Here is a 144179-nt window from a genome sequence, read left to right as displayed (position 1 = left end):
AAGCTTTCCTTTAAGCTGAAATCTCTGCATTCCTTTGAGGGGGGATACTTTAAGATAGACAAAATCTCCGATCTCTAAGGTCATCTCTCGGTGTCTCTTGTCGGCGTAACTCTTCTGTCTTGACTGAGCAGTCTTGAGGTATTCGCGGATCTTGTGCACCTTCTCTTCAGCTTCTTTAAGAACATATGGTCCAAAAACTTGGCTCTCTCCGACTTCCGACCAATTCAGAGGGGTACGGCACTTCCTTCCATACAAGGCTTCAAAGGGGGCCATTTGTAAGCTGGCTTGATAACTGTTGTTGTACGAGAATTCTGCGTAAGGCAGGCAGTCTTCCCACTTGGATCCATATTCCAGTACACAAGCTCTCAACATGTCTTCGAGTATCTGGTTGACCCTTTCAGTCTGTCCATCAGTCTGCGGGTGATATGCGGTGGTGAAATTCAGCTGAGTTCCTAGTCCTTCATGTACTTTCTGCCAGAATCTTGAGCTGAATTGGGATCCTCTATCTGACACAATTGACTTTCGGGTTCCGTGCAGGGCGACTATTCTGGAGATATATAACTCAGCTAACTTTGGGCCTTGGTAGGTTGTCTTGACGGGGATAAAATGAGCTACCTTGCTTAATCTATCGACCACTACCCAAATAGAATCATTTCCTTTACTTGATTTGGGCAAACCAGTGATGAAGTCCATTCCTACAGAATCCCACTTCCATTCCGGAATCTGTAATGGCTGTAGCAGTCCTGTGGGTCGCTGATGTTCTGCCTTGACTCTCTGACAGATATCACACTTGGTGATGTAGCTTCCAATCTCTCGCTTCATTCCGTGCCACCAAAATTGTTCCTTCAGGTCTTAGTACATCTTGGTTCCTCCGGGGTGAATGGAATACAGGGTATCATGGTCTTCCTTCAGAATGACTTGCTTCAACTCTGAATCTGACGGCACACATAAGCGTCCGTTGTACCACAGTACTCCTTCTTCATCTTCGGTGAATCCTGGTGCCTTTCCTGCCGCTATTTGACTCTTGATTCCGTCAATGCTGGCATTTCCCTTCTGGGCTTCCTTGATTTGACTCATCAGAGTAGGCTGTAGCTCGATGCTTGCTAAGAATCCTTCACTAACTAGCTCTAGTCTAAACTGTTCAAACTCTTGATACAAACTAGGCTGTTCTATTGCGATCATGGAGTTCAACTGCATATGCTGTCTACTCAGGGCATCCGCTACCACATTGGCCTTGCCGGGGTGGTAGTGAATTTCCATATCGTAATCCTTGATTAACTCTATCCATCTGCGCTACCTCATATTCAGCTCCTTCTGGGTGAAGATATACTTCAACCTCTTGTGATCCGAATAGATCTCGCATCGATTATCCATGAGGTAATGACGCCATACTTTCAAGGCTAAAACTACGGCTGCTAATTCCAAATCATGGGTTGGATAGTTCTGCTCATGTTGCTTCAGTTGCCTTGATAGGTATGATATGACCTTGCCTTCTTGCATCAACACACATCCAAGACCAATCTTGGATGCATCACAGTAGATGTGGCTTGGTGATATCGGGCATGATCAAAATTGGGGCTATGGTTAATCTGCGCTTGAGTTACTGAAAACTCTCTTCACACTTGTCGGTCCAGTCAAACTTCTTGTCCTTCTTTAACAGTTGATTCATTGGTCTTGCGATGCTTGAAAGTCCTTCAACAAACCTGCGGTAATATTCCGCTAATCCGAGAAATGCACGGACTTCAGTCTGAGTGGTTGGGGCTTTCCATTCCTCAACGGTTTTGATCTTAGCGGGATCTACGGCAATTCCTCCTGCAGACAAGATGTGTCCCAGGAATCCTACTTCCTTCAACCAAAACTCACATTTGCTGAACTTAGCGTACAACTTGTGCTGCCTAAGGGTTTCTAGGATAACTTCCAAATGTTGCTCATGTTCTTCTTCGGATTTGGAATAGATAAGGATGTTGTCGATGAAGACAACGACAAACTTATCCAAAAAGTTCATAAAGATCTTATTCATGAGATTCATGAAATAAGCGGGGGCATTGGTCAATCCAAATGACATGACATTTTACTCATACAATCCATATCTAGTGGTAAAGGCAGTCTTAGGAATATCCGTTGCACGAATCTTCAGTTGATGGTAACCAGTCCTAAGATCAATCTTAGAGAATACTTTGGCACCGGTCAGCTGGTCAAACAGGTCTTCTATCTTTGGCAAGGGGTATTTTTTTTTGATGGTGACATCGTTAAGCTTACGGTAATCCGTACATAAACGAGTGGCACCGTCTTTCTTATCCACAAACAAAACTGGGGATCTCCAAGGCGACACACTTGGTCGAATCAGACCTTTGTACAACATGTCATCCAATTGTTTCATCAGCTCCACTAATTCTGCCGGGTTCATGCTATAGGCTCTCTGAGCTATGGGTCCTATTCCAGGGATTATCTCAATGATAAACTCGATATCCCGATCTAGGGGCATACCGGGTAGATCATCAGGAAACACATCAGGGTATCGACAGACGACCCTGATCTGATCCAAGGTTGGCTTGGCTACACTTTGGTTGCAGGTGAACTTTCTGGGCAGTCTTTCAGACACATGTTCTACTACCACTCCGGTGCTACTAGTCATGGTGATTGACACGCGTACAGCACGCGACCGTTGGGAACCCCAAGTGGAAGGTGTGATGCGTACAGCTGTAAGTTTCCCTCAGTTAGAAACCAAGGTTTATCGAACCAGTAGGAGTCAAGAAGCACGTTGAAGGTTGATGGCGGCGAGATGTAGTGCGGCGCAACACCAGGGATTCCGGCGCCAACGTGGAACCTGCACAACACAACCAAAGTACTTTGCCCCAACGAAACAGTGAGGTTGTCAATCTCACCGGCTTGCTGTAACAAAGGATTAGATGTATAGTGTGGATGATGATTGTTTGCAGAGAACAGTAGAACAAGTATTGCAGTAGATTGTATTCGATGTTAAAGAATGGACCGGGGTCCACAGTTCACTAGAGGTGTCTCTCCCATAAGATAAATAGCATGTTGGGTGAACAAATTACAGTTGGGCAATTGACAAATAGAGAGGGCATGACAATGCACATACATGATATGATGAGTATAGTGAGATTTAATTGGGCATTACGACAAAGTACATAGACCGCTATCCAGCATGCATCTATGCCTAAAAAGTCCACCTTCAGGTTATCATCCGAACCCCTTCCAGTATTAAGTTGAAAACAACAGACAATTGCATTAAGTATGGTGCGTAATGTAATCAATAACTACATCCTCGGACATAGCATCAATGTTTTATCCCTAGTGGCAACAGCACATCCACAACCTTAGGGGTTTCTCTCACTCCCCCAGATTCAACGGAGACATAAACCCACTATCGAGCATAAATACTCCCTCTTGGAGTTACAAGCATCAACTTGTCCAAAGCCTCTACTAGTAACGGAGAGCATGCAAGATCATAAACAACACATAGATAGATTGATAATCAACATAACATAGTATTCTCTATCCATCGGATCCTAACAAACACAACATATAGCATTACAGATAGATGATCTTGATCATGTTAGGCAGCTCACAAGATCCGACAATGAAGCATAATGAGGAGAAGACAACCATCTAGCTACTGCTATGGACCCATAGTCCAGGGGTGAACTACTCACTCATCACTCCGGAGGCGACCATGGCGGTGAAGAGTCCTCCGGGAGATGATTCCCCTCTCCGGCAGGGTGCCGGAGGCGATCTCCTGAATCCCCCGAGATGGGATTGGCGGCGGCGGCGTCTCTGGAAGGTTTTCCGTGTCGTGGCTCTTGGTACTGGGGGTTTCGCGACGAAGACTATATGTAGGCGGAAGGGCAGGTCAGGGGGCCACACGGGGGCCCCACACGCTAGGGCCACGCGGGCCCCCTTGGGCCGCGCCGCCCTAGTGTGGCGGCGCCCCGTGGCCCCACTTCATCTTCCCTTCGGTCTTCTGGAAGCTTCGTGTGAAAATAGGCCCCTGGGCGTTGATTTCGTCCAATTCCGAGAATATTTCCTTACTAGGATTTCTGAAACCAAAAACAGCAGAAAACAGCAACAGGCTCTTCGGCATCTCGTTAATAGGTTAGTGCCGGAAAATGCATAAATATAACATAAAGTATGCATAAAACATGTAGATATCATCAATAATGTGGCATGGAACATAAGAAATTATCGATACGTCGGAGACGTATCAGCATCCCCAAGCTTAGTTTCTGCTCGTCCCGAGCAGGTAAACGATAACAAAGATAATTTCTGGAGTGACATGCCATCATAACCTTGATCATACTATTGTAAGCATATGTAATGAATGCAGCGATCAAAACAATGTAAATGACATGAGTAAACAAATGAATCATATAGCAAAGACTTTTCATGAATAGTACTTCAAGACAAGCATCAATAAGTCTTGCATAAGAGTTAACTCATAAAGCAATAATTCATAGTAGAGGTATTGAAGCAACACAAAGGAAGATTAAGTTTCAGCGGTTGCTTTCAACTTGTAACATGTATATCTCATGGATATTTGTCAATGTAAAGTAATATAACAAGTGAAATATGCAAGTATGTAGGAATCAATGCACAGTTCACACAAGTGTTTGCTTCTTGAGGTGGAGAGAGATAGGTGAACTGACTCAACAATAAAAGTAAAAGAAAGGCCCTTCACAGAGGGAAGCATCGATTGCTATATTTGTGCTAGAGCTTTGGTTTTGAAAACAAGAAACAATTTTGTCAACGGTAGTAATAAAGCATATGTGTTATGTAAATTATATCTTACAAGTTGCAAGCCTCATGCATAGTATACTAATAGTGCCCGCACCTTGTCCTAATTAGCTCGGATTACCTGGATTATCATTGCAATGCACATGTTTTAACCAAGTGTCACAAAGGGGTATGATACGTCTCCGACGTATCGATAATTTCTTATGTTCCATGCCACATTATTGATGATATCTACATGTTTTATGCATACTTTATGTCATATTTATGCATTTTCTGGAACTAACCTATTAACAAGATGCCGAAGAGCCGATTCTTGTTTCTGCTGTTTTTGGTTTCAGAAATCCTAGTAAGGAAATATTCTCGGAATTGGACGAAATCAACGCCCAGGGGCCTATTTTGCCGCGAAGCTTCCAGAAGACCGGAGAGTCAACGAAGTGGGGCCACGAGGTGGCCAGGGGGTAGGGCGGCGCGGCCCCACCCTTGGCCGCGCCGACCTGTCTCCTGGGCCCCTCGCGACGCCACCTGACCTACCCTTCCGCCTACAAATAGCCTTCGTCGCGAAACCCCCAGTACCGAGAGCCACGATACGGAAAACCTTCCAGAGACGCCGCCGCTGCCAATCCCATCTCGGGGGATTCAGGAGATCGCCTCCGGTACCCTGCCGGAGAGGGGAATCATCTCCCGGAGGACTCTTCACCGCCATGGTCGCCTCCGGAGTGATGAGTGAGTAGTCTACCCCTGGACTATGGGTCCATAGCAGTAGCTAGATGGTTGTCTTCTCCTCATTGTGCTTAATTGTCGGGTCTTGTAAGCTGCCGAACATGATCAAGATCATCTATCTGTAATTATATATGTTGTGTTTGTTGGGATCCGATGAATAGAGAATACTATGTTATGTTGATTATCAATTTATGTCTATGTGTTGTTTATGATCTTGCATGCTCTCCGTTATTAGTAGAGGCTCTGGCCAAGTTTTTGCTAGTAACTCCAAGAGGGAGTATTTATGCTCGATAGTGGGTTCATGTCTCCGTGAATCTGGGGGAGTGACAGAAACCTCTAAGGTTATGGATGTGCTGTTGCCACTAGGGATAAAACATTGATGCTATGTCCGAGGATGTAGTTATTGATTACATTACGCGCAATACTTAATGCAATTGTCTGTTGTTAGCAACTTAATACTGGAAGGGGTTCGGATGATAACCTGAAGGTGGACTTTTTAGGCATAGATGCATGCTGGATAGCGGTCTATGTACTTTGTCGTTATGCCCAATTAAATCTCACAATACTCATCATAATATGTATGTGCATGGTCATGCCCTCTTTATTTGTCAATTGCCCAACTGTAATTTGTTCACCCAACATGTTGTTTATCTTATGGGAGAGACACCTCTAGTGAACTGTGGACCCCGGTCCAATTCTCTATACTGAAATACAATCTACTGCAATACTTGTTCTACTGTTTTCTGCAAACAATCATCTTCCACACTATACATCTAATCCTTTGTTACAGCAAGCCGGTGAGATTGACAACCTCGCTGTTTCGTTGGGGCAAAGTACTTGGTTTGTGTTGTGCAGGTTCCACGTTCGCACCGGAATCCCTGGTGTTGCGCCGCACTACATCTCGCCGCCATCAACCTTCAACGTGCTTCTTGACTCCTACTGGTTCGATAAACCTTGGTTCTTACTGAGGGAAACTTGCCGTTATGCGCATCACACCTTCCTCTTGGGGTTCCCAACGGACGCGTGTCGAACGAAAAGACAATACGTCCATCACGCGCATCAAGCAAAATTTCTGGCGCCGTTGCCGGGGAGATCAAGACACGCTGCAAGGGGAGTCTCCACATCCCAATCTCTTTACTTTGTTTTTGTCTTGCTTTATTTTATTTACTACTTTGTTTGCTGCACTAAATCAAAATACAAAAAATTAGTTGCTAGTTTTACTTTATTTGCTATCTTGTTTGCTATATCGAAAACACAAAAAAATTAGTTACTTGCATTTACTTTATCTAGTTTGCTTTATTTACTGTTGCTAAAATGGGTACTCTTGAAAATACTAAGTTGTGTGACTTCACAACCACAAATAATAATGATTTCTTATGCACACCTATTGCTCCACCTGCTACTACAGCAGAATTCTTTGAAATTAAACCTGCTTTACTGAATCTTGTTATGCAAGAGCAATTTTCTGGTGTTAGTTCTGATGATGCTGCTGCCCATCTCAATAATTTTGTTGAACTTTGTGAAATGCAAAAGTATAAAGATGTAGATGGTGACATTATAAAATTAAAATTGTTCCCTTTCTCATTAAGAGGAAGAGCTAAAGATTGGTTGCTATCTCTGCCTAAGAATAGTATTGATTCATGGACTAAATGCAAGGATGCTTTTATTGGTAGATATTATCCCCCTGCTAAAATTATATCTTTGAGGAGTAGCATAATGAATTTTAAACAATTGGATAATGAGCATGTTGCACAAGCATGGGAAAGAATGAAATCTTTGGTTAAAAATTGCCCAACCCATGGACTGACTACTTGGATGATCATCCAAACCTTTTATGCAGGACTGAATTTTTCTTCGCGGAACCTATTGGATTCAGCTGCTGGAGGTACCTTTATGTCCATCACTCTTGGTGAAGCAACAAAGCTTCTTGATAATATGATGATTAATTACTCTGAATGGCACATGGAAAGAGCTCCACAAGGTAAGAAGGTAAATTCTATCGAAGAAACCTCCTCCTTGAGTGATAAGATTGATGCTATTATGTCTATGCTTGTGAATGATAGGACTAATGTTGATCCTAATAATGTTCAGTTAGCTTCATTGGTTGCCCAAGAAGAACATGTGGATGTAAACTACATTAAAAATAATAATTTCAACAACAATGCTTACCGGAACAATTCTAGTAACAACTATAGGCCATATCCTTATAATAATGGCAACGGCTATGGTAATTCTTATGGGAATTCTTACAACAATAATAGGAATACACCCCCTGGACTTGAAGCCATGCTTAAAGAATTGATTAGTACACAAACTGCTTTCAACAAATCTGTTGAAGAAAAGCTTGGGAAAATTGATATACTTGCTTCTAAAGTCGATAGTCTTGCTGCTGATGTTGATCTTGTGAAATCAAAAGTTATGCCTCATGAAAATCATAATCATAAAATTGTTACTACAGCAAATGCCATCCAAGTTAGAATTAATGAGAATATAAGATTGATGGCCGAATTGCGTGCTAGGTGGGAAAGAGAAGAAAATGAAAAAGAAGATAATATAGCTAAAGTTTGGACTATTACCACCACTAGTAATGCTAATGCTACACATGTTGCTGCACCTCCTACTATTAATGGTAAAATAATTGGTGTTGGCAATGTTTCCACTTCTAATGCAAAGCGCGAAAAACTGCCCGAAACTGCTAAAGCTAGAAACTACTGTGATAAAACTGCTGAAATTTTTTCCAACATTGGGGATGATGATTCCATTGCTTTAGATTATAATGGTTTGAATTTTGATGATTGCCACATCTCTGAAGTTATAAATTTCTTACAAAAACTTGCTAAGAGTCCTAATGCTAGTGCTATAAATTTGGCTTTCACGAAACATATTACAAATGCTCTCATAAAAGCTAGAGAAGAGAAATTAGAACGCGAAGCTTCTATTCCTAGGAAGCTAGAGGATGGTTGGGAGCCCATCATTAAGATGAAGGTCAATGATTTTGATTGTAATGCTTTATGTGATCTTGGTGCAAGTATTTCTGTTATGCCTAAGAAAATTTATAATATGCTTGACTTGCTACCGCTGAAAAATTGTTATTTGGATGTTAATCTTGCTGATCATTCTACAAAGAAACCTTTGGGGAAAGTTGATAATGTTCGCATTACCGTTAACAATAACCTTGTCCCCGTTGATTTTGTTGTCTTGGATATTGAATGCAATGCATCTTGTCCCATCATATTGGGAAGACCTTTTCTTCGAACTGTTGGTGCTATCATTGATATGAAGGAAGGTAATATTAAATATCAATTTCCTCTCAAGAAAGGTATGGAACACTTCCCTAGAAAGAGAATGAAGTTACCTTATGATTCCATTATTAGAACAAATTATGATGTTGACACTTCGTCTCTTGATAATACTTGATACACACTTTCTGCGCCTAGCTGAAAGGCGTTAAAGAAAAGCGCTTATGGGAGACAACCCATGTTTTTACTACAGTACTTTGTTTTATATTTGTGTCTTGGAAGTTGTTTAATACTGTAGCAACCTCTCCTTATCTTAGTTTTATGCATTGTTGTGCCAAGTAAAGTCGTTGATAGTAAGGTTCATACTAGATTTGGATTACTGCGTAGAATCAGATTTCTTTGCTGTCACGAATCTGGGCAAAATTCTCTGTAGGTAACTCAGAAAATTATGCCAATTTACTTGAGTGATCCTCAGATATGTACGCAACTTTCATTCAATTTGAGCATTTTCATTTGAGCAAGTCTGGTGCCTCAATAAAATTCGTCATTACGAACTGTTCTGTTTTTGACAGATTCTGCCTTTTATTTCGCATTGCCTATTTTGATATGCTCGATGGATATTTCGATTCCGTTGACTTTCAGTTGCTTTTTGCAATGTCCAGAAGTGTTAAGAATGATTATGTCACCTCTGAACATGTATATTTTGATTGTGCACTAACCCTCTAATGAGTTGTTTTGAGTTTGGTGTGGAGGAAGTTTTCAAGGATCAAGAGAGGGAGATGATACAACATGATCAAGGAGAGTGAAAGCTCTAAGCTTGGGGATGCCCCGGTGGTTCACCCCTGCATATATCAAGAAGACTCAAGCGTCTAAGCTTGGGGATGCCCAAGGCATCCCCTTCTTCATCGACAACACTATCAGGTTCCTCCCCTGAAACTATATTTTTATTCCATCACATCTTATGTGCTTTGCTTGGAGCGTCGGTTTGTTTTTGTTTTTTGTTTTGTTTGAGTAAAATGGATCCTAGCATTCTTTGTGTGGGAGAGAGACACGCTCCGCTGTTGCATATGGACAAATATGTCCTTAGGCTTTACTCATAATATTCATGGCGAAGTTTCTTCTTCGTTAAATTGTTGAATGGTTGGAAATGGGAAATGTTGCATGTGGTAGTTTATAATAAAATACTTGTAGAACATTGAGCTTTGATAACTTGATTCTTTGCAAATGTTTTGAGGTATTTAGATGGTAAGGCTTGCTGGATAAATAAGTTAAAATTAGTAGTGGATTGTTGTCTTTAAGCTTGTGCCGTACTACAAACTCTATTTAAATAGTTGAAGGCGTAGTTGGACTTGATAGCTTTCCATGTCTGAGAGTTCATCGTAATAACTAAGTTGTGCTGAAGGTCGAGGGAGCTAGCGGGGTACTTGTGCCACCGTGAACGGCCCTCCTTGGAGTAAATTTTAATCATGCTCTTAATGATGAACCTGCTAGTTGTTTGCAATAAGCTTGTGAGTTCTTTTTGACTAATGTTAAGCTACGGTTTTTGGCAGTTCCACCATCTAAATTTGCTAGCCTCTTGATCTTGTGCATTGCCTTTTGCTCACATTGAGAATTGTGCATACTTCGCCGGTACATCCAAACCCGTGGGGGAACTTTCTCTTGTTCTCCTACACATAAGCCCATACATCTCCTCAAAACAGCCACCATACCTACCTACCACAGCATTTCCATAGCTGTTCCGAGATATATTGCCATGCAACATCCATTTTACATTACATGCCATGTTGTCATTTATTATTTATATATTGCTTTGCATGATCATATACAGCTGATGTGTGGTTTACCCATGTTACGCTAGATCATTGCACATCCTGCTACATTGGCAGAGGCATACTGTTTCATACATTATGTTTCATTCATTATGAGTTATTTGTACCAAAAAGTGTGTTTCCATATTAGGATGTTGCCCCTAAAAATGAAAAGAGTCGTGGAGGCCATCAAAAAGAAAAAAAAAAAGAGAAAGAAAAAAAATGAAAAGAAAGAAAAAAAAGAAAAAAAAGAAAAAAAAGGAAAAAAGAGAATAAAGAAAAAGGGGGCAGCATTACTATCTTTTATCCACACTTGTGCTCATGTTTCAGCACTCGCATTATTCATAGTCATCATTTGTGCTCATGTTTAGCACCTACATTCATATGAGAGAGTTTTCATGTTTTACTAGTATAACTATGTGGGGAATTTACACTATAGAACTTGGGTTGTATATTCCAATGATGAGCCTCCTCAAAAGTGCTCTAGGTCTTCGTGAGCAACCAAGTTGGATGCACCCCCACTAGTTCCATTTGAGAGCTTTCATACACATATAGCTCTATGTGCATCCGTTGCATGGCAATCACTACTCCTTGGATAGCTTCGATCATAAGGCTTCTTCTTGTCTAATGGTCATTTACAGCTTTGCAAGCCTTTCTTCCATTTGGCCTTCCAAACCCCCATTAACGTTCTTTATGCCATAACATCCTGGTGCTAATACCAAATGCTTGCGCTCACCGGTTGAGTAGACTTCGAAACAGTTGATTCATGACGTTCATGTTTATGTTTACTTGACTGAATCCTTCTTATGTTGTGAAAATTTACTTGATGCTTGGAATGAAGGATAGAACTTCTATGCTGGATACTTAATACATCTTTAATGAACTTTGTATGGTTGCATGTCTTTAAAGCAATAGTTCATGAAAACTTCTAGCATGTCTAACTCTTGCATTATCATCTCTTATATCAATATAGATACTTGCTTTGAATGATTTGATCTCAGCTCATATGCTTTACAATAGTATGATCAAGGTTATGATGGCATGTCACTCCAGAAATTATCTTTGTTTATCGTTTACCTGCTCGGGACGACAAGACCTAAGCTTGGGGATGCTGATACGTCTCCGACGTATCGATAATTTCTTATGTTCCATGCCACATTATTGATGATATCTACATGTTTTATGCATACTTTATGTCATATTTATGCATTTTCTGGAACTAACCTATTAACAAGATGCCGAAGAGCCAATTGCTGTTTTCTGCTGTTTTTGGTTTCAGAAATCCTAGTAAGGAAATATTATCGGAATTGGACGAAATCAACGCCCAGGGGCCTATTTTGCCACGAAGCTTCCAGAAGACCGGAGAGTCAACGAAGTGGGGCCACGAGGTGGCCAGGGGGTAGGGCGGCGCGGCCCCACCCTTGGCCGCGCCGACCTGTCTCCTGGGCCCCTCGCGATGCCCCCTGACCTACCCTTCCGCCTACAAATAGCCTTCGTCGCGAAACCCCCAGTACCGAGAGCCACGATACGGAAAACCTTCCAGAGACGCCGCCGCCGCCAATCCCATCTCGGGGGATTCAGGAGATCGCCTCCGGCACCCTGCCGGAGAGGGGAATCATCTCCCGGAGGACTCTTCACCGCCATGGTCGCCTCCGGAGTGATGAGTGAGTAGTCTACCCCTGGACTATGGGTCCATAGCAGTAGCTAGATGGTTGTCTTCTCCTCATTGTGCTTAATTGTCGGGTCTTGTGAGCTGCCGAACATGATCAAGATCATCTATCTGTAATTCTATATGTTGTGTTTGTTGGGATCCGATGAATAGAGAATACTATGTTATGTTGATTATCAATTTATGTCTATGTGTTGTTTATGATCTTGCATGCTCTCCGTTATTAGTAGAGGCTCTGGCCAAGTTTTTGCTAGTAACTCCAAGAGGGAATATTTATGCTCGATAGTGGGTTCATGTCTCCGTGAATCTGGGGGAGTGACAGAAACCTCTAAGGTTATGGATGTGCTGTTGCCACTAGGGATAAAACATTGATGCTATGTCCGAGGATGTAGTTATTGATTACATTACGCGCAATACTTAATGCAATTGTCTGTTGTTAGCAACTTAATACTGGAAGGGGTTCGGATGATAACCTGAAGGTGGACTTTTTAGGCATAGATGCATGCTGGATAGCTGTCTATGTACTTTGTCGTAATGCCCAATTAAATCTCACAATACTCATCATAATATGTATGTGCATGGTCATGCCCTCTTTATTTGTCAATTGCCCAACTGTAATTTGTTCACCCAACATGCTGTTTATCTTATGGGAGAGACACCTCTAGTGAACTGTGGACCCCGGTCCAATTCTCTATACTGAAACACAATCTACTGCAATACTTGTTCTACTGTTTTCTGCAAACAATCATCTTCCACACTATACATCTAATCCTTTGTTACAGCAAGCCGGTGAGATTGACAACCTCGCTATTTCGTTGGGGCAAAGTACTTGGTTTGTGTTGTGCAGGTTCCACGTTGGCGCCGGAATCCCTGGTGTTGCGCCGCACTACATCTCGCCGCCATCAACCTTCAACGTGCTTCTTGACTCCTACTGGTTCGATAAACCTTGGTTCTTACTGAGGGAAACTTGCCGCTGTGCGCATCACACCTTCCTCTTGGGGTTCCCAATGGACGCGTGTCGAACGAAAAGACAATACGTCAATCACGCGCATCAGGGTACCTCTATGCCGCCTGTACAAAGGTCTAAGGAGAAAGCTCGCATCGGATTTCTCGCTATTGATTATTCTCAACTTAGACATCCATACCGGGACAACATAGACAACAGATAATGGACTCCTCTTTTATGCATAAGCATTTAGCAACAATTAATTTTCTCATATGAGATTGAGGATATTTGTCCAAAACTGAAACTTCCACCATGGATCATGGCTTTAGTTAGCGGCCCAATGTTCTTCTCTAACATTATGCATGCTCTAACCATTCTAGCGGTAAATCTCCCTTACTTCAGACAAGACGGACATGCATAGCAACTCACATGATATTCAGCAAAGAGTAGTTGATGGCGTCCCCAGGAACATGGTTATCGCACAACAAGCAACTTAATAAGAGATAAAGTGCATAAGTACATATTCAATACCACAATAGTTTTTAGGCTATTTGTCCCATGAGCTATATATTGCAAAGGTAAAGGATTAGAAATTTAAAGGTAGCACTCAAGCAATTTACTTTGGAATGGCGGAGAAATACCATGTAGTAGGTAGGTATGGTGGACACAAATGGCATAGTGGTTGGCTCAAGGATTTTGGATGCATGAGAAGTATTCCCTCTCGATACAAGGCTTAGGCTAGCAAGGTTTATTTGAAACAAACACAAGGATGAAGCGGTGCAGCAAAACTCACATAAAAGACATATTGTAAACACTATAAGACTCTACACCGTCTTCCTTGTTGTTCAAATTCAATACTAGAAATTATCTAGACCTTAGAGAGACCAATTATGCAAACCAAATTTTAGCAAGCTCTATGTATTTCTTCATTAATAGGTGCAAAGTATATGATGCAAGAGCTTAAACATGAGCACAACAATTGCCAAGTATCACATTATCCAAGACATTTTAGCAATTACTACATGTATCATTTCCTGATTCCAACCATATAACAATTTAACGAAGAAGAAACTTTCGCCATGAATATTATGAGTAAAGCCTAAGGACATACTTGTCTATATGCAACAGCGGAGCGTGTCTCTCTCCCACACAATGAATGCTAGGATCCATTTTATTCAAACAAAAACAAAAACAAAAACAAACAGACGCTCCAAGCAAAGTACATAAGATGTGATGGAATAAAAATATAGTTTCACTAGAGAAACCTGATAATGTTATCGATGAAGAAGGGGATGCCTTGGGCATCCCCAAGCTTAGACGCTTGAGTCTTCTTGATATATGCAGGGGTGAACCACCGGGGCATCCCCAAGCTTAGAGCTTTCACTCTCCTTGATCATATTGTATCATCTCCCTCTCTTGATCCTTGAAAACTTCCTCCACACCAAACTCAAAACAACTCATTAGAGGGTTAGTGCACAATTAAAATTTACATGTTCAGAGGTGACACAATCGTTCTTAACACTTCTGGATATTGCACAAAGCTACTGAAAGTCAATGGAATCGAAAAATCCATCAAGCATAGCAAAACGGACAATGCGAAATAAAAGGCAGAATCTGTCAAAACAGAACAGTTCGTAAAGACGAATTTTATTGAGGCACTAGACTTGCTCAAATGAAAATGCTCAAATTGAATGAAAGTTGCGTACATATCTGAGGATCACTCACGTAAATAGGCATAATTTTCTGAGTTACCTACAGAGAATTAGGCCCAGATTCGTGACAGCAAAGAAATCTGTTTCTGCGTAGTAATCTAAATCTAGTATGAACCTTACTATCAACGACTTTACTTGGCACAACAATGCACAAAACTAAGATAAGGAGAGGTTGCTACAGTAGTAACAAATTCCAAGACTCAAATATAAAATAAAAGTACTTTAGTAAAAACATGGGTTGTCTCCCATAAGTGCTTTTCTTTAACGCCTTTCAGCTAGGCGCAGGAAGTGTATATCAAGTATTATCAAGAGACGAAGTGTCAACATCATAACTTGTTCTAATGATAGAATCAAATGGTAACTTCATTCTCTTTGTAGGGAAGTGTTCCATACCTTTCTTGAGAGGAAATTGATATTTAATATTACCTTCCTTCATATCAATGATAGCACCAACAGTTCGAAGAAAAGGTCTTCCCAATATAATGGGACAAGATGCATTGCATTCAATATCCAAGACAACAAAATCAACGGGGACAAGGTTATTGTTAACGGTAATGCGAACATTATCAACTCTCCCCAAAGGTTTCTTTGTAGAATTATCAGCAAGATTAACATCCAAATAACAATTTTTCAATGGTGGCAAGTCAAGCATATTATAGGTTTTCTTAGGCATAACGGAAATACTTGCACCAAGATCACATAAAGCATTACAATCAAAGTCATTGACCTTCATTTTAATGATGGGCTCCCAACCATCCTCTAGCTTCCTAGGAATAGAAGTTTCGCGTTCTAGTTTCTCTTCTCTAGCTTTTATGAGAGCATTTGTAATATGTTTTGTGAAAGCCAAATTTATAGCACTAGCATTAGGACTCTTAGCAAGTTTTTGTAAGAACTTTATAACTTCAGAGATATGACAATCATCAAAATCCAAACCATTATAATCTAAAGCAATGGGATCATCATCCCCAATGTTGGAAAAAATTTCAGCTGTTTTATCACAAGCAGTTTCAGCAGTTTTAGCAGTTTCAGGCAGTTTTTCGCGCTTTGTATTAGAAGTGGAAACATTGACAACACCTATTCTTTTACCATTATTAGTAGGAGGTGCAGCAACATGTGGAGCATAAGCATTACTAGTGGTGGTAATAGTCCAAACTTTAGCTATATTATCTTCTTTTTCTTTTTCTTCTCTTTCCCACCTAGCACGCAATTCGGCCATCAATCTTATATTCTCATTAATTCAAACTTGGATGGCATTTGCTGTAGTAACAATTTTATTATTATGATTTTCATTAGGCATAACTTTCAATTTCAAAAGATCAACATCAGCAGCAAGACTATCGACTTTAGAAGCAAGTATATCAATTTTCCCAAGCTTTTCTTCAACAAATTTGTTAAAAGCAGTTTGTGTACTAATAAATTCTTTAAGCATGGCTTCAAGTCCAGGGGGTGTGTTCCTATTATTGTTGTAAGAATTCCCATAAGAATTACCATAGCCGTTGCCATTATTATAAGGATATGGCCTATAGTTGTTACTAGAATTGTTCCGGTAAGCATTGTTGTTGAAATTATTATTTTTAATGTAGTTTACATCGACATGTTCTTCTTGAGCAACCAATGAAGCTAACGGAACATTATTAGGATCAATATTTGTCCTATCATTCACAAGCATAGACATAATAGCATCAATCTTATCACTCAAGGAAGAGGTTTATTCGACATAATTTACCTTCTTACCTTGTGGAGCTCTTTCCGTGTGCCATTCAGAGTAATTAATCATCATATTATCAAGAAGTTTTGTTGCTTCACCAAGAGTGATGGACATAAAGGTACCTCCAGCAGCTGAATCCAATAGGTTCCGCGAAGAAAAATTCAGTCCTGCATAAAAGGTTTGGATGATCATCCAAGTAGTCAGTCCATTGGTTGGGCAATTTTTAACCAAAGATTTCATTCTTTCCCATGCTTGTGCAACATGCTCATTATCCAATTGTTTAAAATTCATTATGCTACTTCTCAAAGATATAATTTTAGCAGGGGGATAATATCTACCAATAAAAGCATCCTTGCATTTAGTCCATGAATCAATACTATTCTTAGGCAGAGATAGCAACCAATCTTTAGCTCTTCCTCTTAATGAGAAAGGGAACAATTTTAATTTTATAATGTCACCATCTACATCTTTATACTTTTGCATTTCACACAATTCAACAAAATTATTGAGATGGGCAGCAGCATCATCAGAACTAACACCAGAAAATTTCTCTCGCATAACAAGATTTAGTAAAGCAGGTTTAATTTCAAAGAATTCTGCTGTAGTAGCAGGTGGAGCAATAGGTGTGCATAAGAAATCATTATTATTTGTGGTTGTGAAGTCACACAACTTAGTATTTTCAGGAGTACCCATTTTAGCAGTAATAAATAAAGCAAACTAGATAAAGTAAATGCAAGTAACTAATTTTTTTGTGTTTTTAATATAGCAAACAAGATAGCAAATAAAGTAAAACTAGCAACTAATTTTTTGTGTGTTTTGATTTAGTGCAGCAAACAAAGTAGTAAATAAAATAATGCAAGACAAAAACAAAGTAAAGAGATTGGATTGTGGAGACTCCCCTTGCAGTGTGTCTTGATCTCCCCGGCAACGGCGCCAGAAATTTAGATTGACACGCGTACAACACGCGACCGTTGGGAACCCCAAGTGGAAGGTGTGATGCGTACAGCAGTAAGTTTCCCTCAGTTAGAAACCAAGGTTTATCGAACCAGTAGGAGTCAAGAAGCACGTTGAAGGTTGATGGCGGCGAGATGTAGTGCGGCGCAACACCAGGGATTCCGGCGCCAACGTGGAACCTGCACAACACAACCAAAGTACTTTGCCCCAACGAAACAGTGAGGTTGTCAATCTCACTGGCTTGCTGTAACAAAGGATTAGATGTATAGTGTGGATGATGATTGTTTGCAGAGAACAGTAGAACAAGTATTGCAGTAGATTGTATTCGATGTTAAAGAATGGACCGGGGTCCACAGTTCACTAGAGGTGTCTCTCCCATAAGATAAATAGCATGTTAGGTGAACAAATTACAGTTGGGCAATTGACAAATAGAGAGGGCATGACAATGCACATACATGATATGATGAGTATAGTGAGATTTAATTGGGCATTACGACAAAGTACATAGACCGCTATCCAGCATGCATCTATGCCTAAAAAGTCCACCTTCAGGTTATCATCCGAACCCCTTCCAGTATTAAGTTGAAAACAACAGACAATTGCATTAAGTATGGTGCGTAATGTAATCAATAACTACATCCTCGGACATAGCATCAATGTTTTATCCCTAGTGGCAACAGCACATCCACAGCCTTAGGGGTTTCTCTCACTCCCCCAGATTCAACGGAGACATGAACCCACTATCGAGAATAAATACTCCCTCTTGGAGTTACAAGCATCAACTTGGCCAAAGCCTCTACTAATAACGGAGAGCATGCAAGATCATAAACAACACATAGATAGATTGATAATCAACATAACATAGTATTCTCTATCCATCGGATCCCAACAAACACAACATATAGCATTACAGATAGATGATCTTGATCATGTTAGGCAGCTCACAAGATCCGACAAAGAAGCATAATGAGGAGAAGACAACCATCTAGCTACTGCTATGGACCCATAGTCCAGGGGTGAACTACTCACTCATCACTCCGGAGGCGACCATGGCGGTGAAGAGTCCTCCGGGAGATGATTCCCCTCTCCAGCAGGGTGCCGGAGGCGATCTCCTGAATCCCCCGAGATGGGATTGGCGGTGGCGGCGTCTCTGGAAGGTTTTCCGTGTCGTGGCTCTCGGTACTGGGGGTTTCGCGACGAAGACTATATGTAGGCGGAAGGGCAGGTCAGGGGGCCACACGGGGGCCCCACACGCTAGGGCCGCGCGGGCCCCCTTGGGCCGCGCCGCCCTAGTGTGGCGGCGCCCCGTGGCCCCACTTCGTCTTCCCTTCGGTCTTCTAGAAGCTTCGTGTGAAAATAGGCCCCTGGGCGTTGATTTCGTCCAATTCCGAGAATATTTCCTTACTAGGATTTCTGAAACCAAAAACAGCAGAAAACAAAGAATCGGCTCTTCGGCATCTCGTTAATAGGTTAGTGCCGGAAAATGCATAAATATAACATAAAGTATGCATAAAACATGTAGATATCATCAATAATGTGGCATGGAACATAAGAAATTATCGATACGTCGGAGACGTATCAGTGATGGCCTTCTTGGCACAATCAATCAATCCATGATGTTTTGACATCCAGTCCACACCCAGTACTACTTCCAAACCTTTTGCTCCCAGTACAATCAAATTTGCATAAAAATCTATCTCATGAATTCTGATGGGTACATCATTGCAAATTTTTCTAGCTTTGGTTGTTGATCCAGGTATTTGAACTATCATGACATGCTTCAAACTGATTGGTTGAATTTTACTAGTGCATGCAAAATCTTCAGTAACAAACGAATGCGATGCTCCAGAATCAAACAACACTCTTGCAGGTACTGAGTTAACATAAAACATACCCAGCACGACATCTGGTGCTTCCTGGGCTTCTTCGGCGCTCATGTGAAAGAGGCGGCCGTTGCGGTTGTTGGGGTTGTTGGGGGTGAACTTCTTGCCGGTGGAGACACGACGTTGCTGCTGAGCAGGTGCAGCGGTGTTGGCGGCAATCTTGGCTAACCTTTTGGGGCACTCATTTGAGTAGTGTCCCACAACTCCACATTCATAGCAGGTGATTGTGACCTTGTCCTTGGGGGTGACGGGGATAGCGTCGCTCCCAGTACTCGGAGCAGTGTTGGTGTTATTGGGGTTGTTGTTGCCGGGGGCTCTCATCGGGGCGCGGTTGAAGTTGTTGTTGATGGCATGGTGGTTGTTGTTGCTGTTGTTGTGGCCTCCTAGCCTAGGGTTTCCTCCACTCCGGTTCTGAAAACCCGAACGTGACATCGGTGCGTTGGGCTTGTTGTTTCTAGGGTTGAATCCTCCGCTTGAACTGGGGCGATACCTTGGGGTATTGCTGGGCCCACTCTGAGTCATCATGCGGCGCTTGCGGTTCTCGTTGGCCTGGTGCAGCTTGCCCTCCATCTGGATGGCGGAATCTACCAGGGCTTCAAGGTCGGCAAAGGGGATGTTGACTAGCACTGTCTGCATCTCGTCGTGCAGTCCATTCAAGAATCTTTCCTTCCTCTTCTCAGTGGTGTCGGTCTCGTCCGGGGCGTACCTTGACAGTGTGAGAAACCTATCGCGGTATTCTACCACAAACATTCTATCTTGCTTGAGTTCACGGAAATCGTCCCTCATCTTCTTGATAAGACCCGGGGGCACGTGATACTTGCTGAACTTGAGCTTGAAATCTGCCAAAGTCATGATCTGTCCAGCATTCATGGCACGGGTGCTGGTCCACCCGGCTCTTGCAGGTCCTGCTAGATAATGAGTGGTGAACAGGACGTTCTCGTTGGCGTCAACTCCAGCTACTTCTAGATTGTTCTCCATGGTTTGGAGCCAATCATCTGCATCGAGTGGTTCCTCGGTCTTGCTGAACACAGGAGGGTTGGTGTTTTGGAAATTCTTAAGTTTTGATCCTGGGTGATCATGGTTCCCGTGACCTTGGTTGTTGGCTATCTGTTGCAGTGCTGCTATGTTGGCTTGGCGTTCAGCTCTTTCATCCTCGCGATCTGCCATCAAAGTCTGCAGCAGTTGCATCATGGCATCTTGGCTGCTGCTGCAAGTTGGAGGGGCCATCTTAACATGGAGATAGATCATGAGATGAGAGGGAATTCTCTATGGCTTCTTTTGGTTAAATTCAAAAATTTAAAACTTGAATTCTTTTGATGTTAACACAAACACACATTCGTTCATTCATTAAAACATCATATCTTACAACCGAACACATCCATGGTTTTAAGAACCATTTCTCCAAGCTACGATACAAGGGACGGGATACAACTCACACCTACGAAAGTGAACTGGTGCAACTACTCATCATCTATATCTATTGGGATGCAGTCATCTTCTCCGGCATCCAGGAACTCGTAGTCCTCCACATCGATGTTCTCATCCTCCTCGAAGTCGTCATCATCACTCAGGAAAGCTCATCTTCCCTGAATGTCTTCACCTTCTTCTTCCATCTCCCTCATCTGGTCCTCTTGGGCCTTGACAGTGGCCTCCAAGGATACTATCTTTGCGCGAAGGCGCGCAATGGTAGCATCCTTCTTGGCACGCTGCTGGCGGAGTGACTTGCGGTTCTTGGCAAGCATCTTGATGGCATCGGCATGCTGAGCCAATGCAAGGTGAGTCTGGTTGGCAAAGCAAGATTAGCACCCCTCATGATTAGTGCTAGTGCTAAAAACTAAAACTTGACTACTCTAGATGGGAACATGTTACTTGAAATGAATTTGAAACCTTGGAATGATGAATCATTCCATTGAATGAATTTTGAAGGTGAATATGATCAAGAGAAGATGGTGATTTTTGATAAAACTGATATTGGTTTGAATGCGATACCTTTCCAATATTGAGTACCCCCACAATACCTGATTATGGGTAGGGCTTAACTGGAAATTTATGCATCTTAGTATGGGTTCCCTCTGAACACACATCATAGGGGTTATGCCGAGGCTGCCTCCATTGTTGAGAAATGATGTGAATTGAGGTGAATTGTACGGCCAAGCCCTGTGCAGTTCCCAGGTTGACAGTTGGTCTTCACTGGGAGGCCAAGCTCATGGGGAGACGTGCTCATACTAGGATTTGTAAGTGAAAGGTTATGGTTGATGATCCGCGTACTGTGTTACGATGATTCGGGGTAATCCTGACGGATGAAATCAGATGTTGTGGCACAAGTGTGCAACCTCTGCAGAGTGTAAATCTATTCGAATAGCCGTGTCCACGGTTACAGACGGTTGGAAAGGCCATACAGTTTCCTATGTCGGATTCTTGAAAATGATGGAGAAATGAATGGTGAATTGGTGACTTGACTTTGAATCACAACAATGTTGTGGGACTGACCCTGATGTTCCCACTTGAGTTAGTTAGCACATGAATAAATCTTTTCTCAAATACTTGTGAACTAAAATTGGCTTTATGCAAATAAACTAGAGCTTAGCACCCTTACTAGAATTGTCTAGCACTTACACTAGTATTAGTTTGCGATTACTTGAAGTACTCACGGCTTTGTCCCTGGCTATTCAAATGGCCAGAGTATGAAGATGAACAAGGAGATGACCAGCAGGACGCCTACGACAACTAGGAGTCTTCCAACGTCAAGCGTTGGCCTGTGGACTAGAGAGTCCATTTATCTTTACGCTTCCGCTATGAACTTGTGTTTGTTCGTTGATCAATAGATCAACTATTCGTGTAATATGGATCATGCGATTCCAATTGTAAGACATTATGGTTTGTAATGAATGATGACTATGATACTTAACTATTATGCCTCGCAACAACAATATTCCTGGGATTGCGATGAATGACATAATAGGCATCCGGACTTAAAAATCCGGGTGTTGACAAGTTGGTATCAGAGCCATTGTTTGACCTTAGGAGACCCTAGTTAGAATGGACGTCTACAAAACTTAGTTTCAAAACAAATGAAGTGAATATTTATGAAAACTTATTCTCACTCTTATCCTTGAAATCTTTTTCAAAATGAGAATTTCATGCTCTAATTTTTTCCTTTGAGAACTACATAAAACTTTCCACACTTGACCACTTCTTTAACTTACTCATCATAATTGCTCATAGATGGAGTACAAATGGGAGTTCTATCAGCTTGGTCACGGAGGAAACCTGATGTTCGAGAAAGACTTGAAGCAACTAGTGGATTATCTAGGACGCCCGTATCCCGAGTTCCTCGGAACACCCCTCAACAACCAGTTGGGAGGACCACCTCGGTGGGAAGTTTCTGGTGATCTACGACGAAAGCTTGGAGCCCCGGTATGGGAAACCATATGGTTTTCTGTAACGGGAAACAATTGGAAGGAGGAACTAGTCAGAGCGATGCAAGAAGCAATTGCCCGTATGTGTGGACAAAATGAGAACAAGATCAAGAACACTCGCTTCATCTACTACCCAAGACATGACCCCATGGGAAGACCGATGACCATGCCCCCGCACACGGAGATGAATCACTATGTAGCACACCTCGACTTCATGTTGTACAAGACCCGCAAGGAGTTGGACAACGCCCTCGCCTCTCACCAAACACATTACCCGTGAAGCCGAAAATCCACCCTGGAGAGTAGTATCACTCCAACACTTGAGTAGGTGTGAGTTGTATCAGGATCCCCTTGTATCGTAGGACGAATGAATGGTTCTTCAAACCAACGGTGTGTTAGATTTGTAATGTATGATGTTTGGTATGAATGAAAAAGTGTTGCTGGTTTTTACCCCCTCAACACTACTCAAGTTTTCAAGTTTTGAACTTTTTTGAACTTTAAATCAAACAAACCATAGGAATTTCCCTCTTATCTTATCATCTACTCCGATGTTTAGATGGCCCCACCAACCCGCAGAGCCACCCAAGACGCCATGATGCAGATGCTAGAGATGATGATGGCCGACCGAGAAGCCGAGAGAGCTGAACGCCAAGCCAACATTGCTGCACTGCAGCAGCTCGCTCAGAACAACAACGGCCATGGAAACCACGACCACCCTGGGTCAAAACTGAAGAACTTTCAAAACACCAACCCACCTATTTTCAGCAAGACCGAAGAGCCCCTCGATGCCGAGGACTGGCTCCAGACAATGGAGAACAACCTCAAAGTTGCGGGAGTTGAAGCCATAGAGAAAGTACTGTTCGCCACCCACTACCTGTCAGGACCTGCACGAGCCTGGTGGACAAGCGCCCACGCAATGAATGCGGGACAGATGATGACCTGGGAAGACTTCAAGCTGAAGTTTAGCAAGTACCATGTGCCCCAAGGACTGATCAAGATGATGAGAGACGAGTTCCGCGAACTCAAGCAAGGCAGAATGTCCGTGGTAGAATACCGCGACAGATTCCTTACACTGTCAAGGTACGCCCCGGACGGGACCGACACCAATGAGAAGCGGAAGGAAAGATTTCTGAACTTATTACACGACGAGATGCAGACCGTACTGGTCAACATTACCTTTGCTGACCTAGAAGCCCTGGTGGACTCCGCCATCCAGATGGAAGGGAGGCTTCACCAAGCCAACGAGAACCGCAAACACCGGATGATGAAACAGCATTGGTCCAGCAATACCCAGAAGTACCGCAACAACTCATCAGGAGGATTTTCTCCAAGATACAACAAGCCCACTGCCCAGACTTACCGCCCAAACTACACCAACAACCAAGGAGGACCCCCGAAGCCCGGAGGCAACAACAACAACAATCACACCAGCAATAACAACCCCAACAACAACAACAACGGGAACAACAACAACAACAACACTGGCCCTAGGACTGGAAGCAACGCCATCCCCGTCGCCAACAAGGACAAGGCCACCATCACCTGTTATGAGTGTGGAGTGGTTGGGCATTGATAACCCACAAGTATAGGGGATCGCAGCAGTCTTCGCGGGAAGTAAAACCCAATTTATTGATTCGACACAAGGGGAGACAAAGAATACTTGAAAGCCTTAACAGCGGAGTTGTCAATTCAGCTGCACCTGGAAACAGACTTGCTCGCAAGAGTTTATCAGTAGTAACAGTTTTATAGCAGTAGCAGTAGTGAAATAACATCAGCAGAGTAACACAGACAGCAGTAGTGATTATAGTAAACAACGGGATTAAACTACTGTAGGCACAGGGATGGATGACGGGCGTTGCATGGATGAGAGAAACTCATGTAACAATCAAAGCAGGGCATTTGCAGATAATAATAAAGCGGTGTCCAAGTACAAAGCAATCCATAGGCATGTGTTCCATATATAGTCGTACGTGCTCGCAATGAGAAACTTGCACAACATCTTTTATCCTACCAGCCGGTGGCAGCCGGGCCTCTAGGGAATCTACTGGATATTAAGGTACTCCTTTTAATAGAGTACCGTAGCAAAGCATTAACACTCCGTGAACACATGTGATCCTCACATCACCGCCATCCCCTCCGGTTGTCCCGATTTCTGTCACTTCGGGGCCTTTGGTTGCGGACAGCGACATGTGTATACAACTTGCAGGTAAGATCATAAAACAATGCATATCATGATGAAACAATAACATGTTCAGATCTGAGATCATGGCACTCGGGCCCAAGTGACAAGCATTAAGCATAACAAGTTGCAACAATATCATCAAAGTACCAATTACGGACACTAGGCACTATGCCCTAACAATCTTATGCTATTACATGACCGATCTCATCCAATCCCTACCATCCCCTTCAGCCTACAGCGGGGGAATTACTCACACATGGATGGGGGAAACATGGCTGGTCGATGGAGAGGCGCCGGTGGTGATGATGGCGATGATCTCCTCCGATTCCCCGTCCCGGCGGAGTGCCAGAACGGAGTTTCTGGTCCCCGAGACGGAGTTTCGCGATGTGGCGGCGTACTGGAGGGTTTCTGGCGACTTCGTCTTCTTCCTCGCGATTTTTAGATCGAACCCCTTAAGTAGTCCAGAGGGTAGCGTCGGAGGCCAGCCGAGAGGGCCACACACTAGGGCGGCGCCCCCCCCCCCTGGGCCGCGCCGGCCTGGTGTGTGGGGCCCTCGGGCCTCCACCTGGCTTGCCCTTCTGGCTCCCTGAGTCTTCTGGTAAAATAGGCCCATTGATATAAATTCCGAGGATTTTCCAGAAAGTTGAATTTCTGCACAAAAACAAGACACCAGAGCAATTCTGCTGAAAACAGCGTTAGTCCGTGTTAGTTGTATCCAAAATACACAAATTAGAGGCAAAACAATAGCAAAAGTGTTCGGGAAAGTAGATACGTTTTGGACGTATCAACTCCCCCAAGCTTAGCTTATTGCTTGTCCTCAAGCAATTCAGTTAACAACTGAGTGCGATAAAAGAACTTTCACGAACACATTTGCTCATATGATGTAAATATTCTCATGATATGGCTAACACTTAGGCAGTTCATAATAAGGTACATGCAAATAAGATCATCCAATAGATATATCAATCATGGAAAGGTACCAACAATTAATAATAAGCATCATGAATCATGTCTATAAGCAGGATTGCAATGTTCATAAAAGGATATGATAAAGTGGTATCTCGCTTGCCCGAATTTGAACAGCAAAACATAAATGCCCAGGCACCTCTGAGGTTCATAGAAAGACTAGAAATAGAGATTGTCAAAGATAAAAGCATCAAAGTTATACCACAGTCAATCATATTTTGGGACAAGCATATTATACTAAGAATGACAGTTGTGCTCCCAAGAAAGTGCTCAAAGAAAGGATGGAGACACAACATAAAAGTAAAAGATTGACCCTTCGCAGAGGGAAGCAGGGATTAACATGCGCTAGAGCTTTTCATTTTTAAAACAGGAGTAAAATCATTTTGAGAGGTGTTTGTTGTTGTCAACGAATGGTAATGGGTACACCAACTACCTTGCCAACCAGACTTTCAAGAGCGGCTCCCATGAAGGACGTTATTTCTACCAGCAAGGTAGATCATCCCTCTTCTCTTTTGTTTGCACATGTACTTTAGTTTTTGTTATGAGTGACACTCCCCCCAACCTTTGCTTACACAAGCCATGGCTAACCGAATCCTCGGGTGCCTTCCATCAATCTCATACCATGGAGGAGTGTCTATTTGCAAAATTAAGTTGCTCGATGAATCGGAGAGCGAGAACATGTGAAGAGAATTATTAATGAAGTTATTAGTTGGGGCTGGGCACCCCGTTGCCAGCTCTTATTATGAAAGTCCGTCAAAAGTAAATGACAAGGTTGAAAGATAAACACCACATACTTCCTCATGAGCTATAAAACATTAACACAAATTGAGAAGCATTTTGAGGGTTTTAAAGGTAGCGCATGAGAATTTACTTGGAATGGTTTGAAATGCCATGCATAGGTATTTATGGTGGACACTTTGGAACAACTTGGTTTTCAGGTGTTTGGAAGCACGAGCAGCGTTCCCGCTCAGTACAAGTGAAGGCTAGCAATAGACTGGGGAGCGACAACTCAAGAGAGCAGTCACTGTCATAATCATGCTTGCGGCAAAATAAATTAACGGAGGCATAAAAGTGATACAAGAACTCTGAAGCAATGTAAATCATAGAGGCTTAATTGACTTTTGTTCATTCATATGCATGCGTGAGCATGTGCCAAGTCGATCCAAATGAATTATTCAGAGAAGGATACCACAATGTCATACCTACTTATGAATAAAACAATGCAAGCAAACATCCATGACATGCTACTCATATTAATAAATTGGAGCTAAACATGAGAGATCATGAACTACTAGACTTTCTTAATTGACATATACCTCACATGAACCAACTAAGCATGCTCACATGGATGAGTATATGTACAAAATGAAAACAAATAGAGTTCATACCAGCCTCTCACCACATTCGAATTGTCGTAGATCGTCATTATTGCCTTTCACTTGTGTAGCTTGGATAATATGAAATGAAAACCACGCTCCAGCCACCGAAGACCATTGAACTCATAATGAACTTTACAAAACCAAAGAAGAACAGCAAATATTTTTGGTGTTTTCGAATTGGAAACAAGAACAAAAGAAAACAAGCAAATAAAGCAAAATCTTTTTGGATTTTCTTATAGCAAACCAACGATAGCAAACAAAGCAAAATAAATGCAAGAAACCAAAATAAACAAATGGTGAAGAGAAACAACAGAAATATTTTTGGTCTTTTTATGTTTTAGGAAAGAAACAAAGCAAAAACAAGAAAATGAAAACTAGAAAAGTCACATAAACACAAAGCAGCAGAATTTCGTCAAACTTGACAGCAGTACAGTAATCGATTTTTAAGAAATTCTTCCATTGCTCAAATCGAAAAGTGTTCAACTAATGAAAGTTAGATAACAACCTGGGGAACATGCACAAAAATTGGCTTCGCAAAATATCGTTCTGGATACTTTTGAGAATTTTTTGGTAACAGTCCAGAATCTGTTTTCAGGCAGCACTTCCCCAAATAACATCTTCCTCTCATTAGAAAACCACTCAAAGAAACTAAACAAGTATATATAAGTATCCAGCAACCATAATATGCAAAGAATGAGTGATGCCGGTATACCTCCCCCCAAGCTTAGGCTTTTGGCCTAAGTGGAGTTCAATCCCATGGTGCCCATGAAGTAGCACCTCCGTAGTACGACGAAGATGGATCATATTCCGGGTATGTGCTAGAAGAAGCACCCGGATACGTGACGGTGTAGTCGTAGGAGGGCTCGGCGTCCTCGGAGTCATGCTGCTGGTGGAAGCCTTGTATCTTTATTTTCTCCTCCACCTCCTCCTTAGAGTGCGACCATGGTGTCATGTCAATACTGAACAAATCTGGCTGGGGCAAAGGGATTTTCTTCTCATCCCCGTCAGCAAACAACATTCCATAGACCAAATTATCTGAAGTAGAATCAGCGGTAACAAATTGATGGCTCTTCATAGCAGCAATATCAAGCCTTATAGGAGTTAATGGCACATCATTAGAGTCAAGAGGAAGTTCTAAATGTGCTAAAATGCGCGATGCAATAGTTCCTTCAAAAATAGGCCCCTTGTTAGACAAACGGCGAGCAATAAGAGAACCAAAATGATAAGGTGTCTCTCCAGTAAGTGCAGCAATTAAGAAAGCAAGATGGTAGCTATAAATATTGCTAGTGTTCTCCCTACCAAGAATGCTAGTAGCAATGTAATAGGCAAAATACTTAATGGCGGGGAGTTGGATGTTTCTTATCTTGCCACGCTGAATGGTGCGGCAATCATCATTGGTGATCTCTCGATAGAGCTCCAACAAGACCCTGGGGTTGTCCTCAATCTTCCTTGCTGTACCTACAGGGGCAATACCCAATGCAACACAAAATTCTTCCAATTGCATAGTAATAGGATTACCATAGATCTTGAATGCAACTGTCGCGCGATAGTGCTAGTTGTCGAACTTGAAGCTCTCAACAAAGATTTTGGTGAGCATGTAGTATTGCTCCCTTTCATCTCCCATATAGGCTGTTAAGCCCGCCTTATTAACGAGGGTCAAGAAATCATCCAGCAACCCTGCATTACTCAAAAAGTCATAACATGGGAAAGATCAAGCGTTAGGAACTCCATTGTCTTCTTCGGGCTCGAAGCTTGGCGCGATGACATCCTCATTATAGGATCGCCGGAATCGGGTGGCGGTCCTAGAGGGCCTTCCGGTGCTGGTCGTCTCTCTCTCAAACACTTCTCCAAAGTTGAAATTATCCATCTTCCTTTTCTGAAATTTTTCAACAAACATTATAAAATTTGATTTGGTGACATATAATCGAGGGGAACTACCATAGGAACTTGCTAGAGTACTAATCATGCATCAAAACTAGTTTATACAACTTAGACCAAGCATGCAAGCTCACTAAACATGTTACCTACAGCAGCAAAATATTCAAGATATACTCAACCAAACAAAATTCTACTTGGATAATCGGAGGAGTCACATACCGGAGAGCAAATGTGCCAAATTTTAGACAGAAATCTGGGCTGAGCAAAGAGATCGAGAAATCTTGAGCTCTTGAGCAGAAACGCGAGTGAGAGAAAGCTGGTGCGAGTTTTTTCGGGAGAGAGAAGAGTGTGGGAGGAAGAGATGCTGAAGTGGGGCAAGGGGGAGCCCACACACCAGGGTGGCGCGCCCCCATGCTGTCCGCGCCGGCCTGTGGGGTGCCACCCTGGAGTGCCCCACTGGTCATCCCCAGGTGCTCCCAGGTGCATTTTCGAAAAATAGGACCAACGGTATAATTTTTGTGAATTTTTGAAAACTTTGAAAAATGCACATTTCTGGGTATTAAGTTTATTATTACTGGCCAGGAAATTTTTTGAAATCTCTAATTAACTAAGAAACTTTGCAAAACAAAAGTGCTACAGCAAGTAGAACAAGTGGAGGAAGAAAGAAATGTTGTTTGCCTCCTCTATGCATATAAAAAGTATTTGTTAACAAGGTTGATCAAGTCCTGCCACCAAATAAATTTTACATAGCATAAGAAGAAATAAACTTCAAATCAATCATGTTACCTTGAATTGTATTGATATGCATCCAATCATAAGATTTTGATAACCTTCTTTAGGCTCATATATAGGACAATCGATAGTTCCAACTTTGATAGTTCTCACATTAGAAATAGTATTAACTCCACATACTTTATCAATCCTCTTGGGGAAATAGACGTTATGCTCCTTATCATCAACATTGAAAGTAACTTTTCCTTTATTCCAATCAATAACAGCCCCTGCGGTGTTAAGAAAAGGTCTCCCAAGAATAATAGACATATTATCATCTTCAGGCATTTCCAACACAACAAAATCAGTTAATATCAAGCAGTTATTAGTAACTTGAACAGGAACATCCTCACATATACCAACAGGAATAGCAGTAGATTTACTAGCCATTTGCAAAGATATATCAGTAGGTATCAACTTATCTAAATAAAGTCTCTTATAAAGAGAAAAAGGCATAACACTAACACCGACTCCCAAATCACATAGAGCAGTTCTAACATAATTATTCTTAATAGAACAAGGAATAGTAGGTATACCTGGGTCACCCAACTTCTTTGGAACTTTGCCATTGAAAGAGTAATTAGCAAGCATAGTGGAAATCTCCTCATTGGGGATTTTCCTTTTGTTAGTGACAATATCTTTCATATACTTTGAATAAGGAGGCAATTTAATAGCATCAGTCAAAGGGATTTGCAAGAATAAAGGTTTCATCCAATCGCAAAATTTATTATAGTGTTCTTCTTCCTTTGATTTTAATTTCTTAGCAGGAAAAGGCATTTGCTTTTGCACCCAAGATTCCCTTTCATTACCATGTTTCTTAGCAATAAAATCTTCTTTACTATACTTTTTATTTTTAGCATGCTTTTCAGGTTCATCTTCAACCTCTTCTTTATCAGAAGCATCATTCTTATCATTATCATTATCATTATCATGTTCATTACCACTTTCAGTTTCAGCATCGGAAATAGAAATACTATTAGGATCATTAACAGGTTCAGAGGATTCTACAACATTTCTATGTTTCTTCTTCTTTTTCTTAGAAGGGGCACTAGTTTCAATTCGTTGAGAATCTTGTTCAACTCTTTTGGGATGCCCTTCAGGATATAGAGGATCCTGGGTAGAGACACCGCCTCTAGTTGTTACTTCATAAGCATGTTTCTCTTTAGAATTATTATTTTTTAACAAGTCATTTTGCACTTTAGTGAGTTGATCAATTTGAGTTTGAACCATTTGAAAATGTTTAACAAGCATCTTAACATCATTGGAGGTTCTCTCCACAATATCATGAAAATTGCTAATAGCTTGAGAATTTTCCATTAGATGATTCTCTACTCTCATATTAAAATTTTCTTGCTTAACAATATAATTATCAAACTCATCTAAGCATTGAGCAGGAGGTTTCGAATACGGAATATCTTCCCTAGTAAAGCGTTGAAGGGAGTTTACCTCAATCATGGATGAAGGGGGAATTATCTCACATATATCTTCTATGGGAGGTAAGTTCTTCACATCTTCGGATTTAATACCTTTCTCCTTGAGAGATTTCTTGGCTTCCCTCATATCTTCATCATTCAATTTAATTAAACCCCTCTTCTTCAATATTGGTGTCGGAGTTGGTTCAGGTGTAGTCCAATCATCATGATTCCTGCCTATTTTAGCCAATAATTCTTCAGCTTAAATGCAGAGTTCTTTTCCTGAAAACACAACCAGCACAACTATCCAAATATGCTCTAGACTCAACGGTTAGTCCACTATAGAATATATCAAGTAAATCATGCTTTTCCAAATCATGTCTAGGTCGAGCTCTGATAAGAGAGCAAAATCTTGCCCATGCTTCAGGCAATTTCTCTCCATCTTCCTGGTCAAAGCTATAAATTTTCTGTAAAACAACATGTTGAGCACTAGCAGGAAAGTATTTCCGAAAGAAAACATCAAGCAAATCACCTGGACTTTTAATAGAACCAGGAGGCAAATTATTATACCAAGTTTTAGCATCATCCTTTAATGAGAAAGGAAAAAATTTAGCAACGAAATAAGTACGCATATTGACATCATCAGAAAACAAGCTACTCATAGAAGAGAGTTCATTCATGTGTTCTACAGCACTTTCTTTTTCAGTACCACAAAAGGGTGTTTTCTCAACAATAGCTATATGAGATAGATCAAGAGAAAAATCATAATCTTTATCCTTAATTCATATAGGAGATGTGGCAAATTTAGGATCAGGAGATAGCTTATGTCTAACAGTATATTGTGCGAGAAACTTTTTAATTTTTCTTGCATCAGCAGTAGCATTGCATCTATTAATAAAATCATCATTAAGCTCCACATAATCCTCATCAGGATCATCACTAGAATAATCAAGTTCAGGTGAATTAAAAGGTGTAGCAGCATTTTAGGAGTTTCAGCATTTTCAATTTGTCTAGACCTAGCAATTGTAGCATCTAGAATTATCCCAATGAACCACTATCATCAAGCACAGCAGAAACATTATCAATATTATGAGAGTTTTCAGATTCAGTAGAAGTACCAGCAAGTGAAGTTTGCGGCGGCGAAACAAGTTGACTTATCACAGATGGTGAATCAAGAGTAGCAGAGGTACTCAGAGTTGTACCTTTTCTTGTAGTGGATGGTAATATGGCGACTTTAGGATCGCGAGATTTACCCATGATGGAGAATTTGCAGCGAACAATATCAATCCAAGTGAACCTTCAAATAAAGCTATGCTCCCCGGCAACGGTGCCAGAAAACTGTCTTGATAACCCACAAGTATAGGGGATCGCAGCAGTCTTCGCGGGAAGTAAAACCCAATTTATTGATTCGACACAAGGGGAGACAAAGAATACTTGAAAGCCTTAACAGCGGAGTTGTCAATTCAGCTGCACCTGGAAACAGACTTGCTCGCAAGAGTTTATCGAGTAATGATTTATAGCGATAGCTTGATAGTGAAATAACAGCAGCAGAGTAACACAGACAGCAGTAGTGATTATAGTAAACAGCAGGATTAAAATACTGTAGGCACAGGGATGGATGACGGGCGTTGCATGGATGAGAGAAACTCATGTAACAATCAAAGCAGGGCATTTGCAGATAATAATAAAGTGGTGTCCAAGTACAAAGCAATCCATAGGCATGTGTTCCATATATAGTCGTACGTGCTCGCAATGAGAAACTTGCACAACATCTTTTGTCCTACCAGCCGGTGGCAGCCGGGCCTCTAGGGAATCTACTGGATATTAAGGTACTCCTTTTAATAGAGTACCGGAGCAAAGCATTAACACTCCGTGAACACATGTGATCCTCACATCACCGCCATCCCCTCCGGTTGTCCCGATTTCTGTCACTTCGGGGCCTTTGGTTCCGGACAGCGACATGTGTATACAACTTGCAGGTAAGATCATAAAACAATGCATATCATGATGAAACAATAACATGTTCAGATCTGAGATCATGGCACTCGGGCCCTAGTGACAAGCATTAAGCATAACAAGTTGCAACAATATCATCAAAGTACCAATTACGGACACTAGGCACTATGCCCTAACAATCTTATGCTATTACATGACCAATCTCATCCAATCCCTACCATCCCCTTCAGCCTACAGTGGGGGAATTACTCACACATGGATGGGGGAAACATGGCTGGTCGATGGAGAGGCGTCGGTGGTGATGATGGCGATGATCTCCTCCAATTCCCCGTCCCGGCGGAGTGCCAGAACGGAGTTTCTGGTCCCCGAGACGGAGTTTCGCGATGTGGCGGCGTACTGGAGGGTTTCTGGCGACTTTGACTTCTTCCTCGCGATTTTTAGATCGAACCCCTTAAGTAGTCCAGAGGGGGGCGTCGGAGGCCAGCCGAGGGGGCCACACACTAGGGCGGCGCGCCCCCCCTGGGCCGCGTTGGCCTGGTGTGTGGGGCCCTCGGGCCTCCACCTGGCTTGCCCTTCTGGCTCCCTGAGTCTTCTGGTAAAATAGGCCCATTGATATAAATTCCGAGGATTTTCTCAAAAGTTGAATTTCTGCACAAAAACAAGACACCAGAGCAATTCTGCTGAAAACAGCGTTAGTCCGTGTTAGTTGTATCCAAAATACACAAATTAGAGGCAATACAATAGCAAAAATGTTCGGGAAAGTAGATACATTTTGGACGTATCAGGCATTACTCCAATGAGTGCCCCAAAAGGCTAGCCAAGATTCCCGCCAACACCGCTGCACCTGCTCAGAACCAGCGCCGCTTTGCCGCAAGAAGGAACCAGAACAACAACAACGGCCGCCTCTACAACATAACTGCCATAGAAGCCTAAGAAGCACCTCAGGCCATGCCAAGTATGTCTCCCTGTTAAATCATATCGCCCAATCTCTCTTAGGAACCTAACTTTTCTTAAAATCTCGGGACGAGATTTGTTTAAGGGGGAAGGGTTTGTAACACCCCAAATTTCAAAACAAAGAGAAAATGAATTTCTTTTTTCCAAAAATGAGAACCAACAAAAACTTTTCCTACATAGAGTGCTATGCATAGTGCTCATACCTAATACTTGTGTTTTGCCATGATGAGTGTTATTATGCTTATGTGATAACCCTAAAACCCTAAAGTGATCAAGTGAAGATCACAAACCAAATAAAATAAAAGAGAAAGAAATCAAATAAGAAAAACTCTAAACCCTAACCTTCTCAAAAATCATTGGGATCTATTTTGAGAAACCAAAATAAAAGAAAAAGACATATGTGGGCATGTAGCCCTAATGTGTAAATTTTGAACCCTACCTTTCTTATTTTGCTAAATAGTGGTGAACCATGGTGAACCCCACTAAACCCTAAACCTCTTTCCTCTTATCACCAACCTTTGAAAAACAAAATAAAAAGAAAAGATCTTAAATAAGAAAAAGGCATATGCAAGCCTATGGCTACTTTTTGCAAATGCTCAAACTTTGAGTGTTGACCTTGTTAGATGATTTGAAATACATCAACACACTCAACAAATTACTTACCAACCAATTCAAGTGAGAAACAAAATAAAATCAAACATATGCATAGAGGCATATGTGGCACTTAGCCAAAATATCAAATCTTGACCTAGGCACCCCCATTGCCTCCAAATTGTTTGAACCCTTTAACCAACTCATTCTAACACAAAATAAACCTCACACATGCTTAAGTGAAGCAAAGAAAAAGAAAAGAATAAAGGTTAGAAAATCACAAAACCCTCACATATGGTTTATGCCATTTTTCCAAATCTTTGACCTAGACCATTTTGGTCTTCACCATTAGTTGTATTATGTTATTAAACACTTATTACCACTTTTGGAATCAAAGAAACATAAATCAAATCAATTTAAAACTCAAATTGGGATCACATATGATAATGGTCAAATCTGCCATTTATAGTCTGATCCCTACTTTGAGCCCTTGCAATTCAAATTTTTCAAACTAAACTTTCTCAATTCTTTGCACTTCATCCAAGAGCAAATCAGGGTGAACAACTTTGGTAAAGACCACCATGCCATAATCACTTTGGATCAAATTCTATGCTCATGTAAAGTTGGGACTTTTTATTATATGGAACAATCTCCAACTTTGCAATTTGGCAATTCTTTGATTTTGAAAATTCCACCACCACCTCTAGTTGTCTCTGGTCAATTACAACTCAACCAAATACACCCTTTCCATTATTTGCAACCATATGAATTCAATCAAAAATTGCAAGAAATTGAAATGAGCAATTATGGAACAATTCAAAAACACTATAGCAAATAGTGATCTACCCTAAGCTACTGCCCCAAATCACTCCATTTGGTCCCCTGGTTCCCTCTCTCCCTAAATGCAACATAGTAACCCTAAGAGGAGAGGGCTAGCAAGCATGTGCATGGCCATGCCGGCCATGTCGCCACCTTGCCGCGCCACTTTCCTTCTCCTTCCTCCCCTGCACTGGCCACCGTGCCCAAACGACGCCACCTCACTCCCTAGCCACGCCTACACCAGCCATTGTCGAGGAAGCAGCAACAACTCGCCGGAGAACACGCGCCCAAAACTCGCCAGGATGTCGCTCGCGTCGCGCGTGAGCACGCCGTGGACGTCACTGGCCACGCGCCACCCCATCAGCACGAGCAAGCCCTGGCCCCTCTCTCAACACCTTGAGCATCGCAGCGCTACCTCAACCCCGCCAGACACACGCTCGACCAGACCCTGGATCGCCGCCGCCGGAGACGACGAACACGATCCTGTAGCCGCCGCGGAAGACACGGAAGAAAAGCGAGCCATCTAGACGCCGCCCGACCGTGTTGTCGCTGCCGTTAGCTTCGCCAGGAACCGTAGAACAGTGCCGTGCCATCACCTAGCTCCATAGCTCGCCGGAACCGCCGCGCGCATGTCGACCCCAACCCTGCCCCGCGGCACACATGCTTCTCTATAAATAGCGAGCCCCCCTGAGCAATCCAAACATCGCACCATCCTCTCCTCCCATCCTTGCTTCTCCACCACCACCACTCCACTCACTCAATCGACGCCGGAGCAGCGCCAATCGGACGATCGGAGCCGCGGAAGCCCTGGAGAAATCGCCGTTGATCCAGGCCACCTCGAGCTCCGCCACTGCTACATGCTTCTTCCTCATCATCGACAACCTTGCCTTGAACACCGCCGCCGCTCGCCGGACCACCGGTTAGCCCTCCGACCCCCTAGGCTCGCCGCGCCAGTGGCTCGATCTCGTCAGAGAAGATGACGATCATGCGCCGTTAGATCGCGTTCTAATCAAACACTTTTCTTTGATTCATACCGATTCGGCTTTGAATAGTCGCTGACGGGTGGCCCCCACTCTGTCAGGCGGCCCACTCGCACGAGATGCGTTGCTGGGCCGTTTCTCTCTGTTTTAAAATCGTTACGGCCCATTTCATTTTCCCGCCGGCCCTTTAATTCAAATCCAGTTTAAATAATTTCAAATCAATTTCAATACTGGACCCAACTTAGAAATAAAATAGAATCTGTTTGGCTTGGCCGAATTTAGCAAATTTCATGTTGTTGGAAAGCTAAGGAAAAGTTCTACAACTTGCCACTGGTCTCACCTTGAGATCTGTTGTAGAAATAAAGTGATAAAAAGATGAAGGCAGGGACTTTTTCACATTCAAATAAATATTACAAATCAACCAAAATAGATATTTAGTTAATTCCAACTCCAATAGCTCACATTTAACTTACACTAATTGTTTCTGCAATAAAATGGTGTGGTCACTTTGTATGATCATGCCCTAGTTTAAATAATGGACAATATGGCTAGTTTACTTAAGGGATATTGTCCAAAACTATTATGCAAATTATATGAAGTATTTTACTTCATTTAAATCTTGTCCCAAGTCATTTCATATGAAGTGTGAACCCCTGGTTAAATACTCTCATATGAAATACTTGGAGATTTTAAATCATTTGTATAATTATTAAATGGTATGAGGTGGTCTACCTCATTTAAATCATTTTCTCAAATGATGATAAGGAATGGTTGACTTAGGTCAATATAAATTCATGCATGATTGTTTGAGAAATTAAATCTTAAGAAGATTTCAATGAGAGGAAATTATTTCTCAAGAACCCTATGGAAACTATCATTTACATATGTAATGAGAGGAAATTATTCTTCCTCAAGCAACACAACCAATGCACCCTAATTGTATTAAGTGTGTGCTTAGAATAGTTTGTGTGAATATATGTGATGTTTGGAATAGCCATTGAATTAGTTGAGTGATTATACTCGTATTTAAATTTAGACGCTAGCACCGGAGAATACCCGGAGGAAGAAGGTTGCTACCAAGAGGAGGAGGAGAACTTTGAGAACTACCAAGGCAAGCTAATATTCTTGCAAAGTGCAAAGCCCTTTGGGGCAAGGCACCATTAGTCTTACCTTTCTTACCATAAGCCTATCCCAAGTTTCTACCTTACAAGTTTTTACTTGTTTTCTTAAAGAGTTACTTTTATAGTTAACTTTGGTCAAAGTGAAAGAAGGTTACTAGAGTAGCAAAGTTAGTCTCAAGCTAGCAAAGCAAGATTAGCACCCCCCATGATTAGTGCTAGTGCTAAAAACTAAAACTTGACTACTCTAGATGGGAACATGTGACTTGAAATGAATTTGAAACCTTGGAATGATGAATCATTCCATTAAATGAATTTTGAAGGTGAATATGATCAAGAGAAGATGGTGATTTTTGATAAAACTGATATTGGTTTGAATGCGATACCTTTCCAATATTAAGTACCCCCACAATACCTGATTATGGGTAGGGCTTAATTGGAAATTTATGCATCTTAGTATGGGTTCCCTCTGAACACACGTCATAGGGGTTATGCCGAGGCTGCCTCCGTTGTTGAGAAATGATGTGAATTGAGGTGAATTGTACAGCCAAGCCCTGTGCAGTTCCCAGGTTGACAGTTGGTCTTCACTGGGAGGCCAAGCTCATGGGGAGAGGTGCTCATAATAGGATGTGAAAGGTTATGGTTGATGATCCGCGTACTGTGTTACGATGATTCGGGGTAATCCCGACGGATGAAATCAAATGTTGTGGCACAAGTGTGCAACCTCTGCAGAGTGTAAATCTATTCAAATAGCTGTGTCCACGGTTACAGACGGTTGGAAAGGTCATATAGTTTCCTATGTCGGATTCTTGAAAATGATGGTGAAATGAATGGTGAATTGGTGACTTGACTTTGAATCACAACAATGTTGTGGGAATGACCCTGATGTTCCCACTTGAGTTAGTTAGCACATGAATAAATCTTTTCTCAAATACTTGTGAACCAAAATTGGCTTTATGCAAATAAACTAGAGCTTAGCACCCTTACTAGAATTATCTAGCACTTACACTAGTATTAGTTTGCGAGTACTTGAAGTACTCACGGCTTTGTCCCTGGCTATTCAAATGGCCAGAGTATGAAGATGAACAAGGAGATGATCAGCAGGACGCCTACGACAACTAGGAGTCTTCCAACGTCAAGCGTTGGCCTGTGGACTAGAGAGTCAATTTATCTTTACGCTTCCGCTATGAACTTGTGTTTGTTCGTTGATCAATAGATCAACTATTCGTGTAATATGGATCATGTGATTCCAATTGTAAGACATTATGGTTTGTAATGAATGATGACTTTGATACTTAACTATTATGCCTCGCAACAACAATATTCCTGGGATTGCGATGAATGACATAATAGGCATCCGGACTTAAAAATCCGGGTGTTGACACCCGGCCATTGAGATCCACTGATGCCCCGTGTGTTTCGGACGAGAGCGCATGGAGGAGCATTGGCACGGCGTCGGGGCACGGCGGCGAACGGTTGAAGCGATCCACTTCCTCGACACCGCTCCGCCATGACCTCGCTCGTCGACGGCGCCGTGTATGCGATGGCCGCGAAGACGGCGGGGGAAGGGTTCGACGGCTGCGGCGCGAGGGATTATTTCTGCGGTATATATGTACGCTTCTGGGTGGAGCCTGAATATGGCACGATCTTCTTCTCGTGTAATCAAGCCCACGAGGCCACGATTATCAGGCCGGTTCGGTATGATCAAAATGATGGACCAAAAGAAACAATATAGGAAGAACGAAACTGAGCGAACCGTTTCGAACGTAAGCGGTGGCAATGTTGGTAATTTTGACAGAAGACTATGGGTAATTTAAAAACGGACGAAAATTTAGGGGAGAAACCTTACTTTCTTTATTAGTAGGTATAGACTTACCTAACATTACGAGGGAGGAAACGAATCCGCGTTAATGGGCCCAAGCCCACATGGACAGGGGGTGTGCGGGAACGTGTTTCGGCGCCGACCAGGTCGGCATATAGCATCACCCCATATAAAAGACAAGGTGCATTGGGTTTCCAGTACGGTCATTGCCACTATTGGGTGCATTGGGCCGGCCCATATGTCAGGTAAGTATTTTTTGTCATTTTCAATTTTGTTTACCATTTCGATTTTCTTTTCAGTTGTTTTTAACCTTTTTTACCATTTATATCCTTTTTTGTAGTCCTTGTTTATTCTTTTGTTTCATAAGATTTTTTTTTCATGTCTTCTGGAAATTATATATTACTACTTATGTTCCATCATATAAATCCTTTTTAGCAAACTATTTTAGTTTACTAAAATGGCTTATATTATGTAAAAAAAGGTTATACTTTCTAATATGTTTACACATAAACATGTTCTCAATCAACAGTAACTTACCTGTATACTGGAAAGCGAAAATATTGATTTGTTGTTTGATTGGGATTGGATGCGTATTTCAGAAACAATATGAAATGAATCAAATGTTAATCATCACATCAAATATTGCAGTCTATTTTTTATATGGAAAATAAAGAGTGCTAAAGGAGTTATTTAGAACTGAGTGAAGGGGCGCGTTCATGAAATCATATGTGAATGGAGGTTAGGTTTTGTTGGAAGAATCCATCGTGGGTGAATTAGCTGTTGAGGTAGGTGGACAAGATAGTTGAGGCAGAAGGACAAGATGCGCAAAATCCATTGTAATGTACATGTACCTTGGAATAACGAACGTCCTTGACGCGGGAGGTTTTAATTATTACTTTTTTACGAAATTCCATGGGTATATTAATAATCATCAGGAGGTTTTAATTTCTATACACATAAAATCTATTTTTATTTTCTAAGTGTCAAAACCTAGCTTCTGTTGAAGCAACTATAAGAAGTGCAATCCAAACTTGCGCAAATCCTATGTAAAAAATAGAATACCACTTTTACAATAAGGCTCACATACCTGATGATGACGCTAGTTTTTTAGGAATGTGTCATATTTTATACTCCCTCTGTTCCATTCTATAGTGCCTATTGTTTTTGGCACGGAAATTAGCGCAAGTGTATTTTTTACACAAGACCCCTAGCTAAACGATTTGAGATCAACGTAAAATTTGGGAAATTCATATATTCCTAACTTACCATAATAAATTAGGGAGCTGAACGATTTGGGAGCTGAACGGGGAGGGGGTAATTGAAAAAAAGCTAAGCTACAACCTTATATCCTGAAACAAATGCTAAAAATCTATAGGCACTATAGAAAGAAACGGAGGGAGTATAATTTTTAACCATTTTAGCATGTTGCATGTAAACTTTGAACTACATGTCATATTTTTCTCGTTCCTTTTCTTTAAAAGAAAACATTTTTAGGTTCATTATGTTTTGTTTCAGTGGAGATACGTTGTCCGTTTCACATAATTACCTCTAATGTGCCTCTTCAACAACGGGGATGTGGCCTTTAATGGGACAGCTCCGACGATGAAATGGCCGCCCTTTTCGTGCTCAACCAGCTTCCCTTGCCGAGCTGCCGCTGCGTTGCCCATCAACGGTCTCCCTCCTGTAATGTGTGTCGACTAGCTGCTGAATTATTTTAATTCCATTTTACTTGTTTGCCCTCGTTTCCCGTCATTGCTAGCAGTGGCAAAAAAACACTCGGCAAACTCGTTGTCGAGTTCCGGGAGAAATAAATAGGCAAATCTTATTTTTCGATATTAATATCTAGAGATATCAGCTACACCTAGCCTCTTCAATAAAATAATACTCTACTGGCAATACAAATGCACCCAGCCAAAAAACCAAAAAAAAGCTAAGAAAATAGAAGCCCTGCTACTGTATTCTAGCCCTAGTAGCAATAATACATCCACCACCGAGATAACACATGGACTCTATGCTCTCCAACAGCGACGCCTCCAAGAATGAAAAAAATGCACAAGCGTCGTCATCGTTCGCTCAAAACATCTTAGATTTTCACCGTGAAAATAGTTCATGCTCACAAAACAATGCATTTAACAAGGTCACTGCAAATCACAACCAATTAAGACCATGCCTTTATTTTTTACCCTGAAAGGTAAGACTCTCAACTTCACATGTGTTACCACTCCCACTTTCATACTGCTGCAAAACTAAGAACACCAAGCAAGTCCCTCAACACCACAGAGAGTCGAACCTCCATTGGTAGTACTTCAAACCGACCTTTATGATATTCTCCGCCACTATCGGTAGTATTCCTGGTTCTAGCGAATCTGTTTGATTCTGTTTTGTTTGATCTATCAGTAGTGCACCTAGTTCTAGCCAAACTTTTGTTGCCGTGTAAAAGCGTCTACAATGGCGCTATCCAAACCTGCAACCTAAATGGTTTGATTCTATTTGTTTTGGTTGCATCACGTAAAGAATTCGGGCAGCAGTCTAACAGATCACGTAGTGCGTCCAACGGTGTGATCTATTTGGTCCACTGATGGAGCAACTTGCATAATAAAACATCTGACATTCTTGGCTAAATCCATAGATTGCATACATATTTGGATACAATTTGCTTGATACAATAATCTAGAAATTAATAAAAACATACTACGAGCCTAGCATCTTCATCTTGCCCTCACCTAGTTATCCTCGTCGGAGTGGTATTAGCAGAGGCGGCACATGGTCTTGTCAAAGAACTTGAGTGTGAGCATGTCGTGGCTATTGTAGCTAGTTTCGAAATAAGAGTATCGAACCACGAGGTGCTACTAGTGAAGGTATTTATGTCCGTTGCTACTATTTATTAAGGGATACTTGTAAATCGTTCTTTTATCTCGAATAAAGGTTTTTTAAAGATTGTTGTAATTGGTTGCGAGAAAGTAAACAAAGCAATAAGTAACAATCGTAGTGAGAAATGGATGAAACTCAATAAGACAAAGTGTTCTCGGAGATTATTGGGTCCACCTATAGTATTAAGATTCATGTTAATTAATATAAACTATGCTTTTAATCATGTTTTGTGTGAAGAGAGCTCCATAACAAGATGCGCCCAGAAAACCATGGATCATCGCATATCTAAATAACCAATGCGGCTAGCTTTATGCAAACCACATGTTGACCATCACAATTAAGGGTTTCCCCATGGTTATCGATATGACCTTAGTGAGTCTCCCTCTTTCCCCCTCTTCCATATGTTAAAGTGCCGACACGGTACTGTCACTTCTCTCCGTACACTTTACCATACTTCAAATGGTAGTTTCCTCTCTAGACCCTAAGAAAAATATTACATGGTGCACATCATATAATATCAAGAGAGACAACTAACACACATTAATATATTAAAATCATAGATCATCTTTGATTCATCTCATATTCATGCTAGGATTTCTCCATCTCCCCAAGAACGAGAGAAACTACTCACACATGAAAGCAATTAAGAGCATCATCATATTCTTATGGATGGAATGAAAGTAACGGTATGAATTCGAATACAAATCCACCATAGCAATAAAATCACAACTATGGTTGAAGGAGAATGGGATCGATGATGATGATGGAGATGTATCGGTTGATGATGAATGGGGTGATGACATGTCCTTCGATCATCCGTTTGGCAGCCCAGATGGTGTCTCCCCAAGTTTCTCCTCCAGATCTATCCTACAGGTGGTGTTTCAGTGTTTCTGGGGGCTTTTATCTTGGATCGCCCTCTCGTCCACGCGAGGTGAAAGTATTTGATGACGCGGTGCTCCTGGTGCTACGTACGAGCGGATGGTACGGGCAAGACCCCCCTGTACTGGTGGCCGCTAAGTACTCTGATGTTTGTCCTTGCTTTTCCCTCTAGCCCAGACGTATGGTTAAGTGCACAAAATACCATAAAATGATAGTTTTTATTGATATTTCACCATTGCCTTAATATTTAGAGATCCCGCGTAAACAAGCATAGAAAGTGCGTGGAAACTCCGTAAAATGCAAAAATCATATTGCTACACAAGGATATTTATATAAAATAACGGAGTAAAAACACTCCAAAAATGCACTCATCGCCCAACTTCAATGGCGTGTGCGCGGGTGAACTACCTCTAGCCATTGTGGAGGTACATCTAGCTCACGCAGTCGAATATCAGCTCCACTGCCCACATGTCAGTCGCGCGGCCGTCCACCCGCAGTACGATCTCATGGGGCTCTTGCCCATCGACGATCGACGTGAACTTTTGGGGGAGATGCAATCTGTCCTAGTCCATGCCCAAGTGCATGGTGACACCGAACTCAAACCCGGAGAGGTCGATGGCGATGGACTCGGGCGACGATGCAGGCAACAGGGACGACGGTTGTTGACTCTGGCCTCTCTCCCACGTCTTCGTTGGTGACCTCGGCCACGTCCACGCACCTTGCCCGATGTCCGTCCTAGACGCCCTCCCCTCAATCCTATGCCGCCAGCCATGACTGCTGCGATGTCTGTGGTGGTGGTGGGGAATGGAAGAAGATGAGGTTGTGGAAGAAAATGAATGTGGCTTGCTTATTAAAAAAAGTATAAGGAATTGGAGGCCGATGCGGAGGCCGAAACGCCGATATTGATGAACGCAGATGGCTAGCCTAGAAGTCGGTTAGTGCATGCAACGCATGCAGCTTTGGAGTTAGCCTACCTCCATTGATGGCTAGTGGAAGAAGGCCATTGAGTCACTACCATGCAGGCCCTCAGCCCACGCGGGGCGGACACGGACGTACATGCACGTTGTCTGCACACATGCATCGGCTCCCCAAATTTGGTTGACAGATGGGTCGAGCCAGATGGGTTGGTCCGTTTGGGTTGCGCCACTGGAGCGAGCGCGACTTGTCCGTCTATCTGGCGGCGCAGACCTGTTTAAACGTGGCAGAATTAGAATTATTTGGGTCACGGTGGAGATGCCCTAACAAGATTAACACCGAGTGGCTAGCTGTTTTCTTTCTTTTTGTAGATGGGTGGCTAGCTTCTATAGGTAAGCACAATGTGATCTGTAACATGTTTGGTGAGCTTGAGTGTTATTGATCTGCTTGCTTCAAAACATATTCACTGGCACAATTTTAGCATCCATGAGGTCAAATTTTAATCTGTTGGTGTCAACAATATAAGGGTTGGTGCATCTGTTAAGATATGTCAAGATTAATGCATGGGAGCTATGATTATGAAATTGCACACGGTGTATCTTGATGGTTAATGTTATTTCTATGGCTAAAAAACTAACAACTTCCGAACTATACCAATTAAGTCGACACTCCCAAATATAAAGACTGAAATACGTTATCCAAAAATAAATCAAAACCAATTTTTTTTTGTCCATGCTGGCTTGACACCTCCCTCCCATTGTACTACCACCACGATGTGAAAGCAATGGAAGTCACTGTGCCCGCCATTTGCATCAAAAAAACATCACAAAAGTGCTCACGATAGGCGCTTACTGTGAAATATAGTAGAGGGGGGCCTGAGGGTGGTATCCATGTCCTGCTGCGTCCGCGGTGTCTCGTTTTGCTCGAAGTCTCGACCAGCTATGACAACATCCCGCCAGCACAAAAAGTATAGTGGATGAACAGGGGGCAGACTAGTGGCCGGTATTGCAGTTACTTGAGAACTTTTAAGAGAAGCTCATAATGTCTCTTACCAAACTGTACAAGTTTATGGCGCTAGACGTTTTTTTTTTTTTTGAGCTCGTGCTCTACGTGGAAACCACACTATTTTTTACTAGGATTAAACAGACCCCAGTAATTTCTTGCCGTGATAAATATGTCCTTCATACGTACGTTACCTTACATGGGATACACATGAACAATCACAAGTAATTTCTTGCTAGGGTAGATACTCGCTCCGTTCCATATTGCTCTGTAAATACGGTTTGATCAAAGTCAAGTTTGAATTTTTTGATCAACTATTTTTCATAATGTATATATGGTCAAATGTGTAAATAGTATTTTCATTGCATTATGGTACTAATGATATTATTTAGTTTTCTGAATAATATTACTTTATGTAGAATTAATCTAAATTGGAAATGTTTGACTTTGACCAAACCTCATATGTGAATTACTCCCTATGGTCTTTTTTAATTGACTCAGATTTAGTACAATTTTATACTAAATTTGAGTCAATTAAAAAGGACCGGAGGGAGTACTATGAAAGAGAGGGAGTATATCCTAATATAATATGCCATTAAATACCTGAGAGGGATACACATAAATAAACACCATATATATATATAAATAAATATCAAACACAAACCATACAGAAGTTGCACATTTGAGAGGGTACTCCACCAACAGCTTGCTTCACGTCTACATGAGAACTTTTCCAACAAGCTGGTCTAGAGGATGAACTTCACCAGCAAGAAACCAATATGCCTCGGACACAGGCCAGCTGCGATCCAATATTTTTATTTTAGTATATAAGTCGTAATCATCTAAATACTGTACGCCAACCAAAAAATTTGGCACGGAGAAACATAAAGAATTACCAGCTTCTCTTCCTCTTTCGTGTCTTAGAAGACAAATGGCTCTCGATGTCCTCCATTTTGATAGGACGACGCACCAAAGTAGAGCTGTCCAAAATATTACGATGTAAGTTGGTTCTGAACACCTAAGCCACACACACATGTCTGCAGATAACCTGGGGCTAAAAAATACCTTTGTAACAGATCAAACCCTTCGTGCAAAACTGTTACAATCGTCTTCCTTGGTAGAAAAGGAGTTGTTTCACTTTCGTCATAAAAGTTCATGCCAATGAAATTACCATCCAAATCAATAAGAGGGCCTCCAATCCCAACCTAATACAAAAAGAAGCACACAAGGTTACCAGTTGTACCAACTTAATAGATGTATTATTAGATTGAACATACAAGTCAAATAGATTAACTGTGTACAACATTACCCTCTAAAAATAACTACTAATTCACCAATGTACCTTCTTGATTTGACATGTGGACATAAGAAGGTCTGGGCAATAAACCTTTTTATCGACACCAGTGGACCGCTTGCTTTTATGCTCGGTCTCGTATTTACCCTTCGCTTCACCCATTGAGGCCATCAATAATCCATGAGATCTTTTAGGCCCACGCCCTATTGCTACTACTGATTTGTTTTCTGTAGACTCCCTAACATTGAAGATATCTTGTGGCGAAATAGCAGTAGTTAGATCATACTTTAGACGGACAAGGGCAATGTTGTAATTTTCATGATACAGTTCTAGTATCCCCTCCACAGAATTATTTGGCGGGAGGAACACCTCAATCTGCAACAAACATAGATATCACACTCAGCTACATGACCATCACATGAACGTAAGATGACCAACAGAACTGAATAGGTTCCCTAACTAACCCTTAATGTCTCATCAATCTTGCCTTCCGCATCACCAGTCCGAACCAAACTAGCTGAAGTAAGGACGAGCTGGTAGTCTCTGCCTGTTATAAACATGCCCGTGCAAGCAAAACACCTTGTGTTATCTGCACTTCATATTTTTTTAGCATTAGTTAGTGAGGATAAAATACTAGCACCATAGTGTAATGAGCATACAATTAAGAATAAACATCACCCTTGAATGAAGCAATTGAGACAACACTTTGGGATATTTCCTGAGCGAGTTCTTTCCCAAGTTGCTCCCAGATAGGTTTTGGACCATAATTATTCGGGAGATCAAAAGGATACCCTTCCCAATAATGAAGTTGACCAAAATGCTCTTCAAACCTACCAATCAATCTTCCATTGACTGGTAAATTAGGACAAAAATACATAAGTCGGCAGTGAACAAGTGCACAAGGGAGAAACGAGTAATATAAAAGCACGACTTACGCTCAAACATGAGTGGTGGTGGCAGGGGATAGCCTAATGATTGAAGAATCTTAGATTGTACCATAAATCCTGATGCAATAAGGTGTGTCATTCAAATGATCAATATGGTGTGCACAATTAATAGCCAGCAGGTAACATTTAGAATGATTGCAAACATGAAATTTCACACCTGAAGGGATGGCTGTTTTTACTCCTTCAGGCAAAGAATATCCACGAAAGTGGGGAGCCTTACTGCAACGAAACATGTTGAATACAAGTAAAAAACTACGCATAAACAAAATTTTAGAAAAGCAACAACTATGAAAAATGTTTGGTATTAGCTTATTAATTTTCAAAAAATGTAATAAGGATGAAGATGACAAAAAAAACGAGTGACTTTATCCATTGTTCCTAGCTCTCCTGTGCGGTCTGTTCAGTTTGATAATGCAAAAGCTTCAAGAGGGAAGATCATTAAATTCGGCACTTATACCCACCAGAAATTACTGATTTCACTTGAGTCTAATATTAATGTATGTTCTTACGTGTTTCTTGCCAAGGAAAAACAAACTCTCAAAGATTATACTTGCATAAAAGATATACCTGGTTATCAGAAGAATACGCTTCAACCAACCATTAAGTTTGTTCGTTGGTAGCAACACTATCTTGCCTTCACCAGATCCAACGATAAGTCCAGCAATGCGTTCACCATGAGGACCAAAATATAGAACGGGCCCTCCAAGTCCACTCTAGTAGAAGCTAGAGGGATTAGAAAGGAAAAGGTTACAAGTAAGAAGGCAAATCCAAGAGCATACCTCTGTGATGTTACAAGTAAGTGACACAAGGCCCTCGTCCTCGGAAACAGGATGCGAACAATTTGCGCCCATCAGAGTGCCACGGTTGGAACATCCATATGCAAATAATTTCCGTGTGTTTGGTTGTAGATTCACGCGATTACACGTATCCATAGGGTAGACAACTTGGAGGCTAAAGGACGTGACGATAGCAATATCCATATTGTCATCATATAGTTCCAAGAGCCCATGCAGGATTTCATTGTCGGAAGTACGCAGTTCAATCTGTTAGTGAGAAAACCAACAGTACAACATCACGAAATGATTTAGCCCAATTATTAGCTCAAAGATAACAGGAGCAAAAATAAATAGGAACACAGTGAGTAGGAGCACCAACCCTTAAATTATCATCTCTGGTTCTGTTATCCTCAAACTTGTGGGCCAAACGCGCGGAAGTCACAAATCTGTTATGGTGATCTCGCATGTTCCTGTACTTGTAGCGTACAGCTGTTCCGGAGCATGCATAGACCAGCACTCTTTCTGCGCAAGATCATGATTTATGGCATCATTCACAGGTAGCGAATGGATGCGATTTCAGAGAAGAATAGATAAGTTCAGTATACATATAGCAGAATAATCACCACTGTACAAAGCAACTGAGACGACACCGTGTCTCAAAAGTGAATCTGAAATTTTCTCCAGGCTGCGGGGGTCACCGAATTTTTCCGGTTTGAATGGAGGATCCTTCATCTCTTCCCTCAGCTCATCCCTGTATCGCTTCCTCAGAGCTTCACGCTCATTATTCATAGATCGTCCCACTGATAATAATTGAAAAGAACATGCATGATAAACAGGGACATCGTGAGTGTTGTAGTAGTTACTAGAAATAAAAGGAAGAACCGAAAGCTCGAAAAATCGATCATGGACTGACATTTAAACTTCTTTAAGTAGGTTTCCATGCAGCGGCTGCTGCTGCTGCTCTTCTCACTGTGGGTGGCTTTATCCATGGTCTCGGTTGTCCTATAAAACAGATCAGGCAACATGCACCTATAAATAAACTTGACGAACTCCCAGTGTTGTGTACATGAAGAATCAGAGAGCTGGCTTAATCGTAACCTAGCTAGGAACTGAAAGCCAAAATTATCTTAACTATTGCTGTGATTAGAGAGGGGGCTACGATTGACCGAAAAACAATACGCCCGCAATGCGCGGTGGAGAAAGAAGTGAGACATTTAAGCAGATGCAAATAGAGACTCACATCGCGCAAGGGATCGATGGTGCCGTGGATTAGCGGCGGCGGATCGGGAGCAGAGGGACGTCGCCGGTCTTTGGGAATCGGGATGGCGGCAAGGGTTGGAGGTTTCCTGTTCCTGGTTATTTGCAGCCCTTGGCCCCACGAAATTCAGCCTTTCCTATTGCGATACGGTCGTAGCCACTGGGCCACTACGGTGCATTATCTGGGCCCATATGCATTTTAGGCCATCCGAGAGAGGTTGCAGCCGGAGCGACAAAACCCAGGTACTGGATGCCAGGAGTGTGGTGCGCAGCCTACACCGGCGCGCCACGATCTATCAGCGGCCTCTCTAACGGAGCCTTCCCAGTCCCCGCAAGACTACTATCATGCTACTAGGACCGAGCAACGGGTGAAAGGAAAATTTACAAGAAGATACAGAAAGCAAGAAAGCGCGCTGCATCAATCAGCATGGATGAGATCTTGGTGCGCCGGACGAAGGGGAGCTGGCATATCTCGACGCGGTAGTCGGCAGCGAGTGGACGGGGCCAGGAGAGGGGAGGGAATAGGCGAGGAAAGACTCACCGGAGAGGAGCCGCACTCTACGGCGGGACGATGACGAGGAAAAGGTGCCGCGCGGAGGGTCAACTCCATATTTGGCGTGGATAGGCCAACCGAATCGATTCCAAACCCAGCAGCTTCCTATTCGTGCGATGGAGGGCAAGAACAGGACTCCGAACTCGATCGGGCCGGGATTCCAAATTAAGTGCTACATAACCACAGGCACGTAGACATACATAGCTAGCATACCTACCTACTCTTCTCGAAGCGGCTTTGTAGGATTATCTCTCGTACGTCGTCTCTCGGTCGATGGGTGCCACCGGCAGCCGCTCATCGCCGACGGTGCGGACGCCCGTGCTTTAGCCGCGGACTTTCGACACCATCTTCTTCGACCATCGATCTCTACTGGGACGTCACACTGAAACCGTGGGAATTCAACAACGGCCTGGCGCAAACCATATGCGTCGCTCCTAATTTTCCTCTGCAACTCTTATACTCCCTCTGTTTCCTTTTAATCGACTCTAATTTAGTATAAAATTATAGTAAATTAAAATCAATTAAAAAGAAATGGAGGAAGTATATCTTACAGAAAAGAGGCACCCTTTTAATTACCACTCCATTGGCGGAAAGAGTGCACACTTGAAAGCATTTCGCCAACGTGATAACCATTTCTACTCTTACTTACAGAATGCTTTCAGACAGATCGCCCATTGGCAAGTTCGTGAGTCTTGACCATGACATCACGGAGTGGGCATAGTGCTTCCCTAGAAATAATCGAGAGAAGCAAAATTCCATGTTTCAGGAAACACACCAACATGTAACTCTGGAAGAAATGAGCACATTTGTTTACGTGTGAGCTTGGCGCCTCCCATTGTCTCACACTGCCATCGCCATGTGAAGGCACGGAAGCCAACTGAAGCACCGAAAACTTTGAAGGAGTTTGCTAAATAAAAAAATCGAATGATTGCAGTTATTTAAAAACTTTGAAGAAAAATTCTCTCAAGCGCACTCCTATGTGCATATATCCGCGTAATCTATATTGCCAAACTGATTTTGGACAGGTTTGTAGTGCTAGACATTTATTACGTGAGTTCATGTGCTCTATGGGTTAATGATTTCTAGATATATAGTATGTGGTTTATCTTTATATAAACCCAATTACTCTTTTTAAACAGAAGGCTCGATGAGCCCGACTTTGAATTAACAAAGTCATCAACCGGCCAGGCGTACAACGATACAACGAACAACCGAAGGAAAGAAAGAGAAATAAAACTGGGGTTGCCAGCTAACGATACAAGCACAAGCGATGCAAAGCTATAGCCTAAACCAAGATACAAGGGCGCCCGAGACTACAGCTAAACATCGGCAGCTCGGCTGGAACTTCAAGCAACGAGCCGCCACTCCGTGGAGCCGCACCAAACTGAATCGGCACAAGGCCGACATGCAGAGAACCACCCACACCGAGGGAGCTGGCTAACGGCGCAAGTGAGCATACGAGCCTCCAGAGTTCAAAGGGGAAAGAACTTCACGACAACGCCTCTAGGAAGGGGAACGGCGCTCACGAGCGTCGCCGTTGTCGGCACAGGGGAGCCGTGCAATGCTTTCGCGGAAGTCTTAACCCCACCCCAAGGAAAGCCAAAGGCTTTGCACCTGCCATCAGGACAGCCACCGGCTGTTTAGAACCACCGTTGTCCCCCGGTGCCACGACACACTCTCCGACAGCCACCCTAGGCACGAGAGAGGCCGCGCAAACCGGAGGAACACCGTCTATATGAAGCCAGTGACAGCAAGACGCAGGGCATCGACTAGAGGTATTCCGAGGAGGACCTCGGAGAGAATGCATGTCAGCAAGGTCGTAGACAGTGCCCCAGGGGAGGCAACCAGCGGCAGGACGTGTGTCATGGCCACCCTCCAACAAGGTGAACGACATCCAAAGAAGTCGCCATGACCGGCAATGGCCGTAGCCTTGCGGTGCTTTCGCGGACACACTGTCACGCACGCTAGCGTCCCTGCATGCCAAACCTCGCGGACCAACCAGTCCTTCAGGCGCAACTCCGGAACGCGTCGTCCCCACGAGCGTCACGACTGGCCGGGGAAACAAGCAACTTGTGGCGACGAGAATTGCTGCCACTTCGATGAAGCGCCACCCACTAAGCCAACGAACCCAGATTCTGTCAAGCGGAGCAACCCGAGAGAACCGTGCAAGCTATCCCTGCCCCTGCCAAAGGACAACTGCAGCTAGACAGGGCTTCGGACCGCACCGGTTGCTGAGGTAGCCCCAGCGCCGGCCACCAGCACAGCTAGCCAGGGAGGAGACCACACCCAGCAGCTCCAGCCGCATCTGGCCCTCCAACCCGTGAAGGCCCAGATGGGGCCCAGACCTAGGCCCGCCGGCCCAGATCTAGGCCCGCCGCCGCCACCCCTAGCCACGGCCGCCCCGGCGTCAAGGGCGCGCCAACACCGGTGGCTGGGCCGCCGTGCTGCGCCGCCACCACGCCGGGATCCGGAGGCACACCCCGCGCCGGCCAGAGGAGGAGGGGCGCCGACGCCGTTGCGAGCGCCCCGCGAGGCCCGCGGCGGGTCGCGCCGAGAAGAGCCACCGCCGCCGGCACCGCGCGGGCTTTGCCCGGCGGCTCGCGCCGGCGGCGGCAGCGGGGAGGGGCGGGGGAGGAGGGCTGAGGCGGGGAGGAGGAGGGGTCGCCCCTGTCGCCGCGGGGGTGACGCGGAGCGACTACGGGGCGATAACCCAATTACTCTTACTAGGATTAAACACTCGGAGTAATATCTTACTAGGATAACTACATCCTCTATGCCCTTAAATACTTGACAGGGATACACATAAACAATCACCATACATAAATATTTGCCATAAATCATACAGGAAGTTGCACATGCCAATCAAATGTTGCTAGCCATGGACGATCTGAGAGCACTCCAACAGCAGGTTGACGTCTACATGAGGACTTTTCCACGAAACTGGGCTCGAATATCACCTTGACCACCAAGACACCAATATGGCTTGGACACAGGCCACCTGCCATCCAATATTTTTTTTAAATATAAGTTCATTATCAAATGAATATAATATGATAATAATTTTTTTGCATTGAGAAACAGAACAATTACAGGTTTCTCTTTCTTTTCGAGTCGTCTGCTGTGGGATAAACTTGGGTCCCTTAGAAGTCAAATAGTCCGAGATGTCGTCCATGTTGAAAGGACGACTGACCAGACCTCTGGTCCAAAATATTTTCAATACAATTTAGTGTTGAATGCCTCAACCACATATATGTATGAAATAAGCATGGAGAAAAGTTACCTTTCTAACAGACTAAACCCTTTATACAGAACTCTTAGAATCTCGATCCTTGGCAGAAATGGAGTTGTTCTACTTTCATCATAAAAGTTCATGCCAATGAAACTACCATCCAAACCTATAAGGGGGCCTCCAATACCAGCCTAGTGTCACACGAAGTTGTACCATCCGCTTTAGTAGACGTATTAAACCATTTGACAAAAAACCCAAATATATTAACTATCTAGACCCGTACCATGTAAAGAAATGACAGAAAAATTCAGCATCGTACCTTCTTGATTTGACATGTGGAGAAAAGAAGTTCTTCGCAATCAAGATCCAGACCCTGGCGTGGACCAGTCGAATGCTTGTTTTTAAGCTTAGTAACAACATTGTATTTACCCTTCACTTCACCCATTGAGGCCATCAATAATCCGTGAGCTCCTTTTGGCGCACGCCCTATCGCTACTACTGACTTATTATTTCTAGACTCCCTCACAGAGAAGATATCTTGGGGAGAAATAGGAGTAGTAAGGTCATGTTTTAGACGAAAAATGGCGATGTTGTAGTTTTGATGATACAATTCCAAAATCCCCTCTGTAGAGTGATTTGGTGGAAGAAACACCTCGATCTGCAACAAACATAGCGATCAAGCTCAACTAATTAACCATCATCTAACTTAAAATACCAAAAGAAATGGACATGGTCACTAACACTCAAGGTCTCATCAATTTTGCCTTCAGCATCGCCAGTCCTAACTAAACTGGCCGAAGTAAGGACGAATGGGCAGTCTCTGCCTTTTATAAGCAGGCCTGTGCAAGCAAAACACCTAATCTTTCCTGCACATCATAACTTTGAGGATGATTTAGTGAGGATAAAATACTAGCATGAAAGAGTAATGAGCATAAAACGTTAAAGATCACCGCTGAATGAAGCAATTGCGACAACACATTGGGATATTTTGTTAACGACATCTTTTCCAAATTTCCGCCATATAAGCTTCTCCCCTTCATAACGATAAGGAAAATCGAAAGGATACCCGTCCCAATAATGAAATTGACCAAAATACTCTTCGAACCTACTGGCCAATCTCCCATTGACTGGATAGTTAAGACAAAAATACATAAATTAGCAATGAATAACTGCACACGATATAAGTGATCAATATTAAAACATGACTTACGCTCAAACACGAGTGGTGGTGGCAAGGGATATCCCAAGGATTGGAGAATCTTAGATCTTACCACAAATCCTAGAACCATAAGGTGTGTCAATCACATAATACATATGGTGTCCATAATTAAAGACCAACAGGTAACATTTAGAATGATGCTTGCATGATACTTCACACCTGAAGGGATGACTGTCTTTACACCATCAGGCAAAGAATATCCACGAAAATGGGAAGTTTCACTGCAACAAAACATGTTGAATACAAGTAAACATGGACCAAATTTTGCAAAAGGACAAAAGAAGGAAAAAAACATGAATATCAGATTATAAATATTAATAAAAATTACATGAGAATTTATGTTTCCTTAAAAACAGAGAAGTTAAAGTTAGTCGCGTGCATGGAGCCTTGACAGGTCTCGTGCTTGAAGTGCTCACTCAACCAATGGGACAGTAATTAAATAAATGTTTTATATACAATTGGCTCAAAAATATTAGGCTTGTGTTAAATATACCTAGTTATGAGAAGAAGACTCGTTAACCATTCACGAAGAATTTTCGTTGGTACAAAGGTGGTCTTTTCTTCACAATATCCAGTGATAAGCCCAGCCATGTGCCCAGATCCATCACGACCAAAATATATAACTGGCCCTCCCCGTCCAGTCTAGAAGAAATGTAGAGGTTAGAATAAAAAAGGTACCACACATATCATGCCAAGAAGTAAGAAAACAAATCAAGAATGTACCTCTGTTATCTTACACTTGACCGACACAAGGCCTTTATCGTTGAAAACAGGATGAGAGCATTTTGTGCCCATCAAAGTGCCAGTGGTGGCACGCCCAAACGCAAATAGCTTATTATTGCGTGTGCCTCTGGGTAGATCAACAGGATTACATGTATCTAAAGTGTAGACACATTTGAGATTGAAGGATGTGACCATAGCAATATCAAGATTTTCATCATATAGTCCCAAGAACCCATGCAGAGTTGCATTATCATGAGTATACACTTCAATCTATAGTATAACATCACAGAATGATCAACCTCAATTAGCTTGAAGATAAACGAAGTAAAATAAATAAGAAAACAACGAGTAGCAGCACCAACCCTCAAGTTATCATCTCTGGTTCTATTATCATTAAATTTCTGGGCCAAGCGAGCCGAAGTCACAAATATTCTATGGTGATCTCTTATATTAGCATGCCAGTGCCTTACAGCTATTCCGGAGCATGCATATACCATGACGTCTTCTGCAGAAGACCGTGATTTTAATCATTATCTGATAACGAATGAATAAGATTTTGAAGAAGAACAAATAAGCTTGTACATAGCAGAATAATTACCATTGAACAAAGCTATTGAGACGACACAGTCTCAGATGTGAAGCTGAAATTTTCTCATGGCTGTCAATATCACCAAATGTTTCACTGGATTCAGCTTGTGGTTCCGTAATCTCATCGCTAGCTTCAGCTTGTGGTTTCTTAATCTCATCCATGTACTCATCCATATATCGTTGTTTCTCAGCTTCATGCTCCTTTCTCATAGAATCTTCAACTAATTTAAAAGTACATGCATGATAAACAAGCACATTGTCAGTTCTGTAGCAGTTTATTAGACCGTGCGACCCTGCACTAATATGTAGAAGAAATTAAAGGAAGAATCAGCAGCATGAAAGCTCAAAACTTGATCCAGGACTCACATCGCCACTTCTTTATGACGGATTCCTTCACAGTAAAGATCTTCCACCAACTGCTGTTGTTCTCTTTCCTATCGTCCACTTTATTCATGGTCTCTGCACTCCTGAAACATAACATATCTTAGACAATTCATATATACCTATGTATATATAAACAAAGCAGGCGAAATCCCAGTGTTTTATACCATAACATATCTTAAAGGCAACCTAGAAATTGAAATCCAAAATTCATGTATTAAATTAATTATTGATATGATTGGAGAGGGTGGGGAAAGACCGACAGAAAAACAATACACAATGGACGATGGTGGACATGCATGTATGAGTTTGCAATAGAACTGAAACATAACCTAGTTTAGGACGAGGGTGGACATGCTTGTATGAGGGATTGACCTCGATTATTGGGGAACCGCTCCGTACATACTTGAGGAATTAAGCACTAGATCAGGAGATAGAGACACTCACATCGTCCAGGGGAAGGAGCAGTGTTGGATCTGGAGGAAACGTACGGACCAGTCTTTAGGGGATCAGGTTTTTCAGCGATGGTGCCCTGGCGGCAAGGATTGGAGGTCTTCTTTCCCCTGATGACATTACAGTTACAGTTACAGGTTGCAGCGTCCAAAACGTTAGGGAAACGTTTTCTAATGGATAGGTCCATGCAAATATTGCAGTTATAGGCATGTATACTATGATTTATTAGCGTCATATACTTTTACTGTATAATATATATAATCCCTAGATGATATGACACAATTTGAACCTAATATCACAAGTTCATAGAACATGATAACATAAAACTGTTCAGCTCATAAAAGTACCAATTGTTTATAACATATCAAAGAAGCAACATCACCTCAAAATAGGCTTTCGCCCCACTATATTAATATAGCAACCACCCGATACAACGAAACAGCTGGGACCGCAGCACAACCAAGCCCAAACGAAAAGACAAAGAAAAGAAAAGAAAAGAAAAAGAAAGTAATGCTGACACCGGCAGATTGATGAAAACGAGGATGACCCCGCAACCGGTGCGCCCTCCGGAGAAGTACCACCACGCTCCTAGCACGCCGAGACGCCGCATACCAAGCAACACCTTCAACAAGGGAACGACGACGCCGCCGCTGCTGCCCAGACTAGTCCTAGGGTTTCCCCCGGTACGCGGAAGAGATTGGGGAGGGATACATCCGATGTCCTTCAGGAAGGAAGACAGCACCCGCAGGCGTAGCCGCGTCGGAGTTGGGTAGACCGACAAGGATTTCTCCTGACAACCAAACCCACCACCCTGAACGCTCCGACGTGCTCCACCAAACATGCCGGCCACCCACCAACACACACCACCACGGTCTTGTACTCAGTCTCGTCGTCGCACTGTGGTCACCGGAACAGGGCCTAGAGGAAGAGATGATATGCAGAAGGTAAGGGGTAGCAGTACCACAACCGGGCGGGAGGGAACTACCTCCACCGCCTTCGCGGCCGCCGACCGGACATGGCAGAGAGAGCAAACCAGGCCCAATCTGGCCCGGCCGGGCCCAAACTAGCGCGCAAAGCTCTATTGCCAAACTGTAGCAGGCCGGCCGAATCGCCGCCCCCACCCATCCACCGCCGCCTCACCATCTCCGCCGCTAGGGAGCACCGCTGGCGAGCCAAACGCAGGCTGCCCGCCCAGCCCAACTAGGGCCCAATCTGGGCCAGATCTGGGCCGAACAGGCCCTGCCCGCGCTACCCACCTTCGCCGCTCCATCGCCAACGGCTGCGCCGCCGTCCCTCCTCCCGCCCGACGCGTGGGTCTCACGCCGCCGCATCTGACCGCCGTCAGCCGAGCTGCACCATGCCACCAAGGAGCCCCCGCGCCCCCGCCGCTGTCGGCACCGCTCAGGCAACGCCCGACGGCGACGGCCGAGGGAAGAGGGAGGAGGAGGACTGGGGGTGGCGGCGCTAGGGTTCTCCCGTCGCCTGCGGGGGGGGGGGGAGCGATGGAAATCTCGCCTCCCAAAATGCTCAAAGTTTATATAGGAGAGAAAATGGTAAAACGGTAGAAAAGCTTACTTTCCGATCTTCAAGGCTTGAAAAATACTAACGATGTCCTCATCCTTACCTTGCAAGAAGAATTGCCTCCCAATGAATGCAACCAAGCAAGCAAGAATATTTGACCCTATTTGTTAATGTTTCAAACCAAATGTATCCTTTAAACATTAACCAAAGGGGGAATGATCTCTTCCTTTGCTATACGTTGTTAGGTAGGATGAGACTCTCCCCGTGGATGGACGTGGATTGATAACCCGGTTTATTCGTCCCTCCTGCGAAATTACCGCGGATAGGGATTCGAATCCGGGTGGGCTGGCTGCGCGCTCGCTTGCCTTGCCACAGAGCTAGAACTCAGTTCTCAAAAATATATCCTATACAGTTTAAAATTAAGAACAAAAACAGCAATAAGCTATACTGCATTTCGGGCTAATTATTCAATCGAAATTTAAGGTGGTCTGAATTTTTAGTGTACCTCAGCAGATCGTTCAGAAAATTCAAGAGCGTTGAGCAGCCGGTGCCGAGTCTGAACTGCAAATATGGTTCCGCCGTTCTGGCCAAGTTGAGGACAGCAACGGGCGCTGCTGCGGCAGCGCTGGGGCTTGGGGACGACGATGCCTCGAGACGCGGAGGACGAAGAGCGGACCAGCGGAGGTACTAGTGCCGCTCTGCCGCACTCTGGCCGAAGGGCGGACGCGGCGCTCGACGTCGTCGTCGTCGGCCACTAGGGATTCGATCGATCAGCGGACGAGTAGGGGAATTAGGGGCGTTCGGGAGAGTTATGCGAAGGATCGGCCTTATGTTGGTGGTTGCTGCTCGTGGCTTTAGTTATATAAAGCAAGGGCCAATGGGCCTTATGTTTTTAAAAATCGTGGGATAGGCTGGCTAGAGCTAGTTGGGTCACGTATGACATGGGCTTATTTGTGTTTTGGACAACACAATTCAATATATTCTCCTTTTTTTTTCATGTATCGAGTATATCTTCTATGCAATATTTACTACTAGCTGTTTGGATAATTTGAAACTCCATCATATTTTCACGAATAGCTATTATGGTGTTATGTGCAAATAATAGATACAATTATGCATTTTCATTTATTTATGAGGTACTTTATGTAAATGTAGACCCACGGCTATTTTAATACATGTGGGGCGTTATATGTTCGAAAGAAAAGAAGGTTCTAGGATGAAGGGGGAATATGAAATCACCTTGTATGAGTGATGATATTGACTGTTATGCTTACTCACTCTATCCGTAAAATAATTGGGTATTCATTTCAATACCCTTGATTTGAAGTGGGCCCGCCCCTATGGAAGAGCTGCATGCCAGCTCCAAAGCTGCAAAAGCACACCGATGGTGCCACAAAGAAATTTCGTCGGAGCAGCGACAACCATCGCAGAAAGCTCCAAAGGACCACCGTTGGAGATGGAAAGCCGTATCGAAGGTGCTCCAATCAGCAGTGCGCCCTGCTTCAAGCGGACCTCTGGCATCGCCGATGTGCGACACGCCGTGCTTCAAAACACCAACGCCGATGTTGCAAGACATGACATCGTCTATGGTTCTACAAGGCCGAGCCGCAGCAACGACATGGCTGCAAGTCTGGTACCTCGAGCTAGTCCCCGATCACTCCTCCAAGCGGTCGCAGTGTAGGGGCGAGACGACCACATGTGGATGTGCTCCACGGGGAAGACCACATGCAAGGCTAGGGTTACAATATGGCTAGCGGCCCTCCGTTTGGCACGCGGCGGAGCATCCCACTGACCATGCACGGAGGTGATCGAGTGAGGCGAGCCGGGCGTGGAGAAGAATGCTGGAGGATAAAGATATTCAAAAAATGGTTGGTGCGAGGTGGGCATGTGGGGTCAGGTAGAAGAAGACCACACATTGGAGCATCAAACTACGCACGCTCGGAGGTTGAAAATGACGCAACCTTTGGAGGAATTACATACTTAGAGCATCTCCACTCGTCTCCCCACAGAGCCCCACGGCCACTTTTTTTCATCCGGACGGCGAAAAACGGTCCAGTCAGGCCCCCGGTTCCTCGTTTTGGTCCGGATTTGAGCCTATTTTCGTCCGGACTCCCCATGCCATCCTCGGTTTCCCGGGGTCTCCCGGGGACTCCGGATGAAGCTAAACCAACCGCCCACGCCCACGTGTCTCCTCTTTCGTCCGGATTCTCCGAGCCATCCTCTTTTTCCCCGAGAAACGCCGCTTGGGGAGCACACGACTGGGAAACTACTCCTCCCCACGCCAAATCTTCCTCCAATCCGGACGAAAATTTTGCCGGATTTGGGCGTGGGGAGCGCCAACGAGTGGGGATGCTCTTAGAGCATCCCAACCGTGGGGCTCCCCATGCCGAAATCCGGCGCTAAATAGCGCCGGCTGATGTAATTTTTGGCCTGAGAGTCCCATTTTCCCAGCGGCGAGTCCAGGATGGATGAAAGTTTTGACGAAATATGGCGAATTCAGACAAAATTGGGCGAAACTCGTTCAAACATAAGCAAAATTTAATAATATTTAACATATATAGGCGAGTTCGCACATAAATAGGCCGAATTCGTACACATATTTGAATTCGGCGATGGCATAACTTAAACTTAAACTAAAATCGCCCTTCTACATGCCGAAATGGCGGTAGAAGGCCGTGTAGTCCGCGCCGTCGTCGTCGTCGCTCGAGCTGGCGGCGTCCTGGGGCGGCGCCGCCTCGTACTAGCGGCTCGTACCCTGGCCAGCATCGCGGGCGCGTGGCGGCATTGGCCGGTAGATGTCGTCGTCGCTGCTCTCCTCGAGCTTGATCAGCTCGATGATCCTGGGCGCGCCGTTCCTTCCCGCGGCTGGTGCGTCGGCGCGGACGGCGAGTTGCCGCGCGGCGGCCAGGTCCAGCAGCCATCGCTGCTGCTCCGCCTCCTGGTGCTCCTAGTCCCGCCTGGACCACTCCAGCGTGGCATCGATGGGGAGGCTGTTGTCGGCGGGCACCAGGTCCTGCAGCGACCTGGCGATCGCCTCCTCCACCGCGGCGTCCTCCGCGCGCTTGGCCTCCACCTCGGCGAGCTGGTTGGCGGCGGCAGTGGTGGCCTCCTTCTTCGACGACTTCCTCTTTCGCCCGCGCTGCGGAGAGGAGGGTTGGTCACGGATGACGAGGACGCCGCTCCTGCGCCCTCTGGTCGGCGGTGAAGATGCCGGCTCCTTCTTGACGAAGGTCGGTGTCGACAGAGACGCCGGCTCCTTCTTGATGAAGGTTGAGGGCGCAGATCCGCCGGACCTCGACGCGGACCTCGACCCAGACGAGGAGGAGGACGGCGTCATCCTCCTCGGCGTCCAGGAACTACCGTGTCGGCGCGACACGGTAGCCGCCTCCAGCGGCGGCATCCCCAGAGGGGGGTAGTTCCCACCCTCGATGTGCACGAGCACATTCGCGAGGGTGCGGTTAGGCGCGCTCCACCACCGGCGGCGGCCGGCGGCGTTGTTCTAGCGGGAGGAGGAGGGGGGTTGTCGTAAGCGGCGAGGTCGCGGTCGTACCGGCGCCGGAAAAAGTCAGTCCACGCCTCATAGTTGTCGGGGAAGAAGCGTGGCTCCGCGCGCTGCTCGTCACTAACAGTGACGAGCACCGCGTCGATCGCCGCCTCGAGGGCGGCCCGAACCATCGGTGGCGGCAGGATCGGGACGCCGCCCGCGCTGAGTCGCCTCCTCCCGGCGCGTGGAAGTCCGGCGGCGCCGGGTAACCCGCCATGTGGAGGAGCCGTCCCTTCAATTGGTGCAGAGAGCGGCGGCCGAAGCCATTCTTGGCCGCGCCATCGTTCGCCATTGCTTGATCGCCGCTAGTTCGCTCGAGATCGGGAAAGATTTGGGGAAGGTGGGTGCAGGGGAGCGAGGTGAATACGGGGCAGACGCGGTAGTTCAGCGATAAATAAAGGTAGACGTGTTGACAGAGAAAGATCACGGTAGGCGGATGCTAGACAAGTCGATGGACGAGATACATCCGCTGTGGCTGGAGTGTCTCAGGGATCGTGTAGTAGAGCACACCCACTCGGTGCTATTTCCTGATAGGGGACTGTGAGAATCCTAGAAGGCTCCAAACTTTCAGGGCTCCGCCAGCTTGACACTTGTCTATTTTTATTCTAAATTCAAATTTTGCTTTGTTGTAGTAAAAAATCTCCATTTTTGCTTTATTGACGTAAAAAACGGTTCACCTATAAATAAATAAAAGAAAGACTCGCCGGAGACATCGAACCTCACCGGAGACCTCACGGGAGAACCGTACTTCGCCGGAGACTTTGTCGGAGACCTGGCAGGAGCACCATACTTCGCCAAAGACTCGCCGGAGACTTCGCATCAAAATCTTTTTATACTAAGTAGCAACACAACTGAACAATTGTAGGACAAAAAGAACAATATTATAGCATTGCAGTGCTTTGTTCTATCACTACTAGGAAATAGGCTATAGGCACAGGGTTACCACCGGCGCAAAAAAAATTTTACGCTGGTGGTATTTTCCGCCGGCGCACCTACTTTATGGGGCGCCGGTGGTGCTCAAATACCGTCGGCGTAGCGAAGTAATTGTGCGCCGGGGATAAGGGTCGGCCAGATCGAGGCCGTCCCAAAACCATCATTGCACAAGCATGGTGGTGCACCAGCGGTAAGGTATTCTCCAATTTTCACTCCACACCCCCGTGGATCGCCTTTTTAGTTTTCAAAAAATAGAAGAAAATGATAGAAAACTTTAAAAATAAAATTCTTCGAGATGCCCATGTGTTATGTCATCTCACTACAGGAAAAGAAGACGTTGCCGTGCGAGGCTTTGGACGGCAAAGAGGCCTATACGCACGGCAACGGCTTTGCCATGCGTGCACTCACGGAAAAGTTTGCACGGCAAAGATTTCGACGGCAAAGCCACCTTTGCCGTGCGCATGCAAGGAATGCACGGCAAAGCCCTTTGCCGTGCGTCGCCATCTCTGCCGTGCGCTGCCAACTCTGCCGTGCGATCCCTCTTTGCCGTGCGCTGCCAACGCTGCCGTGCACCATTGCTTTGCCGTGCGCCGAAGTTCTTTGCCGTGCGCCCGGCGTTGCCGTGCGCAACATTCGCTGCCGTGCGAAGCTTTGCCGTGCGGCCTTGCCCTGCCACGCACGGGAAAGCCCCATACAGGCACGCCCCGGGAGCTCCCAGGAGCACAGTTGGGCGACACGTGGCCCCTTTGCCGTGCGTGTGCACACGGCAAAGAGACCAAATGTCCTTTGCCGTGTGCACACACACGGCAAAGGGGCCTGATTTTTTCATTTTTTTGCTATTTTTCAATTATCCCTGCATTTCAAATATTGCATTTCACAAATATAGCATATATAACATATATATCAACATAAGATCACCAAACACATCAACAACACCACAAATACATCGAGCACACATAGTTCATGCATACAATCCGTTACATAGAGTCCGCATCGAGCACACATAGTTCATGCATAGCAATGTCCATTATTACAATCCATAACAAGTGCGAACAATCCATTACAATGACGACAAGTGCACGACGACCATGCCATCAACCTTGTCCTCCTCCGCTTCCGCCGGCCTCATCGTCATTGCCTTGTGACATATAATCTATAAGCAGGTTGATGGAATGAACATTTGCATTTGCATATTGAACACTTGAACAAGTACAAGTAGCGGGTTGGGCACAAGTGTAGGAGGACTCACCGCGGTTCATGCTCCGGATGATGTTCATGTTGTTGACGGTGATAGGTGTCCCCGGGGTCTGAGTGGGCGGTGGCGGCATCCACGGCATGGAGTAAGGTGGAGGAGCAGGAAGACTCCCCGGTGGAGAAGTCAGAACCGTCTAGCTCATCAGCCAGCTCATCTGTGCCTGCTGCTGCTGCATCATCTGCTTCGCTTGTTGCATCCGCTTGCATCATACGTATGCCTCTTGCTGGTACTCCAGAATCTGCTGCTCCATCTGCGCCCTTTGCTCCTGGGCCGCCTGCTCCTTCGCTGCCATCTCCTCCTACGTTGTGTTGCCGCGATGTCATTAACATTTCAATGAAAGCATGTAAAGGAAATGTAGAGGCCCGAGGAAGAACATACCCGTAACCGCTCGACAGCTAGATCCGAAGCCCGTGGCCGGGGCTCTACCTCAGGCTGGCCGCTCTTACGACCACGACGGATCTGGCGGAGAGAGGGAACCTTCGCTGGGTCGACGCACCCGTCACCAAACCATAGGCGGCCATGCTTCAAGCCTTCTCCCGCAAGCACCGCGACCTCAGGGTCAAAGTCCTCGGCCTCTGGGTTGGCGTCCTCGCCGTACTTCTTCTTGAACTTGGAAACATACGACGTGCACTGGGTCTCGGATTGCGGGTTAACCCACAGGGACCCCGTCTCAGGATCAGGCGTCTTCCTTTGCTTCATCTTCTTTAGCACGGCAAAGACGTTAGGCTTCGCTCCTGTCCTGACTTCCTGCAAAAGAGAACATGTAATTGAGTGAAGTGGCACACCCTTGCGGAGTTAACAAATATATAACATGAATTCAAAGAATGAAGGAACCATTAATTTGCTCACCTCCTTCTGCAGGTGAAGAGAGATGGGGATGTTGCCTTGGATATGCGATCCACCTCGCATCTCTGCCCGCTTCTTCTTGCCCTCCTCGTGCTTCTTGAGGTACTGGGGGCATGTCCACCACATGACCATCGCAAGAAAGCACCTCTCGTCGTTGCCGACGTACTGAGGAGGGTTCTACATGCACAAGATAAACCCATTATGGTAAAATAAACTACATGGAGATAAAGAAATCAATAACACATAAATGCAAATACCTGCAAGTACTGCCACGGCTGCATGAGCGTGTCGCGAGCGTCCTCCTTACTCATGTGGACGAAGCGGTCGGCGTGCCAGTCGCGGACGCATTGAACACGTGCCTCGTAGTGCATGCCAGTCACCCTCTTCCTTGCAAGCTGGTGTAGGACATCATCGCACGCATTCTCCTTGCCCTCGGCCCTCTTAAAGTATTTCTGCAACCATGCACATAGGTAAAACAAGGGGCATTAGTGCAATTATTGTGAACCAAGGAGAGTGTATGAATGGTAAGAAGTCAAAAGTCACGTACCCAGAATTTGGCAACAACCAAATCCGCCGCGGTGCCGCGGCCAAGAGGATCTTCCGCGAGGCTGTAGTGCGCCCACCTCCAAGCTACGTCGCAGCCACCAGTAGGGAGATTGACTATCCCAGGGAAATACCATCTAAGTAGGCCCCCAAGGATGTTCGAGTACCCACGTGGCGGCTTCTGCGACGGGTCTTCATACTGGAACGAGCTGCACCATGAAACGACAACATCAATATGTATGTGATAATAATTTTGATAATGACAAAATTGCGATAACGAAATGCCAAAAATTAACATGTACCTCCTTCCATAGGGCTGTAGAACAACGTGCCTGTAGCGCCAGTCCTTCAGCGCGGGGAGCTGTGTTATCCCACGCCGATATGGCTTCCTATCACGTGGCCTCAGCCTCTCCACAGCTGGAACGTACTGGTAATCCTCCGGCGCTTTCCACTGTAGGCTTTGATCAGGATCGAACACTAAGTTCCCCAACCCCTCATCCTCCGAGAGGTCCTCCTCGTCCCCCTCCTCCTCCTGGTCCTCCCCACCCCCTCCTCCTCCTGGTCCTCCCCACCCCCCTCCTCCTGGTCCTCCCCACCCCCCTCCTCCTCCTGGTCCTCCCCACCCCCGTGGTGCTCCTGGTCCTCCTCCTCGTCATCATCATCGGCTGCGGGAGGGGGGCTAGGACTAGGAGTGAGTACCCGCGTCGCATTCTTCCTACGCGGCCGCCCTGTGGGAGCGACAGGAGGGGGGCTGGGAGGGGGGGTAGTAGCTCGGCCCCGCCTCGAAGTCCCTACACCTACCAAGTCCTTGAGCTTCTTTTTAAGACCGCCACCCCTTTTTTTTGGCGGCATGCTTCAATCACCTGCAAACACAAATGAAGAGAGTGGTTTATTAGTACGCAATATTGTAAAGAGATAAATATTAGTGAAAGCAACAGAAATATAAGTAGATGAACATTAATGAAAGCAACAATAATGCAAAAGGATGAACATTAATTAGTGGAAGCAACAAATAGCTAGCATAGAGTTCTCTCAAACATAGCACGGAGTTCTTACAAATAATCTAGCTATACAATCACTATTACACAGAGTTATTACAAACAGGCTAGCCTCACAATTACTACTACATAGATCAGTAGCCTGTGTCGCCATCCGTGATTGGACCGCGTGTCTCCTCATCGTCATCAGGCTCAGCGAACCAATAATCATCAACGAAACCTGGAGGTGGTCCATCTGCATGGAGGTCAATCCCTGCTCTGAACGCCTCGAGCAAACTCAGGTCTTCCGGGGCACAAACATCCTCAGCTTCATCTTCTGCATTGTCCTCATCCATGCCCGCATCTTCTTGTTCATCGTCTACGACCATGTCATCAATAGTCGGCAAGGCGATTGTGAAATGCCCGGGGAGCCCTTCTTCCTGATAGAACTCGACACTCTTTGCTGAGGGGTCTACGCGGCGGTAATCGTCCTTGTTTGGCGGGGGCGGCCTATTGCGTGAAGGCACCGTCATCACAACATCCCATCCATGTAGACGTTTTGTCGGGTTTCTGCACGCGTACGGGAGATAGAATACTTGAAAGGCCTGGGTAGCCAAGATGTACACATCCTCTCCCTTATAAACAGAGTTCCTTTCAACTTCGACCAACCCAATTTCAGGATCCCGTCTCACCCGACGTGGGTCAAACCAATGACATTTGAAGACAACGGGATTTAGCCCTTTCTGAAACCCGTAATTCAGCTCGTATATATCCTCGACTCTTCCATAGTAATGGAGCCCATCGTCACCTTGACATACCACCCCGCTATTTATTGTCTTCGCGTTGGGCCGGCTTGTTGTGTATTTATGGAGTGGGAAGCGATACCCGTTCACGTCATAGGAGTTGAACGCTTCGAGGGAATGGTCAAAGCCCCTAGCAATTTTTCTTAGCTCTGACTTCATCTCTTTGTCAGTTCTTGCCTACAAGTTTAGCACGAGAAGTTTAGAATGAGAAATGACCGATAAATGTCGGAAGTGCTAGCTAATTTGGATAGAAAAGTACCAAATTACAGAACCAGCTAATGAAACCGAAACCGCCGCCCTTATCGAAAATTTGCTTGGATTCTTCCGGGGTAGGCTCCCTGTGGGTATTCTTCCAATGTATAGCCTTGAATTGCCTATACCGATGAAAAGAGGAAGAGTTAGCCACGCAAATACGAGTGAATGTTTGCGAATAACTAAATGGTTCGCACTTACTCGATGTACGGCTTCACTTCGACCATGGTGTTCAAGACATACGAGTGGATCAAGGTCCGCTCCTGCCGGTCCGTTCTGTACGGCTTCGAGCCACTTGACTTGCCACCAAGCCCCACGAAGATGCTAAGCTTGGGTACTTCTTCATTGTTGGCGGCATTGTAACGGAGGACCGGGTTGTGCTTTGTGGGAATGTTGGGATCATAGTGCTTAGTGGTGAAGTTTGCCACTCCACGTTCAGGACTGCCTCGGCTATGGATGCTTCGATCTTGCATTTATTGCCAGTCATTTGACGAAGCTTTTGTGTTTCTCTCTCGGGACCAAACTGCCAACGGCCCCAATTCGCCCCCCCCTTTAAGCATTCCTCCGCGAGGTGCAGGATCATATGTTGCATCGGATTAAAGAACCCTGGAGGAAAGATCTTCTCTAGATCGCAAAGCAACACGGGTGCCTCTTCATCCAGCTTCTCAATCACTTTAGTGTCTAACTCCCTAGCACAAATCTGGCGGAAGAAAAAACTCAACCTCGCTAGCACTCGCCAAGTCTTCTCAGGGACATAGCCTCGAATCATCACCGGCATTATCCGCTCAAGCCATATGTGGTAGTCATGACTCTTCAGCCCTTGTACTCGCAACGTTTCAATGTTCAGACCCCTCATCCAGTTGGCTGCGAACCCATCAGGGAATAACAAGGAGTCCTTCATCCATTGGAAGACCTCCCTTTTTTGGGCCTTTGTGAGGCAGAACGGAGCGTGTGGCTTAGTCCAAGTTTTTTTGGCACCATGAGGTGGCTGCATGTTCAACTCCGGCCTATCGCACCACATTTCTTGATCAATTCGAGCCTTTATGTTATCCTTCGTCTTCTCGGTGTCCACAATCGTGCTCCAAATGGCTTCACTGATATTCTTCTCGGTGTGCATTACATCAATGTTATGCGGGAGCTCGAGAAACTCAAAGTAAGGGAGCTTCCATAAGCACGGCTTGTGAGTCCATTGGTGTGTCTCCCCATATCCCAAGAAACCATTCCCATCAGGGCTAGGCTTAAGAGCATCTAACTCGGCCTTGATTTCCGTTCCGGTCTTCGGAATTGGCTTCGGGCCACGGACAACACGGCCTTTCTTGAAGCTCTTTACATCACTCCTGTATGCATGCCTCCGCTCAAGGAACTGTCGAGCTTCATCAAAGCATGAATACTTGCCTCCCTTGTTTAGCCAGAAGAAAGTCACGGCCTGCCTGCACTGTGGGCAAGGCCACTTCCCATGTGTACACCACCCGCAGAACAAAGCACGTGCTGGCAGGTCATGCAGGGACGTGTGGTACCACACATACATATCGAAGTACTCCTTCTTCGATGCGTCATATGTTCGGATCCCGCGACCTTCCCAGCCACGAACCAAGTCATCTACCAGCGGTTCCAGGTACACATTCATGTTCTTACCCGGGTATTTGGGCCCTGGGATTATCATCGACACAAACATGTTCTCTGATCTCATGCAGGCGCCAGGGGGGAGGTTCATGGGAATAACAAACACTGGCCAACAACTGTATACTGCAGCCGACATACCATATGGATTGAACCCATCGGTTGATATCGCAACTGCTACGCTCCTCGGGTCACCTGCTTTCAGTGGAAATTTCTTGACAAAGTTCTTCCATGCAGTACCATCCGACGGATGTATCATCTTGTCGGTGTATCTGTTTCCTTCCACGGCCCACCTCATCTGCTGGGCAGTATCCTCGGTCATGAAGAGCCGCTGGATCCTCGGTAGAACTGGAAGATAGCGGAGGATATTCTTGGCAACCGTGGTCTGCCTCTTCTGACCATCACCATTGTGGTCTACCTCAAAGTACCTAGAGGAATTGCATTTGATGCAATAATTTGTGTCAGCGTGCTCCTCTCTGAATAGCATGCATCCCTTTGGACAAGCGTGTATCTGCTGAGATGACATCTTAAGGTCACTGAGCAATTTGGTCGAATAGTAGAAGTTTTGCGGCAAGAGGTGCCCTTTCGGCAGAAGGCTACCTACGATGACCAGAAGTTCATCGAACCCATCTCTGCACAAGTTCCTATGGCACTTCAAGGCCATAAGGCGAGCGATGGCATCTAGTTGGGTAACCTCTGTATTTTCATGTAGGGGTTTCTGCGATGCAAACAGAGCCTCATAATACTCCTTTGTGTTTTCCTCCGGGTCCTCACTTGTCTCCGCATCCTGCGGTGTCTCCACCTCTACATGAGGGCTTTCAGGCACATTACCATTAGCCAAGTTTTCTAAGCACCTATCAAAACCAGTGTCATATTCCCCCCTAGGTTGAATCTGTCGCACCTCCTTCCTAGCATGTTTCTTTGCCTTTTCTCCATGGTAAGTACAAATCCTGTAGGACGGTGTGAACCCAAACTTGATCAGGTGCATACTCATAGTTTCCTTGTCCTGTGCCTTTCGGTTAGCGCACTTACTACAAGGGCACCAAACACTTATAGGTCTGCTAGGGATGGCAAACGCCCTATCCACAAACTGCTCGGTCTTTTCTCCCCATTCATCAGTATAGTTCCACTGACTGATTCTGCCATCGTACATCCAGCCACGATTATCCATCCTCTAATCAGCAACAAAACAGACGAACATAGCATTTATATATCAAATACGGAATAAATGCATCATATATTTTTTTTTACGCGTGCATCAACCTGAAACTCTACTAGGTGGGCTCCTAGCAGGCGCCGGATCCGTAGATTGAGTACGTTCTCCCAGCTCAACCCCGATCCGAGACAGAATTTCGGCAGCACCTCCCCGCTGCTCTCCCGATACACGTCTCGGCAAAAAGCCGAGAGAGGTGTGCATCCGGAGAACAACGGGGAGGCGCTACCGAAATCCTGTCTCGGATCGGGGTAGAGCACGGAGAACGTACCCAACTACGCATCCGCCGGCTGTCCCGATAAATGCCGTAAGAGTTACGGTTCATAATATGCGAGACCACTAATGCATATTTATCCACGTAACCCTTACGGTCGGGAAGAGACGCCTAGGTATCGCGACAGACTTGGTGATCTAGACACAAAAAAAAACCTAGGTACAAAAGAGGCGAACGGATTCTCACCCTCGAAGCGTGATCGACAGCCGGCGAAGAAGATCGACAACCCTCCGGCAAAATCCCCTCCGGTAAAACGGTCCCTCTGAGCAACGCTCCTCAAGCACCCCGACAACGCCGGCCCCTGTGTCCACCTCGAAACATCGTCTGCGAATGCGGAAAAATGAATATTTACAAGCATATATATGGCTATCATATGACCATTTGTTTGCTCTAAATCCCACTATTGTAAATACAATATTTCTAATAAATTGTGCCCTCCACTTCCTAAAATAATATCTATACTAAACTACCCTATTTTTCATGCATATTTATTGTAACTACTAATTAGCATGCATAATATTTTTTAACTACCCTAAATACAATAAGTAATATGAAAATTTGAAAAAAAAAGAAGAGGCACATGTATACCTTACCCTCCTCTGGTGGTGGCCGGCGCGGGAGGTGAGCGAGGAGCGAGTGGTGGCGGCTCGGGTGGTGGCGAGTGGTGGCGGCTCGGGTGGTGGCGCCGGCGACCGTGGGGAGCAGCAGCGGCGGCCTGCCGGCGAGCAGCAATGGCGCGCGGGTGGGGAGCAGCAATGGTGGGTGGGGAGCAGCAACGGCGGCGGCGGGGAAGGGGGCGGGGGAGTAGCAGTAGCGGTGGCGGCGGGGGAGTAGCAGCAGCGCGCGGCAGCGACGGAGATCGAGGCGGCGGCGTGCGGCCTGCGTGCGTGTGGCGGCGGCGCGGGGGGTGAGCGAGGAGAGAGTGGACCGGGCGTTTTTGTGGCTCAGGGCGCGTCCCGACCAGATCTTATCCGCAGACTTTGTCGTGCGGGCTTCTTTGCCGTGCGGCGAAGAACCTTTGCCGTGCGGGGCGTCTTTGCCGTGCGCAGGGCAGCCTTTGCCGTGCGGCAGGCTTCTTTGCCGTGCGCCTGCGCACGGCAACGAATTTTTTTTTTTACCATTTCATTTATAAGGGTGCTAGGATGATTTTGTACCCTTTAGTGCTGACATTGATATAAGTGATTTGAGGCTAGATAGTATGCTTTGGTTCACTCAAAACCATTGTAGGAGGTTACATAGAATACAACTACTAACTTGTACAATTATTGTATTGCATTTTCACGTGGGTCTGATCCTTGAGAGAAAGCCGTAAATAAGACTCGATCATGAAGAGAAGGAGGAAAATGTGTACCGTGCTATGAAATGAATGAATGCATGCTCAAATTAGCAGAGCAAGAATAAAGGCTATGCAAATATCTTTACCTTGACCCTCCTCAGCAGATCGTATCATGTCATGCCAGGCCGGCATGCAGTAGTCAGTGACTACACGTGCTGACACACCGGAGTTGACACACCGGAGCTGCAAAACCATGCATCATAAACCCTAACCCTAACCCTAAACCCTAAACCTATACCTAACCCTAAAAGAATGAAAAGTTACATTGGTGCACCCTCGCGCGGAGAAATCTAGGGGGGTAGACCCGCCGGGGCACATGTTCCGCTGTTTTGGGGGAAGGAGGGGGATAACGACCGCCGGAGCACCGGAACCCCACCAAATCTTGCATGTGGACCTATGATATGTGTCAAAGTGTGGTGCAAGGTCTAATGGTGCAAAAGTAGCTCCCCTAAACCCTAAACCCTAAACTGGGGAGGCTTCGAGCACTAAAACCCCTCTAAAACCCTAAACCACGACGCCGGAGCTGCAGAACCATGCATCATAAACCCTAACCCTAACCCTATACCCTAAACCTATACCTAACCATAAATACTTACCTTTAACCTAAACCCTAGCCCTACCCCCTAAACCCTAGCCCTAACCCTACACCAAACCCTAACCAGTAGATCAGGCACACCCTCGATCGTGTGATAATGGCTCGAGCTGCGGGTATATGTGCCAAAGGGTCCCAATCTTGGTTCTCCATGTGTATATGTCCTAAACAAACCTAAAAGAATGAAAAGTTACATTGGTGCACCCTCGCGCGGAGAAATCTAGGGGTAGACCATTGGGGCACATGTTCATTGTTTTGGGGGAAGGAGGGGGATAACGACCGCCGGAGCACCGGAACCCCACCAAATCTTGCATGTGGACCTATGATATGTGTCAAAGTGTGGTGCAAGGTCTAATGGTGCAAAAGTAGCTCCCCTAAACCCTAAACCCTAAACTGGGGAGGCTTCGAGCACTAAAATCCCTCTAAAACCCTAAACCACGACGCCGGAGCTGCAGAACCATGCATCATAAACCCTAACCCTAGCCCTATACCCTAAACCTATACCTAACCATAAATACTTACCTTTAACCTAAACCCTAGCCCTACCCCCTAAACCCTAGCCCTAACCCTACACCAAACCCTAACCAGTAGATCAGGCACACCCTCGATCGTGTGATAATGGCTCGAGCTGCGGGTATATGTGCCAAAGGGTCCCAATCTTGGTTCTCCATGTGTATATGTCCTAAACAAACCTAAAAGAATGAAAAGTTACATTGGTGCACCCTCGCGCGGAGAAATCTAGGGGGGTAGACCCGCCGGGGCACATGTTCCGCTGTTTTGGGGGAAGGAGGGGGATAACGACCGCCGGAGCACCGGAACCCCACCAAATCTTGCATGTGGACCTATGATATGTGTCAAAGTGTGGTGCAAGGTCTAATGGTGCAAAAGTAGCTCCCCTAAACCCTAAACCCTAAACTGGGGAGGCTTCGAGCACTAAAACCCCTCTAAAACCCTAAACCACGGCACCGGAGCTGCAAAACCATGCATCATAAACCCTAGCCCTAACCCTATACCCTAAACCTATACCTAACCATAAATACTTACCTTGAACCTAAACCCTAGCCCTACCCCCTAAACCCTAGCCCTAACCCTACACCAAACCCTAACCAGTAGATCAGGCACACCTCGATCGTGTGATAATGGCTCGAGCTGCGGGTATATGTGCCAAAGGGTCCCAATCTTGGTTCTCCATGTGTATATGTCCTAACAAAACCTAAAAGAATGAGAAGTTACATTGGTGCACCCTCGCGCGGAGAAATCTAGGGGGGTAGACCCGCCGGGGCACATGTTCCGCTGTTTTGGGGGAAGGAGGGGGATAACGACCGCCGGAGCACCGGAACCCCACCAAATCTTGCATGTGGACCTATGATATGTGTCAAAGTGTGGTGCAAGGTCTAATGGTGCAAAAGTAGCTCCCCGGTACCCTAAACCCTAAACTGGGGAGGCTTCGAGCACTAAAACCCCTCTAAAACCCTAAACCACGGCACCGGAGCTGCAAAACCATGCATCATAAACCCTAGCCCTAACCCCATACCCTAAACCTATACCTAACCATAAATACTTACCTTGAACCTAAACCCTAGCCCTACCCCCTAAACCCTAGCCCTAACCCTACACCAAACCCTAACCAGTAGATCACGCACACCCTCGATCGTGTGATAATGGCTCGAGCTGCAGGTATATGTGCCAAAGGGTCCCAATCTTGGTTCTCCATGTGTATATGTCCTAAAAAAACCTAAAAGAATGAAAAGTTACATTGGTGCACCCTCGCGCGGAGAAATCTAGGGGAGTAGACCCGCCGGGGCACATGTTCCGCTGTTTTGGGGGAAGGAGGGGGATAACGACCGCCGGAGCACCGGAACCCCACCAAATCTTGCATGTGGACCTATGATATGTGTCAAAGTGTGGTGCAAGGTCTAATGGTGCAAAAGTAGCTCCCCGGTACCCTAAACCCTAAACTGGGGAGGCTTCGAGCACTAAAACCCCTCTAAAACCCTAAACCACGACGCCGGAGCTGCAGAACCATGCATCATAAACCCTAACCCTATACCCTAAACCTATACCTAACCATAAATACTTACCTTTAACCTAAACCCTAGCCCTACCCCCTAAACCCTAGCCCTAACCCTACACCAAACCCTAACCAGTAGATCAGGCACACCCTCGATCGTGTGATAATGGCTCGAGCTGCGGGTATATGTGCCAAAGGGTCCCAATCTTGGTTCTCCATGTGTATATGTCCTAAACAAACCTAAAAGACTGAAAAGTTACATTGGTGCACCCTCGCGCTGAGTAATCTAGGGGGGTAGACCCGCCGGGGCACATGTTCCGCTGTTTTGGGGGAAGGAGGGGGATAACGACCGCCGGAGCACCGGAACCCCACCAAATCTTGCATGTGGACCTATGATATGTGTCAAAGTGTGGTGCAAGGTCTAATGGTGCAAAAGTAGCTCCCCTAAACCCTGAACCCTAAACTGGGGAGGCTTCGAGCACTAAAACCCCTCTAAAACCCTAAACCACGGCACCGGAGCTGCAAAACCATGCACCATAAACCCTAGCCCCAACCCTATACCCTAAACCTATACCTAACCATAAATACTTACCTTGAACCTAAACCCTAGCCCTACCCCCTATACCCTAGCCCTAAACCTACACCAAACCCTAACCAGTAGATCAGGCACACCCTCGATCGTATGGTAATGGCTCGAGCTGCGGGTATATGTGCCAAAGGGTCCCAATCTTGGTTCTCCATGTGTATATGTCCTAAACAAACCTAAAAGAATGAAAAGTTACATTGGTGCACCCTCGCGCGGAGAAATCTAGGGGGGTAGACCCGCCGGGGCTCATGTTCCGCTGTTTTGGGGGAAGGAGGGGGATAACGACCGCCGGAGCACCGGAACCCCACCAAATCTTGCATGTGGACCTATGATATGTGTCAAAGTGTGGTGCAAGGTCTAATGGTGCAAAAGTAGCTCCCCGGTACCCTAAACCCTAAACTGGGGAGGCTTCGAGCACTAAAACCCCTCTAAAACCCTAAACCACGGCACCGGAGCTGCAAAACCATGCATCATAAACCCTAGCCCTAACCCTATACCCTAAACCTATACCTAACCATAAATACTTACCTTGAACCTAAACCCTAGCCCTACCCCCTAAACCCTAGCCCTAACCTTACACCAAACCCTAACCAGTAGATCAGGCACACCCTCGATCGTGTGATAATGGCTCGAGCTGCGGGTATATGTGCCAAAGGGTCCCAATCTTGGTTCTCCATGTGTATATGTCCTAAACAAACCTAAAAGAATTAAAAGTTACATTGGTGCACCCTCGCGCGGAGAAATCTAGGGGGGTAGACCCGCCGGGGCACATGTTCCGCTGTTTTGGGGGAAGGAGGGGGATAACGACCGCCGGAGCACCGGAACCCCACCAAATCTTGCATGTGGACCTATGATATGTGTCAAAGTGTGGTGCAAGGTCTAATGGTGCAAAAGTAGCTCCCCTAAACCCTAAACCCTAAACTGGGGAGGCTTCGAGCACTAAAACCCCTCTAAAACCCTAAACCACGACGCCGGAGCTGCAGAACCATGCATCATAAACCCTAACCCTAACCCTATACCCTAAACCTATACCTAACCATAAATACTTACCTTCAAACCTAAACCCTAGCCCTACCCCCTAAACCCTAGCCCTAACCCTACACCAAACCCTAACCAGTAGATCAGGCACACCCTCGATCGTGTGATAATGGCTCTAGCTGCGGGTATATGTGCCAAAGGGTCCCAATCTTGGTTCTCCATGTGTATATGTCCTAAACAAACCTAAAAGAATGAAAAGTTACATTGGTGCACCCTCGCGTGGAGAAATCTAGGGGGGTAGACCCGGCGGGGCACATGTTCCGCTGTTTTGGGGGGAGCTAGGAGGGGGAGAACGACCGCCGGAGCACCGGAACCCCACCAAATCTTGCATGTGGACCTATGATATGTGCCAAAGTGTGGTGCAAGGTCTAATGGTGCAAAAGTAGCTCCCCTAAACCCTAAACCCTAAACTGGGGAGGCTTCGAGCACTAAAACCCTAAACCACGACGCCGGAGCTGCAGAACCATGCATCATAAGCCCTAACCCTAACCCTATACCCTAAACCTATACCTAACCATAAATACTTACCTTTAGCCTAAACCCTAGCCCTACCCCCTAAACCCTAGCCCTAACCCTACACCAAACCCTAACCAGTAGATCAGGCACACCCTCGATCGTGTGATAATGGCTCTAGCTGCGGGTATATGTGCCAAAGGGTCCCAATCTTGGTTCTCCATGTGTATATGTCCTAAACAAACCTAAAAGAATGAAAAGTTACATTGGTGCACCCTCGCGCGGAGAAATCTAGGGGGGTAGACCCGGCGGGGCACACGTTCCGCTGTTTTGGGGGGAGCTAGGAGGGGGAGAACGACCGCCGGAGCACCGGAACCCCACCAAATCTTGCATGTGGACCTATGATATGTGTCAAAGTGTGGTGCAAGGTCTAATGGTGCAAAAGTAGCTCCCCTAAACCCTAAACCCTAAACTGGGGAGGCTTCGAGCACTAAAACCCCTCTAAAACCCTAAACCACGACGCCGGAGCTGCAGAACCATGCATCATAAACCCTAACCCTATACCCTAAACCTATACCTAACCATAAATACTTACCTTCAAACCTAAACCCTAGCCCTACCCCCTAAACCCTAGCCCTAACCCTACACCAAACCCTAACCAGTAGATCAGGCACACCCTCGATCGTGTGATAATGGCTCTAGCTGCGGGTATATGTGCCAAAGGGTCCCAATCTTGGTTCTCCATGTGTATATGTCCTAAACAAACCTAAAAGAATGAAAAGTTACATTGGTGCACCCTCGCGTGGAGAAATCTAGGGGGGTAGACCCGGCGGGGCACACGTTCCGCTGTTTTGGGGGGAGCTAGGAGGGGGAGAACGACCGCCGGAGCACCGGAACCCCACCAAATCTTGCATGTGGACCTATGATATGTGTCAAAGTGTGGTGCAAGGTCTAATGGTGCAAAAGTAGCTCCCCTAAACCCTAAACCCTAAACTGGGGAGGCTTCGAGCACTAAAACCCCTCTAAAACCCTAAACCACGACGCCGGAGCTGCAGAACCATGCATCATAAACCCTAACCCTAACCCTATACCCTAAACCTATACCTAACCATAAATACTTACCTTTAGCCTAAACCCTAGCCCTACCCCCTAAACCCTAGCCCTAACCCTACACCAAACCCTAACCAGTAGATCAGGCACACCCTCGATCGTGTGATAATGGCTCTAGCTGCGGGTATATGTGCCAAAGGGTCCCAATCTTGGTTCTCCATGTGTATATGTCCTAAACAAACCTAAAAGAATGAAAAGTTACATTGGTGCACCCTCGCGCGGAGAAATCTAGGGGGGTAGACCCGGCGGGGCACACGTTCCGCTGTTTTGGGGGGAGCTAGGAGGGGGAGAACGACCGCCGGAGCACCGGAACCCCACCAAATCTTGCATGTGGACCTATGATATGTGTCAAAGTGTGGTGCAAGGTCTAATGGTGCAAAAGTAGCTCCCCTAAACCCTAAACCCTAAACTGGGGAGGCTTCGAGCACTAAAACCCCTCTAAAACCCTAAACCACGACACCAGAGCTGCAGAACCATGCATCATAAACCCTAACCCTAACCCTAAACCCTAAACCTATACCTAACCATAAATACTTACCTTTAGCCTAAACCCTAGCCCTACCCCCTAAACCCTAGCCCTAACCCTACACCAAACCCTAACCAGTAGATCAGGCACACCCTCGATCGTGTGATAATGGCTCTAGCTGCGGGTATATGTGCCAAAGGGTCCCAATCTTGGTTCTCCATATGTATATGTCCTAAACAAACCTAAAAGAATGAAAAGTTACATTGGTGCACCCTCGCGCGGAGAAATCTAGGGGGTAGACCCGGCGGGGCACACGTTCCGCTGTTTTGGGGGAAGGAGGGGAGAACGACCGCCGGAGCACCGGAACCCCACCAAACCTTGCATGTGGACCTATGATATGTGTCGAAGTGTGGTGCAAGGTCTAATGGTGCAAAAGTAGCTCCCCTAAACCCTAAACCCTAAACTAGGGAGGCTTCGAGCACTAAACCCCTCTAAAACCCTAAACCACGACACCGGAGCTGCAGAACCATGCATCATAAACCCTAACCCTAACCCTAAACCCTAAACCTATACCTAACCATAAATACTTACCTTTAACCTAAACCCTAGCCCTACCCCCTAAACCCTAGCCCTAACCCTACACCAAACCCTAACCAGTAGATCAGGCACACCCTCGATCGTGTGATAATGGCTCTAGCTGCGGGTATATGTGCCAAAGGATCCCAATCTTGGTTCTCCATGTGTATATGTCCTAAACAAACCTAAAAGAATGAAAAGATACATTGGTGCACCCTCGCGCGGAGAAATCTAGGGGGGTAGACCCGGCGGGGCACACGTTCCGCTGTTTTGGGGGGAAGAGGGGGAGAACAACCGCCGGAGCACCGGAACCACACCAAATCTTGTATGTGGACCTATGATATGTGTAAAAGTATGGTGCAAGGTCTAATGGTGTAAAAGTAGCTCCCCTAAACCCTAAACCCTAAACTGGGGAGGCTTCGAGCACTAAAACCCCTCTAAAACCCTAAACCACGACACCGGAGCTGTAGAACCATGCATCATAAACCCTAACCCTAAACCCTAAACCTATACCTAACCATAAATACTTACCTTTAGCCTAAACCCTAGCCCTACCCCCTAAACCCTAGCCCTAACCCTACACCAAACCCTAACCAGTAGATCAGGCACACCCTCGATCGTGTGATAATGGCTCTAGCTGCGGGTATATGTGCCAAAGGGTCCCAATCTTGGTTCTCCATGTGTATATGTCCTAAACAAACCTAAAAGAATGAAAAGTTACATTAGTGCACCCTCGCGCGGAGAAATCTAGGGGGGTAGACCCGCCGGGGCACGCGTTCCGCTGTTTTGGGGGAGGAGGGGGAGAACGACCGCTGGAGCACCGGAACCCCACCAAATCTTGCATGTGGACCTATGATATGTGTCAAAGTGTGATGCAAGGTCTAATGGTGCAAAAGTAGCTCCCCGGTGTGTGACCTTCCTCACATTTGGGCGATAACACTTAGCAGATTTTCCGAAGCGCGTACGTATTAATTGCTCTGAAACCCTGATATATGTGGGGGATGAACATGGAGAGTAATTTTGTATTGCACATTGTCTTAATTAACACTAATAAATATTCATCAAAAAGTAGAACTAAAAAAAAATAAGTATTAGATGAAATAAAATAGAAAGAAAAACAAATAAAATGAAGTATGGCGCACGGCAAAGAAGAAGTCGCACGGCAAAGGCGGCTTTGCCGTGCACTTTCTCTGGCCGCACGGCAAAGGGTGGTCCACGGCAACGTCCCGGCCCTTTGCCGACCATATTTTCTTTGCCGTGCGTCGTTTATTGGCTTTACCGTCCTGGATTCTTTGCCGTGCGCATTTGATGGACTTTGCCGTGCACACTAACTTTGCCGTGCGGCACAGGTGAGTTTGCCGTGCACATTAACTTTGCCGTGCGCCCCGCTCTAACTTTACCGTGCGTATATTGTTTGCCGTGAGTGCCTCTTTCGGCGCACGGCAAATATGTCTTTAACGTGCGGTGCCTCACGGCAATGATAGGCCGCACGGCAGCGCCTGTTTTTCCCGTAGTGTCTGGTTTTAGTGAAAATTTGAAAACATGAATTTCAATATATTATACAAACTGAAGTCATGTTTCGTTAGAACGGGATTTCTGGTTGCATGCGACCTTCGATGAAAAACTTGTTATTTTAAATTGTATCTATGGTCGTTTAGTTAAAAATTGGATTTGTCAAATTCAAAATAAAAATAGGTGTTTTTTTAGCTTTTAGTTTTTGATGAACAAATATATAAATTACCACCGGCGCACCACCATATTGATGCGCCGGCGGTAACCCCCGGTATGTATGCCAAGCCAGCCGGCTCACCATCTCTCTCTTTTATTTCCACCTTCTTCTCTTTCACTCCTCCTCCTTTTCCCTCCTCCTCCTCTTTTTGTTCTCCTCCTTCTCCTCCTCAACCCGGTGACCTCCATCCGGCAAGTACCTCCCCAAGCTGGCGAGCTTCCTCTGGTGACCACCTTCTCAAACCTTGTCGGGACCTCCCTCCGGTGACCACCTCGTCGGGACCTCCTTTCGGCAACCACCTCCTCAACCTCAATGGCGACCTCCGTCCGGTGACCCACCTCCTGAATCCTCGCTGGCCACTGTGAAGAACGTGAAGAACACATCACGACGAGATCTAGATTCGTCTTTTTTAGTTTTTTAAAATATACCACCAGCGCACCAATCCCCTTACTGCCGGCAGACCATGACGTGCGCTGGCGATAAGTCAAGTCACTGCTGGCGGACCAAGTGGTGCGCCGCTGGTAAGGTGATACCACCGGCCTGTTTCCGCCGGCGTGGCTTGGTGCGCCGGGGATAGCCTAATTCATAGTAGTGTATTATAGCAAAAATGAACTCGTCGGAGACATTGACGGAAACCTCGTTGGAGACATCGTAGAGTAGCGGAATCTCAGAACAGGTAAAGCAGCAAAAAATATACTATTACACCATCGTTGTAACATTTTTTTCCACCCCAGGCGAGATCCTTGCAGCACGTACTCGCGCCGTTTGCTCATTGCACCACCGGCATTTACCGATGGAAGTAGATGTGCTATTCACTGGTAGCACTCGTAGACTCAACATGTATCTTCGCCTTGCAATCTTCGCAACTTCATCCCATAGTCTTTGCAGCTCTGCTCGGCAGCTTTTGCTGCATAGTTTGTCTGTGCTTGCGCGGGAGAAAGAAAGAGGCACGAACATTAGCAGCAGCCTGCCAGCGGCGCGGCAGCGGGCAGGCCTTGCAGAAGATTGTGCATTTTTTGGTAAAGGGAATTAATATCAAAAGATACCAATTACACTAAGCCTCTGCAACAACGAACCACCCTAATAGCACTACGGATGCACACATCACAAAAAATAGAAAATAAAACTAAGAAACAAAAGTTCCGCTACAGTATCTCGAGCCTAACAACAACAATACATCCACCACCAAGACAACACCTGAAATACAGACTCTCCAAAAACGACGCCTTCAAGAAGGGAACAATGCTCTAAGATTGTCGTCGCCAGATCAAAGATCTTAGGTTTTCACCCTGAAGATAGTCCCTGCTCTCAAAATAATGCCTCCAATAAGGTCATTGCCAGGCACAACCAGTTAAGACCAGACCTTGGGTTTTCATCCTGAAAGGTAGGACTTTGAACTTCACATGTGTTATCGTCCCACTTTCATACCACTTTTGTGAAGCCCGGAACACCAAGCAAGTCCCTCAACGACGCGGAGACTTGAACCTCTCTTAGCTAGTCCTCCCATCCAGCCTTCATGAAATTCTCTTCTTCTGACTTTTATCATGGATCCATAGTCACCTGATGTCAACACGAAAAAAGAGCTTCGCGCCGCTCCCTCCAGAACCAAACGGTGGGAATAAAAGCATGGATACGCGCGACCGAATACCACTCGATCCAGCAAACTACAGGCAAAACATGCGCTGATTCATTCGCCGGCGGAGCCTTCCGGAACTCAACACTCCGGCTAGATGAAAAGGATCAACATCCGGTAGGTCTTCATCTTCGCAGAAGAAGAACCCTAGAACCACCACCTTCAAACCCGAAGCAGACGAACATGCCCCCACGCCGTCATCCGCTGACCAACGATGACGAAGGAGAATTTGGTGGACGGCGGAAGCCGCAACACACCATCCTCACCCCACACATCGTCGCCCCCTTCCTCGCGCCGCCAGCAGAAGCCGCCGATGGATCTCGGCGGGCACAAGATCCAACAGCCGCCACCACCACCATCCATCGTCGGAGGCCGTGGAGGAGGATCCGCCGCCGCACATCCAGGGACGCCGCCCTAAACGCGGAGCACGCCGAAGCCGGAGGTCGCCGCCCCAGCCGCCACCGCCGGTCGCCGCCTCCAACAACCCCCCGGGCACTTTGTCGCCGGGGCCCGCCGCCACCATGGCCAGCGCCGACGGCAGCGGCGGAGGGAGAGAAACAGAGGGAGGGGCGGCGGAAGGAGGGAGACCGGCCCCCCGGCAGCGCCCTGGGGAGCGCCACGGGAGGGGTTAGGAGTCGTACGGCAACGCCAGGTCGGGCAGCAGCCCCCAGCGACACATGGCGGCGCGGTGGGTACCACCACGACACAAGGCGTCGTGGTGATGGTGGGATGACCCGACACAAGGCAGTTCTCGGTGAGCTCGGAGGTCGCCGGCGCCAGGATGACCCGATGCACGAAGCGACGGCCGTTGAGGAAGCGGAAGTCGGCGCTTCCGGGGAGGTGGAAGAGGAGGCATGGCGGCTGCTGTGCGTGCGCCACAGCAAACGCAATTGCTTTTTCTCTGGATCGAGTGACTCCCGTCCGCGTGTGTTGAGTGATCAGAGACGGAAAAGGAAGGCAGAACGTGGGCAGGCCTCACCTAAGCTGAATGTTTTTTGGCCGAACGATCTGGAGTTTGGTGACAACACAGACTCCTCCGGAGTCGGAGGAAAGGAATCGTTTTCCTTCCGGATAGCCGGTACTTCCGTATGTAATCGGAGTCGGACTCCGACGCCCGCTCGACGGTGGCGCTTTATATACATGGATCGCCAGAACAGCTTCGTCCCACAAACCCAACCCTGTCAATCGCGACCTCGAGATTTAGCGAAGCAAAAAGGCGCGCACGCCAACCCGCCGCCTAGCAACCGATCGATCGATCGACGCACCGTGCCCTGCCGTACGTCGTCGTCAGACTTCAAGGTATGCTACCCCTGTTGCATGATCACAATCTAATCTCTACTACTAGCTAGCAAGGAATATTGCTGATCTTCCCAGTGTGCTTGTTCGACAGATGATAATCCACGTCAAGAAGATGTGCTTGCCGCTCAGCCGCGCTCTGGAGGTCGAGAGCGCGGACACCGTCGGCAGTGTCAAGGAGAAGCTAGGGAATATCGTGGGAGAAGGCCCACCGCAACTGATGCTCCTCATCTTGGCCAATAAACTGCTGGACAACGACCGCACCCTCGCGAGCTACAACATCCAGGACGGCTCCTCCATCTACCTCAAACACAATCTTTTTTCGAAAAAGGACCCCACGGAAAATTTCCGAGTTTGATGATTGGTTTGAGTGTTGAGCGCGCGTTATGCAGCAGGCAGGACAAGATTAATCATTTGTTTTAGTCAGAGGGGGAGAGCACACATTGTGTAATCACGCATACTAGAGATTAGTATTACGAGCTGAAACTAGTAGGTAGCAGATATATATCTTACGGTACTATTGTTTTGATATATATAACCATATATGTTACTACTAAACAAACAAGGACTGAATTTGACTATGTGGATTCCATAACTTGATTAGTTTTAGTTTGGTTATGATGAGAAAAAATAAAGGTTTAACAAATCTTTAGAAAATAGTGTAAAGCAACCAAATCAAACAAAATAAGAAAATAAAACTAGATGAATGCCTCGTTCCTCGCGAGAGTATTTAGTCACCGTAACACTAATTCTATAGGGCGTCTTCAATGGTTAAAACTGAAAAGGATCGTAAGATCTAACACACCTCATCCGCTATAGCAAACCAAAAACCTCTCTCAATTCTTAAATCTTGGTTTGACCCATAACATGGAGCCCACGACGCAAAGGCAGTCAGGATATCATATATCAAGTTGCAGAATGCAAGAAGTAAGGCCAAATCTGCATGCTCATAATAGAGTGATAAAGAAACATCTTGTAGTTGCTATGTCCGGACTAATTAACTAAGCTGGTTAGCTAGTAAGGTAGGCCTCAATATTTTACCACGTAAGCCCGACTCACACTGTTTAAGAGTGGGTCTTAGGCTGGTTTTACGGCTATGGCCAACTGCTTTTTTTCACATTGGATATTACCTGGTAAAATACACATAACCAATAAATACAGAATTCCTTGGCAAAACCTTCCACAAGTAATCTACGAACATGGGCCAATAATAAGGAATCTAACTGTATGTCGATCTCGGGATTTTCATCCCTAAAGACTACATTCAATCCACCACCTTCAACAAAGTCATAGTGCGAAGGTACATTGTCATTGTTAGATCATAATTATTTTTTTCCACCAAAATATGCATAATAAGGAAACTGACCATCAAAACTAAATATTAGGAGAATTTTATTTAGGGGTTAAGGAGATTGTTAATTTGCGAACTGTACCATTGGTAGGGACTCCTGATTGGGGCTGACTGAAGATGAGACACCGTTGAGCAATAATCAGGGCTGAAACAAGTAGTGAGAGAACTCAGCATCCCATTTGTCACTGAAGGGAGACAATACAAAAGAACTGAGAGTATTACAAAGTGTCGGTTTTTCTATGGAATTTCTTGCCAACTAATTTTGTCAATTGAATAGTACATAACAGATAAGTTTGACGGCAGATAATTTTATTGGATTCAACTTTGTCGATTGGATTGTAATTTCCTGACGCAATTCAGAACACTGGCGGACTACTTCAGGCAAAGTAATTTTGCCACCCACCACGTATGTTCAGATAGACTAGGATTCATCACAGCCAGAATTAATTCTTTGCAAAGGGTGTCAACCACGAGTGATATTATAGGAAAGGATCTTATTTCATCGAGGGGTTTGGAATGGAACACGCCGAAGAACTCTAGCAGCAGGGTTGATGGGCCAGTACCACTGCCGCGGCGCCACCTAGACCTACACTTTAGATATCTTCCTAGTGAATGGATCGGTAGCAAAATTGACACGAAGTGTTGTGGGTATACTTTATGGGTATATCAACGGCATGGCCTAGATTCGGCAAGCCCGGGTGGCCCATAGTTGGTGGTGAGGCATGTGGCCCATCGGGCGGCCCAGTTGCTGTAGATCATGAAGGATGAAGTCCAGCCCAGGAACGAGGAGCCGGATCCTAACCGACCTACGAAGGAGGCCGGATCCGTGAAGGCCCATGAAGTATCCGGATCCAGCGTGACCTAGAAGGAAGGCGGATCTTTGACGTACACGGCAAGACTTTGTACCGTAGTTAGGCAACTTGTATTCCGGCTAGGACTCTCCGTGTAAACCCTAGATCCGAGCGCCTATATAAGCCGGATCCCGGGAGCCCTAGAGGCACAACCACAACTCATTGTAACAACGCGAAAGCGTCCAGATAATTCCAGACAAGCAGCAGTAGGCCCTGTCATCGTGCAGGTGTTCCGAAGCTGGGTAACTCGCGTACCACCGTCCCGTGTGCACTCCGCCCTATGGCCCCTACTTCTTCTCCCCCTTGTGAGGATCCCTCCTCCGGGGTACCGTCGATTAGGCAACGACAGTTGGCGCCCACCGTGGGGCCTGCGGCGTCTGGAGGCCGGAACCGGGAGGGTTCCGCCATGGGAAGCTACGACGACACCATCGCTGTGGGGCACGTCCTCTACGCCGGAAATCTGCCGATCGTCCCTCCGGATGAGTGCTGGATTCCGGCTAGGACAAACCCCGTCAAGCTCTCCATCGTCCCAATAGGCGGCATACACATCTTCATCGGGGAAACCGTCGATTCCGACGGAAACCCACTGGTAAGTAACGCAGACGCGACCGCCACAGAGCTGGACGCCGTCGCGAGGATCCGATCTGAGATGCAGGAACTTCCCAAGGAAGATTCCGCCTTGGATCTGGAAATTTCAAAGCCCACCCAATCCGCCCCTGAGCAGGAAACAACGGTGGAAGACCAATGCAAATCCGCCTGGGTCTCCCAGGTGTTAGAAAAGCAAAGGTGCCACTTCGTACACTTCTTGGCCCATACCGCCGGAACCGCCCCTCAAGAAGTCGGAGCTGGTCCTGAGCAGGTAGAGGCACCGGAAAACGGCGCAGATCCGGATCAGGCTGAGCCTGTCGGAGAAAGCGAAACTCCGGTTGAAGAGTCGATTTTGGGCAATCTGAGCCCAATTTCCGGAGATACCCCCTCCATGGATACTGACGAGTTTAACCGCAAGCTAGGGGAGTACTGTTTCGGTGATCAGCCTGAGGTCGACTCCGCCCAGCCTAAGCAGGTTCTCGCAACTATAGCAGCGCTGGGGCAAACTGGATCTGAAGAGCCAGCCAGCCAATCTGACCCCCAGCCATCCCACCAAGGATCTCCAATGTCACGGGAGCGACCTCGCAGGGATTCTTCCTCGGAGGAAATCCTGCCGGCTGAAGAGATGGTTGCGCGAGCAGTTCTCAACACACCTATAACCCCGGGCGACGCCGCAGATCTGGAGGCTCTAGAAGCCACTAGACAAGAGATGCTGGCCACTGCCAAGAAGCTCGCTGAGACCGAAGCCGCGTTAAGGGAAGAAAGGGAACGAGCTGCAGGTTTGGCGGAAGATTTCGACAGACAGGATCGCGAGATTACTGCTACACTCGAGCAGGTCAAGGGCATGGCGAAAGAGTGGGAAGTAAAGATGATTTATGCGCAGGCGGAGGCCGATCGAATTGTTAGAGAAGCAATTCCGCCTCGCAGGATACCCTTCAACACGCCCGCAGATCACCAGCCGCTGGAAACCCCAAAGGACAACATGCAAAAAGCTGCGGAACTGTTGAAGAAGAAGGACGAAGAGGTTGATATCAACTACCTCCGCACACTTGTCGCTTCAACAATGCAGCAGCAAAGCAAGGCGGATACTTCGCGTAGGCTGGAATCCAATCCGGATAACTGTGTATCCACCGCGCAGAAGGACGCCCGCGCCGATCGGCATCCCGATGATGAATCACACACCGGATCCTCGGAGCGCAGAAGAAGAGTCAGGGAACACCCAAATCCGATCCCAGTTCCGTCAAAAACGCCTTCGTCAGATCCAAGAAAGGGAAAGGACGCGATGTACTCTGGGCGAGACAAATATCGCAACCCCTCCCCTCCACCCAATGGTTACCCGCGACCCCCTCGCCGCCGTAGTCCAGCCGGAAACACCAGGCCCCCAGGGCATGGTGGGATTATTATCCGCGACAACGTGCTGCCAAGAAACAGAAACAGGGAGCGCTCGCCGGAACCACGCCGGAACCAGAACAATGTTCGGGAGCCCGAGCCCAGGAGGGGTCGGAATGAAGACCGCGGCCCAGAGCCTCGCCGGAACCGCGACCCAGAGCCTCGCCGGAGCCGCGACCCAGAGCCTCGTCGGAGCCGTGACCCAGAGCCTCGCCGGAGCCGTGACCCGGAGCCGCGCCGGAATGACCAGGGCAGCCAGCGCCAGGGCGAAGGCAGCCACAGGAGCCGGAGCCAACACCAGGAAGGCAGAGGAGAATCAGACGGCGGAAGCAAGAAATCGGACCGCCCACCTCGCAGGTCTCCCTCACCACCACCTAGCGGTGGCGATGGAGGTGGAGGCGGAGGCAGTGGCCGGAGATCTCGCTCTCGCTCACAATCCCCCCGCCACGACCCGCGCGACGCACGGGATCGCCTTAACGAGTACAGAACCGACTACATTGGTCCAAAGTGCTTTGGCAGGATGATTCGAGAGGAACCAAAGCCAAGGATGAATCTCAAGCTACCCGGAAATCTGAAGAATTATGATGGCACGGAAAGGCCGGATACCTGGATTGAGGATTACTATAATGCTGTAACCTTCGCCGGAGGAACCCCTAACATCGCCTGCCGCATGCTTCAGTTGTACCTTGTAGGTCCAGCCCGGATCTGGCTCAGCGACCTCGAGAAGAATTCCATCTTTTGCTGGTTTGACCTGAAGAACGCTTTCGAGAAACACTTCAGGGGCACCTACAAGAGACCTGCCACAACAAGTGACCTGCAGGCTTGTATCCAGAAGAAGGGCGAAACATCGAGGAATTTCCTCACCCGATGGTTGGCATGCAGAAACGAGTGCGAGAACGTCGACAACCGCACAGCAATGCACGCTTTCATTGGGGGCTTGCAGCGAGGAGGATTGCTACGACACAAGCTAACTTGCCTGGTCAATGCAAACAAACTGACGTTGGATGACATGATCACAATCGCCAGCGATCACACTGCCGCCGATGATGACGCAGGCGGTGATCTCGCAGCTACAGCAATCCCCCTGCACCAACAAAAGAAGAACCGTGACAACGGTAGCAGCAGCAGCCATAAGCGCAAGAACCCTGATGACCAGAAGAGTGGCGGATCCGAGATGGTCGCCATGGCGTTTCAACGCGGAGGTCCAGGAGGCGGAAGAGGACGCGGACGTGGAGGCGGAGCCGGCAGGGGTCAGCAGCATACCTCTGAGGTCACTGCTGGCGGATCCCGCGCTCCGCAAACCTACGAGGAGTACAGAGACATGCCCTGCCTGGCCCATCTGGATCCGGTTACAGGGAAGTCCACTCACACCAACCGCAACTGCAAGTGGGTCAATGATCTAAAGAACGACCCGGAGGCAGGATACAAGCGCGCCCGGAAACACCGCCCACGTGGCAAAGGTGGCAAGGGAAAGAACAAGGACAAAGAGGATGATAGTTCCGAGGCGATGGATGAGGATGATAACTCGCCGGATCCCAAGGTAGGATCCGCAGGAAAATCCAACCCATTCGACAAAAAGAGCGTGGGGGCTTACCACACTTTCCTCGGGACTCCAACAGTACGCGCCTCCAAGTCAGCTACCCGGATCCTGAACGCCATAGTTCCGGCTGTGCCGCACGTCACGTCGAGTGGTCGGAAATCCCTTGCACATTTGATAGGAAGGATCACCCCGCAATTGTGCCAAAAGAATGCTACGCCTTGGTTGTAAGTCCCCGCATAGATGGGTATGACTTCTCCAAGTGCCTCATGGATGGCGGAGCCAGCTTGAACATCATGTACCTGGAGACTCTAGAGCGGATGAACCTCACCAAGGAGCAGCTGAAGCACAGCAACACTGAGTTTCATGGCGTGGTTCCGGGTAAGAAGGCGAACTCCCTCGGCAGCATCACACTTCCCGTGGCTTTTGGCGATGTTCATAATTTCCGCGAAGAGAAGATCACGTTTGAAGTTGTGCCCTTCAAGAGCTCCTACCACGTCATCTTCGGCAGGCCCACCTACCACAAGTTCCACGCAAAAGCGTGCTACATCTACAACAAGCTCAAGATTCCGGGTCCTAAAGGTATGATTACCGTATCCGGAGACTACAAAAAGGCTCATGAGTGCGAGTTAGGCGAAGCCGCCTTCGCAGAGTCTGTGATATCTGGAGAAGAGCTGAAAGGCTACAGAGCCGCGGTGGATCCGGCGAGATGCAGACCACCAAGAAGCAGATCTCCGAGCAGAAAACCTCCTTCAAGGCCGCGATAGAAACCAAGAAGCACGACCTCATCAAAGGCGACTCTTCCAAGCAGGTTTCAGTCGGAGCCAACATGGACCCCAAATAGGAAGACGCGCTCGTCGAGTTCCTCCGCGCTAACATGGATATCTTCGCATGGCAACCTTCTGACATGTCCGGAGTACCTAGGGAACTCGCCGAGCACTACCTCAACATAAATCCGGGGGCTAAACCAGTGAAGCAAGCTATGCGACGCTTTGGAGATAAGAAGCGCCGCGCCATAGGAATGGAACTAGCAAAGTTACTAGAAGCAGGTTTTGTAATAGAAGTTATCCACACCGATTGGGTCGCGAATCCCGTCCTTGTACCCAAAAAGAACACTGAAATACTAAGAATGTGCATCGATTACTCTGGCTTGAACAAGCATTGCCCGAAGGATCCGTTCCCCTTGCCGCGCATTGACCAAGTCATTGATTCGACGGCGGGGGCGGAACTTCTGTGTTTTCTTGATGCGTATTCCGGGTATCATCAGATCCGGATGAAGGAATCCGACCAAAAGGCGACTTCATTCATTACCCCGTTTGGTACTTACTGCTATGTTACTATGCCTTTTGGTTTGAAAAATGCAGGTGCTACTTACCAACGTACGATGCAGCGGTGCCTGAAGGACCAAATTGGCCGGAACGTGCACGCTTACATCGACGACATCGCGGTCATGACCCGGAAAGGATCCGACTTGATCAGCGACCTCACAGAAACCTTCGACAACCTCCGCAGGTACAAGATGATGTTGAATCCGCTGAAGTGCGTCTTTGGCGTGCCAGCCGGAAAACTCCTTGGCTTCATAGTCTCTCACAGAGGCATTGAGGTTAACCCGGAAAAGATCAAGGCAATCCTGTGTATCAAACGGCCAACTTGTCTCAAAGATGTGCAACGACTAACTGGTTGCGTCGCAGCAATCAGTAGGTTTGTTAGCCGTCTTGGCGAGAAGGCGCTACCTCTGTACAAGCTGCTGAAGAAAACAGACAAATTTGTCTGGGACGACGCAGCTGATGCAGCTCTTCGGGGGTTGAAGGAAATACTCACCTCCCCACCTATCTTGGCAGCCCCAGCAGAGTCAGAGCCAATGCTCCTTTATCTGGCAGCTACCAACAAAGTCATCAGCCTCGTCATCGTGGTGGAACGAAAGGAAGAAGGTCATGAATATGACGTCCAAAGACCTGTCTACTACATTAGCGAGGTGCTGACGGAATCAAAACAAAGATACCCTCACTTTCAGAAGCTAGCTTATGGAGTGTTCCTAGGCAGCCGGAAGTTGAGGCACTATTTCCAAGAGCACCCAGTAACAGTTGTGAGCAAGGCTCCGCTATCAACAATTCTCAACAACGCTGACGCAACAGGACGTACGGCTAAATGGGGCATCGAATTATCTGCCTTCGACATCACTTACAAGCCCAGGACTGCGGTAAAATCCCAAGTCTTGGCAGATTTCGTTGCAGATTGGACAGAGGCTCCGGATGCAAGTCTGGAGCCGGAACCAGAGACTTGGGTCATGCACTTCGATGGATCCAAGCAGCATCAAGGCTCAGGAGCCGGAGTCACCCTGAAGTCCCCTACCGGAGAAGAACTGCAGTATGTTCTGCAGATCCACTTCGAAGCTACAAATAACATGGCGGAATACGAGGCTCTACTACACGGTCTGCGCATCGCTAAGGAAATTGGGATCAAGCACATCATATGTTGTGGAGATTCCGACCTGGTGGCACAACAAGTAGCCGGAACCTGGAACGCCAGAAACTCCGTCATGGCGGCCTACAGAGACGAAGTTGATGAGATCGCCAAGTGCTTCCTCGGATACGAAGTCAAGTACGTCAGGAGAGACGATAACACAGCGGCAGACATGCTGTCCAAGCTCGGATCCGGCAGGAAGCAAATTCCGCCTGGCATTTTCCTGGAGCATCTCCGGATACCCTCGGTAAAGGGCGCTCACCCGGAAAACCCAGAAGTGGCTGTATCTCCGGCTAGGGAAGTGATGGCTATCATTCCGGCTTGGACACAGCCTTTCCTGGACTACCTCATCGATCAGAAGTTGCCTGAGGACGAGGTCCTCGCAAGACAGATCGTCAGACGAGCAAGATCCTACACAATTGTTGATGGACAGCTCTACAAACGAAGTGCAGCAGGGGTATTTCTCAAATGCGTCTCCAATCAAGATGGCATTGAAATCCTCAGAGAGATCCACGCAGGGGACTGCGGGCATCATGCCGCCACTAGATCGCTCGTTGCAAAAGCTTTTCGGTTAGGTTTCTACTGGCTCACAGCTAAAGAAGACGCTGACAAAATAGTCAAGACCTGCCGAGGTTGTCAGTATTACGCTACTCAACCAAACGCTCCAGCCCAAGAGCTGAAGACCATACCTATCACCTGGCCATTTGCGGTCTGGGGGCTCGATATGGTTGGTAAGTTAAAAAGATCATCTCCTGGCGGTTTTGAGTACCTCCTGGTCGCTGTTGACAAGTTCAGCAAATGGATCGAGGCTAAGCCAGTGAGAAAAGCCGATGGTGCTACGGCACTAAAATTCGTCTGCAGCCTCGTGATGAGATTCGGCATCCCACACAGCATAATCACAGATAATGGCACAAACTTCGCTCAAGGAGAGTTGAGGGATTATTGTGAAACGATGGGGATACGGCTGGACCTTGCATCTGTGGCTCACCCACAATCCAATGGTCAGGTTGAAAGGGCTAACGGCCTCATATTAACAGGAATTAAACCACGCCTTGAAGGACCGCTGCGACGAGCAGCTGGAGCTTGGGCTGATGAGTTGGAAGCTGTTCTGTGGAGTTTACGAACTACCCCTAACAGATCAACAGGGTTTACCCCATTTTTCCTGGTATACGGATCCGAAGCCGTGCTTCCCTCCGACATCATCCACGATTCACCGCGAGTTTCCGCCTACAATGAAGAAACAGCTGACGAGGCCAGACAGCTATCTGTGGACCTGATCGAGGAAGCTCGGAACTTAGCTGACCAGCGCTCCGCCATCTACCAGCAGAAGCTCCGACGTTATCACAGTCGTCGAGTTCGGAAACGCTCCTTCATGGCAGGAGACCTGGTCCTCCGCCTTCGACAGGTGAAAGACCATAAGCTGCAATCTCCATGGGAAGGACCCTTCGTCGTTAGCAAAGTGCTTCATAACGGGTCGTACTACCTTGTTGATTTCCGCGAGCTGAGGGATAGACCTGCCAACTGGCACCGGAAACGCAAGCGTGAGGATCCGGATGACATCTACGACGAAACAGATCGCCCTTGGAATATCGCACAGCTACGTCCTTTCTACACTTAGCATATTTTTTCTGAGTTACAAACTCTGTAATAGTTATACATGATCAATGAAATAAAGTTTCTGGTTCACTCTTTGAGTCTTTTACCTCCTTTACGTGTTCATTTTAGATCGTGTATGTTTTTTCCGACTAAAACCGCAGAGCTGGATGTTTCCGCCTAGGCGTGTATGAAAGTTGTGATTTTCAAAATCGTCCTTTAGGACGTGAGCTTAAGTTTTCTGGTGGAAATTTTTTTTCGTTGCGAACTTGTGGATTCCTGGTAGCGATTTCCGGCACCTAGGCTGGGGGCTTGTTTCCGCGGTTATGGACGGACGCCATTGGGCTTCGTCGCCGCAGGCGAGCGTTTCCGGCCAAAGGTTTTCCGGCTCGTGGAAGGTCAAATGAGTAAGCCGGAAAATTACCAAACCAGCACTTGCTTTTTACAAACGAAACATGCAAATAATTCAAAAGGATAGCAGGATAAGTTTTCCGCCCATGCATAATTGTTTCGTCCCTAGATACTTAAGAATTTAAAGTTATATTACAAACCCTCGCTGGGGCCAAAATGATGCATTGTCTTTCCCGCAGGAATAAAAGTTTTCACTCCCCCTTAGCCGGAGAAGTCTTGCCCTCTGAATCTTTTTTCTCGGCGTCTTCGGCCGGAGATGACACGTCTTCGTCGCTTTCTTTTTCTTCATCGGAAGCTGCAGTGCTGGTCTTGGGTTCTTCTTGGGGAGCGTCCTTGGAGCTGGTCCAGGTATATTGGGTTCCGGATTCCGCAGGTCGCGCCTTCGCGGCGAGCTCCTTCTGAAGTTCCTCTTCCAAGGGTTCGTCTGCCGGAAGAACGACCTTGTCGTAGAATTCCTCATGCTGGATCCTGCGCGCAATGCGGGTGTCGTAGCCGCTCACTGCATCCAGGAGCGCATCAACATTTGCATCCGGAGGAACGCCCGTGGTTACCACATCAAGATCAAGATCCGGGTTATGTGCTAAGCACATAGCCAACGTCATTGCAGCTGCGCCTCGAGCTGATGATGCTTGCAGATCCGTCACGAGCTCCGGCAGAACATCCATCTTTCCAACAAGCTTGCGAACGTTGCATGTGCGACTCCTCTTGATGGATAAGTTATAGCATATCTTGCGGGAGGCGGAGATGAGATCTTTGCAATCGTCGCCTGCGAGTTGAAGAAGGTCATCCCGTGGGAACAAATTCCGGCGCTGCTCTGGATACCCAAGCGGCTCTGCATAAAGATAATCAGGGTATAAGCATGCAGTTTGAGCGCAAAGTAAAAAGTCGGAGCAAATATCTGGACAAGGTTCCGGTATCGTACCCAAGATGTTCTCGTTGAGCAAGTCCCAGTGATGCTCTGCGGTCTCCATGTATTTCCGGAGACCATTGAGCTCTTTTTGCTGCCTCTTGATGGTTTCGCTGTCAGCATTTTTCTTCAGCAACAGCTCGCCCTTTTCCCTGATATGTTCGGAGTTTTTCTCCGCCAGCTGTTTCTCGGCCTGCTCCCTCTTTAGTTCCGCCTCCTTTAATTTCGTTTCCAAATCTTGGTACGAGGAGCGCAGGTTCTTGAGTTCAGATGAGGCTGTAGCAAGAGAAGAGGATGCGCCTATAATAACATAAGTTAACAACAAGTTCTAAGTCGGAATATGACTAATGACGAACAGGGCGGAAACCAACCTTGGGCGTCCGCCAGTTGCTTGGTCAGTTCCGCATTCTCATCCTTCAGAGTCCGGATATTTTCCGCCTGATTCAGAGTAACGCGGCGCTGAAGCGCAATGTTCTTGTGCAGCTCATAGTGCAGCGCCTGCTGTTCCTGTAAAACATAGACAGAGCAGGAGTAAAAATTTCGCCTGTAAAATGGTTTTCTCCAAAGCATTATTGCCGGAACATTTCCGCCATAATGCTTGGGGGCTACTGATCCAATTTAACAACTTTCCCGGAAGTAATCTTTCTCTAAGCATCTAAGCGCTAACTACTTTTTGAGTTTCCGCCTACATGCTTGGGGGCTACGGGGGAGTACCTTTTGCTTGCAGATGAGCTGGTCAAAGAACTGGCCGACGTTCTTCTTGAAGTCTTGGATTTCCGATGTCCTGGAGTCAGGTTTCCCCCAGGCGTTGTTCAGCATGGCGTTGAGCAGGTCTTGTTCAAGTTCCCACTTCTCCGCCTCGGACAGCTTGTTGAAAAACTTGGTAGCATACGCCTTGGGGGTGGAAGTGGTGTCAGCCGGATCTCCAAAGTTCTTCGGAAAAACGACCATGTCGCCAGCGCCCTCTTCAGCCTTCTCGGAAGAAGTGACTTCAGCCTCTCCTTGGCCTTGTACTTCCGCGTCTTCTTGGGCAGGGCCCTTGGCCTTAGGATCTTCTCCGCCCGCATGCTCGCTGCTAACCGAAATTATTTCCGGTGGAGTATTTGCGGCAGGAGGGGGAGATGGATCAGCCTGAGGGGGAGACGGTTGAGGAGTTGGGTGGGAGGCACTTGGTGGAACTGGAGTAGAAGGTCCAACAGCCGGAGATTTTTTCATATATTTCGTGATGGGTTCCTGGCTGGTGGTCCGCGTGGCAGCGGCACTCGGATTCCTGCAAACAAGTGAAAGGGTTTAGACGAGAGATAATTTCGCCAAGATAAAGTTGCATCATGTTCGGAAACTTACGGGGCGCCGGGGATGATGGGGCGCGTGCGCTGGCCAGCTGTTGAAAGCATCCTTAGGCGCGCGCGCTCCGCTTTCCTCGAGTCTAGCGGAGGTGGTTTTGTCGTCTTGGGCTTCTTGGCGGAGGCCTCACCGCTAGTTCCGGCTTCAGTGCCGGAAGCCTTGGCGCGGGGACGCTTTGTAGGTCGAGGGGCCGCCTTGCGGGGTGCCTGTTCCTCTTTCTCCTCGTCGTCTTCCGGAGCCTCCTCCGCCGCGTCGCCACTGACGGGGACACGAAGAATGGTGCGGAAGTTTTCCTCCGCCAAAGTGTTGAGCTGGAGGGAAATGAACAAGAGTTAGAGTTAACATCAAAAAACTTGCGAAGTTTGAAGCAACGAAAAGAACAAAGCTTACCGGAGGACACTGGTCGTTCGTGTAAATGTCCTTGATCAATTCCGGGACCTGTTGGCCCCTCGAAATCTTCACCAGCGTCTTGAACCTTCTCTTCAGAGAGTCGGCAGGAAGATCGTGGCGGGTAACCCGGAGAAGATCGTCCGCCCCGGTATAAGTGCACATCAGGCGCGCGTTGTAGCGTAGAGGCTGGATTCTCCGGGAGAACCAGCTAAGTGTGAGCTGGGCTCCGGTCAGTCCGTCGTGGACTAGCCAGGAGATTCTCCGCGCTGTCTTCTCCAAGATCGGGGTCTGGGCGAGCGAAGGAACGAAGCTCCAGCTTGCGTGCTCTTCCGGAGGCTCGTTGATGAACTGGGGCAGGCCTTCGTGGACATCCGGAACTGAAGCGTTCTTCTCATAGAACCATCCGGCGTTCCAGTACCGGACGGATTCGTGCGAGTCGTGGGGAGGATACATGCGGCTAGGGCGGAGCATAAACGTCATGCTTCCGCAGTTCACCATTGCTTTGTCCTTGGTTTCTTTCTTCACCCGGAAAAAGAATTGCCATAACTTGACATCTGGCCGGATCCCAAGATGCCCTTCGCAGAGAGTCACGAAGTTGGACAGGAGGAGATATGAATTTGGGCAGATGTTGTGGGGCTGGAGCCCGTATGTGTTGAGGACGGAGAGAAAAAACTCCGAACAGGGAAGTGAAAGTCCGCGTTCCACCCAAGCCTTGGTCATAACAATTTCTCCGGCTTCTGGCTTGGGGACATCGGAATCACGAGTGAAACTCCAATGTGTGGAGATCATGCCCTCGTTCTGGAGCTCTCTGAGTTCCACATCAGTAGTTGCGCAGGGCCACCACTGACCCCGCTCTCCTTCGCGGATCCGGGCCTTGGACGCCCTCTTGTTTTCCACCTCCTGCACCTTTGCTGCCATCCGAGCTTGTCCCTCGAGTTCTTCTTGGAGCTCTTGGAGGGAGGGGATCCGGCCTGGAGCGGTGCTGGAAGATGCGGAAAAAGGTTGAGCTAGTCTAATGTCGGAAACATATGGTGGCAGGAATGATATGGGATCCGGGCATATGGGTTCTATTTGATTGGGATCCGGGCTACTCGGAGAGCTACCAGTACAGTGCGACGAATCGAGTGGCATGCTTCCGGCTGCGCCCATACAAAGTGTTTGAGTACCCGGATCACTAAGTCTATCTTCTACACTAGGTTATCTTCTACGAGGCCGGCGCACTTACCGCTAATGGCGCGGTGGCTCGACGGAGCTCCGGTGAAGATGAGGTCGCCGAACTTGAAGAAAACCGTCCCGCGCGACCACGAATCGGCGGCGGAGAGAAAATCCCGTTCAAACGCAGGAATCTTGGCACGAGGGGAGTCTTGGTTTGGCGGCGCGCGAAGATCACCGTGGCGAAAGTTCGCCGAAATCAAGATCCGTTGGGCGGCGCGGCGCGAGGAGGAAGACGAGGTGGTGAGGAGAGGTGAAAGAATGAGAATTTACCGAGCTGCGGGATATTTATAGGCCGCGCGCGGAGATTCGGGATCCGGATCCGACGGTGGAAACGGAACGGTCGCACCGTTGGATGGATGACACGTGTTTTAGGTCAAGTGCGGTAAAATGACGTGGAGGTAACTTAACCATGCACTCCCGAAAATTCCGGTTAAAGATTTGCATCTGCGAAAATTTAGCGCGGGAAATGAGGAAGTTGTGCGCGGGAAAAGTGGACTTTCCGTTGTTGTGCATGATCTGAAGATGAAGGATTTCCGGAGGAGCGAACCCGGAATCAAGTAAGAAGTTTTGAAGCTCTTCAAGATTCTCTTCGTTTCCGAGTTGAATGAGGTCGGAGGAATGATGAATCTCGGAGAACTTCGGGGGCTACTGTTGTGGGTATACTTTATGGGTATATCAACGGCATGGCCTAGATCCGGCAAGCCCGGGTGGCCCATAGTTGGTGGTGAGGCATGTGGCCCATCGGGCGGCCCAGTTGCTGTAGATCATGAAGGATGAAGTCCAGCCCAGGAACGAGGAGCCGGATCCTAACCGACCTACGAAGGAGGCCGGATCCGTGAAGGCCCATGAAGTATCCGGATCCAGCGTGACCTAGAAGGAAGGCGGATCCTTGACGTACACGGCAAGACTTTGTACCATAGTTAGGCAACTTGTATTCCGGCTAGGACTCTCCGTGTAAACCCTAGATCCGAGCGCCTATATAAGCCGGATCCCGGGAGCCCTAGAGGCACAACCACAACTCATTGTAACAACGCGAAAGCGCCCAGATAATTCCAGACAAGCAGCAGTAGGCCCTGTCATCGTGCAGGTGTTCCGAAGCTGGGTAACTCGCGTACCACCATCCCGTGTGCACTCCGCCCTATGGCCCCTACTTCTTCTCCCCCTCGTGAGGATCCCTCCTCCGGGGTACCGTCGATTAGGCAATGACACGAAGCTCCACCCTCCTCCGGATCTAGTTGAGAGCGGAGCTGCTCACCTTGACGGCAAGGTGGGGGACGCGGCATTACCGCCGGGAGCAACACGGGGGGGGGGAGGTGGCAGGGGTAAGAAAGAGGGTGGCTTGGGGCTTGGGGCAGGGGGGTGTCCTGAACGGGGAAAGCGAGCGAGTAGTACTTGTCATGGACTCGAAACGTAAAGAGCCTGTGCAATGGGCGAACATGGCTGCCATGCTCCAGAGGTAATTTTAATCAATATCTCCTGCATCGACATCTTATGTCCTCATTTCCTGATATCAAGTAATTAATAACTCATTCCCGGGCAGGGCTCAGAAACGGTTCATGAACACTGCTCCGGGTCGATGGAAATCGGAGCTTACATTTCAGGATCGCCCTGTAAATAGTATTATATAGCTATGTCCGCGAATCTCCTTGATATTTTGTTTCAATACCATGCTTGATTATTAGTTTGATCGAATTCTTTTTTCATAAAGTGTTTGAAGCAGGAACTGGGAATAACTTTTGTGGTTAATATGTACGCGAGTTCATTTGCGAGATGGCCCATCACTGGGAGCCGGAGACGGTTATACATGCCCTTAAAGTATGTGATTTTTTTTCACAATCTTATTTTATTACCATCAATTGTATTGAGTTCCATTCATCTATATTGATCTCCTTTTTTAAAATTAGATAGAACGCATGCGGGACTCTCTCCTAACGGTGGATCAGATCCGAGCAATCCAAGAGGAATTTGCGGGATTCTTAGTTAGGGAGGTCATAGCTCTAATTGGAGAATACCATCGAGAGTACATATTTGATGTTAGGCATATAAGATAGATATGGTAAATAGGTCCGACTTTATATTGTAAACATGCATTACGTGTACTATATTTCATGACGATGTCTATATATTCATAACGATGTTTGTGATTTCTTGAATGATGTAAGCATTATAGAATTGAAGGAATAACATAAAACCTTGAAACTCTGCCGCGACAGAGAAACAACCATTTTCTCTGCCGTGGCAGAGACCCTCTAATCTCAGTTCGTCTTACGAACCGGGACCAAAGATCCTTCACCACGAACCCCGTGGCCGCACCCCGTGGAGGACCCTTTAGGCCCGGTATATATTTGAACCAGGATTAAAGGTCGGTCGAGACCTTTAATCCTGAATGTCTAGTCCAGGTTGTAAAATCGGGACTAAAGGCCCAAACACAGCAGGATTAAATGTACGTTTTCCACTAGTGACCCCACTACTAGAAAAAGACCTAGCCATAGGTAACAATGGCGCACCTATATGTGGTGGCCAAAATCTCACCCCCAATGACGTATCTTCGCGTAGTGCGCCACTGTGCTGGCCAAAATCACACTCTCCTCCCCTCCCCATGTGACCACATCCCCGAACCGCCACGCACGCACCGCACCACCAACCACCCGCGCACACGCAACTAGGTTTCGCCGCCACCACCATCACCGGCCGGCCTTCCCCTCCGCTAGCACCCCAGCGCTCGCTCCTCCCCCAACACCCAGCTCTCCGCCTCGTGCTCCCTTCCACTCCCCTTTTGGCACTGCTCTCTCCATCGCGGTGTGCTAAGATTTGGTACTCGCGCCGACTGACAAGCTCGCGGCGTCCTCAACGACTACTCGCGCCGGCAGCCGAGCGGCTCCTCCCGTTTCGGCGCCGCTCTCGTCCTCTCCACCCACTAGTGGAAAACAGGCCTTTTGATCCGGGTGGTTAGGGCCTTTTGTCGCGGGCGGCCAGCCGCGACAAGCAAGGCGCGATAAAAGGGAGGCCTTTTATCCCGGGTCGCTTACGACCCGCGACATAAGGTCCACCACGTGGCAGCCGCGGGGCGCGCAGGGCACAGGCCCTTTTGTCGCGGGCGGTATTACCACCCGCGACAAAAGGCCCTCTACGTGGCGCGCGCACAACGCTTCTGCTTTAGGGTTTGAGGGGTGCAGCACCCCTCCCCCCCCCCCGCCACCGACCGCCTGTTATTTCATTTTTTTCGTTCGAAAATAAAAGTTGCATATATTTGTACGCTACTAGAAGTTGTACACATTCATTCATTATATATATATATAGATCGATCAAACAAATATTGGAAGCAGAAGTCGATTCCCCTTACACATATTCGTAGGTTCCCTACATATATATATACATGGAGCTCACGATCGACAAACGGTACTAACGACCGTCTATTTGGAGGTAGAACAACTATTTGGACTAAACAAGCCTTTGTTGTTTATTACTTCTCTAACCAAAAGTCCCGCCAGTTCCTCCGCGATTCCTAGTGCGTGTTCCTTTGGTTGGAGTCTGTCCCGCATGAAGTCGACCTATATACGAAAATGAGATGAGTATGACTATATCAGTCTTGATAACGAAATATTGATGATAATAAATAAAGTTGTGAATGTTATTGCTTACGTCGAATTTATTTTTATTCTGCTTCTCAGTGGTTAACATGCGAATGGACTCGCAAACGTAGTATCCACATAGATTCGTCCCTTGTGGCTGCTGGGGGCACGCTACAGGAGTAAATGTTAGCTTCTTTGCAAACGTAATGTCCTTATGAACATTCTTCAAAGCTTGCCAAGCCCTGCCAGGCAAAAGAATGATTGAATGAGTGGATAATTAATTGATATCTCACGAAAGATAAAGCGCGGCGATGAAGGAAATTACACTTGGAGCAACTTCTGCAAGTCCTGGAACCCGTCCAGGCCTCTACTCAGTGGGTCTTTTACTTCAACTACTCCCTTATCAGGTTGAATGTCTAGTAGAATCCAGTGGAAGCTGCACATGTTATGCATATACGTCAGGAATTACACTTAACATCGAGTAAGAAAAATTGAATGTGCATATATAAAAGATCATTAAGACTCTCACTCGTAGTTGTAAGGAAACAATATTGAATCACAGAAATATTGCTGCCCCAAAAACCTTAGTAGGTTTCCCCCCGTTTCTTCGCGTTTATGCTTCACCGTTTCAACATGTATTTTATCTGGGTCAACAAACCCAACATTGATAATATTATTACTTTTGCACTCACTGATCTTCGATCTGCAAAAGAGAACCCATAAGATATAATGAGTATATATATGCAATGAAAACGAACATGAACTGAATGAAAATGAACTTATATGTAGTTAACAACTTACAAGCAATAGCAACTCATGAGAGATTTGTCGAGGGCTTCTAGATTGAATAACTGCCGAGAGTTCATTCATCTCAATATGGATCTCCTCCTTTCGGTAGTAATATTCCCATGGTATACTCGCCACGATGTACATTTTTTCTCCTTGCATGCATCAAGGTACCAACGATGCAAATTCCGCATATGTGTTGGCAGTTTAAGCAGCTGCTCTCTGCTGACCAAGTCGGCCCCGTAGACAAATTTAGGAGCTATATCAGCAGTGGGTAGTGCAGCATCTGCGGCACCAAACAATTCCTCCACGGTAACTCCACATTGAGCCGCTAGAGTTGCAGCTTCATCCATATTGACACCACCACCATGTTCCTCGTACACCTTGGGAACATTAAACACTTTGAGTGCTTTGGGATCGATTGTTTGGGCTGAGCACCGTGGAGGGGACCTTCCTTTGTCTTGTTGCGTTTTGTCGGTGGCTTGGCGTTGTGGGGTGCACTTGTTGAACTTGACCTTTTCTCATCTGCACTTCTAGCTGATGATTTGCTCGTGCCAGCAATGTCATTCTCCTTAGCCTTTTCATCCTTCTTTTGGTCAATTACCTTCGCAAGAGTGCGTGTATAGTCATCCTTCTTCTCGTGTAACTCATACTGCGATGGTGTGTTCAGAAAACTAGTAGCATATTCTATTTGCTTCTCTGTGTATGGCTCGCGCTGGAGGTTTTGGCTTATGGAAATGATCAGAGTTTTGTTTCGCAACAGCGGACGCATAATCCTCGACAGTAAGATCCCAAGGACGGGGGGGAGGAACCTTTGGTACTTTTGGGAGGGGCGACCTCTTGGGGACAGGACTCTTGAAACGCTTCCGGCTGGGTGCATTCCGAGTCTTAGTGGGCGGAGGCGGCGGCGCTGGAGATGGAGATGGACTACCGATGTCGTGGTCGACGTCGTACCCACGGGGTGATGGTGGCGACATGTGATCAGTAGGAGGAGGTGATGGTGGCCTGCGATCACCTGGAGGAGGTGATGGTGACTGCTTTGGGACGACCGGTACTAGGTGCTACCCAGCTGGCAGCCTGATGTTCTTCTTTTCCCAGAGAATGATTTCTCCCAGCACCTCTCTGAGTGTAAGCCCCCCATCACCTCCAGGGATATCGAGCTCCAATGTCTCCCACGACGGGACAACTGAATCCACCCCGACACGAGCATAGCCAGCTGGAATCGGATTGCCATGCCATGTTGCCGGCTCACCTTCAGGTCCAAATGCCGGTAAGACATAGCCGACCGCCACCTTAACAGAAACCTTCCTGAACACCTCATGGAGATCACAAGGTGTTGTCTCCTTGATTCCATCCAAGGGGTCGCCAGGACCGGCATCTATCATCATCCGTGTAGGAGGGGCCTCCGAGTCGGCCACGCTGCTGTCTCGTCGCTGAGATATTTCAGCGGTATTATCTGGCGGGCGCTGTCCTTTTAGTTCATTTATCTCCCGCTGCTGCTGCTGAAGCTCCCGCTGCTGCTGGTCAAGTCGGCGTTGGAACTCGGCCATCCGGTCATTCTGCACCTCCAGCTGGCGTTGTTTAGCTCTCGCTCGGCTTCTATAAGTCTCCGCGTCGGCCGGAAACCCAAGCGACCACGGAACACTAGGGCCGAAGCCTCTTGTTCGTCCTCCCTTCTCAGGATTACCGAGGACAAGCGTCAGCAAGTCTTTCTCTCTATCGGGAGCAAACTTTAGTTTTCCCGCCTTTATATCTGTCGTCACTTCAATCCATTTTTGCCTGGGTACCCTAACCCTGGTGTCACTTTCAACAATGTTCCCTGTCTTCATGTCATACTCACAGCCATGCGCGATGAACCAATTTCGAGCCCTTATGTCCCATCCTTCTCGTGTGGGTTCTGGAGTGATCCCGTTCAGCTCCATCTCAGCCTCTTGTGCATCCCACTTAGGCATGGCTCTTCCGTAGCCCCCTCGCCCCGTATGATGGTGATATTTCTTCTCGCTTGCATTCTTCTTGTTTTTCATTGACAGGTTCACAGCCTCCTCTGATTCTTTGTACCTCACAAATTCTTCCCAGTTATGCTCCTGCTTCGCTAGGTAGTTCTCGAATAATGGAGGCTTCTTGTCTTTCTTATAATTTTTCCATAACCGGTTCTTATACGCCCGAAAAAGTTCCCCCATCTTCTTAAGAGCCCATTTCTTCACTAGCGCTCGCTGCTTAGCATTCTCAGACTCCGATCCCAAATCTGGCAAAGTGAAATGTGCCATGAGGTCTGTGAAAAGTGTGTCCTTGTACCTATCGGCAACCTGATTTTCGGACACATTCTTCGTCTTGTTCCATTCTCTGACAGTGATCGGGACACGATCTCTAACCACAACTCCGCACTGATTTTTGAACTTCACTCCGACATTCTCGGGTACCACCGGTTGGCCTTCCGGTGATATAACTTCAATTGTGAAGTGGTCTTTCTTGGTCAACTTCTTTGCCGGGCCTCGTTTCTCTATCTTATCTTCGGAGGCCTAAGAGAATACATATAGAATTGCATTAATGCCTCTATACTAATGCCTCAATACATATGTACATATAGAAATCCATTAATACCTCGTCACCGGAGCCGTCGGCTTCTCCGTCACCGGAGCCGTCGGCTTCTCCATCACCGGAGCCGTCGGGTTCTCCATGACCGGAGCCGTCGGCTTCTCCATCACCGGAGCCGCGGTCTTCTCCATCACCGGAGTCGGCTCGGTCAAGCTGTACCATCGCGGATTATGTCCGCGAATATGTCTTCCTGTTCCAAGTCCCGTTCGAATTGATCCATTGTTTCTGCAAAAGAATTAAATCGATAAGTAAATGTTCAAACACAAACCAAACCCTAACCCTAATCAAACACAAACCAAACCCTAACCCTAATCGGCGACACGTGTTTGCGAGAGGGAGAGGGGTGTCGGCGACGTGTGTTTGCGAGAGGGAGAGGGTCTCGGCGGCGCGTGTTTGCGAGAGGGAGAGGGGTGTCGGCGCGTGTTTGCGAGAGGGAGAGTGCGCGTGTTTGCGAGAGGGAGAGGGTGTCGGCGGCGCGTGTTTGCGAGAGGGAGAGGGGTGTCGGCGCGTGTTTGCGAGAGGGAGAGGGCGCGTGTTTGCGAGAGGGGGAGGGTGTCGGCGACGGGTTTTTGCGAGGGGGGAGGGAGTCGACGTCAGTTGTTTGCGAGAGGGGTCTCGGCGGGTGTTTGCGAGAGCGGTGTGTTTGCGAGAGGGGTGTCGGCGGGTGTTTGCGAGAGCGGTGTGTTTGCGAGAGGGGTCTCGGCGGGTGTTTGCGAGAGCGGTGTGTTTGCGAGAGGGGTGTGTCGGCGGGTGTTTGTGAGAGGGGTGTGTCGGCGGCGGTTACAACAAAATTTAAACTACAAATTTGAACTAACTAATTACATTTAACAAAAATAAACTAACTAATTACAACAAAGTACTTACAAAATTTAAACTACAAATTTTTGTGATATTTTAAAATGTTTTTCTCAGTGGCAGGAGCATATACACCTGAGATCAAAATTGCATTTCCGTAACTTAATACATAAACTAAATTATTAACTAACTAAATTACTAACTAACTTAAAAACTAACCAATTAAATACATAAAAACTAATTAACAAGAAAACTAATTAACTAACTTAATACATAAACTAAATTATTAACTAACTAAATTACTAACTAACTTAAAGACTAACCAATTAAATACATAAAAAACTAATTAACAAGAAAACTAAGAAATAAAAAAAAAGGGGCGACGGCGCGCGGCGCCGGTACTGCCACGCCGGTGGCTACCTGTCGAAGCGCGCGACGCGGCGGCAGAGGAGGTCGCGAGGAGGCGGTGGCGCGGCGGCAGGGAGGTCGCGAGGAGGCGGCCGGCGCGCGCGGTGGCGCGGCGGCAGGGAGGTCGCGAGGAGGCGGCCGGCGCGCGGCGGCGCGCGAGAGGAGCTCTCGCGGAGGAGCTCGAGGTGCGCGGCGGCGGCGAGAGGAGCTCCAGGGGACGGAGGGGCGGCGCAGAGCTCTTCCCCGATGGCCGGAGGTGGGGCGGCGGCGGCGGCTAGAAACTCCGGCTGCCTGGCGGCGCTTTTTTGGGCGCGGGTTGGCCTCCCCTGGCGCGGGGGGGGGCTCCGCCCGTGAGGCGGAGGTTATATACCCCACCCCTTTTGTCGCGGGTGGTGGCTCGACCCGCGACAAAAGACCCCCCCCTTTTGTCGCGGGTCGAGCCACCACCCGCGACAAAAGGGTGTGGGGGCTGATCCGTGGCAAGTGAATCCAACGGCTCCGGCTGATCCGTGGCAAGTGAATCCAACGGCCAGGAGCCGTTGGACGAGGATCAGTCCCTCAGACCCCTTTTCTATGTTTCTAACTGCGGCTTGTTTTTGCCTTCGGGCATGGAGCTCATCCTGCTCCTAGGGTTTGCCACTTGGGCGCTGTTCTTCTCCGCCGTCTCTGCCGGCGTTGGAGGACTTTGGTCTCCGGTGGAAACGAGGAAGATGGCGGACTTTGTATCCTCGCTGTTCTTTTCTTCTTGTATTTGTAATCGTACCTGTACTGTTTTCCTACTTGGTTAAATACAAGTTCTACGCTTTCAAAAAAAAAAAACTTGTAAATAAGGAGCAGATTACTCTCTTATTGCTTTGGATAATTTAATTTCACAATCAGTTCAGTATACTTGGTAAAAAGAAGACCTAGCTAGAGAGAACCAAGGTTTCACCCCTGTGCACCGCCGCCGTGCCACTCGTGTCGCGTCCCCGTGCCACGTGTCGCCACCGCTTCCACGTGCCTCGCTCCGCCGACGCCGGCGTGCGACGTGTAGCCACCGCTGACACGTGCCTCGCCCCGCCGATGCCGGCGTGCGACGTGTAGCCACCGCTGACACGTGCCATGCCCCGCGTGCGCTATATAGAGCGACGAGTGCGGGCGCAACCACACGTCGCCACCGCCTCCGCTCATTCATCTCCGGGATGCCTCCATGTCGTCGAGGGGCGTCCGGTTTCCGTGGCGTTCGAGTGCGTCCGAGCGGTAGGTTCACCGCCGAGATACGCGCCGGTGGCTTCCGCCTCACCCTCGGCACGTACAACACGCCGGAGGAGGCGGCGCGCGCTTACGACGCGGCGGCGTGGCGCTTTCGGCGGCCAGGGCACGACATGAACTTCCCGGATGTTGAATCGCTAGAGGAGGCGGAGTTCCTCGCGCCACCGCCGTGCCTCGTCACCGACGAGGACCGTCGCCGGCATCGCCAGGTGCAGCGCAGGATCGCCATCGCCGAGCGCGACGAGCAGTTGATGCGCCAGTGGAGGGCGCGGTCCCCCGACGCGTTCTTTGCTAACCTTAGGGCACAACGCAGGTCCAACAGGCGCCACCGTCGGGCCGTCGCCGCCTTCGAGCTCGAGAACTCGAATACAACTTGGACCGAAAACGACCCTCGGTGGGATGACCTTTGGACGGAGACAACCTCCGACGACGAGTAGAGACTAGACTAGTAATTTATCTATTTTATTGTAATTTCAATAAAGTCGTTGTCGGTTCTATTAGTTTAAATTTAGTTTATAAAGTCGTTGTCGGTTGTTTTTGTTCAATAAAGTGGTTGACACGAAATTTATTACGATTGAACTGAAATTAAAGTACAGAGCTCAACTGAAAAATAAGATACATGGCCAGATTCGAATGTTGGAGCCATTCAATCATAGTCGTGCCTAGTCCTATACACGTCGCCACTGTAGTCATCAAAGTCGCCGACGTCATCGTCGCTAGCATCGGGGTCGCGGTTGTCGAACCTCGGCGGATGACCACGCGTGGGCTGGGATTGAGGGTAGCGCAGGCGGGGGCCACGATAGGCCAGGACGCTCTGGAGAGTCCGGCCGCGCCACCACATCCGACGGCCGGCCTCGTTGAAGTTCGAAGGAGGCGGGCCGTCCTCCTCGTACCTGGCAACCGCCCTCTCACGCCGATTGATGAAGAAGCTGTCCCAAGTCGGGCTGTAGTCGGGATGCCACTGGGGATTCCTCCGCTGCTCAGGCGTGAGCTCGAAATAGTAGTGGTTCGTGATGGCCATCTCGCGTGGCACACCTACAGGGATAGGAGGGACCGGTACGCCTCCGACGCTCAGCAACCAGCCGGTCGGGACGCGGTAGCCGGGCGGGCAGGGGGTAGTTCGAGGCGCAAGCGCCTCCGCCTCCCGGGGTGTTAGACATACGATGGAAGCCATGGGAGAGAGTGATGAGGTTTGCAGATATGAGAGTCCAAGCCTACATATATATAGTGGAAAAATGGCGGGAATGCGGGAAGAAAATAGGCGGGAACGAAGTGGCGCGCGAAACTTTCATCCCGGGTGGAGGCTCAAACCGCGACAAAAGGCGGGGAGGCTTATCTAGGAGGGCCTTTTGTCACGGTTGGTGGCTGCAACCGCGACTAAAGATGTCGGCAGGATAATAAGGATGTGTCGGTAACCTTTTGTCACGGTTGGTGGCTGCAACCGCGACTAAAGCTGTCGGCAGGATAAGGACGCGTGGGTGGACGCACTGCTCGATGAGATAAAGCATGTAGCGCATGACGGCCTGTCGAAGGAATAAGACAAAGTAGAAGCGGTGCCGTGCCTATAAAAGGAGCATCGATACGCCTTGCCAAGCAGATCAACAAGCCAAGCACAGTTTAATCTTCATTATTACATAAATGTAGAGATTGTCCTGGGAACTATATATGAAGAATACATTATTACATCGCCATCTAGTGTTGTGATCTTCTACGCCGTAGCCATGGAGAATCTTCATCATTTAGCAAGATGCTTGGGTCAATTTTCACCGTGAAGGGCGGAATTTCTTTAAACTTATTATAATCTTCTGACATGTCTGTCTTGTCATCCACTCCCACGATGTTTCTTTTCCCCGAAAGAACTATGTGGCGCTTTGGCTCCTCGATTGATGTATTCTTTTGTTGATTTCTTTTTCTTGATTTGCTAGACATGTCCTTCACGTAGAAAACTTGAGCCACCTCGCTGGCTAGGACAAAAGGCTCGTCAGTACGCAAGATTGTTGGGATCCACTGTGATCATACCGTACTTATCGTCAATATGTATAGCGCTGAGCTTCACCCATTTGCACCGAAACAAAGGGACCTTAAAAGTGGGACCATAGTCAAGTTCCCATATCTCCTCTATGTATCCATAATATGTGGTGGTCTGCCCATTCTCGTCTTGCATCGAAGCGGACACCGCTGTTTTGGTTGGTGCTCTTTTTATCTTGGTCGATCGTGTAAAATGTATTCCCATTTATCTCGTACCCTTGGAATGTACATATGTTTGAAGATGGTAACCTGGCCAACAAGTACAGCTGCTCCACCGCAGATGGGTCATTAATGAGATGTCTTTGCAACCAAGCCGAAGGTATTCATGTGTTGACTTGTAATCAAGGACTCGGGCTGGCCCGGGTTTATTTCTCGTAAAACATTCTTATGTTTCTCGATGTACGGAGCCACCAAGCTGGAATTGTATAGAACTGTGTAGTGCGCTTGATTGAAAGAAATCTTGTCCCTCCACACCGTTGCTTTCCTTCCTAGTGTGCCTTTTCAGTCAGCCTCCCCTCATACCGAGATTCAGGAACACCAATCGGCTTAAGGTCGGGAAGAAAGTCAACACAAAACTCAATGACCTCCTCAGTTCCGTAGCCCTTTGAGATACTTCCTTCCGGCCTAGCTCGGTTATGAACATATTTCTTTAAGACTCCCATGAACCTCTCGAAGGGGAACATATTGTGTAGAAATACAGGACCGAGAATTCTAATCTCTTCAACTAGGTGAACGAGGAGGTGCGTCATAATATTGAAGAAGGATGGTGGGAACAACAACTCGAAGCTGACAAGACATTGGACCACATCTTCCCGTAATCTCGACAAAGTTTCTGGATCCATTACCTTCTCGAGAAATTGCGTTCGGGAATGCACATATCTTCACAATGGCTAGTCGAACATTTTCTGGTAGAAGTCCCCTCAATGCAATCGGAAGCAATTGTGTCATAAGCACGTGACAGTCATGGGACTTCAGGTTCTGGAATTTTTCTCCTTCATATTTACTATCCCCTTTATATTCGACGAGAAACCAGACGGAACCTTGATACTGAATAGGGCTTCAAAAAAGATCTCCTTCTCTTGTTTGGTAAGAGCATAGCTGGCAGGCCCTACAAACTGCCCTGGATGATTGCCGTTTCGTCCTTTATGAAGTTCCTGGTCCTCTCGTGCTTCTGTTGTATCTTTTGTCTTTCCATACACGCCCAGAAAACCTAGAATATTCACACAAAGATTCTTGGTCAGGTGCATCACGTCGATTGCAGAGCGGACTTCCAGGACTTTCCAATATTCTAGCTCCCAGAAAATAGATTTCTTCTTCCACATGGGCGCGTGTCCGTCATCGTCTTTCGGAACAGGTCGACTGCCTGGACCCTTTCCAAAGATAACATTTAAATCCTTGACCATGTCAAATATATCAGCACCACTACGGGGGACAGGCTTCGGACGGCGGTCTGCCTCGCCATCGAAATGCTTGCCTTTTTTCCTTAAGGGATGCTTGCGCGGAAGGAAACGACGATTGAACGGGTACACAACTTTTCTGCTTTTTCCCAAATATTTACTTTCAGTCTTATCTAAACAGTGTGTGCATGCATTGTATCCTTTGTTCGTCTGTCCTGAAATGTTACTGAGAGCAGGCCAATCATTGATGGTTACGAATAGCAACGCTCGTAGGTCAAATTCTTGCTCCGTGTGCTCATCCCACACACGTACACCTGGTTTGGCCCACAACTCCAAAAGTTCATCGACTAATGGCCTTAGGTACACATCAATGTCGTTGCCCGGTTGCTTTGGGCCTTGGATAAGCACTGGCATCATAATGAACTTCCGCTTCATGCACAACCAAGGAGGAAGGTTGTAGATACATAGAGTCACGGGCCAGTCTTTGTGACTGCAGCTCTGCTCCCCAAAAGGATTCATGCCATCTGTACTTAGACCAAAGTATAAGTTCCTTGCCTCACCTGCAAAATCCGGAAACTCTCTCCCGATGTTTCTCCACTGCCGACCATCAGCGGGGTGCCTCAACATCGCGTCTTTCTTACGTTCTTCCATGTGCCATCGCAACAACTTGGCATGCTCTTTGTTTCTGAACAAACGTTTCAACCGTGGTATTATTGGAGCATACCACATCACCTTCGCAGGAACCCTCTTCTGGGTGGCTCGCCCTCAACATCACCAGGGTCATCTTTTACGATCTTATACCGCAATGCACCACATATCGGGCATTTATTCAAATTCTCGTACTTCTCACCGCGGTAGAGGATACGATCATTAATGCATGCATGTATCTTACGCACATCTAATCCTAGAGGGAAGACAAGCTTCTTTGCTTCATATGTCTTGACGGGCAATTCATTATTTCTTGGAAACAGCTTCTTTAATATTATCATCAATTTCTCAAATCCCGAGTCAGTCACACCGACCTCTGCCTTCCATTTCAGCAATTCCAATATGCTACCCAGCTTTCTATGCCCATCTTCACAACCTGGGTACAACAATTTGTGGTGGTCCTCTAACATCTTGTCGAACTGCAACCTCTCCTTATCCGTGTCACAGTCTCTTCTTGCATCGAAATGGCCCGACGAAGATCATCATCAACAGGATCATCGATGCCTGTTCTTCACCTCCTTCTTCTTCATTGTCGTCCATTGCGGTATCAAAGCATTCAGAGAACATAGATCGATACTTCTCATCATTATCTTCTTCCTCATCGCCGTCTTCCATCATAACCCCTTCTTCTCCGTGCTTGGTCCAAACATTATAACTGGACATGAACCCAAACCGAAGCAGGTGGCTCTTAATATCTCTTGAGCAAGAGTAATCCTTCTCGTTCTTACATTTTAGACATGGACAGCACATAAAACCTTGCTTCGACTTGTTGGCCTCGGCCACAAGCAGGAAAGAATTCACGCCCTCTCTGAAAGCGGGAGCACATCGGTTACCGTACATCCATGGATGACTCATCTGCATCATAAGTACAATTATATATGTATCAGATGCAATCACCTTGCTAAAATTAGTATTGTACGGACTATGCATATATATATAGTCGAGAAAATAGTTGCTAACCTTTTTGGATCAAAAAGAGGAGAAATCTTATCAAATAAAACCAAGTGGCATCCCTCTCACAAGCATTCCATCAAACACCTCTTGTGCACATGTAGAAAAAATGAGCTAGCATACACCTCCACCTTCACCACCAAGGAAAAAATGAGGTGGGGGGGTGGCTGGCTGCTTCTATATATATAGGGGGGGGACATTTTGTCGCGGGCCGTATTACGACCCGCGACAAAAGGGGTGGCCACATCGCTCCTACCCCTTTTGTCGCGGGTCGTAATACGGCCCGCGACAAAAGGCCGCGACAAAAGCCTCCGCGCGCTCCACATGGTTTCGGGGCGACGTGGCCAGGCCATTTGTCGCGGGTGCAGGCGCGCCCGCGACAAAAGGCTCCCACGGAAGCCCTGTTTTCCACTAGTGACCGCAGCGTGCTCGGTACTCGCGGCGGCGGCCGAGCTCGCAGCGGCCTCAACGAGTACTCGCGACGATGGCCGAACTCGCGGCGGCTTCAACGGGTACTCGCGGCGGTGGCCGAGCGCTCCTCCCGAGCACCAGATTGAGGAGCAGCTCGTGGGCGTCAACGCTGTCATTCGGTCCTCGCCGACGGCCTGGAGCATGTGGTGGACCTCGTCGGCGGCCACTACGACGCAGGGTACCACGTCCAGATGAGCAACAGCCGTTCAAACGCGAACGAGCGCCGGTGTGGACCAGATCAAGGACGAGCTAGCCCTGGCGTGGACCAGCTCGAGGACGAGCGCCGGCATGGACCGGATCGAGGATGAGCGCCGGCGCGCCGGCAAAAAAGATCCTGCTCGAAGATTCGCACATCGTAGTTTTGCGGTACATATATGTTTGGCTAGCTATGAGAAGCGATGTAGCGGCTAAATGAACTATTCCCTCCATCCATAAAAAGATGTTAAAGATTTATCTAAATTCAGATATGTCTAACACAATCGATCAAAGACGTAGTACATGTTTTGTTGAGACACATGTACGTATCTTGATATATTCGTTGAGCATCAGATAAAGACGTAGTACATACATGTTTTGGGCGAACGAATCGATCACGCGGGGCAAAGACGGCGGGCAGGCGCGTGCTGGGCGGGCGGTGCTGTAGGTACAGTTTGCGCTGCCGTTGGCCGTCAAAGCCGTTATTATAGGCAGACGGGTGGAGCACCCCATGCGAGACCGCGCCTGCACTGACTCATCGTGTAGTAGAGCACCGACTCGGTGCTATTTCCGGATAGCCGGTTACTTCCGCAGGGAGTCGGACTCGGACTCGGAGTCGGATGGCAGAGCGCTTTATATACATCGGTACCCAGAGCAGCTTCGTCATACAAACCCCAACCCGATCAATCGACCTCGAGATTTAGCGAAGCAAGAAGGCGCACGCCAAACCCGCCGCCTAGCAACCGATCGATTGCAGCACCGGTGACCTGCCGTACGTCGTCGTCAGACTTCAAGGTATGCTACCCCTGTTGCATGATCACAAACTAATGTCTACTACTGGCTAGCAAGGAATATTACTGATGTTTTGAGTGCTTGTTCGACAGATGATAATCCACGTCAAGAAGATGTGCTTGCCGCTCAGCCGCGCTCTGGAGGTCGAGAGCACGGACACCATCGGCAGTGTCAAGGAGAAGCTAGCGAATATAGTGGGAGAAGGCCCACCGCAACTGATGCTCCTCATCTTGGCCAATAAACTGCTGGACAACGACCGCACCCTCGCGAGCTACAACATCCAGCACGGCTCCTCCATCTACCTCAAACACAATCTTTTTTCGAAAAAGGACCCCACGGAAATTTTCCGAGTTTGATGATTGGTTTAAGTGTTGAGCGCGCGTTATGCAGCAGGCAGGACAAGATTAATCATTTGTTTTAGTCAGAGGGGGAGGAGCACACATTGTGTAATCACGCATACTAGAAGTCAGTATTACGAGCTGAAACTAGTAGGTAGCAGATATATCTTACAGTACTATTGTTTTGATACATATAACCATATATGTTACTACTAAACAAACAAGGACTGAATTTGACTATGTGGATTCCATAACTTGATTAGTTTTGGTTTGCTCTTGAGAAAATAGTGTAAAGCAACTAAATCAAACATAAGAACAAAAGAAAACTGGATGAAGGCCTCTTTCCTGGCGTGAGCATCTCCATCACCGTAACACTAATTCTATGGGGCGTCTCCAATGCTTAAAACTGAAAAGGACCGTAAGATCTAACACACCTCATCTGCTATAGCAAACCAAATACCTCTCAATTCTTAAATCTTGCTTTGACCCATAACCACTAGTAGAAAAACCCCCCTTTAGTACCGGTTCCAAAGGGCATTTAGTACCGGTTTTAGAACCGGTACTAAAGACCTCCCACCTTTAGTACCGGTTCCTTACGAACCGGTACTAAAGGTGCCTCCACGTGGGCACGGAGGAGCCCGTGGGGCTAGAGACCTTTGGTACCGGTTCGTAACACGAACCGGTACTAAAGGCTATTTCGTTTAATTAATTTTATCCATTTTTTCTAATTATTTTTCACTCCCTCTTTTTTTTTCCAGAATTTCTAGTATTTTCGTTAGTCTCTAACTACACTTTATCTCTAGTCAAATTACTTACCCGTGGTCAAACTTCCCAGTCGGTCACCCATCCTCACACTACTCCCGCACTAGCACGCTTAACTTCCGAGTTCCATCAAGTTCCACTTCCAAGTGCTTCGCAAGCATGTATGTGATAGTACTATCATATCAATCCTATTAACATGTTGGTCGATGTCACACTTCTTTATTGTTTAAAATCAAATAATTCTTTTAATAAACAAAAGTAATGATGTAATAATAATGTTGAATAAATAAATTAAATTAAATTTTATAATTTGTATAATTTTTAATTATTTTTAAAAAAATTAGTATTTTAGGACTCAAAAAATCTTATAATTATTAATTTTAATTTTAATATTTTAAAAATTTTAAAAATTTTAAAATTTTAATATTTTAAATTAAATCTTATAATTTGCTAAAAGTAATAGTAATATTTTAGGAATCAAAAAATCTTATAATTATTAATTTTAATTTTTTTAAAAATAAAAAATTTCTAAATTTCTAAATTTCTGGAAAAAACTAAAATCTTCTTGCTTTCATATTTTCATTTGGAATTTTGAGAATCTAAAAATTGGCTAACCGGGTAAACTCTGGTGAATTCGGATGTAACTTTTTCTCACGATGATTTTGATATATTATACGCATTTTTCCGACGTCGTATGAAAAATTAATGCAATTTTACCATTTTTCAATTTTTTTTGCAAAACAAGTCAAAATTCGAATTTCTTAATTTCTCCGATAGTAGGTTGCATAACATACAAGAATCTGAAAACATTTTATTTTTTGAATTTTCTTTCATTTTCATTTGTATTTTACAAAGCAAAAAAAAGCGTGGGGAGCAGAAAAACCTTTAGTACCGGTTCGTGACACGAACCGGTACTAAAGGTCTACCCTTTAGTACCGGTTCGTATCACGAACCGGTACTAAAGGTTTTCCGCCTGACGCTAACTCTTTACTACTGGTTCGTGACACGAACCGGTACTAAAGGTCCTTACGAACCGGTACTAAAGGCCTGAGCAGTGCAACCGGTACTAATGCACCCTTTAGTACCGGTTCGTAAGGAAACCGGTACTAAAGGCCTAGATGGAAGCCCCTTTTTCTACTAGTGAACATGGAGCCCACGACACAAAGGCAGTCAGAATATCAAGTTGCTGAATGCAAGAAGCAAGGCCAGATCTGCATATCCATGATAGACAGAGAAAGTAACATCTTGTACTCACTATGTCCAGACTAACTAAGCTGGTTAGCTAGTAAGGTAAGCCTCAATATTTTTCCACATAAGGTCGACACACGCAATGTTTAAGGGTGGGTCTTAGGCTTGTTTGACAGCTATGGCCGACTGCTATTTCCACATTGGATATTACCTGGTAAAATGTGTAACCAATAAAAATATATAATTTCTTGGAAAAGCCTTCAATAAGTAATCTACGAACATGGGCCGATGATAACGAGTCTAACTGTATGTCAATCTCGGGATTTTCATCCCCAAAGACTACATTCAGTCCACCACCTTTAACAAAGTCATAACACGGAGGCAAACAGAGCATGGCTCTGGTGGTTAGGTCCCTTGTGGTGGAACCAGCTCACCCAGGTTCAAGTTCTAGACTTGGCATGGATGTTTGCATTTACCTGGATTTATTCCAGGATTTAATCGGCGCTATGCTTTCAGAGGTAGGTGACGCGCCCATCAATAGCGACCAAAATGTGCATAATAAAGGAACTAGCCATCATAAATCAATATTAGGAGAATTTTAGTTAGGGATTAAGGAGATTGTTAAGTTGTGAACTGTTCCATTGGTAGGGTATGCTGATTGAGGCTGACTGAAGCGAGACGCGCCTCGTGCTGGTGGTTGATAGTAGTCCGAGGAAGGCGAGGTCTGAGGACTAAATTATTGGGCACATAGCTCTTGTGCGACGTCTTTCTTCGCTATTGGAAAGAAAATGACGTTTTTCATAGGAATAGCCCCCATGCGATGCTCCTGACAACACAAATTGCTAGCATGCGATACTTCTCTTAAGCAGCAGTAGACAACATATCAACTCAAATCACATGGTCTGAGCAGGACCCGCAACTTATCCACATCAGCACAGGACACCAACGAGTGCGGGACCTACCTCTTGTCCACCTCACCGCGGGACCCACAGCTTATCCACCTCACTACATGGGACCCACAGCTCTCAGCTGGTACAAAACAGAGCTGCCTCGCCCCTGCGCCGGAGCAATCCCCGACCGTTGCATCCTCATCTGCATCCTGTCTTCCCCCTTCTTCTCCGACGACGACGCGCCGCAACGCCGGCAGATGATGTCGAGCTCCTCTTCCGCCTCCCAGCTCAAATGGCCACGCTACGGTCCATTGCCGTTGGGAAGTTGCCCAGATTGCCCACGGACGGCGCCCCTGAAGAGGCTGGTCACCATGAGCGACAATAATGGCAACGCCGGGCGTGAGTTTGTCAAATGCGAGAGCAAAGCAGAGCCTGAGAAGGTGGGATCTGAGTTTCCCATTTGCTAATTTCTTTTGATTTTTCTCAATTTTGCATTTTCATCCGATTTGGAAATTATGGTTAATTTTTTTCTTTTTTCAGGATCTGGCAAAATGCACGCATTTTGAGTGGATTGATGAGTACATCCGGAGGATTGAGATGGAGGGCACAACCCTGGGTTCAATTTGCCGTCGGCGGTGGAGCAATTGGGATCTGCTGCTACGGTGGGGAAATCGGAAGGGGTTACGGAAGAGATGGCGGTGAAGGAGTTGAAGAAGATCAACAAGCAGCTAGTGAAACTTGTCAATTTGAAAAAAAGCAGGATAATTTGATGGCTGGACTATTTTATTTTTGTGTAATTTCTCTTAGCTTTGTTTATCTCTTGATCATGAGCCGTTAGACAAAGCAATCAGTGTTCACTTAACAATTTCCATGCTTTGTAATAGTAATGAGATGGATCGTATGCTTTGTAATCAGTATTCAATCTAATGCAACAACAATTTGGCACTACCATGTTGTTCATGTCGCGCGTGCAGGGTTTGCAAAGTTCAGTTAAATGAAAAAAAACCGACAGACATGTTCTAGCAAAGGCCATGCCCAATATTGAGTTTTCAGGCCCAATACGTGTTTGTCATAGTGATTCAAATTTGAATTTGAATTTGTAATATTACTGAGTAATTTTATAAGTGTTTTTAGTGGAAGGTAGTACTCCCTCCGTTCCTTGATGTATAGTTTTTTCAAAAAAAGCTCCAAATATAAGGTGTATTGCGTAGAACCACTCAGTTGAACTTAGCTCATGCAAACTCCTCTATTTTCTGAAAGCAATAATTTAGGGGTAATCTTGCCCAAAACTCGTGTAACTTGTCCTCAATATACGTTTCTTAATTTTCGTGCCAAAAACTATACACCCTATATTTAAAAACGGAAGGAGTAGTACTGAGCATTTGAATTTGTCATAAAACAGGAAAATAGATAAAAATACATTAAAATAGATAAAAAAATATTAAAACACTCATAATAGATAAAAACATTAAACACGATATTTGTCGTGTCACGACACGAACACTACATAGTAGCCTTTTTACACATATAGATGAAACACATTAAAAATAAAAAATATATATGTACTACCGGGGCTGGCCCCACCCGAAACCCTAGCCTAGTCTGGCAGCCATCCTCGCCGCCGGGAGGCTGGCCTACTGCCCCGCCAGTGGCTTCCATCCCGCTGCGATCCAGTCCTCCCTCCTCGCTGCCCTCTGGGCCGCGCCGAACGCGGCATAACCCTCCTCCCGGAGACGTGCATTGATACTATTCTATTCATCCAACATGATCTTAAAAAATCCCTTAATATAAAGTTAGTTCTCTGTATTTTCGAACAACTTCCTGGCATCAACTTTCATAAGAGTGTGATTTTTTTTTTGGAGAGGCGAAAGAAGTTGACAACGAATATATAATTCATTTTTCGTGCGACGTAGGTTCTCTTCCTTTTAGATATCTTGGAATTCCAATTCATGTTTGAAAGCTTAAAAACAGAGAATGGAAACATGTAGAAGATCGATTTGAAAAAAAATAAGTTGTTGGGCAGGTAGTGCGGGCCGCGGCACCACCACGACACAAGGCGTCGCGGTGATGGTCGGGCGGCAGTTCCCGGTGAGCTCGGACGTCGCCGGCGCTAGGATGACCCGATGCACGAGGCAATGGCCGTCGAGGAAGTCGGCGCTTCCGGGGAGGTGGAACAGGAGGCATGGCAGCTGCTCTGCATGCGCCACGGCAGACGCAGTTGCTTTTTCTCTGGATCCAGTGACTCCCGTCCGTGTGTGTTGACTGTCGAGTCAGAGACGGGAAAGGGAAGGCACAACGTGGGCAGGCCTCACCTAAGCTGAATGTTTGCTGGCCGGCCGAACGACGCGCGATTCGGAGTTTGCTAACAAACTAACAACGCAGCTTCCGGAGGAAAGGATAGCCGGTACTTCCGTATGGAGTCGGAGTCGGAATCCGACGCGCGCCCTCTCGATGCTGGCGCTTTATATACATCCGTTCGCCAGAACAGCTTCGTCCCACAAACCCAACCCTGTCAATCGACCTCGAGATTTAGCAAAGCAAAAGGCGCGCGCCAAACCGCCGCCTACCAACCGATCAATCGCGACACCGGTGGCCCTGCCGTACGTCGTCGTCAGCGTTCAAGGTACGCTGCTACCCCTCTTGCATGATCGCAAATTAATTAATGTCTACTAGTACTAGCAAGGAATATTGCTCATCTTCCGAGTGTGCTTGTTCGACAGATGATAATCCACGTCAAGAAGATGTGCTTGCCGCTCAGCCGCGCTCTGGAGGTCGAGAGCACGGACACCATTGGCAGTGTCAAGGAGAAGCTAGCGAATATAGTGGGAGAAGGCCCACCGCAACTGATGCTCCTCATCTTGGCCAATAAACTGCTGGACAACGACCGCACCCTCGCGAGCTACAACATCCAGGACGGCTCCTCCATCTACCTCAAACACAATCTTTTTTCGAAAAAGGACCCCACGGAAATTTTCCGAGTTTGATGATTGGTTTGAGTGTTGAGCACGCGTTATGCAGCAGGCAGGAGCAGGACAAGATTAATCATTTGTTTTAGTCAGAGGGGGAGGAGCACACATTGTCTAATCACGCATACTAGAAGTTAGTATTACGAGCTGAAACTAGTAGGTAGCAGATATATCTTACAGTACTATTGTTTTGATACATATAACCATATATGTTACTATTAAACAAACAAGGACTGAATTTGACTATGTGGATTCCCATAACTTGATTAGTTTTAGTTTGGTTATGATGAGAAAAAAATAAAGGTTTAACAACCAAACCAAACAAAAAAAGAAAAGAAAACTAGATGAAGGCCTCGTTCCTCGCGAGAGCATTTCGTCACCGGAACACTAATCCTATATATATGGGGTGTCTGTGTCTCCAATGCTTAAAACTAAAGAGGATCGTACGATCTAACACACCTCATCCGCTATAGCAAACCAAAAACCTCTCAATTCTTAAATCTTGCTTTGACCCATGACATGGAGCCCACGACGCAAAGGCAGTCAGGATATCAAGTTGCAGAATTCAAGAAGCAAGGCCAAATCTGCCTGTCCATGATAAAGGGAGAGAGAAAGTAACATCTTGTACACACTATGTCCAGACTAACTAATTAAGCTGGTTAGCTAGTAAGGTAAGCCTCAATATTTTTCCACGTAAGGTCGACCCACGCAATGTTTGAGGGTGGGTCTTAGGCTTGATTTACAGCCATGGCCGACTACTATTTCCACATTGGATATTACAGTTCTCTTATGGGATTAGATATGGATGTTTTTAAAGTTCTGATATTTTTTTTTGACGAAAAGGCAGCCTGGCCTGCTTTTCATTTCAATTAGGAGATGGTACAAGATGTACAAGGGTAAAGGGAAAAAGAAGAGGAAAAAACCTCAAAGAGGAGGCAACGAACACGAAAGAGAAAAGAAAGAAAAAAACACATCAAGGAGCAACTAATCTGGCTCCCTGGGTCTGCTCAGTAGCTCGTCTGCTGCTGGTTTGCCAGCGTCCTTCCAAGCTTTGGCCTCCTGAGCAATGCAGCTTCGAATCGTTGTTAGCGAAGACGCCTTGTTCTGGAATATGCGGGTGTTGCGTTCCTTCCATAGTGTCCACCAAGTTAACTGAACTAGCGTCGTCCAGCTCCTGCGTCGGGGTGGGGGCAGCGAAAGCCGAGTTTGAGAGATCCATCCATCCAGGCTTGGTGTGGTAACATTGGGCGCAAGGTGGGCAGGCAGGCGTGCGTCCGAGAGTAGCCTCTCCCAAAGCCTGATGGTCACCGAGCACGTTGCTAGAAGGTGTAGCGCCATCTCAGGCTCGCTCAGGCAAAGTGCGCAAGCGGCGTTATGAGGCCAACCCTTCTTCTCCAGGCAATCCGCAGTGTGGCACTTGCCGAGGATCGCAAGCCAGGCGAACACCCGACATTTGAGAGGCGACCCGCTATTCCAAATGTTGTCTTCGAAGTTAGTCCGTATCAATCCCTCGAATTGCAACCTGTAGGCTGTGGTAGCTGAATAGGAACCATCCGCACTCCATCGCCAGGCCACCGTGTCAGCCGTGACGGGCCGAAGCTGCGCATTTTCGAGCTTGGCATGGACGATCAGGAATTGGTTAAGAGCTGCCGCTGTGAGGTTTTGCTTGAAATGCCGCAGCCACTTGACAGGTTGCACATGGTACATGCCTTGTACAGATCGGGTGCGAGATTGTCAAGGTTGCGAAGCGGTCGAGCACTACCTTGGTGCGAAGCGGCTGCCTGATGAAGCTGTTGTTGCCGGCCATCGTTGAAGAGGGCTGCACCGGTGGAGGAGGTGGTGGTGACGGCGAACGTCGTGGAGCGGCGGAAGAGGCCGGTCGAAGGCGGGTGTGGACCGGCTGCCGGAGCGAGTTGGGGTGGTCTGGCGGGAACACGAGCCTGGAGTGGACCGGGGGCTTCTGCGGCCGGCGGCGATCTGCGGGCAGCGGTGGGAGAGGGACTCGCGGCAGGTGGCTCGTAGCCGTAGGGCAGCTCTTGGAGATGTGGCCGGTGTCCAGGCAGTGGAGACGGCGAGTGTCGTTCTTGCACTGGCTCACGTGGTGTTGGTGGTCGAAGCAGCGAAAACACCGGCCGCGTAGCTCCTCTTTAAAGACGGCGGATGCGAGGGAGCAGCTCGACGGTGGTTGGCACGCATTGACACCGGCCTCCGAGGTTGGCGAGGTTGAAGAGCGCTTTGCGTGCCTGCAGAGCACCAGTTGCCAACCTTGTGAATCCTGCGAGTCCGCAGCATGGCGTGCAGACTCAGGCACCAACACGATGCTACGGACCGAGTGTCCAGGCGGAGGAGCGGTAGGGGCATGGGCATGCGAGGCCGACGCAGATCGGGCAGAGGCGCTTGATGGCGGCGTAGGCTGGCAAGCTGCCAAGCTAGCGTAGGAGGCGTGCGCATTGAAGCCCCAGGAAGCATCCGATGTGCCAGAGAAGCAGAGCCGCGAGGCTGGGGAGGCTCCTCCCGGAGAACCATGACCGGTGGGGCCCCGCGGCGGGGTGCGACGGGCGACAGTCATGGGCAGTGGGCGCGGCAACGTCGTGGCCTAGATGGCCACCGGTGGCGCGAGGAGGGCCGGGGAAGATTTCACTCAATTGGAAGGACTACTTTTCTTTGATTTTCTCTGCGTCCAAAGTTCTGATATGGATGGTGCAAATTTCATATTCCAACGATTGTGCAAGGTTTCTTATTCGAACTAATTTTATTATTGCAGTCTTTTTTGTACACAGGCAGAAAGTGCAAGCAAGTATTCAGATAAAAGCTCATATTCTTATTCCAGTTAACATCGTGTACATGGATACAATAGCACACAAAGCTGATACATTCTTGTGCTTGGTCACACAAAAAACCTGGTGACCAAAGCAACAGAGTCATACAGAGGAGTTGCTACTACAGACACAATCAACATTTCCTTCTTACCTCTATTTTTTTTTGGAGCAACCGGCAGGAGCACTGCCTTTTCATATAAGCAAGGGGGAAAACCAAAACTGTACAAAGAAGGCATGTTTAGATTGAGGTGTAGAACATGCCAGAAACCACCGAGGTAAAAAGAAAAACACAGCTGCCTAGTCAGGCTCCGCTGGGATGGCGACTCTAACAGGCGCGAAAGCACGCTGCCTTTGCTCAATATCCTCCTTGACGATTGAGGCCACCTCGATGTAGGTGAGGCGATGTCCAGTGAAGATGCGTCTGTTTCTTTCTTTCCAGGCGTTCCATATCACATAGAGAAAGCGTCCACTGAGGCGGCGCCTTTCAGAGCCCGGCTTGCCCTCAATGATGTTGTCCCACCAGTCATTGATAGACATGAAAGTCTGGCCGTGAGAAGCCGGGTTGTGGTCGCCTTTTTGGTGGATGTTGTTCCATATAGCTGTGGTGAAAGGGCAATCCTTGCAGAGGTGGGTAGCCGTCTCATGGGCAGACAAACAAAGGGGGCAGACTGGGTCATGCGGCCACCCCCGAATGGCGAGCCTGTCGGCGGTGAGAAGTTTAGCCTGAAGGGCAAGCCATGCGAAGATCTTGCATTTTGGCTCCGCGTGTGCAAGCCAAATCTTGGCGGCGTCAAACTTGGGAAAACTGCCCAGGAACTGTAGGTGCTTCTTACCTCTATTTCTCATCTCTGCTCTGTGATTTCTAAGCATTTTCTTCTTCTCTGCCTTCAGTTCCTGTATCTCATGCTTCCTTCCTCACCAGTTTTACACTGTCATCTTCTACTTCTGTTTGGTATCTTCCCCTGATGAACTGGTACTGGTTCTGCGAATTTTTCAACACAAACAAGTTTTCAGTTTCATGTACATGTACATGTACCTAAAAGCAAGCTGCTAAAGTTGTTGTCGACGAGTGTCCATACAATTGATGCCATGGACAGAATCAAACAGTGATCTGCAAAGTGTAAACTCAAACAATGGAGCCTAGGTGTACCATTATTTTTCAGGTACCGTCCTGAACCCAAACCCCTTACAGACTAGGTAGTGTACTCAACAACGGATTACAGACTTCTGTCCTCAAACTGAACAAATGCAAAACGAAACAAATGAAGCTCTAACTAAAGAAATGCAGAACAAGTGCTACCTGTGGACCAACATCAGACCAAATTGGTGCCGTCGGCGTCGCCGTCTGATTCCAATAAATTTCGCCGGTAACCGTCGCCCAGCCGTCGCCTTCCGCCCAGATGCTGACCTCTGATTCGAGCCACCCAACCTTCAGTCGATCCAATAAGGACTGCCTCTGCCTCCTCCTTCCTAACCTCTCCCGCCTCCGTCTACGTCTCCTCCTCCGTCCCCCGCCGTCGACGATCACCGTCGCCTGCCCAGGTAGCTTAGGGTTGAACGGGGGATTCATTTCTATTTCTATTTCCGTCAACCACTGTAGTGTGACGCGTGTCAGAGGCACAACGACTCAAGACCAAAACCAGTCCGCATTGCAAATTGTGGTACCACTCGTGCACATTTTGCAAGATGTGGGACTAAAATGCTCCTTTAATGTAAATTGTGGGATGAAAAGTGTATATATCTCGATCTGAAACTAGGTAGTAGGTCACAAATTGAGAACGGGGGGCCTCCGTTTACCTCAAAATCGACATGCGAGGCTAATTAAGTAACAGTAAATGGAACCACTATGGGGCTCTCACAGCGATTTAAGGTCCCTAGCCGCTCGATCGACTAATCCAACGGTGTACATCAACACAGCAATCCCGATCCGTCGCTAATCCTTTTTGATTAGTTCGATCGCGTTAAATGGGCCATATCCCGTTACCAGGCCGCTTCTCCACAGATCAACTTAGGACGCTCCTGGTTAATCGGGCCGCTTATATGGGTCTTGCGGCTTTGCTCGACGGCCCACCGAAGCTTTGGTAGATGAGGCTTGGTAGACGATTCGTCTGTCGAGTGAAACAGCCAGCCTCGTCTTCCACTCCCCGCAACACTCGTATGAGTGGACCAGCCCCATCTTCCTTCAGGACGGCGATCTCCCCGCACGGCCGCACGCCAGACCCCACTCCTCCCGATACCGGCGTAAGGCAAAACTAGGTGCGACGCCGCTGTTTCGGTCGTCGACGTTGAGAGACTACCCCTTTCTGTCCATGCCCTTCTTGATCGAAGCCAGTCGTTCAAGGCGGAACAACGCCGCCGCTGCCCTCCTGACCTTTCTTCCGCTAGCACAGTTGAGAGGGGCTCCAACAGCATGTCAGGTGGCGGAGTGTGGCCTTCCTAATGGGCCACGCGGTCAGCGGCAAGGTATTTATTGGTTTGGGCGCTGATCTGCAGGTTTGGCTGGCTGGTGCTCGCATCTCCTCTTGTGGTCGTTGATGTCAAATCCTCTTCCCACGAACTCAGCTTGCCACTTATTGCAATCTACCCTCCTCCATGGCAACCAGACATCAGGTTTCATCGACTTTATCTCTGTTTCCCCCCTCTGTCAAAATGCTGTGCGAGAATGCATATTCAGGTATGACAGAGCTTTCTCACAACTTTTCAGTTGCGTCATGTTAATTGGGTAAATGATTGCTACAAAAATGATGATTGTATGATCTATTTAGTTTTAGGTACATCGTGCAATCATCCTCATAGATGTGTTCTGCACTTCTCTTGATTATGTTCATGTCGGTTTGTATGTGTTAAAGGAACCAACTAGAAAATTAAGGAAGTGTAAAGATCGTTGGGATAATTTTTTGGTGATGCTTCCATGCTTCTGTTTCTTAAGATCGTAGCCATCTATGTGGGTCATAGGTTTACCAGTTTTATAAATAAATTTACACCAAGGTTTAAATTTATCATGTATTTGGATAAAATAGACAATGTCTTATGTGTTTAGTATTCTTCCTTTTCCTTTTATTGGATTATCTAGGATGAAAATTAAATTCCACAATGTCACGGCAATGTCTATCAGGATCAGTGTCTCGCTACGCCTCATCTCGCACTAAAAGGGGACCATAAGTGTGTGTTGCCTCGGGAATAATGGCAAAAAGAAACCAGAAGATTACATTGTTGGTTTTCTAGACTCCTAATGACTTCACTTCGTTTGCATATGGATGAACTAATAGGTAATCAGCAGGTTTCGTTTTCCACTTATATGCTTTTGAAAACAAAAGGCTACGTAGATAGATAATGAAAAAGGTTTTGAATATTCTGGTTGACAGATCGTACATATCGTAAATCTGTTACACTGAATATTTTAATTTTAAGTGTAAAGGTAATCACTTATTTTATACGGAGTACTTATTATTCTAAATCTCAATGGTTATCTCATAAGTCTGAACTCCAAATTTAACAATTTTTTCCATGCTATAAATCAAATAACTTAAATATGTACACTCTATTGATTTTACAAGGGATGCTAATGTAGCAACAAAGCACCAACTAAGTTCCAGCATAAAGTACATGATTCTGGTTTCCCTTAGCTACAAGCTTTAGTAATATTACACTTTGACCCCTAAGTATTATTTCTCATGTCCTTTTACAATTTATCATTCCTTTCTCTCTTCTGCGGATTAAGTGACTGAAAGTAAACCATTTGCTATACACTAGAAACTTTAAGCATCTGAAATTTATGTTGAATGTTAATCAGCATCCATAAATTACTTTTGCTCAGCATGTAGATTATCCTTCTCTAAATCGTGTGGTAAATTTTAAGGTAGGAGTCCATTGACAACACTGAAGATCAAATAAAAAGGCAGCAAATATTACGAAAAAAATTACAGCTGCAGAATTCCATAAAAGGGTAGGAGGCTGCGAAAGGAAACCCTAGTGCTCCGCCGAACTCTACTTCGAGCGGTGGCGGCCACCACGATGAGCTAGCTTGTCCGGCTACGGCTCCGCCACTTTCATCATGTTCCTCAACAAGCTCGCTGATGTCAAAGGTATTTCTGTGAAATCGTCCTAGCGATGATCACTGTAGAGATTATATGATCTTGTTGTTTCTCTGTCCTCCCAAGATCATATATATCTCCCCTCGAAATCCCTTTTCATATCTATGATCTCTGTTTTTATTGTTGATTACCAATTACTTTTCTAGAACTGATAATACCAAGGGAAGATGACATTGCTTAGTTGTTGTGCCGGTGCCCGATGGACATCTCGGCAGGATGTAGCCGGAACAGTTGTTGTACTGTTGGCAGGTTTCTTGACTCTAAACCCCATTCCTGAAAGGTGGGCTCTTAGGGATTGGCTTGTGTTATAAGGGCCCAACTAAGAAGTTTAATTAGTTCAGAAGATTGGGAAGTTGCATGTCCATTTTCTTTGTTAATGTGTTCCTTGAAGAGTACCCTTTGATATTTAGCAACCAGATTGTCACTTTTGTAAGAAGTTTGAACTTTTTATTGTCTATTTGTTTAAATGCGTATGTCGCCTAAAAGATTATCTGACATCCAGTTTTGTTCGGGTGAATGTCATGCTTGTGTACACTAAACATTCTTGATTTAATTTAACAGCTAGGCCATGGACATAATTAGCGTAGATGCCATTAACTAGGATGTTCAAGCCATTGGATGAGCTCACTGTTGACAGCAAGGTTATGTTCTGCTTTCAAAGTCAATCTGCATGAATCTATAATCAGCTCTTGTTGGACACACTTATTCTGTGATGCTACATTTGCAGAATATTTTAATGTTTTCTGATTTTGAGAATTCCATTGAAGCTGGTAGACTTTTCACATAATTCAGGCTCCAACTTTTATCAGCCAGTAATAGCAAACGTGAACTACAAAAGGTAAGACAAGAAAGTCATTTACTGATGTGAGCTACTCTGTATCGGTTGAAGGTTAATTTTACTTAGCTTTGTTCGATGGCATTTGACGTTTAAATGTAAAAAGACTTAAAATTCAGTTGACTATATTTAAGAATTGCAATAAAGAAGTGTCTGATCGGCTCGGTTAAGCTAGGTAACTTCATATTTTTCAACTTTATGCTTCAAATCATATCCTTGAAATTACCTCTACACTTTATTAAGTGAACTACATCATTGAATTGCCTGCTTTGGAATTCGAACTAAGATCCTTTGTTGTTCAGGTTCCACTCTTTAATTACCTTTGATAAAAAAAATTGACTGAGGTTTTAGGAATTCATTTTTCTCTTTTCCTGTCTTTTTTTTTCTATTATGTAAAACACATCAGTCGAATTTAACCCCAAAGTACACTGCTTATATAAATGGGACATCATCTGTATATTTTATGTTATCATTTCAACTTTAACTTTGAGGGTTTCTGATGTGTAGTCAATACGAAGTGTTCATGAAACTGACATTTAACATGGCATCATGATCTCATCTTATGTGGTTATTGTTCCCTTCAGGTGTTAAAAGATAGACTATGAAATTGTATTGTTTCATAAAAGTATATACTAATATCAACTTCCATTGCACGTAATTAAAATTTGAAGTTAATTTACATCCTTATCACCTGTTTGCTTCCGAAGCTTTTGCCATGACACAGAAAGAATACCCAAGACACCAAAGCAGGGCATTATACATAAGAATAGTAAAGCTTTGTTGAAAATGTTAGCATACTACTATGCTTCATATCCAATTATTTTTCTGCCTACGAAATATTTCTTTATTAGTTTAGCTTCATATTTGAGGCACTGTAAAGATATTTATTACATTGAGCATTAGTCTATTTGATAAATATATGTGCATTGCGAATTCTATCAGATATATCTATCAGTCTAATTCTATAATGGATGGGTGTGCGTTGCCTTGATATTCTATTTCATGACCACGGTATCAAAACCTTGCTAGAACTTAACCTTGGTTTCTAATTTCTAGAGTGACTTGACATTCTTGTATTTCATCTATATAATTTGTTGATGATACTATTTATTGTAAAATACCTTCACCACTTGTACACGAAGAGTTGGGTTGTAAAGCTAATGGTCTATTGGACAAGTAAGAGATGTTTCATACCGTTTGAGTACACATTTTCTCATGCTATAGCCTTACATGATTGCATGTTATTGCTTCCTGCTTTTCAAATGTTATTTGGGGGGCAGCCCATTATGCTTTGTGACCTTTGCCTACATTATCAGGTGGGAACTTGGTACTTTAGGGACTAATCAGATAGTATCTTTTCATGTATGCACTGCACTCATCTTGATTATTGTTGCAAACATGGCTAATCTAACAATATGTATAGTCTAAGGAGAATAAATTATTGTTCACTAATATCTCTTTGTAGATAAATACACATATCACCTCACTTATTTCAACTGTGAGATTAGTACACAAGTGCATAAATCTGAGACCAACATCACCCAAGAGTCATACGTGCCTATACTTGAAATCATTTTTTCACTTATCATCATGTGACATGATTTTGAGTTATATAGACTAGCCGCATGGTCGTGCCATGATTCCTTGGTGCTATTGTCCCATTATTTAATTATTCTTGTGTTAGTGATTACTTATTTTGAATAAGGAGGCAATAACCCCAGTCCCATCTTGGTAATACAACTCATGAACTGAATGTTAAAAAAACCAATTATGCAGTTTGCCTTTACCTTTGGATTATGTAACTATGTTCTTTAATTCAAACTTTCATTGATTCTGCTTTTGCCATCTATAAACATGCAATCATTCACCTAATGGCAGAACTTCACTTTTTTTTTTATTTCTATGCTCCATGCCGGGTTTTTTACTCATGTTATTTGTACCATTCATCATGCTTAGCCTCCTTTGTTGTTGTTACATTTATTTGCTTTATGTTCATTGCAGGTTAATAAAGGCAATGCTCATGGCTAGCTGAAAAAGGAGTGGCGTGGTTCTGGTGATAATAAACTTGTTTTATCTCATCAGATGGAACACAATGGTTGTTGTTAGCATGCCTCCATGTCTCGAATAGTTTAGACAACGCAAGTATGCATACATGATCAGGACTTGTGTAAGCACTTTCTTTGCCATTGTTTATCATTTTTCATCTCATTTTGAAATGTGTATTATATGATCATTTCCTTAACTCGATGGTACGATTAACGCTATAAATAACAATATCTGTAGACCCACTGAGAAGGCATGTTCATAATTGAGATAGTCAACTATTCATTCTTTATGTTATACTCTTCTAGATTTTAAGTTCCAGCACAATATTGACCCATCTTATATATCTGTACTATCCTTTTTCTTATATAATGTTGATATTCTTTCTTTTAATATGGACGGGCGCGGCAACGCGCGCTCTCATGGTCTAGTTAGTTTGATGATAGGTTCATGTTTCGTGGCTTCGCGTTGCGCACATTGCACGACACATTTAGTCGTTTTTAGAGAGAGAGAGAGAAAGGAGTTATTGTGTAATCACACATTAGAGATTTAGAGATTAGTATTATGATCTGGAACACTAGTATAAAATAGGGTTTTTGTCCAATGCCCCTGAAAGCTTTAGTCTCGGTTTTAAAACGAACCGGGACCGGTAGGGGGCATACGAGCAATTCAATAGGAAATTGCGGGATTCTTTGTTAGGGAGATCATAGCTTCAACTGGAACGCGTACCATCGGAAGATCATATATGACATTAGGGATAGAAAATAGAGATGTGGTAAAGAGGATCGACTTTATATTGTAAATATGCATTACATGTATTGTATTTCATGACGATGTTTATATATTCATGACGATGTTGTGCTTTCTTGAATGATGTATGCATTGCAGATTTGAATGATTAACATAAAACCATGAAATTCTGCCGCGACAGAGAAACGCTGCTCACCCGAAACCTCTGCCGCGGCAGAGAAACGGTCATTTCCTCTGCCGCTGCAGAGACCCTTTAATCATGGTTCGTATGATGAACCGGGACCAAAGGTCCTCCACCACGAGCCCCCTGGCCACACCATGTGGAGCACCCTTTAGCCCCGATTTATCTTTGAATTGGAACTATAGGGAAAAATCTTTAATCCCGAAGGTTAGTCCCTGTTTCAAAACCGGGACTAAAGCCCAAATGCACCGGGATTGATTCCCTATTTTCCACTAGTAGCTATATATGGCATTCGGTGGCCGCGAATGGGGGCCGAACCCCATCCGTCTCTCTGCCCACTCCGCTTTCTTCGATGAGCAATCCACGCGGGCCGACGAGAAATCTGCAAGCCATGGTGTCCGGCGGTGGTCGAGGAGGCTGCGGGCTGAGGGAGGGTGGGCGGCGCTGGATCCGCCCCGCATGCAAGCTCACTGCCGAGGAGCTTGAGCACCAGCGGTGTGATACGTCTCCAACGTATCGATAATTTCTTATGTTCCATGCTTGTTTTATGATTATACTCACATGTTTTATACACATTATATGTCATATTTATGTGTTTTCCGAAACTAACCTATTGACGAGATGCCGAAGGGCCAGTTCCTGTTTTCTGCTGTTTTTGGTTTCAGAAATCCTAGTAAGGAAATATTCTCGGAATCGGACAAAATCAATGCCCAGCATCCTATTTTTCCACGAATCTTCCAGAACACCCGAGAGCCACCAGAGGGGAGCCCTGGTGGGCCCAGATGATAGGGCGGCGCGGCCAGGGCCTGGGCCGCGCCCCCTGTTGTGTCATCGCCCCGTCAGCCCTCCGACTCCGCCTCTTCGCCTATTTAAAGGTCCCTGACCTAAAACCTCGATACGAAAAAGCCACGGTACGAGAAACCTTCCAGAGCCACCGCCATCGCGAAGCCAAGATCTGGGGGACAGGAGTCTCTGTTCCGGCACGCCGCCGGCACGGGGAAGTGCCCCCGGAAGGCTTCTCCATCAACACCACCGCCATCTTCATCAACGCTGCTGTCTCCCATGAGGAGGGAGTAGTTCTCCATCGAGGCTCGGGGCTGTACCGGTAGCTATGTGGTTAATCTCTCTCCTATGTACTTCAATACAATGATCTCATGAGCTGCTTTACATGATTGAGATTCATATGAGTTTTGCATCACTATTAGTTTATGTGCTACTCTTGTGATGTTATTAAAGTAGTCTATTCCTCCTTCACGGTGTAACGGTGATAGTGTGTGCATCGTGTAGTACTTGGCGTAGGTTATGATCATAATCTCTTGTAGGTTATGGAGTTAATTATTACTATGATAGTATTGATGTGATTTATTCCCCCTTCGTAGTGTGATGGTGACAGTGTGCATGCTATGTTAGTACTCGGTTTAAATTGCAAAGATCTATTATGCTCTAAAGGTTACTTAAATATGAATGTCGAATGTTGTGAAGCTTGTTAACTCCGGCATTGAGGTGCTCTTGTAGCCCTACACAACGAATGTTGTTCATTATCAAACAAGAGTATATGTAGCACAAAGGAAGAGAACTTATTTATTTATGTGATCAATGTTGAGAGTGTCCACTAGTGAAAGTATGATCCCTAGGCCTTGTTTCCAAATACTGCAATCATCGCTTGTTTACTGTTTTACTGCATCTTTACTTCCTGCAATATTACTACCATCATCTGCACGCCAGCAAGCACTTTTCTGATGCCGTTACTACTGCTCATATTCATTCATACCACTTGTATTTTACTATCTCTTCGCCGAACTAGTGCACCTATACATCTGACAAGTGTATTAGGTGTGTTGGGGACACAAGAGACTTCTTGTATCGTGATTGCAGGGTTGCTTGAGAGGGATATCTTTGTCCTCTTCCTCCCTGAGTTCGATAAACCTTGGGTGATCCACTTAAGGGAAACTTGCTACTGTTCTACAAACCTCTGCTCTTGGAGGCCCAACACTGTCTACATGAATAGAAGCACCCGTAGACATCAAGCACTTTTCTGGCGCCGTTGCCAGGGAGGAAAGGTAAAAGGCACTCATACTTCGGTCCCAGGTAACTAAGTACTTTTCTGTTGCCGTTGTGTGTGTGTTCGAAGCTATTTCCTTTAGATCCTGCAATTGCATCTTTTTGTTTCTTGTTTTACACTAGTAAGGCATAATGGAAAACATCTGTGAGCTTTTTGTACTATTTCCTGAGTCAAGACATGAATGGTTTAATGCGAAAATTAAAAAAACCTATGCAATCTTATTTGCATGCTAGTAGCAATGATATTAGTATGAACACTTTGAACACCATTGTTGCTAATGATATGGAAAATTCTAAGCTTGGGGAAGCTGGTTTTGATGAAAATGATCTCTTTAGCCCTCCGGGTATTGAGGAGAAAGTTTATGTTGATTATGATATGCCTCCCATATATGATGATTATAATGATAGTGGTCTTTTGGTGCCGCCTACTATGGATAGTAAAGCTTATTATGATGATACTATACCTCCTATATTTGATGATGACAATAATAATGATAGCTACTTTGTTAAATTTGCTCCCACTACAACTAATAAAATTGATTATGCTTATGTGGAGAGTAATGATACTTTTATGCATGAGACTAATGATAAGAATGCTTTATGTGATAGTTATATTGTTGAATTTGTTCATGATGCTACTGAAAGTTATTATGAGAGAGAAAAATATGGTTGTAGAAGTTTTCATGTTACTAAAACACCTCTCTATATGCTGAAATTTTTGAAATTACACTTGTTTTATCTTTCTATGCTTGTTGCATCATGCTTCATGAATTTGTTTATTTACAAGATTACTATGCATAGGAAGCATGTTAGGCTTAAATTTGTTTTGAATTTGCTTCTTGATGCTCTCTTTTTCTTTAACTCTTATTTCTTGCGAGTGCATCATTAAAACTGCTGAGCCCATCTTAATGGCTATAAAGAAAGCACTTCTTGGGAGATAACCCATGTCTTTATTTTACTACAGCAATTTTGTCTTATATTTGTGTCTTGGAAGTTGTTACTACTGTAGCAACCTCTCCTTATCTTTATTTTATTGCATTGTTGTGCCAAGTAAAGTCTTTGATAGTAAAGTCAATACTAGATTTGGATTACTGCGCAGAAACAGATTTCTTGCTGTCACGAATTTCGATCTGCCTCTCTGTAGGTAACTCAGAAAAATCTGCCAATTTACGTGTGTGATCCCCAGATATGTACGCAACTTTCATTCAATTTGGGAATTTTCATTTGAGCAAGTCTGGTGCCTCAATAAAATTCGTCTTTACGGACTGTTCTGTTTTGACAGATTCTGCCTTTTATTTCGCATTGCCTCTTTTGCTATGTTGGATGGATTTCTTTGTTCCATTAATATCCAGTAGCTTTGTGCAATGTCCAGAAGTGTTAAAAATGATTGTGTCACCTCTGAACATGTGAATTTTTGATTATGCACTAACCCTCTAATGAGTTTGTTTTGAGTTTGGTGTGGAGGAAGTTTTCAAGGGTCAAGAGAGGAGGATGATACAATATGATCAAGAAGAGTGAAAAGTCTAAGCTTGGGGATGCCCCCGTGGATCGTCCCTGCATATTTCAAGAAGACTCAAGCATCTAAGCTTGGGGATGCCCAAGGCATCCCCTTCTTCATCGACAACTTATCAGGTTTCTTCTCTTGAAACTATATTTTTATTCGGTCACATCTTATGTACTTTACTTGGAGCGTCTGTGTGCTTTTATTTTCATTTTGTTATTTTCATTCTCTGAATAAATACATGCTTGTGTGGGAGAGAGACACGCTCCGCTGTTGCATATGAACACATGTGTTCTTAGTTCTATCTTTAATGTTCATTGCGAAAGTTGGACTATTTCATTCATCGTTATATGGTTGGAAACGGAAAATGCCGCATGTGGTAAATGGTTTAATGACTTGAATAATGTGATACTTGGCAATTGTTGTGCTCATATAGATCATGTTTAAGCTCTTGCATCATGTACCTTGTACTCATTAATGAATAACTACATAGAGCTTGTTAAAATTTGGTTTTCATGATTGATCTCTAGAGTCTAGATATTTTCTGGTTGAGGTGTTTGAACAACAAGGAGACAATGTAAAGTCTTATAATAGCTACAATATGTTCATATGTGAGTCTTGCTGCACCTTTTTATACTTGAGTTTGCTTCAAACAACCTTGCTAGCCTAGCCCTGTATTGAGAGGAATTCTTCTCGTGCATCCAAATCCTTGAGCCAAATCCATGCCATTTGTGTCCACCATACCTACCTACCACATGGTATTTCTCTGCCATTCCAAGCAAATACTTCATGTGCTACCTTTAAACAATTCAAAAGCTATTATCTCTTATTTGTGTCAATGTTTTATAGCTCATGAGGAAGTATGTGGTGTTTTATCTTTCGATCTTGTCATTTACTTTTGACAGACTTTCACAATGGACTAGTGGCTACATCCGCTTATCCAATAATTTTGCAAAAAGAGCTGGCAATGGGGTTCCCAGTCCCAATTAATTAACTTGCATTAATAATTCTCATCACATGTTTTGCCCTGATCTATCAGTAAGCAACTTAATTTTGCAAATAGACACTCCTCCATGGTATGTGAATGTTGGAAGGCACCCGAGGATTCGGTTAGCCATGGCTTGTGTAAGCAAAAGGTTGGGAGGAGTGTCACCCATCAATAATGAAACTAAAATACATGTGTAAACAAAAGAGAAGAGGGATGATCTACCTTGCTGGTAGAGATAACGTCCTTCATGGGAGCCGCTCTTGAAAGTCTGGTTGATAAGGTAGTTAGAGTACCCGCTACCATTCGTTGACAACAACAAACACCTCTCAAAACTTTACTTTTATGCTCTCTATATGATTTCAAAACTTAAAAAGCTCTAGCACATGATTTAATCCCTGCTTCCCTCTGCGAAGGGCCATTCTTTTATTTTATTGTTGAGTCAGTTTACCTACTTCTTTCTATCTTAGAAGCAAACACTTGTGTAAACTGTGTGCATTGATTCTTACATGTTTACCTATTGCACTTGTTATATTGCTTTATGTTGACAATTATCCATGAGATATACATGTTACAAGTTGAAAGCAATTGCTGAAACTTATATCTTCCTTTGTGTTGCTTCAAAGCATTCTACTAAGAATTTATTGCTTTATGAGTAACTCTTATGCAAGTCTTATTGATGCTTGTCTTGAAAGTATTATTCATGAAAAGTCTTTGCTATATGATTCATTTGTTTACTCATTATCTTCATCATTGCTTCGAATCGCTGCATTCATCTCATATGCTTTACAATAGTATAGATCAAGATTATGATAGCATGTCACTTCAGAAATTATCTTTGTTATCGTTTACCTACTCAAGGGCGAGTAGGAACTAAGCTTGGGGATGCTGATACGTCTCCAACGTATCGATAATTTCTTATGTTCCATGCTTGTTTTATGATTATACTCACATGTTTTATACACATTATATGTCATATTTATGCGTTTTCCGGAACTAACCTATTGACGAGATGCCGAAGGGCCAGTTCCTGTTTTCTGCTGTTTTTGGTTTCAGAAATCCTAGTAAGGAAATATTCTCGGAACGGACGAAATCAATGCCCAACATCCTATTTTTCCACGAAGCTTCCAGAACACCCGAGAGCCACCAGAGGGGAGCCCTGGTGGGCCCAGATGATAGGGCGGCGCGGCCAAGGCCTGGGCCGCGCCCCCCTGTTGTGTCATCGCCCCGTCAGCCCTCCGACTCCGCCTCTTCGCCTATTTAAAGGTCCCTGACCTAAAACCTCGATACGAAAAAGCCACGGTACGAGAAACCTTCCAGAGCCGCCGCCATCGCGAAGCCAAGATCTGGGGGACAGGAGTCTCTGTTCCGGCACGCCGCCGGGACGGGGAAGTGCCCCCGGAAGGCTTCTCCATCAACACCACCGCCATCTTCATCAACGCTGCTGTCTCCCATGAGGAGGGAGTAGTTCTCCATCGAGGCTCGGGGCTGTACCGGTAGCTATGTGGTTAATCTCTCTCCTATGTACTTCAATACAATGATCTCATGAGCTGCTTTACATGATTGAGATTCATATGAGTTTTGTATCACTATTAGTTTATGTCCTACTCTTGTGATGTTATTAAAGTAGTCTATTCCTCCTTCACGGTGTAACGGTGATAGTGTGTGCATCGTGTAGTACTTGGCGTAGGTTATGATCATAATCTCTTGTAGGTTATGGAGTTAATTATTACTATGATAGTATTGATGTGATTTATTCCCCCTTCGTAGTGTGATGGTGACAGTGTGCATGCTATGTTAGTACTCGGTTTAAATTGCAAAGATCTATTATGCTCTAAAGGTTACTTAAATATGAATGTCGAATGTTGTGGAGCTTGTTAACTCCGGCATTGAGGTGCTCTTGTAGCCCTACACAACGAATGGTGTTCATTATCAAACAAGAGTATATGTAGCACAAAAGACAACTTATTTTTTATGTGATCAATGTTGAGAGTGTCCACTAGTGAAAGTATGATCCCTAGGCCTTGTTTCCAAATACTGCAATCATCGCTTTCTTATTGTTTTACTGCATCTTTACTTCCTGCAATATTACTACCATCATCTGCACGCCAGCAAGCACTTTTCTGACGCCGTTACTACTGCTCATATTCATTCATACCACTTGTATTTCACTATCTCTTCGCCGAACTACTGCACCTATACATCTGACAAGTGTATTAGGTGTGTTGGGGACACAAGAGACTTCTTGTATCGTGATTGCAGGGTTGCTTGAGAGGGATATCTTTGTCCTCTTCCTCCCTGAGTTCGATAAACCTTGGGTGATCCACTTAAGGGAAACTTGCTGCTGTTCTACAAACCTCTGCTCTTGGAGGCCCAACACTATCTACAAGAATAGAAGCACCCGTAGATATCACGGTGCGCCTCCGACGCCACCCGCATACGCGGGTCGTACCGCTGGCTTCAACAAGGGGCTCAAGCTGCCGCGCGCGTTCGCGCGGCGCGAGTCACAGTACTACAGCGAGCTCGAGGCGTCGAGGTCACGAGATCCGCCGCTCAAGCTCCTGCGATATGTTGGCATCGAGCTCCTCGACGCCGCATCGCCTCACCTTCTCCGAACCGAGTTCAAGCGCCCCGTCCCCGGCACGGCGGTTCGACCCCGGCGAATGCACGGAGGACTACGCCAAGAAGAAGGCGGAGTGGCTCCGCGAACATCGAGCTTGACATCAACAAGGCTGCCGACTCCACCGCGGCAGCACGTAGCTCTCCGGTGAGCTCCATTTTGTTTACCGGCCGCAGCGGCGCCATTAACATAGAGAAGCGGAGCACTAGGCTCTGCGGTTTATCTCCTCTATGTACCTGTCACGAATGAATGTTTCAATTATGCAGTTTGTTTATGGCATTTCTGAGCTGCGCACCCAAATGTCAACCTGTATATATCGACGAACCGGGACCAGTAGGGGGCATACGAGCAATTCAATAGGAAATTGCGGGATTCTTTGTTAGGGAGATCATAGCTTCAACTGGAACGCGTACCATCGGAAGATTATATATGACATTAGGGATAGAAAATAGAGATGTGGTAAAGAGGATCGACTTTATATTGTAAATATGCATTACATGTATTGTATTTCATGACGATGTTTATATATTCATGACGATGTTGTGCTTTCTTGAATGATGTATGCATTGCAGATTTGAATGATTAACATAAAACCATGAAATTCTGCCGCGACAGAGAAACGCTGCTCACCCGAAATGGACATTTCCTCTGCCGCTGCAGAGACCCTTTAATCATGGTTCGTATGATGAACCGGGACCAAAGGTCCTCCACCACGAGCCCCTTGGCCGCACCATGTGGAGCACCCTTTAGCCCCGATTTATCTTTGAATTGGAACTATAGGGAAAAATCTTTAATCCCGAAGGTTAGTCCCTGTTTCAAAACCGGGACTAAAGCCCAAATGCACCGGGATTGATTCCCTATTTTCGACTAGTAGCTATATATGGCATTCGGAGGCCGCGAATGGGGGCCGAACCCCATCCGTCTCTCTGCCCGCTCCGCTTCCGTCGATGAGCAATCCACGCGGGCCGACGAGAAATCTGCAAGCCATGGTGTCCGGCGGTGGTCGAGGAGGCTGCGGGCTGAGGGAGGGTGGGCGGCGCTGGATCCGCCCCGCATGCAAGCTCACTGCCGAGGAGCTTGAGCACCAGCGGTGCGCCTCCGACGCCACCCGCATACGCGGGTCGTACCGCTGGCTTCAACAAGGGGCTCAAGCTGCCGCGCGCGTTCGCGCGGCGCGAGTCACAGTACTACAGCGAGCTCGAGGCGTCGAGGTCGCGAGATCCGCCGCTCAAGCTCCTGCGATATGTTGGCATCGAGCTCCTCGACGCCGCGTCGCCTCACCTTCTCCGAACCGAGTTCAAGCGCCCCGTCCCCAGCACGGCGGTTCGACCCCGGCGAATGCATGGAGGACTACGCCAAGAAGAAGGCGGAGTGGCTCCGCGAACATCGAGCTTGACATCAACAAGGCTGCCGACTCCACCGCGGTAGCACGTAGCTCTCCGGTGAGCTCCATTTTGTTTACCGGCCGCAGCGGCGCCATTAACATAGAGAAGCGGAGCACTAGGCTCTGCGGTTTATCTCCTCTATGTACCTGTCGCGAATGATTGTTTCAATTATGCAGTTTGTTTATGGCATTTCTGAGCTGCGCTCCCAAATGTCAACCTGTATATATCGACGAACCGGGACCAGTAGGGGGCATACAAGCAATTCAATAGGAAATTGCGGGATTCTTTGTTAGGGAGATCATAGCTTCAACTGGAACGCGTACCATCGGAAGATCATATATGACATTAGGGATAGAAAATAGAGATGTGGTAAAGAGGATCGACTTTATATTGTAAATATGCATTACATGTATTGTATTTCATGACGATGTTTATATATTCATGACGATGTTGTGCTTTCTTGAATGATGTATGCATTGCAGATTTGAATGATTAACATAAAACCATGAAATTCTGTCGCGACAGAGAAACGCTGCTCACCCGAAACCTCTGCCGCGGCAGAGAAACGGTCATTTCCTCTGCCGCTGCAGAGACCCTTTAATCATGGTTCGTATGATGAACCGGGACCAAAGGTCCTCCACCACGAGCCCCCTGGCCGCACCATGTGGAGCACCCTTTAGCCCCGATTTATCTTTGAATTGGAACTATAGGGAAAAATCTTTAATCCCGAAGGTTAGTCCCTGTTTCAAAACCGGGACTAAAGCCCAAATGCACCGGGATTGATTCCCTATTTTCCACTAGTAGCTATATATGGCATTCGGTGGCCGCGAATGGGGGCCGAACCCCATCCGTCTCTCTGCCCGCTCCGCTTCCGTCGATGAGCAATCCACGCGGGCCGACGAGAAATCTGCAAGCCATGGTGTCCGACGGTGGTCGAGGAGGCTGCGGGCTGAGGGAGGGTGGGCGGCGCTGGATCCGCCCCGCATGCAAGCTCACTGCCGAGGAGCTTGAGCACCAGCGGTGCGCCTCCGACGCCACCCGCATACGCGGGTTGTACCGCTGGCTTCAACAAGGGGCTCAAGCTGCCGCGCGCGTTCGCGCGGCGCGAGTTCGCGCGGCGCGAGTCACAGTACTACAGCGAGCTCGAGGCGTCGAGGTCGCGAGATCTAACATGATAGCACAATGAGGAGAAGACAACCATCTAGCTACTGCTATGGACCCATAGTCCAAGGATGAACTACTCACGCATCAGTCCGGAGGCGGGCATGGTGATGTAGAGTCCTCCGGTGATGATTCCCCTCTCCGACAGGGTGCCGGAGGCGACCTCCTGAATCCCCCGAGATGGGATTGGCGGCGGTGTCTCTGGAACTTTTTCCGTATCGTGGCTCTCGGTAATAGGGTTTTCGCGATGGAGAGTTTAAGTAGGCGGAAGGGCAGAGTCGGAGGAGGCACGAGGGGCCCACACCATAGGGCGGCGCGGGCCCCTCCTTGGCCGCGCCGCCTTGTGGTGTCGCCACCTCGTGGCCCCACTTCGTATATCCTTCGGTCTTCTGGAAGCTCCGTGGAAAAATAAGACCCTGAGCGTTCGTTTTGTCCAATTCCGAGAATATTTCCTGTGTAGGATTTCTGAAACAAAAAACAGCACAAAACAGGAACTGGCGCTTCGGCATCTCGTTAATAGGTTAGTGCCGGAAAATGCATATAAATGATGTAAAGTGTGTATAAAACATGTGAGTATTGTCATAAAACTAGCATGGAACATAAGAAATTATAGATACGTTTGAGACGTATCACAGCCTGCAGCTCCGCCTCTAGCCGGAGCGCGGCCCGGCGCTCCGTGTCCGCCAGGCGCGCGGCCCGGCGCTCCTCCTCCCGGAGCGCCGCCTGGCGCGTGGCCTCCTCCTGCCGGCGCGCCATCTCGAGGAAGGCCCAAGCCTCCGCCTGGGCGTTCTCACGGGCCTTCCTGGCCGCCTCCTCCAACGCGGAGACGCGCTGCGAGATAGGGTTTTTGTCCAATGCCCTGAAAGCTTTAGTCTCGGTTTTAAAACGAACCGGGACCAGTAGGGGGCATACGAGAAATTCAATAGGAAATTGCGGGATTCTTTGTTAGGGAGATCATAGCTTCAACTGGAACGCGTACCATCGGAAGATCATATATGACATTAGGGATAGAAAATAGAGATGTGGTAAAGAGGATCGACTTTATATTGTAAATATGCATTACATGTATTGTATTTCATGACGATGTTTATATATTCATGACGATGTTGTGCTTTCTTGAATGATGTATGCATTGCAGATTTGAATGATTAACATAAAACCATGAAATTCTACCGCGACAGAGAAACGCTGCTCACCCGAAACCTCTGCCGCGGCAGAGAAACGGTCATTTCCTCTGCCGCTGCAGAGACCCTTTAATCATGGTTCGTATGATGAACAGGGACCAAAGGTCCTCCACCACGAGCCCCCTGGCCGCACCATGTGGAGCACCCTTTAGCCCCGATTTATCTTTGAGTTGGAACTATAGGGAAAAATCTTTAATCCCGAAGGTTAGTCCCTGTTTCAAAACCGGGACTAAAGCCCAAATGCACCGGGATTGATTCCCTATTTTCGACTAGTAGCTATATATGGCATTCGGTGGCCGCGAATGGGGGCCGAACCCCATCCGTCTCTCTGCCCGCTCCGCTTCCGTCGATGAGCAATCCACGCGGGCCGACGAGAAATCTGCAAGCCATGGTGTCCGGCGGTGGTCGAGGAGGCTGCGGGCTGAGGGAGGGTGGGCGGCGCTGGATCTGCCCCGCATGCAAGCTCACTGCCGAGGAGCTTGAGCACCAGCGGTGCGCCTCCGACGCCACCCGCATACGCGGGTCGTACCGCTGGCTTCAACAAGGGGCTCAAGCTGCCGCGCGCGTTCGCACGGCGCGAGTCACAGTACTACAGCGAGCTCGAGGCGTCGAGGTCGCGAGATCCGCCGCTCAAGCTCTTGCGATATGTTGGCATCGAGCTCCTCGACGCCGCGTCGCCTCACCTTCTCCAAACCGAGTTCAAGCGCCCCGTCCCCGGCACGGCGGTTCGACCCCGGCGAATGCACGGAGGACTACGCCAAGAAGAAGGCGGAGTGGCTCCACGAACATCGAGCTTGACATCAACAAGGCTGCCGACTCCACCGCGGAAGCACGTAGCTCTCCGGTAAGCTCCATTTTGTTTACCGGCCGCAGCGGCGCCATTAACATAGAGAAGCGGAGCAATAGGCTCTGCGGTTTATCTCCTCTATGTACCTGTAGCGAATGAATGTTTCAATTATGCAGTTTGTTTATGGCATTTCTGAGCTGCGCTCCCAAATGTCAACCTGTATATATCGACGAACCGGGACCAGTAGGGGGCATATGAGAAATTCAACAGGAAATTGCGGGATTCTTTATTAGGGAGATCATAGCTTCAACTGGAAGGCGTACCATCGGAAGATCATATATGACATTAGGGATAGAAAATAGAGATGTGGTAAAGAGGATCGACTTTATATTGTAAATATGCATTACATGTATTGTATTTCATGACGATGTTTATATATTCATGACGATGTTGTGCTTTCTTCAATGATGTATGCATTGCAGATTTGAATGATTAACATAAAACCATGAAATTCTGTCGCGACAGAGAAACGCTGCTCACCCGAAACCTCTGCCGCGGCAGAGAAACGGTCATTTCCTCTGCCGCTGCAGAGACCCTTTAATCATGGTTCGTATGATGAACCGGGACCAAAGGTCCTCCACCACGAGCCCCCTGGCTGCACCATGTGGAGCACCCTTTAGCCCCGATTTATCTTTGAATTGGAACTATAGGGAAAAATCTTTAATCCCGAAGGTTAGTCCCTGTTTCAAAACCGGGACTAAAGCCCAAATGCACCGGGATTGATTCCCTATTTTCCACTAGTAGCTATATATGTCATTCGGTGGCCGCGAATGGGGGCCGAACCCCATCCGTCTCTCTGCCCGCTCCGCTTCCGTCGATGAGCAATCCACGCGGGCCGACGAGAAATCTGCAAGCCATGGTGTCCGGCGGTGGTCGAGGAGGCTGCGGGCTGAGGGAGGGTGGGCGGCGCTGGATCCGCCCCGCTTGCAAGCTCACTGCCGAGGAGCTTGAGCACCAGCGGTGCGCCTCCGACGCCACCCGCATACGCGGGTCGTACCGCTGGCTTCAACAAGGGGCTCAAGCTGCCGCGCGCGTTCGCGCGGCGCGAGTCACAGTACTACAGCGAGCTCGAGGCGTCGAGGTCGCGAGATCCGCCGCTCAAGCTCCTGCGATATGTTGGCATCGAGCTCCTCGACGCCGCGTCGCCTCACCTTCTCCGAACCGAGTTCAAGCGCCCCGTCCCCGGCACGGCGGTTCGACCCCGGCGAATGCACGGAGGACTACGCCAAGAAGAAGGCGGAGTGGCTCCGCGAACATCGAGCTTGACATCAACAAGGCTGCCGACTCCACCGCGGCAGCACGTAGCTCTCCGATGAGCTCCATTTTGTTTACTGGCCGCAGCGGCGCCATTAACATAGAGAAGCGGAGCACTAGGCTCTGCGGTTTATCTCCTCTATGTACCTGTCGCGAATGAATGTTTCAATTATGCAGTTTGTTTATGGCATTTCTGAGCTGCGCTCCCAAATGTCAACCTGTATATATCGTTTGGGGTAGTCTAGATCGGTGCATATGGGGTTTGGGAGTAGGGGATATGCTAGAGATGCTTTGAGTGAGTCTACTTAAAGCATTACTAGACCATGATGGCGCACGTTGTTGCGCCCGTCCATTTCTCGTAAGGATATCATCTACGAAATCATGAAATGCGCCAGTTAGTAATCTAAATGAGAAATTTTAACCTTTTTATAAAAAGGATAATCCACATATAGTGCAGACAGCGACCCAGATCAGATCATTTTATTAGATGCGGCAACGATCATCCGTGTCAATTTATTCAAGAATCTGACACAAAACCGGCAGTAAAGGAAATTTTCAGACCTATTAGTGGTGATTAGACCCCCTTTGTTTCAATAGAAAGTATGTAATTTTGACGGTTCAAAGAAAAAACATGGAACTTTTATAGTTTTTGGAAAATACACAGCAAAAATTGGTTCACATGTTATTATAGACCATGTGGTGTTATCCTAGATAACACTTAACTACACCGGGGCAGCCAAAAAACTAAATTTATACAAATGTTCAAAAGTATGTTTTTCCCCGATGAAGTTGCCATAGAGACTGGTAAAGTGCATCCTTGAAGAGAGAAATTGGTTTGCATTTTTTTTCGCCCAGTCGAGCGTTCGGATTCAAAACAGAGGTTCATAACTTTTCAAGATCAGGAGGTGGTGGTGTCGCATTTTCTGTGAAACCAGGAGGACCGTGGTAGAGTGTACGCGCAGCAGTTGCTTGAGCAATACTATGTAATTCAA

At 46.5% G+C, this 144179-nt stretch overlaps 3 protein-coding genes and 2 long non-coding RNA genes across 5 annotated transcripts; 2 read left to right on the top strand and 3 right to left on the bottom strand.

Annotated features, from left to right (window-relative positions):
- Positions 1-45869: 45869 nt before the first annotated feature.
- On the bottom strand, positions 45870-49322 carry LOC127304531 (uncharacterized). Its single transcript, XM_051335182.1, has 13 exons — positions 49239-49322; positions 48949-49125; positions 48705-48847; positions 48329-48592; positions 48117-48262; positions 47707-47768; positions 47538-47606; positions 47281-47454; positions 47067-47191; positions 46651-46977; positions 46374-46513; positions 46205-46288; positions 45870-46107 (listed from the first exon to the last, which is right to left on the bottom strand). Exons 1-13 carry the CDS (start codon positions 49312-49314, stop codon positions 46026-46028), a joined length of 1869 nt encoding a protein of 622 aa, XP_051191142.1. The 5' UTR covers positions 49315-49322; the 3' UTR covers positions 45870-46025.
- A 3630-nt stretch (positions 49323-52952) lies between these two features.
- LOC127304532 (uncharacterized) lies at positions 52953-56931 on the bottom strand. Its single transcript, XM_051335183.2, has 14 exons — positions 56723-56931; positions 56261-56361; positions 55905-56115; positions 55669-55811; positions 55307-55576; positions 55077-55225; positions 54743-54804; positions 54575-54643; positions 54315-54491; positions 54106-54230; positions 53684-54022; positions 53416-53555; positions 53226-53332; positions 52953-53133 (listed from the first exon to the last, which is right to left on the bottom strand). The coding sequence occupies exons 4-14, from the start codon at positions 55801-55803 to the stop codon at positions 52973-52975; spliced, it is 1734 nt and encodes a 577-aa protein (XP_051191143.1). The 5' UTR covers positions 55804-55811; positions 55905-56115; positions 56261-56361; positions 56723-56931; the 3' UTR covers positions 52953-52972.
- A 26498-nt stretch (positions 56932-83429) lies between these two features.
- LOC127303176 (polyubiquitin-like) lies at positions 83430-113679 on the top strand. The gene is made up of 2 exons (XM_051333939.1): positions 83430-83687; positions 113416-113679. The coding sequence occupies exons 1-2, from the start codon at positions 83430-83432 to the stop codon at positions 113677-113679; spliced, it is 522 nt and encodes a 173-aa protein (XP_051189899.1).
- An 8606-nt stretch (positions 113680-122285) lies between these two features.
- On the bottom strand, positions 122286-123867 carry LOC127304533 (uncharacterized). The gene is made up of 3 exons (XR_007853430.2): positions 123587-123867; positions 123120-123268; positions 122286-122437 (listed from the first exon to the last, which is right to left on the bottom strand). It is a non-coding gene; the product is annotated as an uncharacterized lncRNA (long non-coding RNA).
- A 546-nt stretch (positions 123868-124413) lies between these two features.
- Positions 124414-129577, top strand: LOC127298793 (uncharacterized). The gene is made up of 2 exons (XR_011744609.1): positions 124414-124779; positions 124890-129577. It is a non-coding gene; the product is annotated as an uncharacterized lncRNA (long non-coding RNA).
- The last annotated feature ends 14602 nt before the right edge of the window (positions 129578-144179 follow it).

Source organism: Lolium perenne, chromosome 5 (assembly GCF_019359855.2).
Source record: "Lolium perenne isolate Kyuss_39 chromosome 5, Kyuss_2.0, whole genome shotgun sequence".
NCBI classification, from domain to species: Eukaryota; Viridiplantae; Streptophyta; class Magnoliopsida; order Poales; family Poaceae; genus Lolium; species Lolium perenne.
The sequence above is the reverse complement of the archived record's forward strand: the minus strand, read 5'-3'. Positions and strand labels throughout refer to the sequence as shown.

Excerpts from the sequence above, each read along its gene's own strand:
- LOC127304531 (XM_051335182.1), bottom strand. The coding sequence starts at position 49,314 with ATGGATAAAGCCACCCACAGTGAGAAGAGCAGCAGCAGCAGCCGCTGC. Across the intron at positions 47,607-47,706 it reads AAAAACAGCCATCCCTTCAG|GATTTATGGTACAATCTAAG; the intron begins GTGTGAAATTTC and ends TTATTGCATCAG. Across the intron at positions 47,192-47,280 it reads CTCAATTGCTTCATTCAAGG|ATAACACAAGGTGTTTTGCT; the intron begins GTGATGTTTATT and ends TATGAAGTGCAG.
- LOC127303176 (XM_051333939.1), top strand. The coding sequence starts at position 83,430 with ATGATAATCCACGTCAAGAAGATGTGCTTGCCGCTCAGCCGCGCTCTG. Across the intron at positions 83,688-113,415 it reads ACCCCACGGAAAATTTCCGA|ATGATAATCCACGTCAAGAA; the intron begins GTTTGATGATTG and ends CTTGTTCGACAG.
- LOC127304532 (XM_051335183.2), bottom strand. The coding sequence starts at position 55,803 with ATGGTATATGCATGCTCCGGAATAGCTGTAAGGCACTGGCATGCTAAT. Across the intron at positions 54,805-55,076 it reads AGTCTTCTTCTCATAACTAG|TGAAACTTCCCATTTTCGTG; the intron begins GTATATTTAACA and ends GTTTTGTTGCAG. Across the intron at positions 53,556-53,683 it reads CCACATGTCAAATCAAGAAG|GCTGGTATTGGAGGCCCCCT; the intron begins GTACGATGCTGA and ends GTGTGACACTAG.